The 144,179-nt window shown below is 47.3% G+C and overlaps 1 protein-coding gene across 3 annotated transcripts; it reads right to left on the bottom strand.

Moving 5' to 3' along the window:
* Positions 1–53,470: 53,470 nt before the first annotated feature.
* LOC115465832 (glycoprotein-N-acetylgalactosamine 3-beta-galactosyltransferase 1-B-like) lies at positions 53,471–121,381 on the bottom strand. Of its 3 annotated transcripts, XM_030196591.1 has the most exons (6): positions 121,201–121,380; positions 98,544–98,583; positions 90,858–90,933; positions 80,252–80,484; positions 78,230–78,894; positions 53,471–54,325 (listed from the first exon to the last, which is right to left on the bottom strand). In XM_030196591.1, the coding sequence occupies exons 4-6, from the start codon at positions 80,454–80,456 to the stop codon at positions 54,074–54,076; spliced, it is 1,122 nt and encodes a 373-aa protein (XP_030052451.1). In that variant the 5' UTR covers positions 80,457–80,484; positions 90,858–90,933; positions 98,544–98,583; positions 121,201–121,380; the 3' UTR covers positions 53,471–54,073. The 3 variants fall into 3 exon arrangements, with proteins under 3 accessions (XP_030052451.1, XP_030052452.1, XP_030052453.1); XM_030196592.1 differs by lacking the exon at positions 98,544–98,583; XM_030196593.1 differs by lacking the exons at positions 90,858–90,933; positions 98,544–98,583 and having other exon boundaries at positions 121,201–121,381.
* Between the last annotated feature and the right edge of the window lie 22,798 nt (positions 121,382–144,179).

The following is a 144,179-nucleotide window of genomic DNA, read 5'->3' as shown; positions in this document are numbered from 1 at the left end:
CCCTGAACAGCATGATGCTCCCCCCCCCCAGCGAAAGAACCCCTGATCCCCGGTGAAAGAACCCCCCCCGGGTGCACGCCACTGGGGAGGGGGGGGTGCCGCGCGCCTGCCGGCTCTTTGTTTTCATGCTCCCTCTGCCCCGGAACAGGAAGTAACCTGTTCCAGGGCAGAGGGACCATGAAAACGAAGAGCCGACAGGCGCGCGGCACCCCCCCAGCGGCGTGCACCCAGGGCGGACCGCCCCCACCGCCCCCCCCCCCCTTGGTACACCACTGCATTTATAACCAACAGATGAAGGCAGCTTCAAACTGGAAAGCCAGATTTTTTCTGGCAACATTTTAAAATTTAATCCAGTTTCATTGCAGTTACATATCTGCTACCTCGATGCTCCTCCTTTGTAAATAAGACAATTCAATTCCCCAGAAGTACTGGGCTGCAGTGGCGTTCCTGGGGGGGCTGGCACCCGGGGCGGATCACCGATGCGCCCCGCCCCCCCCGGGTGCAGCGCCCCCCCTGATGCAGCGAGGACCCCCCCCCAGTGAAAGGACCCCCCCCCCCGGGTGCACGCCACTGGGGGGGTGCCGCGCGCGCCTGTCCTCCGTTGTTCCATGCTTCTTCTCTGCCCCGGAACAGGAAGTAACCTGTTCCAGGGCAGAGAAGAAGCATGGAACAACGGAGGACAGGCGCGCGCGGCACCCCCCCAGCGGCGTGCACCAGGGGCGGACCGCACCCACCGCCCCCCCCCCCCCCAGGAACGCCACTGCTGGGCTGTCTTATTCCATCTCTATTTTTTCCCAGCATTCAAATTAACCCACACTAGCAGTGAAATCAGGGTCACCTTCATTTCTCCGAGGACAAGCAGGCTGCTTGTTCTCACGACTGGGGTGACGTCCGCGGCAGCCCCCACCAACCGGAAAAAAGCTTCGCGGGACGGTCGGGACGCAGGGCACGCCCACCGCGCATGCGCGGCCGTCTTCCCGCCCGTGCGCGACCGCTCCCGCCAGTTCCTTTTTTTCCGCGACTGGAGAGAGTTGTGCTTTTGCCACTCTCTCTGTTTTCAGCCGCCGGATTTTCTCGATCGCGTTTACGCGGATCGTCGCTTTGCTTCTGGTTACCGTACGGTTTCCCTTTTTGTTTCAAAAAAAAAAAAAAAAAAAAAAAACCTGCGCGTGTGGAGCACGCGCTCCCCCTTTTCCCTCGCTTCTAGCGGGGACGCCACGTTGCGGCCTAGTGGTCGCTCGGTCGTTCTTTTTTCCGTGGTGTGATTCCAGCCACCATTGACGACTTTGACTTCGCCGACGCGATTTTTCCGTCGATGTCCGCGAAGGTCCCGAGTGGATTTAAAAAGTGTGGTCGCTGCGGCCGGCCGATCTCGCAGACCGACACCCACGCTTGGTGCCTCCAGTGCCTCGGGCCGGAGCACAATCTCAAGTCGTGTTCTTTGTGTCTAGGTCTCCGGAAACGGACTCAGGTTGCGAGGCAAGTTCTGCGGGACCGTCTTTTTGGAACTTGCGCCGGCCCCTCGACGTTGACCTCGACGGCATCGGTATCGACGGCTGGTCCTTCGGTACCGGTATCGATGCCCGAGACATCGGCACCGATGGCAGCGACCCCAGGAGAACAGGTCCCGTCGGCCCGCCGGTCCGCCGGTGAGAGTGGGGGTGAGAGGCCGCGTGGGCAATCGGCCCCGGTCACTCCCTCAGCTCGTGGGCCACGGGACCGAACCCTGTCTGACCCGGTACCTCGAGACCGAGGGGGATCGACCTCCTCCTCCTCCATGCCTTCCGGCACCGGTGACGGGCATCGGAAGAAAGATAAGAAGCGCCGTCACCGGTCGCCCTCGGTGCATCCGGATGTCGGAGAGGAGGCGACGCCGAAGCGTCATCGTCGAGAGGAGAGGTCTCCGTCGGTTGTGGAGGTACCGACGCGTCGGGGTTCCGGCACCTCGGTGCCGTCTCCTGGCCCCCAGCAGCTTCCGGCACCGACACCCTTACCGGCCCCACCGACTTTCCCGGCAGCGGGCCTAGACGAGTGCCTCAGAGCCATCCTTCCGGGGATCCTGGAAGGGCTGATGCGCCAGGCTGTGCCGGCGCCGGGGGTGCTTGCGCCCTCGGCGCCGATGACTGTGGCGCCGGTGAGCTCTAGCCCGGCGCCGGGGCCGTCGACACCGCCGCCGCTTGCGGCGCCGGTCTCGACCGCCACGCAGGTGGAGTCCCCGTCGACGTCGATGGAGGGAGCTCCGTCCCCGCCGGCGCGGGAGTCCACCGCTCGACGACACCGAGGCCTCGATGCCTCGACGTCGAGCCGGGCCCGGTTCAGGACTCAGCTACATGAGCTAATGTCCGATACCGAGGATGAGGACTCGTGGGGGGAAGAGGAGGACCCTAGATATTTCTCCTCAGAGGAGTCTACGGGCCTTCCCTCGGACCCCACGCCTTCACCGGAGAGGAAGCTCTCACCTCCTGAGAGTCTCTCTTTTGCCTCCTTTGTGCGGGATATGTCTATCAGCATTCCCTTCCCCGTGGTCTCTGTGGAAGAGCCGAGGGCCGAGATGCTCGAGGTCCTCGACTATCCATCACCACCTAGAGAGTCCTCCACGGTGCCGCTGCACAATGTCCTAAAGGAGACGCTGCTTCGGAACTGGGTGCGACCATTAACTAACCCCACCATTCCCAAGAAAGCAGAGTCCCAGTACAGGATCCACTCTGACCCAGAGCTCATGCGGCCCCAATTGCCCCATGACTCAGCGGTCGTGGATTCTGCTCTCAAGAGGGCACGGAGTTCGAGGGATACCGCCTCGGCGCCCCCGGGGCGGGAGTCTCGCACTCTGGACTCGTTGGGAGGAAGGCCTACCAATCCTCCATGCTCGTGACCCGCATCCAGTCATACCTGCTCTATATGAGCATCCACATGCGGACCAGTGTGCAACAGCTGGCGGACCTGGTCGATAAGCTCCCGCCGGAGCAGTCCAGGCCTTATCAGGAGGTGGTCAGGCAGCTGAAGGCGTGCAGAAAGTTCCTGTCCAGGGGTATTTTTGACACCTGTGACGTGGCATCTCGTGCTGCGGCCCAAGGTATAGTGATGCGCAGGCTCTCATGGCTGCGTGCCTCTGACCTGGACAACCATACCCAGCAGAGACTGGCCGACGTCCCTTGCCGGGGGGATAACATTTTTGGTGAGAAGGTCGAGCAGATGGTGGACCAACTGCATCAGCGGGAAACCGCTCTCGACAAGCTCTCCCACCGGGCGCCTTCAGCATCCACCTCCACAGGTGGACGTTTTTCCCGGGCCCGGCAGGCTGCACCCTATTCTTTTGCGAAGCGTAGGTACAACCAGCCGGCCCGAAGGCCTCGTCAGGCACAGGGACAGCCCCAGCGCGCTCGTTCTCGTCAACAGCGTGCGCCTAAGCAGCCCCCTGCGCCTCCACAGCAAAAGCCGGGGACGGGCTTTTGACTGGATCCACGGGAACATAGCCGCCCTACAAGTGTCCGTACCGGACGATCTGCCGGTCGGAGGGAGGTTAAAATTTTTTCACCAAAGGTGGCCTCTCATAACCTCCGACCAGTGGGTTCTCCAAATAGTGCGGTGCGGATACGCCCTGCATTTGGCCTCCCTGCCTCCAAATTGTCCTCCGGGAGCTCAGTCTTTCAGCTCCCATCACAAGCAGGTACTTGCAGAGGAACTCTCCGCCCTTCTCAGCGCCAATGCGGTCGAGCCCGTACCACCCGGGCAGGAAGGGCAGGGATTCTATTCCAGGTACTTCCTTGTGGAAAAGAAAACAGGGGGGATGCGTCCCATCCTAGACCTGAGAGGCCTGAACAAATTCCTGGTCAAAGAAAAGTTCAGGATGCTTTCCTTGGGCACCCTTCTGCCAATGATTCAGAAAAACGATTGGCTATGTTCCCTGGATTTAAAGGACGCATATACTCACATACTGATACTGCCAGCTCACAGACAGTATCTCAGATTCCGCCTGGGCGCACGCCACTTTCAGTATTGTGTGCTGCCATTTGGGCTCGCCTCTGCCCCACGAGTGTTTACCAAGTGCCTCGTGGTGGTAGCGGCCTACCTACGCAAGCTGGGAGTGCACGTGTTCCCATATCTCGACGATTGGCTGGTCAAGAACACCTCGGAGGCAGGAGCCCTCCGGTCCATGCAGTGCACTATTCACCTTCTGGAGCTGCTGGGGTTTGTGATAAATTACCCAAAGTCCCATCTCCAGCCAACTCAGTCTCTGGAATTCATAGGAGCGCTGCTGAATTCCCAAACGACTCAGGCCTACCTTCCCGAAGCGAGGGCCACCAATCTCTTGGCCCTAGCTTCGCAGACCAGAGCGTCTCAGCAGATCACAGCTCGGCAGATGTTGAGACTTCTGGGTCATATGGCCTCCACAGTTCATGTGACTCCCATGGCTCGTCTTCACATGAGATCGGCTCAATGGACCCTAGCTTCCCAGTGGTTCCAAGCCACCGGGAATCTAGAAGATGTCATCCGCCTCTCCACCAGTTGCCGCACTTCACTGCTCTGGTGGACCATCCGGACCAATTTGACCCTGGGACGTCCATTCCAAACTCCGCAGCCCACGAAAGTGCTGACGACGGATGCATCTCGCCTGGGGTGGGGAGCCCATGTCGATGGGCTTCACACCCAGGGTCTGTGGTCCCTCCAAGAAAAGGATCTGCAGATCAACCTCCTGGAGCTCCGAGCGATCTGGAACGCACTGAAGGCTTTCAGAGATCGGCTGTCCTGCCAAATTATCCAAATTCGGACAGACAATCAGGTTGCAATGTATTACGTCAACAAGCAGGGGGGCACCGGATCTCGCCCCCTGTGCCAGGAGGCCGTCGGGATGTGGCGTTGGGCGTGTCGGTTCGGCATGCTCCTCCAAGCCACGTACCTGGCAGGCTGGCCGACAGACTGAGCAGAGTCATGCAACCGCACGAGTGGTCGCTCCATGCCAGAGTGGTACGCAAGATCTTCCGAGCGTGGGGCACCCCCTCGGTGGACCTTTTCGCCTCTCAGACCAACCACAAGCTGCCTCTGTTCTGTTCCAGACTTCAGGCACACGGCAGGCTAGCGTCGGATGCCTTTCTCCTCCATTGGGGGACCGGCCTCCTGTATGCTTATCCTCCCATACCTTTGGTGGGGAAGACCTTACTGAAGCTCAAGCAAGACCGCGGCACCATGATTCTGATCGCGCCCTTTTGGCCCCGTCAGATCTGGTTCCCTCTTCTTCTGGAGTTGTCCTCCGAAGAACCGTGGAGATTGGAGTGTTTTCCGACTCTCATTTCGCAGAACGACGGAGCGTTGCTGCACCCCAACCTTCAGTCTCTGACTCTCACGGCCTGGATGTTGAGGGCGTAGACTTCACTGTGTTGGGTCTGTCTGAGGGTGTCTCCCGGGTCTTACTTGCCTCTAGGAAGGATTCCACTAAAAAGAGTTACTTTTTCAAGTGGAGGAGGTTTGTCGTGTGGTGTGAGAGCAAGGCCCTAGAACCTCGTTCTTGCCCTGCACAGAACCTGCTTGAATACCTTCTGCACTTATCAGAGTCTGGCCTCAAGACCAACTCAGTAAGGAATCACCTTAGTGCGATTAGTGCTTACCATTATCGTGTGGAAGGTAAAGCCATCTCTGGAGAGCCTTTAGTCGTTCGATTCATGAGAGGCTTGCTTTTGTCAAAGCCCCCAATCAAGCCTCCTACTGTGTCATGGGATCTCAACGTCGTCCTCACCCAGCTGATGAAACCTCCTTTTGAGCCACTGAATACCTGCCATCTGAAGTACTTGACCTGGAAGGTCATTTTCTTGGTGGCAGTTACTTCAGCTCGTAGGGTCAGTGAGCTTCAAGCCCTAGTAGCTCATGCTCCATATACCAAATTTCATCACAACAGAGTAGTGCTCCGCACCCACCCAAAGTTCCTGCCGAAGGTGGTGTCGGAGTTCCATCTTAACCAGTCAATTGTCTTGCCAACATTCTTCCCCAGGCCGCATACCCGCCCTGCTGAACGTCAGTTGCACACGTTGGACTGCAAGAGAGCATTGGCCTTCTACTTGGAGCGGACACAGCCCAACAGACAGTCCGCCCAATTGTTTATTTCTTTCGACCCTAACAGGCTAGGGGTCGCTGTCGGGAAACGCACCATCTCTAATTGGCTAGCAGATTGCATTTCCTTCACTTACGCCCAGGCTGGGCTGACTCTTGAGGGTCATGTCACGGCTCATAGTGTTAGAGCCATGGCAGCGTCAGTGGCCCACTTGAAGTCAGCCACTATTGAAGAGATTTGCAAGGCTGCGACGTGGTCATCTGTCCACACATTCACATCACATTACTGCCTCCAGCAGGATACCCGACGCGACAGTCGGTTCGGGCAGTCGGTGCTGCAGAATCTGTTTGGGGTGTAAATCCAACTCCACCCTCCAGGACCCGAATTTATTCTGGTCAGGCTGCACTCTCAGTTAGTTGTTCTTCGTAGGTCAATTTCTGTTGTTCCCTCGCCGTTGCGAGGTTCAATTGACCTGGGTTCTTGTTTTGAGTGAGCCTGAGAGCTAGGGATACCCCAGTCGTGAGAACAAGCAGCCTGCTTGTCCTCGGAGAAAGGGTATGATACATACCTGTAGCAGGTGTTCTCCGAGGACAGCAGGCTGATTGTTCTTACCTACCCTCCCTCCTCCCCTTTGGAGTTGTGTGTTTCATCTTTTGCTAGTTATTCAACTGGCGGGAGCGGTCGCGCACGGGCAGGAAGACGGCCGCGCATGCGCGGTGGGCGTGCCCTGCGTCCCGACCGTCCCGCGAAGCTTTTTTCCGGTTGGTGGGGGCTGCCGCGGACGTCACCCCAGTCGTGAGAACAATCAGCCTGCTGTCCTCGGAGAACACCTGCTACAGGTATGTATCATACCCTATTCCTGTTGAAAAACAGACCTTTCTCTTGCACTACTGGACCTGCTATTGGCATGCCTTTGTCTCTTTGCTGTGTGAACCATAGGAACAAAGTTTTCTCATCTTTTTCGTATATGCATTTCTTTATAGTTCTCCCAAGGGCCCTTTTACCAAACTGCAGTAAAAATTGACCTTAGCGAGTCCTTAAATAAGTCATTCCCACATGCTAAGGCCATTTTTAGTGCCGGGTAAAATGGCTGATTTTTCTATTTTCTCTATTAATGGCCACATGCTAATTTTCCCATTAGCACATGAGCCTCTACTGCCACTCATTATGTAGATGGTAATGGCTCACACGATAACCACTCAATAATCGGTTAGCGTGCGGCAACGTAGCTGTGCTAACCAATTAGTGCAGAACACACTCTCCGCTCCCGGCACATCCAAAAATGACCGTAGATCGCCTTAGCACCTCATGGTAAGCATGCGTTAGTGCTTACCGCAGCTTAGTAAAAAGACCTTTTGACTTGCCATTGCAGAAAGAGCAGGGTCACTTGTCCAGTGGTAAGATACACAAACAACTGACTCCGTGTTACTCAGACCATTTCCTCTTTTACTCTTATTCATTATTATTATTATTATAATCTTATTCTTAGATCACTTTTCATTTGGCAAATAACAAAAAATGGTCTGTCCATGAAAAGGGATATGACCCGAGCAAATCCTCTGTCATGAAAATCAAATCTAAGCATGACGATTTTTATCAAACTACTTAAACAAGACCTAAATCTCTAATTTTTATTTTCACAAACACGTACTTCCTTAATATTTCATTCCTTTTACTGAATGTAATCATATATCTAACAACAATCACCTATGCTGATTCCGGAACTCACTCATCCAAACCTTTCACTTCCCCACTCATGCAATCACATATCCCCTTTTTGCCAACTTTTTGAAAGAGAAAACCATCACCTAAGTCTATCAAATTTTGATATACTGCCTTTATTGAATCACAAATCAAGGCAGTTTACATATATAACTATTCAGGTACTTGAACTCAATCTAAGTATATTGTACCTGGGGCAATGGAGGGCTAAGTGACTTGCCCAGGGTCACATGGAGCTGTAGAGAGAATTGAACCTGGTTCCCCAGGATCTTAACCCACTGCCAACCATTATAGGCAGCAGTGGGAATTGAACCTGCATCTCGCTGCACTAACCATTGGACCACTCCTCCACTGCACCTGCTCCTACTCATTCTGTGCCCCTGCCCATGTCCTGCCCTGCTCCACTCACCACCCCCCCCCCCCCAAATAATTTCAGTGAGGAAAACAGTGCAGCCATCAGTGCCTGCAGGCCACATTGGAGGAGAAAGGAAGTACAAGAGGTTGTAGTCTTCAGCCCCTGTTGAGCCACAGCTCCCTCCTCAGACCCTCAACATACATGTGCTTCCTACATATTTTCTGCATCCACAGAACCCTTCATCCCCTCCCCCAACAGTGTATGAACTGGGACATGTTCCTGTAAATCATACCATGCAAAAAAATTCTGCATGGGCATTTGAGGTCTTTTCCTCCTGCATAAACAATATGGACTAAATTGTATAAATGGTACCTAAAAAATCAGCACCATAAAATAGTGCTTAGCACTGGAACCGCAATTACATTTCGGCATGACCATTTCAACCAACAAAACCTTGGAGCAAATCCCCATGCCTAAAGAGCAAATACTGAAAAAACTCCAGACAGCCCAGAATACGGCAGCCAGACTAATATTCGGCACTTCAAAATACGAAAGCGCGAAACCCCTACGAGAAAAACTACACTGGCTCCCACTAAAAGAACGCATCACGTTCAAACTTTGCACCCTAGTTCATAAAATCATCCATGGTAACGCCCCAGCCTACATGTCAGACCTAATAGAACTACCACCCAGGAACGCAAAAAAAATCTTCTCGCACATTCCTTAATCTTCATCCTCCCAAGTGTAAGGGTCTGAAATACAAATTAATGCACGCATCTACCTTTTCCTATACGAGCACACAGCTCTGGAACGCGTTGCCACGTAACCTGAAAACGGTCTATAAATTGACCAATTTCCGCAAACTATTAAAAACCTATCTCTTCGACAAGATATATCACAAAGATCAACATGTGTACCTGTATAATCTTTAAAATATCCAGAACTGTCTTATAATGTCTTTTGCTTTAACACTATCATGTATTTAACCACCATGTAACACAAAACCCTCTGTAAACCAAATGTATATTCACTTCTATTTCCAGTATCCATGATGAATTGTAAGCCACATTGAGCCTGCAAAGAGGTGGGATAATGTGGGATACAAATGCAATAAATAAATAAAATAAAATAAATAAATTAGATGTGGATCCCCTTTATTCTATAACAACATTTGTAAATTAAAGGAACGCCTCTGGTCCGCCCATGACATGGCTGCCCCCTCCCTTTTTGGACCCGTGTATAAATTTTTTATTAAATCCAGTCACCATCAACAATTGCTTAAGATCTCAATTACTGGGGCTAATTGGCTCATTATTCAATAAAATTGCGAGCACAAATTGGAGTCGTGCCCAAATATGCGCACAATTCTAGTGACTTTTATAGAATTTGGGGAGTATATGTCACAATAATTGTTGTTATTGAGGAGAAGTGGATGTATATTTATTACCAAGCTATTTTTTGTACATTTATGTAGTTCATTTGGCTGGATATGACCCAGCTCTGTTTGGGACTCATTCACTCCATGTTGAAACAACCACAAGAGCAGTTGTCAGAGGCTAAACACAGATACAGTAATACCTCGTTTTTTGTTGACTTCGGTTATCGTTGGTTTCGGTTTTCGTCGATTTTTTCCGTGAAAAATTTGTCTCGGATTTTGTCGGCGTGCCCACGAGTCCTCGCTGCTAATTTTGCGAAAACAAAGGGCAACCCACGTGTTCTCCTGCTCAGATGAGGAGGAGGAGACAGGGGAGAATGTGCCTTCCTCAGAGATTAAGGACATCTTCTCCATGTGGAGTAAGGTACAAGGATTTGTGGAGAAAAATCACCCAGACAAAGCTGTTGCAGGCTGTCTGCAACTTGTTTAATGATAATGTCTTGCCCCATTTTAGGCAAATCTTAAAGAGGCGGCAGAAACAGACCTCTTTGGACAGCTTTCTTGTGCGACATGGGTCCACTGATTCTGAAGCTGGTCCTAGTGCCAAAAGACCAAGAAGGCAAGTGACCCCAGATAGTGCCTTGATACCTAAGATCCTAATGGTGGGGGATTCCCCTTCCAAACAACAATAATATCTGCACCTCTCTCTCCCCTCCTCGCCATGTTAAATGTTCATTTTTTCTTTACATTAGTCTTTTATATTCATTTTATATTAATTTCTTATTGTTTTTAGTATTAAACACTATATTTATTCTCTATAAAATGTGTTTTTGGTATGCATTTTGGAGTGTCTAGAACGAAGTAATTGGATTTACATTGTTTCATATGGAAATAATTGCCTCGGTTTTCGTCGGTTTCGGATTTCCCCGATTGTTTTCGGACAGATTATCGACGAAAACCGAGGTATCACTGTACTAGAAAGAAAATTGGCAGGTGGCATTGAAGTCATACAGAATGTTCATCAGGCCACAGCGTGAAAGTTAACATATTACACCAGACTAACTTAATTGTGTTTCCCACAGTATGTGCATCAAGAGGAGGGACAGGGTGTGAATCATCAGACACTCATTTATCAAGTGGGCTGCTAAGCAAGCAGAGGAGGGGCCATATGGCACCCATCTCAGCTTGGCTCAAAAAGGTATGGTGGCATGAGATGAGTTAAGCTTGTCTTTCTTTTGCAGGTAAGCAGATGGGGCAATCTCAGGCAATTATTCACCGTAGAGGAAATGATTTACGTGCTTTGAACTAATTACAGCTAATTTAGGTAGCTAGGCAGGATAGCTCTGCTATCATCAAATTGTTCCAAGATTTGCCTATTAATTGGTCTGACATCATCCCATTTCACTGATGTATGCACCAAAAAAAAGGCAGAATAGTTATATGGGTGCTTCAGCTGAGGTGGGAGGGGGGGGGGGGGGGGCTACAATCATGCACCCCTGGATTGATGAAACCTGCACCACATCATATTGGAAGGATAACACTCACTAGATGTGGAGGAGTGGCCTAGTGGTTAGGGTGGTGGACTTTGGTCCTGAGGAACTGAGTTCAATTCCCACTTCAGGCACAGGCAGCTCCTTGTGACTCTGGGCAAGTCACTTAACCCTCTATTGCCCCATGTAAGCCAGAGCCTGCCATGAGTGGGAAAGCGCGGGGTACAAATGTAACAAAAACAACCTAATACCAGAAACTTATTTAACAATGACTTTTTGGAAGCTCTCAAAACACATTGCTTGTAAGATTATATAACAAATGAATGGCTGCAGCTTGTTGGGTAGCAAAATGAGAGGATCTACCCCAGGCTGTTGGCAGTGGTGCTGAGTCATGGATCATACTGTATGGACATTGGGACTTTTTGTGATCATGAAAGGGCTGCTCCTATGGTCTGCACTGGCTATGATGAAGAGCAGGACAGCCCTGAATGGCCAAGTAACTGAAGTTGGGTTAGCTCTGCTTGGGTATGGCTATCCTTGCTCCACAGCAGGGGCCCTGGGCTAATGATGCTGGTCTCATGATGGGCATTGTGACCATTGTTTATCATGTTTATTTGGCTCAACTACTGATCTCAACTGCTATGTGTTGTTTGTTTAATAAAAGCTGTGACCAGATTTATACTAATATATTGAGTGTGTTGCATTATGTTTGGATCTAAGCTACCCCTCCCCTTCTCAGGGGGGGGGGGGGTATGTGGAGCAGTGGGGAAGGGTACTTGCTCATGCCAAGATAGTTTGTACAGGACATGGGGTTAGAGCTGCCTATGTTATTTGCTTCAGCTAGTTTACATAATGCACAGTGCCTCTATAATTCCCATGTGCCCTGCATTGTTGTTGCTACTATTTTTGTTGCATCAACAAACCGATGGGTCACTAATCTAGCAAAACTATAATTTGGAAAATCAATGCCACTCAATCAGGTAGGCTGAAATATTTCTTCCTTACTCTTTAATTGCTCAACAAGAATGGGAATTCCCAGAAAAAATGGTGTCTAAAAGGCAAGCTAATACCATTCCATGTTGTTTTAATCATTGATTCCCAGGAAAAGAGGAGAGAGAACGCAGTATCTGTGAGGAACAGCGAGGAGTTCTTGACGCTGGAAAAGTTTCCTGCACTGTGTTGCATTGGTCAGCCTCTGGGAGGTCTTCTTGAGGGATCAACTGACGAGAACAAAAGCGCACCCACTCTTGTGGTGTGCAGGCCTTCGAAGCTCAAGAGGAGCTCAGAGCCAGGGCATATTGTTTTACTGTTTTACTATGGCTAGCCAGGTACTTTTTTGCTTTAGTATTATTTACTTTTTATTTTTATGTTTAAATCTTTTTATTGGTAAACAACGACATAAATTTTGAGACATTTGTCAACATAGTGTATAAAACCAAAAGTCATTTGAGAAACTAAACCCAGTAGGTAAAGTACAACTGCAGAGATTCTTATCATTTTCATTTTCTCCCCTCCTCCCTCCCTATGCCACCTACTGTTAACTTGATATATTCAATAATTTATAATGCCACTTCACAACATAACTTGTATTAATCTATTCAACTCTTTCAAAATCCCTTCCCCCCTTTCGCCAACCCCCTCTCCCATCTCTCTCCTTACCTACCCCTTTAACCCCTCCCCCCCAGACATCTTCCCTCCCCATCCCCTTCACCCCTCCCTAACCCTCCCTCCCTCTCGTCCTCTATCTTAAGTCTCTATAAATTCAGTAGGTAACTCCTGGCCGGTGCTGACAAAGTGTTCCAAAAAGGGGACCATATTTGTTGCAATTCTTCCCCTGCACTCGAGTCTTACTTTTTATTTTTAATAATTGCCCATAATACCTGATGCTGTCAGGGAGCCCAGTTTCCCTCTCCGGTGTCACTTTCAGGGACGAGGGAGGGGTACAGCAATTGTTGGCAGACTTCAAGAGGGACCATGCCTTAATCCCTCCAGTGGTCAGCTGCTCAATCAGAGCACCTTTTTGGACTCTGGATGCGATTGAAAAAGGTCTGGATAAAAGCAACCTTCTTTTTTGCCTTGAAGGTTTATTCTCATTTGATTATCACTGTTGGATGTCCTAACCTAGGGCCTGCCCTCCCTAGTCCCCTCAAAACACACCCACAACATGCCCCCTTCGCTGTGTAGAACATCCAAATTCTGCAGTTCCAAAATCGCAGTTTGGATGTTTTGGGAAGATGGACTTTGTTGGGGCATTTTGAGATTTCCATCTGTTTTGAAAATGAGTGCCATAATGGTTAGAAGAAAGGGCAAAAGTAAAGGGACAACGTCTGGGCTTCAGAGACTGGTAGGGTCTCTTGATAAACACATGATGATTGTGCCAAAAGTCTCTCCTGTATTGTCCTCAAGGCCAATTTCTGGAGTTTCGCTTAGTTTGAGGGACAGACCCACCCCACCCATGCCCTCTTTGAGTCTGGTGGGATTAAGTGATACCGAAGCTGATTCTCCTTTTCCACTGAGAAAAGGATGAACCACCCCTAGCCCTTCCTTTAAGTTTGTTATCTAAGACATTCAGGGGCCCTTTTACTAAGCCGCATAAGCGTCTACATGCACCAAAATGGAGTTACCGCCCAACTGCTGCTTGACTCTTGCGGTAATTTCATTTTTGGCACGCGTCCAATACGCATGTCTGAAAAATATTTTTTATTTTCAGACGCGTGCAACGGATGCTCGCCAAGTGGCATTTGGCGCACGTAGGTCATTACTGCCCAGATACCACATGAGTCTACCTCTAGGCCAATGGTTGGCGGTAAGGTCTCAGACCTAAAATGGACGCGCGGCAATTTTCATTTTGCTGCATGTCCATTTTCGGCAGAAATTTTAAAAAGGCCTTTTCTTCAGGCGCTCTAAAAATTGGATCGGAACATGCCCAAAACCCATGCCTACACTACCGCAAGCCATTTTTTAGAGCGCCTTTGTAAAAGGACTCTTCAAATTAGTGATTTGGAATGAGAGATTGGTTACTGAGCAATGTACTCCTTCTAGTGAAATGATGTTGGTAGATATGCGGAAGGTTGTTCATGGTTTGGAGGATCTCTTGATAAGTCCAGTATCTCAACGTTGTGATTTTTCTCATCAAGTGGTAACATATACTGAAGATACTAATGCTATATTTCTGAAGTTGGAAAATTGTTTAATGTCTGTGGAGGCCTAATGTGGGACTTTGCTTGCTGTAGGAACGTCAGAAATTAGGGACAGCTTGGTTCTTCATAGGCATTTAGAGACCATGGAGAACCAAACAAGAAATAAAACTCTTTGTGTTAAATTTTCCAGTATGTTGTTATCACCCATTTAGACAATATCTCAAGGAGGTTTTAGTTATATCAGAATCTGACAAAACTATAATTTCCTCTTTTTATCTGCCTAAAAATGTTGTATGGGTGAATCAGGGGGAGGATGAACCAGATGTATTGGCTCCTACTGAATCTTAGCTTGGAAACAACTCAAGACAATATATCAGAGCGGGCTGCCCTCCTGGTGTCATGCACCTATGAAAAAATATAAAATTGCGGTAAAAAAATCATATTTTATGGGTCTCAAAATATTGTTATTTCCTGATGTCTCCAAGGAGACACGTCGACGGAGGAAACAATTTTTACTCCTTAAGCCAGAAATTCTGCACTTGGGGGGGGGGGGTACCTTCTTTTTTAAGGTACCCCTGCAAGTGCATAGTAAGGCTGGGGGGGGGGGGGAAGAAATATGTATTTACTGAACCTGAACATCTGTCAGCACTAGTAGCCTCAGTTAGAATGGAGAAGCTTTAAAGAATAATGTATAATTTCTTAGCAGAGTTGGATTTACCTAAAAACTTTATTCCTTTAGTATAACTCTTCCCTTAGATTACCTGAAATCTTGGATCTCCAATTATGGACTTGAGTGTCTTATAACTTTTGAAAGGGTATAGATTCATGTGCTCTTTTCCTTTTTGTAATAGTTCCTAGTTATACGACACTTTCCTGTGCAAGATGTTTCTTGTAAATATTGCTAAATGAATAAATAATAAATTTTAAAAAAAAATCATATTTTAAAAAGAAGGATTTCTTATTTTGTGGTGCCAACTGCAGCGATAGCCAGATGTAGCTCGTGTTACACAACAGCATGGGAAAGCTTTTCTTCAGTTGAAACCACGTGCTCTTGCAGTTGGAGCGAGCTTCTTTTTGAAGTTGCTCTGTAAGTACTTAATTAAATTTCCTGATTCTAATCATGTTTTCCTTGAAGCAGCTCACATGGGGCATTTGTTATTAGAAAACTAAGCTAAGGGCCCACTTTAAAAAGTGGTGGTAAGCCCAACGCAGGCTTACTTCTTGCTAAAAGGGAAGTACCGCTGGGCTACCGCAGCAGCCTGGCGGTAGCTCCCACCCCCAGTGCGCCGTCATGTTTATCTTTTTGGCCCATTTTTGATTAAAAAAAAAAGTCCAAATGAAAAATACACATAATCAAGCCATTGGGATGTAGGAGGAGCCAGCATTCTTAGTAGACTGGCCACAGAGGCACCCCACCAGAGCAGTGGGGCACCCTAGATAGCACTGCAGTGAACTTTGCATAAAAGCTCCCAGGTATACATCTCACCATTACCCCCTTATACTGTATGGGGAGCCCTCCAAACTCCGCCAAAAACCTACTGTACCCAATTATACACCACTATAATAGCCCTTATAGCTGCAGGTGTTACTTATATGTGGGTACAATAGGTTTTTGGTGGGTTTTTGGGGGGGGGGGGGCTGACACTTTTCACCACAAGTGTAACAGAGTGGATTATGGGCCTGGGACCCCTTCTCTGCAGTGCACTGCACCGACTACTAGGCTACTCCAGGGACCTGCTTGCTGCTCTAATAGGACTGGCTATAACATCTGAAGCTATCATAGAGGCTGCTACATACTGTTTCTTTCACATCTGTGGGGGGTGAGATCATTCCTTTATTTTTCCTGTGGTCATTGGGTCATTTAGGACAGTTTTTTGTGGCTTAGTCATCATTAAAACTGGTCTCACTCAAACCTGCAACTCACTATACGCAGGCTGCAAAGAACAAATACTGAGGAAACTTCAAATAGCCCAGAATACAGCAGCCAGACTCATCTTCGGAAAACCAAAATACGAAAGTGCAAAACCCTTACGTGAGAAACTACACTGGCTCCCACTCAAGGAACGTATTACTTTTAAAGTATGCACCTTAGTTCACAAAATCATTCACGGTGAAGCCCCTGCATACATGTCTGATTTAAAAGACCTGCCACCCAGAAACGCCAAAAGATCATCCCGAACTTTCCTCAACCTCCACTTCCCTAAGTGCAAAGGCATAAAATACAAAGTACTGCATGCATCAACCTTCTCTTATATGAGCACGCAATTCTGGAATACACTACCACGCAACCTGAAAACGATCTACGAACTAACCGACTTCCGCAAACTATTGAAGACTCATCTCTTTGAGAAAATTTATTGCAAAGATCAAAACACATGAAGTCCATACACACCAACAGAAATGCATCAATACACTCTCTTCTGAGTTCTCTTCCCCCGTATTTTCACCACACTTAAAACTCTACCCACAGATAAAATTGTTGTACCCTAATGTTCTCTTGCTTTTGTTCTACCGCCCTATCACTTCCCCATTGTTACATCCCACTGCTGTATTCCCCAAATGATATTTGACTCTGACTTTGTCTTCCCATAACTCCTCACAATGTAACCCATAATCGTACTGTAATAAATTGTATTTCCATCATTCACAATGTACTGTAAGCCACACTGAACCCGCAAATAGGTGGGAAAATGTGGGATACAAATGCAATAAATAAACATCTTAGCTTTAGTCTTGGATGTTTTTATGGCAGAAAAATGTCCAAATATAAGGAACGCCCCTAATCCTGCCCCTGACAGGCTCCCTTGCGATTTGGACGCAATGCATAGATAAACAGCTATAAAATAGGTTTCGAAAATAGCAATTTGAAAGTTTTGATAAGCAAAACATCCAAACGCTCCTTTATGCCACTTTTTAAATGTTTTTATTTTTTGAAAATGAGCCCCATAGTGTCATTAAAGTTGGCATAAACTCCTCATTCTTTTATGTTATTTTTTGTTTATACAGATAAATTCATGAAAATGTTACATCCTTTCATTGTCGTCAATGTTTTTTTTAATATCCTACAATAGCCTTATCATACTCAGAAAACATCACCTCCTTTGACAGATGCCTGACATATAGGACACGGAAGGTGAGCTGGGGGTGGGGGATGGATCAGGGGATGAAGAGTTTCCAATCGATGCCATTATCTTCTTAGGCAATGTCCCTTTAAAAGATTGCAGGTTCAACTTAGGGCCCACTAGCTTTACATTAATGCAGCTAGGAATGCAAGATGTTCTTGGTTTCAGCAAGACAAAATGAAATTTACTGCAGTAGTTAGCTGCGGTTCAGACGTACTGCAGGTTAGTAACTCACGTGATAAATTTCGCTATAATTGAATCCAGTATTTTACCACAGCTTAGTAAATGCTCCCCTAAGAAAAGCTATATGGTTCAGTCGTTAGGTCTCACAGCATAATTTACGACAAAGAAAATGAAACACATGTCTGAATCACTGAGAGTCAGCCCAGCAAGGATAAGGGTGAAGCAAGGATAGGGGTGAGGCAGCAAAGGGATGAGAAGGGATGAATGCATGCCTTGTGGAATTATTTCCAATCCCTATGTGTGTAAGTATCTATGTTGGCTGTGTGTGTATCTGTGACCCAGACAGGAAATGTGAGGACAGGGCACTTTGAAAGTTGCAGTTCCCTAACTGCTATGCTAGAGTGAATTGAATCAATGTTTGCAAGCTGCAGTTCCTGGTTAGGAGAAACCAGTACTGAAGACACACAAAGCACCACTATGGCAAAAAAGTGCTTTATTCACATTTTTTTTGCCATACTGGTGTTTTGTTTCTCCAGCCTCTGGAGTGACTAGTTTCTCCTGACCAGATCCTCCTTTTTTCATCTCTGTTAAATTTTTGTGCAGTTGTTTTACTCCTAGATAGACAAACAGACACAGGGGCAGATATTTTTTCATCCCCTTATTTGTAATTTCTTTCCAACATGCTATTGGTTTTGAAAGAACAAACAAACAAAAGCAACGAGCCAAATACACACAACCAAAGAAAAATTTAAAAACTAGTTTAATTTTTGTCAAAGAAAAGTACCTACAATTTTATATAAAAATGATACTTAGTGCATATCAAATATTGTAAACCCTATGCAAATGTGCAAAGCAACACATCTTGAAAACTGTTTCACAAAATTATCTACAGTACCCCTTGCCAGAGAATCTACTCCCAGGGACACTGCAGGAAATGGAGGGAGGGAAAGGAGGGCCTGTTTTTCCAATTTATTTCTTTCCATCTCTAGTTTTTTTTTCTTTAATGTTATTTCTACTGCATGGTCTCTATCCGTATAAAGTATGTAGTTCTCTTCAAGAAGCCATCACAACACCCTCCCTCTCCCTCTTACCACAGCAGTGAATCATTTTCCGCATGGCCTCCTTTGGTCTTACTCTCAAGATGGCCATCATGCAGGACCTCCCGTATTTCCCCTGTTGCATCCTTCACTATTATATAAACCCTCCAAGGCTGCAGATAAGGTTACTTTATTGGGCCACCAGGTCACTTCATGGCTCTGTCAGCCTGTATGGACCCTGATCACTGGGGCTAATGCCCAGCATTTCATCATTGTGCAATTTACTCTTACACAGTACCTTGGTAGTCAAACTTGGAAATGCTGTTTAAAAATACAGCAGCAGCTGAACAAAAATCCAGGTAAGGATTATTTATAGATGTAAACAATGCTGGCTAGGACCTGAGAGAATCTATAATGGAGGTAACACTACCATCCTCTCTTCTGCATAGTAATTAGCACTGTTCCCTCTAAGTCAGGGGTTCTCAACCCAGTCCTAGCAAGTCATGTTTTCAGGATACCCACAATGAATATGAATAAATTTGCATACACTACCTCTATTCAATGGAAATCTCTCTCATGCAAACTCATTGTGGGTATCCTGAAAACCTGACTGCTTAGGTGTGTCCCGAGGACCAGGTTGAAAACCCCTGCCCTAAGCTGAGTGGGAGTCCTCCACCTACAGTCTTACAAGTGGGGGCGTGCTGTTTCACCATCACATTTTCAATAGTGAGGGACAGGCAAGGACTCAAGAAAACCTACCTTTCCCTAGTGATTGAAAACACAATATTGAAGCACCACCCCCTACTGGTAGCCAGGGCCGCTGAGAGGGGAGGACAGGGGGCACAAAATTCCCCAGGCCTGGGCTTCCGGGGGGGGGGGGGGGGGGGGGGGGGCGGCGCTGCCGCCGCAGTCCGGCCCGCCCTCCGTCGCTCCCTGGCACTGACCTTAAGCGCCTCACCTTCGAAAGCGCAGCAAGCAGCGGCAGACTACTCCTTGCTTCCATGTCCCGCCCTCGCCTGATGTAACTTCCGCGAGGGCGGGACATGGAAGGAAGGAGTGGTCTGCTGCTGCTTGCTGCACTTTCGAAGGTGAGGTGCTTAAGGTCAGTGCAGAGGGCCCGGGGGTGGAGAGAGGGCCCGGTGGCGGGTGGGGGGCCCAGCGACCTCGGGTGGGGGATGGGGGCCCGGGGGCAGCCTTGTCCCGGACCTGGCCCAGTCTCTCGGCGGCCCTGCTGGTAGCAAAGCAGTGACACTCACTCAGCTTAGAGAGAACAGTGGTAATTAGAAACACATTTATAAAAACATTTGTTTCTTGACAGTTTAATGGATGCTATATTTATTCATCCTTACTTCACATATTACACAATTGGAGCCCCAGTCTCCACACTGGTTGCCTTTTCTGTTAGCCACCCGCTAACACTGCCAAGACCCCCTCAAAGTCCATTAAATGATGTTCATTACAAATATTATAAATTACCTACACACAGACAGTTTCTATTCAGTCCTGCAAGGAAGTTAAAAAAACATCCACAAGAAAGTTGGAGAACAGAGTCTGTGATTGGTTTTGAAAACCACATTCAAACACTGTCATGTCTTCCTATAGCTTGGCATGCACAGCTTTGCAATTCAAAAATTCTTTTTATTACGCATCCCCATGGCTCAGCTTGTAGTGGTGCTGCAGAGCTCAAAATTCTGCCCAAACAGGTTCTGTGTTTCACTGCCTGTACTGCAGCTTGATGGCTTCAATAGAAACCAAGTTATAATGAGGTGCTGCAATTATGCTAATTACCAGGCTGTTAGTCAAGACTCCAACTTTCCAGTTCTTATTTTGAAGTACTGTGATAGTTTCTACATATAGAAAATGAAAAAAAAAAAAAAAGAAAAACTCTCCAGAAAACTAGTCGAGGTCCTGAGATAAATGAGGACGGACTCATCCATTTCTTAAGACCTGTAGCTAGATGCTCACTCGACCCTAGCAGAGAAATGGGGTAGTGGTTCTCAAGCCAGTCAGGTTTCTAGGAAATCTGCAATGATAGATTTGCATGCAATGAAGGCAGTGTATGCAAATCTTTCTCATGCATATTTACTGTGATGCCCTAAAAAATAGGGATGTGAACAGGGCACATTTTGGTTTGCGTGCACTTCGTTTGGACTTTCCCCCCCAAGTTTTGGGCTTTTTGTTTGGTTTGTTTCACAGATTCATTTTTGTAAAAACATCTTTAGCGTGCATTGGTAAAACTTTAAAACATGCACTACAGTAATTGACAATGCAGGTTTATTTAAAATTAATGCATATTAAATCAATTTAGTATGCATTTAGGGGTTCTTTTACTAAGGCATGCTAATGGATTTAGTATGTACTGATGAATCAGTGTGCTCTTAAGTGCCATGCGCAGCCTACAGGTATACAAATAGGCTGCACAGCATCTAGTGTGCCTTAGTAAAATGACCCCTAAATGTTTTAGGGCACCTTAATGAACCAAATGTGCACCAAAGGATGTACATTCCCTGCTGAAAACCTTACTGCTTGGTACTCCTAAAGACAAGTTTGAGAACCACTGAAGTAAGCAGATCAACTTGTGCAGGTCATCTAGTGCAGCAGGCTTTGATCTCAGGATCCTGGGTTCAATTCCCACTGCAGCTCCTTGTAACCTTGGGCAAGTCACTTAACTCTCCATTGCCTCCGGACAAAAACCAAGATTGTGAGCCCTCTAGGTACAGAGATAGTACCTGCTTATAATGTATGATTGTTCTCCGCCTTGAACTTGATGGTTAAGTGGATTATGAATGCCAGAATTAAAGTCTTAAAGCCTGAGGCAGTCGTGGTATAACACCACTGTATTTCTGGGATTTGTAGTTCCTATTTATCTGAGAAAAACAGAAGTAAAGATTAATAAACAAGTTAAGGGTGAATCATTTTTCCTATGTTGACAAGCAAGATATATCACACATACAAGTGGATGACATCATCACACAATGCTAGGAAGACCATCTCTCCCAGAGCTCAGAACTAATGTAAAGCTCTGGGCATACGTGGCTCTTATAGTCTCAGTTCCCTGTTTCGTATCTTCTAAATAAGTACATAAGTATTGCCATACTGGGATAGACTGAAGGTCCATCATGCCCAGCATCCTGTTTCCAACAGTGGCCAATCCAGGTTACAAGTACCTGGCAAGATCCCAAAACAGTACAATACATTTTATGCTATTTATTCTAGAAATAAGCAGTGGATTTTCCCCAAGTCCATTTTAATAATGGCTTATGGAGTTTTCTTTTAGGAAGCTATCCAAACCTTTTTTAAACCCCACTAAGCTAAATGCTTTTACTACATTATCTGGCAAAGAATTCCAGAGTTTAATTACATGTTGAGTGAAGAAATATTTTCTCAGACTCATTTTAAATTTACTACAGTGGTGGAAATAAGTATTTGATCCCTTGCTGATTTTGTAAGTGTGCCCACTGACAAAGACATGAGCAGCCCATAATTGAAGGGTAGGTTATTGGTAACAGTGAGAGATAGCACATCACAAATTAAATCCGGAAAATCACATTGTGGAAAGTATATGAATTTATTTGCATTCTGCAGAGGGAAATACTGTAAGTATTTAATCCCTCTGGCAAACAAGACCTAATACTTGGTGGCAAAACCCTTGTTGGCAAGCACAGCGGTCAGACGTCTTCTGTAGTTGATGATGAGGTTTGCACACATGTCAGGAGGAATTTTGGTCCACTCCTCTTTGCAGATCATCTCTAAATCATTAAGAGTTCTGGGCTGTCGCTTGGCAACTCGCAGCTTCAGCTCCCTCCATAAGTTTTCAATGGGATTAAGGTCTGGTGACTGGCTAGGCCACTCCATGACCCTAATGTGCTTCTTCCTGAGCCACTCCTTTGTTGCCTTGGCTGTATGTTTTGGGTCATTGTCGTGCTGGAAGACCCAGCCACGACCCATTTTTAAGGCCCTGGCGGAGGGAAGGAGGTTGTCACTCAGAATTGTACGGTACATGGCCCCATCCATTCTCCCATTGATGCGGTGAAGTAGTCCTGTGCCCTTAGCAGAGAAACACCCCCAAAACATAACATTTCCACCTCCATGCTTGACAGTGGGGACGGTGTTCTTTGGGTCATAGGCATTATTTCTCTTCCTCCAAACACGGCGAGTTGAGTTCATGCCAAAGAGCTCAATTTTTGTCTCATCTGACCACAGCACCTTCTCCCAATCACTCTCGGCATCATCCAGGTGTTCACTGGCAAACTTCAGACGGGCCGTCACATGTGCCTTCCGGAGCAGGGGGACCTTGCGGGCACTGCAGGATTGCAATCCGTTATGTCGTAATGTGTTACCAATGGTTTTCGTGGTGACAGTGGTCCCAGCTGCCTTGAGATCATTGACAAGTTCCCCCCTTGTAGTTGTAGGCTGATTTTTTAACCTTCCTCATGATCAAGGATACCCCACGAGGTGAGATTTTGCGTGGAGCCCCAGATCTTTGTCGATTGACAGTCATTTTGTACTTCTTCCATTTTCTTACTATGGCACCAACAGTCTCGCCCAGCGTCTTACTGATGGTTTTGTAGCCCATTCCAGCCTTGTGCAGGTGTATGATCTTGTCCCTGACATCCTTAGACAGCTCCTTGCTCTTGGCCATTTTGTAGAGGTTAGAGTCTGACTGATTCACTGAGTCTGTGGACAGGTGTCTTTCATACAGGTGACCATTGCCGACAGCTGTCTGTCATGCAGGTAACGAGTTGATTTGGAGCATCTACCTGGTCTGTAGGGGCCAGATCTCTTACTGGTTGGTGGGGGATCAAATACTTATTTCCCTCTGCAGAATGCAAATAAATTCATATACTTTCCACAATGTGATTTTACGGATTTAATTTGTGATGTGCTATCTCTCACTGTTACCAATAACCTACCCTTCAATTATGGGCTGCTCATGTCTTTGTCAGTGGGCACACTTACAAAATCAGCAAGGGATCAAATACTTATTTCCACCACTGTACTTTGTAGCTTCATTGCATGCCCCCTAGTCCTAGTATATTTGGAAAGAGTAAACAAGCAAGTCACATCTACCCATTCCACTCCTCTCATTATTTTATAGACCTCTATCATATCTCCCCTCAGTCGTCTCTTTTCCAAGCTGAAGAGCCCTAGCCGCTTTAGCCTTTCTGTACCTTTTCTAATTTCACTATATCTTTTTTTAAATGCGGTGACCAGAATTGCACACAATATTCAAGGTGCGGTCACACCATGGAGCAATACAAAGGCATTATAATGTCCTCATTTTTGTTTTCCATTCCTTTTCTAATAATACCTAACATTCTATTTGCTTTCTTAGCCGCCGCCATACACTGAGCAGAGGGTTTCAACGTATCATCAACGATGACACCCAGATCCCTTTCCTGGTCAGTGACTCCTAATGTGGATCCTTCCATTATGTAGCTATAGTTCGGGTTCCTCTTTCCCACATGCATCACTTTGCACTTGCTCACATTAAATGTCATCTGCCATTTCGATGCCCAGTCTTCCAGTCTCATGAGATCCTCTTTTAATTTTTCACAATCCTCTTGCAATTTAACAACTTTGAATAACTATTGTGTCGTCAGCAAATTTAATTACCTCACTAGTTACTCCCATCTCTAGATCATTTCTAAATATGTTAAAAAAATCAGTGGTACCAGCATAGACCCCTGGGGAACCCCACTATCTACTACTACTACTACTTAACATTTCTAGAGCGCTACTATCTACATTGAGAATACTGACCATTTAACCCTGATCTCTGTTTTCTATCTTTTAAACAGTTTTTAATCCACAATAGAACACTACCTCCTATCCCATGACTCTCCAATTTCCTCTGGAGTCTTTCAGGAGGTACTTTGTCAAATGCCTCTTGAAAATCCAGATACACAATATGAACCGACTCACCTTTATCCACGTTTGTTCACCCCTTCAAAGAAATGTAATAAATTGGTGAGGCAAGATTTCCCTTCACTAAATCCATGTTGGCATGTCTCATTAATCTATGCTTTTGAATATGAACTGTAATTTGTTCTTTATAGTAGTCTCTACCATTTTCCTGGCACTGATATCAGGCTCCCCGGCCTATAATTTCCCAGATCTCCTCTGGAACCTTTTATAAAAAAAAAAAAAATTGGCATTACATTGGCCCCCCTCCAATCTTTCGGTACCTTGCTTGATTTTAAAGATAGATTGCATATTACTAACAATAGTTCTGCAAGTTCATCTTTCAATTCTATCAGTACTCTGGGATGAATACCATCCAGTCCAGATGATTTGCTACTGTTCAATTTGTCAAATTGCGCCATTACATCCTCCAGGTTTACAGAGATTTCATTCATTTTCTCCAATTCGTCAGCTTTGGTATCTCTCCCAAATCTTCCATTTTGTAAAGTGCCAGAAGAGACTTTCTTGATTATGAGTGAATAATATACGCTCTCTTGGATGTTCTTGAACTATAAAACCTTTTTTTCCCCGTGAAGCAACCTGGTAAAGGTGAAACAGGGAACCCCTGTTCATCCAAGATAAGTACGAAGTTTTTCAAGATACTCGTTACCAAATTGGGTCTCCCCTTTATTGTATCCTTGAAGGGTTGTCTTTTTTGTTTCATGAATATTGGTGTATTAGTGGAGTTTGTTTTGTAGACTGATGATTAAAAGGAGCCCTCTATTTATTTATGAGGGTGTACCTTTCAAACTGAGGTGTCTCCAAGTTGTACTGAAGTCTTTTTTTCTCCACTATATTTTTTCATTAAATGATACAAGACTTACCTTCGGAGACTAAGAAAGTATATGTAGAAATAACTTTATATTGTTGGTAATTGAAATCACCCAATGTTATTGTGTTCCCCAGTTTGTTAGCCTCCCTAATTTCTGATAACATTTCTACATCTGTCTGTTCATCCTGGTCAGATGGACAGTAGTACACTCCTACCACTATCCTTTTCCCCTTTACACATGGAATTTCAATCCATAGGGATTCCAAGATGTATTTTGTTTCCTGCAGAATTTTCAATCTATTTAATTCAAGGTCCGCCTTAACATACAATGCTACCCCTCCACTAATTTGATCCACCCTATCACTACGATATAATTTGTACTCTGGTATGACAGTGTCCCACTGGTTATCCTCCTTCCACCAGGAAACAAAGCTCTCACTTTCTGAAGAGCTTCGTCAACGTTGTTAATCTGAAATTCTTTTTTTGTCTTCAGTTTTTCCATTAAAAAAGGGTATTTATTTATTTTATTTATTTATTGCATTTGTACCCCACATTATCCCACCTTTTTGCAGGCTCAATGTAGCTTACAGGGTGTTAATATGATATAGTCATTACATAATCTTAGATACAGTCGATAATAAGCTGAAGGTAGATGAGGATTTAGATGGAAAGGTGTTAGGTAAGGTCGTGTGAGAGGTGTTTTAAAGCACTTGGGTACATTTGTTATATTATTATTTAAAATTTGTTTTCATCCTTCCTGTGGACCAGTGTGTAAACAATGTCAGGGTTTTGACCATGTCCATAATATGACTGAAAGATCCAGAAATTTTGCATAAATTCCAGGTGTCTCATCTATTTGGGCTTACACCATAGTCAAGTTGAAAGCAAGCACTGTAGAAGAATGTGAAAAATACTGTATACACAGCAAATTTTCATGAAGCACAGCCTACAAACACAAGTGTGGTGTGAGATGTGCTTGATGAAAAATTGCCCTATATATTTTTCATATTTTTTTTGTTACATTTGTACCCCGCGCTTTCCCACTCATGGCAAGCTCAATGCGGCTTACATGGGGCAATGGAGGGTTAAGTGACTTGCCCAGAGTCACAAAGAGCTGTCTGTGCCTGAAGCGGAAATTGAACTCAGTTCCTCAGGACCAAAGTCCACCACCCTGACCACTAGGCCACTCCTCCACTCATATGCTTGTGATGTGGGCTGTGCTTCATGAAAAATAGGTTTTGAATGTGGGACTATTAACCAGTACCTTGATATCATTTGAGATATTTACCCAAGACTTTCAAGTTTTTCAAGATTATTTTATAAAGACACATATGTATCGATGTGCCATTATAAAACTGTCCCAAAGTAGGCACCTACTTGAATTTCCTACCTAGGGACCCTGTTATAAAAGTAACTCTCTTGAAGTTTGTAGAAGCCCCAAAGGCTACAGTGCAAACCCTGTATATGACCTATTGAATGAATGACAAATTTGCATGTAGAAAACTCCTGTTACCATTGGATTTAAAATATAAAGTGCAATCGACTCCAGGATTCAACAAAATTCAGCTCTCTCATACTTCTGGGGTAGTTCAGGGATATTGAGAATTTTCTAATATGTCTCCTGGAAATCCCAGGCTGCTAGAGAGCACTGGGTAAAGAAATTGTTCCCCAACTGCCACTTGCTGCAATTCATATTTTTCCTCTTGGATGGATTAGTTTACAGCCATTTTTCCTGTTGTGTTTTAAGTCATTGAGGGCTTCTTCTACAAAGCCATGCTAGTGATTCCCACACAGCAAATGAGAAGAAGCCCATAGGAATTGAATGGGCTTCCTCTCATTTGTCGCAATGAAAACTGGCAGCGCAGCTTTGTAAAAGAAGCCCTGAGTGTTTCAGCCTTGCGCTTTCTATAAAATTGTCAATAAATATTAAACTGGGGGGGGTGGGGGAAGAGTTCCATGGAATCATGTTATCTGCAAAAAAATATGACTCATCATTTGTGCAGTATATGCAAAGCTCATTTTATCCATTCAGTTTATGTTGAAATCGCTTCCGATACAAATTGCAGAGGATAAAATTCTAGATTACTTGCATGGCTTCAAACCTTTAAGTTATAAGAAGACGTACATGCTACATGGTCTTTGCACTGCAGACGTGCTTTTTCGTGACAAGGCTAAAGAAATAGTGGATACTATCTGAAACCATTGTACCACGTTGAAACATCTCTCTGCTGTGGCTCTAGAATCTACATCATCTTCTAGATGAATGAAAACAACTCAGTACAGGAGAAGTCTGTACTACAGAAAAAGAACTTTTGCATCCTTTTCCAGGCGATCACAACAGGCTCAGTACCAACCTTATGCTAGCCTTCACCAAAAAAACCAACAGCAACAAAAACAAGTCACCGTTGGTCAGGCCAAACAGCCATTATGTGAATTCAGTTGTTCCTCCCCATGCAGCTTGGCAAAACAAAGCGGCCCTTGTCAGGGATTTAATAACTGTGCTATAGTTGACTTTTTGTGGAAACATTTTTCAGTTGAAGATTGAAAGAACCACTGTTGAAGCTTGGAGTTAACTCAAAGATAAGTGCTCTTTAAAGTTTTAACTGTGCACAGCTTTTTAATAATTCTGTTCATCACATTTGAATTTTTTAGTATCTGGCAAGTTGATTACTCAGTGAACACTATAAGCAAAATTTTGTTATTAGTGTGCATTATCTGAACACTACCCTTCCTTTCACCAATACTCATTCTGCCCTTCCTTTCACCAATACTCATTCTGCCCTATCAACAGCAGGTCGGATTTTCTGCAGGAACAGCAGAAGATAAGACCAGATTCCTCGATGCTCAGCATTGTAAAATCTGCCTACAAGCTCAGACTTCTCTTGTAAGCAAATGCCATAGAACCTTTCCAGTCCACAGCTTTTCTTCCAGGTATTTTATTATTCCCCAAAAGACCAGAGGACTACATTCCATCTTGGACTCACTAACCTCAATGTAAACCATTCTAAAGAAAAGTTTAAAATAAAACACTTTTTATCATCCATCCTCCGCTTGTCACAACTGTGAGGAATGATCCAGAGTACTGAGCCCTTGGGCCGCTGCCGGAGACCAGCAGCAGCAGGTGAACCACCCAAATAGGAAGCAAGTCTAAACATAGACAGGCTGGTACAAGATTCAGGGCTCTCAAACAGGCTTGGCTGGACAGAATTCTGGAATGGACTTGGCTTGGCTGGAATCGGATTCTGGAACGGATTTGGCTTGGCTGGAGCCAGATGCAGGAACGGACTTGGCTGGAAGTGGATGCTGGAATGGACTTGGCTTGGCTGGAAGCGGATGCAGGAGCGGACTTGACTTAGCTGGAAGCGGATGCAGGAGCGGACTTGACTTAGCTGGAAGCGGATGCTGGAACAGACTTGGCTTGGCTGGAACAGGATTCAGGATACTGGAACAGGATTCAGGATACTGGAACAGGCTAGGTTGGAATGAAAGCTGAAAGCAAACAGGGCAGGCACAAGCAGGAAGGGAACTGAAGCTGAAGACAAACAGGGCAAGAACTAGCAGAGCAGGAACTGCAACAAGCACACACAGACGAAAACTCATCTGAAGTCCTCTGTTGCAAAGGCAAGTCTGAAAGTTCCCAGGTGCTTAATAAAGGCAATTACAGATGAGGTCACAGGTACGAGTGAGGCTTGACAGTAGAAATACCTGAGCACGGCTTGGCTGGAAGAACACCACCGCAAGGCTTGGCAGCAGAAACACCAGGCAAGGCTTGATTGCAAGAACACCAAAGTGAGGCTTGGCTCCAGGAACCCCAAAGCAAGTCTGGAATGCTGGAAGATCAGAATAGGACTGGCATGAACTCTGGAACATGTTTGGGAAACAGGAAGAAGACAGTCCACAGCAGCCATAGGGCCTGGGCACCCGGAGGCGAGGTGAGTGTAGGCATGGAATACAGTCACAATCGTGACAGTACCTTCCCCTTAAGGCTCCCCTGGTCCCCACCGGAGGGTTGGGCTTCCAGGGATATCTTCGGTGGAACCTGCTGGTGAGTTTAGGTGTATGAACAGGAACCACAGAACTGGAAGTTGATAGCAAGTCTATAGGCTGAAGACAAGGCTGGATTTTGTCAACAGAGCTGGATCTTGCAAACAGCACTAGAGCAGTACTATAAGCCACGGACGGCTGTGGGCTCTCCTTGAGACCATAAGCGCCCCTGATAACAGGAATGTCCTGAACCCTATAACCCGGGTCCTGTTTTTCAAACATGGTATGAGATAATAAGTACATAAGCACCGCCATACTGGGAAAAGACCAAGGGTCCATCAAGCCCGGCATCCTGTGTCTGACAGTGGCCAATCCAGGCCTCAAGAACCTGGCAAAAACCCAAAAACAAAACAAAAATTTAAAATTAATAATGTTCAATGGCCATTTCCTTCAGGAATTTGTCCAAACCCCCTTTAAACTCAGCAAGGCCAACTACTGTCACTACATTCTCCGGCAACGAGTTCCAGAGTCTAACTACGCCCTGAGTAAAGAAAAACTTTCTCCTATTTGTTTTAACTCTACCACATTCTAGCTTCATCTTATGTCCCCTGGTTCTATTATTGTTAGAAAGTGTAAACAAACGCTTCACATCTGTCCGCTCCATTCCACTCATTATCTTGTAGACTTCTATCATATCACCCCTCAGCCGCCTCTTCTCCAAGCTGAAGAGCCCTAACCGTCTTAGCCTTTTCTCATAGGGAAGTCCTCCCATCCCTTTTACCATTTTCGTCGCCCTTCTCTGCACCTTCTCCAATTCCTTTATATCTTTTTTTGAGGTGCGGCAACCAGAACTGAACACAATACTCGAGGTGCGGTCTCATCATGGAGCGATACAACGGCATTATAACATCCTCGTGTTTGTTTTCCATCCCTCTTCTAATAATACTCAACATTCTGTGTGCCTTCTTAGCCGCCGCAGCACACTGAGCAGAAGTTTTCAACGTCTTACCCACGATGACTCCCAGATCCCTTTCTAGGTTTGTAACTCCTAACGCGGAACCTTGCATGCCATAGCTGTAATTCGGGTTCCTCTTTCCCACATGGATCACTTTGCACTTGTCAACATTGAACTTCATCTGCCATTTGGAAGCCCAATCTCCTCCTGTAATTTTTCACACTCCTCCTGCGACTTGACGACCCTGAATAACTTTGTGTCATCTGTGAATTTAATTACCTCACTAGTTACTCCCATCTCTAGGTCATTTATAAATATATTAAAAAGCAGCGGTCCCAGCACAGACCCCTGAGGGACACCACTAACTACCCCTCTCCATTGAGAATACTGACTCTACTCTCTGCTTCCTATCTTTCAACCAGCTCTTAATCCACAATAATACCCTACCTCCGATTCCATGACTCTCCAGTTTCCTCTGGAGTCTTTCATGAGGTACTTTGTCAAACGCCTTCTGAAAATCTGGATACACAATATCCACCGGCTCCCCATTGTCCACATGTTTGTTCACCCCCTCAAAAAAATGCAGTAGATTGGTGAGGCAAGACCTCCCTTCACTAAATCCGTGCTGACTTTGTCTCATGAGCCCATGTTTTTGTATGTGCTCTGTAATTTTATTCTTAATAATAGCCTCTACCATTTTGCTCGGCACCGACATCAGACTCACCGGTCTATAATTTCCTGGATCTCCTCTGGAACCCTTTTTAAAAATCGGCGTTACATTGGCCACCCTCCAAGTCTTCCGGTACCTCACCTGATTTTAGGGATAGATTGCATATTACTAACAGTAACTCTGCAAGTTCATTTTTCAGTTCTATTAATACTCTTGGATGAATATCATCCGGTCCTGGTGATTTACTACTCTTCAGTTTGCAGAACTGACCCATTACATCCTCCAAGTTTACAGAGAATTTGTTTAGTTTCTCCGACTCGCCCGCTTCAAATACCCTTTCCGGCACCGGTGTCCCTCCCAAATCCTCCTCTGTGAAGACCGAAGCAAAGAATTCATTTAACTTCTCCGCTACGACTTTGTCTTCCCTGATCGCTCCTTTAACACCACTGTCGTCCAGCGGCCCAACCGATTCTTTAGCCGGCTTCCTGCTTTTGATGTATCTAAAAAAAGTTTTACTATGTGTTTTCGCTTCTAACGCTAATTTTTTTCAAAGTCCTTTTTCGCCCTCCTTATCTCCGCTTTGCATTTGGCTTGGCATTCCTTATGTTTTATCTTATTTTCAGTCGGTTCTCTTCTCCATTTTCTGAAGGATTGTCTTGAGGAGTCTTCTTAGAACCTCCGTTGGAGGGAAGCTTAATCTTGGATGTAATGCAGGTTTCAACCTGAAGCTGCCTGCTCTGGAGTGAAACACAAGCGGTGGCCAGAACAACCGCAGAGGCACCAGAGTCCTGAGACTGTGAGTCACTAATATCAGTCCAAGCGTCAGAATCTAGGTACTGCTGTTCGCCGACCATACTGCAAGCAGTGGGGGCGAGACAAAGTTCTCTGCAAGAATTGCTCCAGTCCATGATCTCACCTCTTCCCCAGTCTAGGGTCGGATTGTGTATGTGTAGCCAAGGTAGACCCAGTACGATGGGTTGCACTGCTGTCTGGAGGACATATAGGGTGATGTCTTCCTTGTGGTCGCCAATACACAAGCGAACCAGAACGGTTTGTGTGCTTATATATCCTTGAATGACCCACAGACTGAAAAGAGCGGAATGGTCTTAGGTAACTCTTGTGTAGGAATGTTAAATTGATGGACCAGGGATTCGTCTATAAAGTTTCCACCAGACCCGGAATCCAGAAAGACTTTAGTATGCTCCTTTCTTTGACCTAGATCAAGCACCGCTGGAATTAAAAATTGAGTACGAAGTAAACCAAAAGATAAGCCTATTATGGTGCCTGCGGTCAGACCCTGATCCAAGGACCCAGGTTTATTTGGGCACCTGCCTGCATAGTGTCCCGTATCACCGCAATACAGACATAGGTTGAGGGTCCGACGCCTCTGCTTCTCTTGCATCGAGAGTGGAGTATGACCCAATTGCATGGGGTTCCAGGGGAGAGGCCTCCATAGGACTAGGATCCTGTGACGTAGACCGATAACTCGGTCTCTTAATGCCTATCTTGTCTGAGGAGCGCCGTTCTCGGCTACGCTCCTGAAATCAAATATCTATCATATTACAGAGCCCAATCAGGTCGTCTAGTCTGGTTGGAAGCTCACGTCCGGCTAACTCATCTTTAATTTGGGGTGCCAACCCCTGCCAGAAGGTCGCGACCAGACTCTCATTGTTCCAAGCCAGTTCAGAAGCCAGAATGCGGAACCTAATGGCATAATCGCCCAGAGTCCGCGTTCCCTGCTTTAATCTCAGGAGCGCAGAAGCTGCAGATGTAACCTTCCTAGGCTCTTCAAAGACTCATTTAAACTGTTCCAGGAAACTATGAAGATCATGAAGCACTGGGTCATCCCTTTGCCAGATAGGAGAGGCCCATGCTAAAGCTTGACTGGACAGCAGAGAAATAATATAAGCTACCCGGGTTCTATCGGAGGGAAAGTCTCAGGACTGAAGCTCAAAAATTATTTCACACTGGTTGAGTAAACTTCTACAGTCTTTGGGATTACCGTAATATCTCGGTGGTGCCTTAAGATGGATACCTGACATTACAGGAGCTATTGCCGGTACTGGGTTCGAACTCAGAGGAATGAAGCTTGAGAAACTGCTGGGTTCAGGTAGCGGTCCTGGAATGCCTCCATGAATTTCTGTAGCTGGTCTATGTATGCGGACAAACCTTTGATGAGTTTATAATGATATGAAAGCTGAAGAGAGTGCTCCTGAAGCCTCTGCAAAGCGGATGGTTCTGCCGAGCTCATGGCCTTTGCAACCTGTCACAACTGTGAGGAATGATCCAGAGTAGTGAGCCCTTGGGCCGCTGCCGTAGACCGGCAGCAGCAGGTGAACCACCCAAACAGGAAGCGAGGCTAAACACAGACAGGCTGGTACAAGATTCAGGACTCTCAAACAGGCTTGGCTGGACAGAATTCTGGAATGGACTTGGCTTGGCTGGAACCGGATGCAGGAACGGACTTGGCTTGGCTGGAAGCGGATGCAGGAACGGACTTGGCTGGAAGCGGATGCAGGAACGGACTTGGCTTGGCTGGACCCGGATGCTGGAATGGACTTGGCTTGACTGGAACAGGATTCAGTAGGCAGACACAAGCAGGATGGTAACTGAAACTGTTGACAAACAGGGCAAGAACTAGCAGGGCAGGAACTGCAACAAGCATACACAGACAAAAACTCAATTGAAGACCTCTGTTGCAAAGGCAAGCCTGAAAGTTCCCAGGTGCTTAATAAAGGCAATTACAGATGAGGTCACAGGTACGAGTGAGGCTTGACAGCAGAAACACCTGAGCACGGCTTGGCTGGAAGAACACCACAGCGAGGCTTGGTAGCAGAAACACCAGGGCGAGGCTTGATTGCAAGAGCACCAAAGTGAGGCTTGGCTGCAGGAACCCCAAAGCAAGTCTGGAATGCTGGAAGATCAGAATAGGACTGGAATGAACTCTGGAACATGTTTGGGAAACAGGAAGAAGACAGTTCACAGCAGCCAAAGGGCCTGGGCACCCAGAGGCGAGGTGAGTGTAGGCATGGAATACAGTCACAATTGTGACACCGCTGTTCGGCCAAAAGGGACTGGCTGTGTTCACTGGATCTCAAACATGCCTACACATATTCCAGTTCATCCCAGGGGCTGACCCTACCACTGAGCAACTGTGCTTCTCGCACATGGCCCTACTTTTTCTCTGCTTATCAGTCTCTATTGACTTACGCAAGTAAGTATCTGCACATGGCAATGCACCCATCCACACTTCCCAAAAACCATCCCAACTGTGGGAAACATTGTTCTATCATTCTGCAAAACAGTTATTACCAGTACAAGGTACTTCCTTTTGGACACGCCTTGGCTCCCAGGATTTTCACCAAATGTCTAGTGATTATAGTAGCTCACCTGCACAAACAATGGCATCTAGTTTTTCTATATCTTCACCACTGATATTTGATAGCTTCATCAAGATATCTAAATCTCTCCTTCATGACTAATAATTCTTCTTCAAAACCCTGGCTCTCTCATCAACTTTGAAAAGTTGACCCTGCAGCCTATAACCAAGATCTCATTCATAGGAACTAGACACAGAACAAGTAAAAGCTTTCCTTTTGTAAGAGAGACTGCAGAAGATACTGAACTCTATTCAAAAGATCCAATTCTTCTCATGCATTGCAGCCAAGACCTATTTACAGATGTTAAGCTATTTGCTTGCCTCAAAATGAGAAAGCCATAATGGGACAAAAATCCAGTGGAATCAGTGTACCAACCCTCTATGTATCAGAGTTCATCTCTCAGCTTCAATTTAGATAATGTTGTGGAACTATATAACTGAAATCAACCTGCCTCCTTTGCACTACTGGGCAATAGTTGGCTCTTATCAACAGGTGCCTTAGCATCACCTGGGGAGCCTACCTTGGCTCTTGTCTCACAGAGGGAGCCTGGTCAAAAGCTGAAAGGCCATTGCACATCAATCAGCTAGAATGGAGGGCAATCCTTCACTCCCTCCAAGTGTTTGTCTATTTTCTTCAGGATTAATCAGTGCTCATCCAGCCAGATAATCAGATTGCCATGTTTCATAGCAGCAAGACAGGACATGTAGATTCCCTTCAGCTATGCAGGGAAGCAGCAAAACTTTGAGATTTTGTGACTTCTAACTGCACACAAGCTATTTACATATTGGTCAAGACAAATCACATAGACAAGGTCAGCAATAGTTCTTCATCCCCATAAATGGACTATCAAATCATTCAGGACATTCTTTGAAATGTAGACACTTCTCAAGTAGACCTATTTGCCAGCAGCAACAATACAAAGCTACTCCTCTATTGTTCAGTACACCCATCTCCAGATCACCTATGCGCAGATGATCAACGGCAAACATGGGCGCTAGAGGCAATTAGCACCGGACTAGTGCCCGGGTTTGCCTGCACCCTATGATCAGAGCTGGTGAGCGCGTGTTAACAATTAGCTCTGTGGCTCTGAACGCAAGTAGCATGCAAATGCATGCTAAACAGGGCATTAGGTATTCCTCCCCAGTGCTCAGCAGACAGCATGCAAAATACTGGCGCTGCTCCCACAGCAAACCCTACTCCAGCTCATAGCTGGTGTTAGGGTTTGCAGAGCATTGCGGAGGAATGGAGAGTCCTGTCCAGCATTACAGGGCCCTCCACTGGACACAAGGGGCAGTCCCCCGTGGAAAAAGGTTTCCTTGGTGGTCTAGTGCCCCCCAAACCCTCTCATACCTTGAAGCAGGAGGGAGTTGAAATCTGCCTCCTACTGCGAGTTCTGCCTTCAAAATGGCGGTGCCCTGCCTGGTGCATCCTGGGATGCAGTGGGCTGGGCTTCAGTATCATATAAGGGAGTTTCTCCCATTTTGAATGGCCTGCTATTTTGAATGCAGCGCTCACAGGAGGAGGGAGTGCAACTCCCTTGTCCTGCTTCAAGGTATGAGGGAGTTTGGGGGGCACTAGGCTACTAGGGCGGGTGGGGGGTGCCCACTGGGCCACCAGGGAAACCTTTCTATGTGGGGGGGGGGGGGGGGGGATGGATTTCCACTGGACCTCCAGCTCTCTTGTGTCCGGGTGGTGGGGGGGATGGAGATCCATTGGACCTCAAGCCCCTTGTATGCAGGGGTGGGTAAGGGGGCTGGAGATCCACCAAACCTCCAGCCTCTTGCAATGGTCTGTTTGACAGGTCCAGGCTTTTTTTTTTTTTTTGACAGCTTGGACCTGTCAAACAACTTCCGAGGGAGGATTGTGCCATGGGCACATGCCCAGGCACAAGCCTCCTGCAAAAGTGCCCGGATGATCGAAGCTAATAGCGCATAAATTTGCATGCTATTAGTTTATCATTGGGACTTTATTTCCCCGTGCTGTTCCAGTGCTAATTTTAAAGCACTGTTCGGCAATAAAATGGTCTTGGCCTTTCCTTTACCATTATCCATCCATCACTAATAGCATAATCCTCACAAATTTCAAAGAAGGCCCAGCACAATGATTCTCATAGCACCATACTGGCCTCATCTGAGCTGGTTTCCTCTTCTCAACAGTTTTGGTTCTTCCTCTGTATGGGCTCAAACCACTTCAGTCTTGATAACACAGAACGGGGTCTTTCTTCTATACCCAAACCTCAAGTCATTAGCACAGCTGAGCCTGGTTGCCTTGGTGGCAGCAAGAAAGCCTTCCACCAGACTTATATATGTGTTTAAATGGAATATATATTTTAGTCTGGTGTTTCACTAATGGTCAAGCTCCTTTTGGCATTCAAATACCATACTGTAATATGCATACAATCTTTATTACCTAGGGCTGCAGATGTCCACTATCAGAGTACATCTCAGTACTTTCTCAACCTATCATCTTGCCAGAGATGGGAGCCCCAGATTCCCAACGATTTCCAGACTAATGGCTTCTTTAGGTCATATCCAGAACAGAAGCTTCCTGTTACATGGAACGTCAGTGTCATCCTTAAATCACTTATGAAATGTCATTTGAGCCAATTAACTCATCATCTATCAAGAATGTAACCTGAAAATCACTTTTTCAGGTAGCAATTATTTCAACTAGAAGAATTCATGAACTTCAGACGCCTTAATCAAATATGAATGTTACACTCAATTTCATCATTATGAAGATGTAATACATACTTACCCTAAATTACTGCCAAAAGTGATCACACCCTTTTATGTGAATGAAAAAAACAGTGCTGCCAAGTTTCACTCTAAACCAAACAAGCATTCATGCAAGAATTCCCTCCACAAGCTCTTGCTTATTATAAGAACAGAATCCATTTGAAAGTCTATACAACTATTTGTCTCCCTGACCCCCAAAAACATGGCATTCAAGAGAAAAGCAGATCTTAGCTAATTGGCTAGTTTCTTGTATTCACATCAGTTAGATGCAAACTGGTCAATTTAACCAGTCATTGTCACTACTGTAGCCTATTTGAAATCTGTTTTGCTCGCCAGCATCTGTAGAGCAGCTACTTGGTCTTTGTGTCATACTTTCACTCCACAGCAGTGGCGTTCCTGGACTGGATGGCACCCGGGGCGGAGTGCCGATGCGCCCCCCCCCCCCCCCGCTAGATGACACCTCCCCCCCTCCGGCAAAATGACACCCCCCGGGTGCACGCCGCTGGGGGGGGGGTGCCGCAGCGCACGCCTGCTCCTCCGAGTTCGCTAAACTTCGTTTGTTCGCTGCAGCTCCCTCTGTCCTGGAACAGGAAGTAACCTGTTCCAGGGCAGAGGGAGCTGCAGCGAACGAACGAAGTTTAGTGAACTCGGAGGAGCAGGCGCACGCCGCGGCACCCACCAGCAGTGTGCACCCGGGGCGGACCGCCCCCCCCCTTGGTACGCCACTACTTTACAGTACTGCTTAAACCAGGCATTCCTAGCTCAGTCCTCAGGGTACACGTGGAGGGGCATAATCGAAAGGGGCGCCCAAGTATTCCTGAGGACGTCCTCGCGAAGGGGCAGGGAAACCCGTATTATCGAAACAAGATGGGCGGCTATCTTTCGTTTCGATAATACGGTCGGGGACGCCCAAATCTAGACATTTAGGTCGTCCATAGAGATGGTCGTCCTTAGACTTGGTCGTTTCTGATTTTCGGCGATAATGGAAACTAAGGACGCCCATGTCAGAAACGACCAAATGCAAGCCCTTTGGTCATGGGAGGAGCCAGCATTCGTAGTGCACTGGTCCCTCTCACGTGCCAGGACACCAGTCAGGCACCCTATGGGGCAATGCAGTGGACTTGTGCTGAGCCCCCCCCCAAAACCCACTACCCACAACTGTACACCATTACCATAGCCCTTATGGGTGAAGGGGGCACCTAGATATGGGTACAGTGGGTTTCTGGTGGGTTTTAGAGGGCTCACATTTACCACCACAAGTGTAACAGGTGGAGGGGATGGACGTGCACCCACTAAAAACTGCTCCAGGGACCTGCATACTGCTGTGATGGAGCTGGGTATGACATTTGAGGCTGGCACGACATATTTTGAAAGATGTTTTTTGAGGGTGGGAGGGGGTTAATGACCACTGGGGGAGTAAGGGGAGGTCATCCCCGATTCTCTCCGGTGGTCATCTGGTCAGTTTGGGCACCTTTTTGTGGCTTGGTTGTAAGAAAAACTGGACCAGGTAAAGTCGTCCAAATGCTTGTCAGGGACGCCCTTTTTTTTCCATTATGTTTCGAGGACGCCCATGTGTTAGGCATGCCCAAGTCCCGCCATCGCTACACCTCCGACATGCCCCAGGGAACTTTGGTCATCCTCGCGATGGAAAGCAGTTGGGGATGCCCAAAATCGGCTTTCGATTATGCCGATTTGGGCGACCCTGTGAGAAGGACGCCTGTCTTCCGATTCGTATTGAAAGATGGGCGTCCTTCTCTTTCGAAAATAAGCATGCTAGGCTGCCAATTCAACCAAGCAGTTGTTCAGTGTAGTAAACAGCCTACTGCAACCCCCACAACAGAACCAGCCTGCCCAGTCTAAACTGAACTGTAATAATTTTGCTGCATACTTTGCCAACAAAATTAAAAGTCTCCACCAGGATTTACAGGCAATCCTGCCCAGTCTCCAATCAGATAACCAGGAGTGCACAAACTCACCCCCTCCTGACAGAGACTGATGTGACACTTTTAACTGAATGACAGAGGACAGCCTTGACAAAATCCTAAGAGACCGTCAACCACCTACCTGCTCCCTCGACCCCTGACCATCAAAGAGAGTGCAGTAGGTAAGTATGTGCCTCATAGAAGATGCCAAAAAAATTTTGAACTAGTCAGTTTCTAATGGGCAACTACCAACAGCATTAAAAAGGGCAGTGGTTCACCCTGTTAGTACTACATACTGTAAGTACATAAGTATTGCCATACTGAAACAGACTGAAGGTCCATCAAGCCCAGCATCCTGTTTCCAAGAGTGGCCAAGCCAGGTCACAAGTATCTGGCTAGATTCCAAAAACGGTACAATATATTTTATGCTGCTTATCCTAGAAATAAGCAGTGAATTTTCCCCAAGTCCATTTTAATAATGGTCTATGGACTTTTCCTTTAGGATGCCATCCAAACCTTTTTAAAACCCCAATAAGCTAACTGCTTTTACTAAATTCTCTGGCAACAAATTACATGTTTAGTTACATGTTGAATGAAGAAATATTTTCCCTGATTCATTTTAAATTTACTAAATTGTAGCTTTATTGTGCGCCCCCTAGTCCTAGTATTTTTGGAAAGAGTAAACAAGTGATTCATGTCTACCCGTTACACTCCACTCATTATTTTATAGACCTTCATCATATCACCCCTCAGCCGTCTTTTCTCCAAGCTGAAGAGTCTTAGCTGCATTAGCCTTTCCTCATAGAGGTCGTCCCATTCCCTTAATCATTTTCGTCGCCCTTCTGTGTACCTTTTCTAATTTCACTATATCGTTTTGAGATGCAGTGACCAGAATTGAACACAATATTCGATGTGTGGTCACACCATGGAGCAATGCAAAGGCATTATAACATCCTCATTTTGTTTTCCATTCCTTTCCTAATAATACCTAACATTCTAGTTGCTTTCTTAGATGCAGCCGCATACTGAGCAGAGGGTTTCAACGTATTATGAACAATGACGCCTAGATTCCTTTCCTGGTTGGTGACTACTAACGTGGAGCCTTGCATTGCGTAGCTATAATTCAGGTTCCTCTTTCCCACATGCATCACTTTGCACTTGCTCACATTAAACATCATCTGCCATTTAGACGCCCAGTCTCTCAGTCTTGTAATTTTTCACAATCCTCTTGTGATTTAATAACTTTGTGTCATCAGCAAATTTAATTACCTCACTAGTTACTCCCATCTCTAGATCATTTATAAATATGTTAAAAAGCAGTGATCCCAGCACAGACCCCTGCGGAACCCCCACTATCTACCCCTCTCCATTGAGAATACTGACCATTTTAACCATACTCTCTGTTTTCTAACTTTTAACCAGTTTTTAATCCACAATAGGACACTACCTCCTAACCCATGACTCTCCAATTTCCTCTGGAGTCTTTCATGAGGTACTTTGTCAAATGCCTTTTGAAAATCCAGATACACAATATCAACCGGCTCATCTTTATCCACGTTTGTTCACCTCTTCAAAGAAATGTAATAGATTGATGAGGCAATATTTCCCTTCACTAAATCCATGTTGGCTTGGTCTCATTAATACAGTGCAATCCACTTAAGTGCAAGGGTCTGGGACCAAACAAATGCATGCAGTTAACCGGAGCGTGCACTTAATCGTTGTGACCCAAAGAAGCTTGACATCTGATAAACATTTGTACAGTACTGTTTATTATATGTACAGTATACAGTCTCCGTTAACTGACATTAGGCTTACTTGAAGTAATCAGTTATAGTCCTCTGTACACTAATGGGTCTGAGTTCCATAGCCTACGTCTGCCAGACGGTAAAAACTGTCATAGCACTGACATCCAGTGGCCTCCAGATAGGCCCACACGGTGTTGAGACTCTCCAGTGCTCTTGCAAAAGTGACAGGTGGAGGTTGTTGAATTTCGTCAGCATGTGCCTCACTGCTCATTTCATCCTCTGTTTCATCATCAGCCGTTGTTGCCTGCAAGTAGGCGCATATCTCCACATCAGTGCTGTCGTCAGCTGTTTGTAGATCGTAATCAACAGCTATGTAGTGAGGAAACTCCTCTTCAGTAACACTGGCTGGGATGTCAATAACCTGTTCATCTGACACGTTTGCAACAGCTGCATCTGTTTCGTCCCTCCCCACATCCTTGTAGCAGTTCACAATGGTTGCCTGTGTAACATGATTCCAGGCTTCTTTCTGCATATGTAGGGAATCCAATAGTGATAGATTATGAGCCAGTTCAACAGCACGTTTATCCTTGCCAGTCTGGTCATCCATAACGCTCATCAGACGACGTAGCACAAGAGCCCGATAATGTTGTTTGAAATTGGCTATTATGCTCTGATCCATAGGTTGGATCAGAGAGGTAGTGTTTGGTGGTAGGAAGACCACCCTGACTTGACGTTAGCCTGACATTATCCCTGTGTGCAGCACAATTATCACAAAGCAACAAAATCTGATGCCTTTGTGCCCGCATTCTAGTGTCTAACTTCTTTAGCCACTGCTTCCAAATTTCCCCAGTCATCCATGAAATTGCGTTAGCCTCATAAGACACAGGAAGTCGCTTAACTTTCTTGAAGCAACGGGGCTGTTTGCTCTTTCCAATGACGAGGGGTTCCAACTTCTCACTCCCATCCATATTGCAGCAAAGGAGGATCGTCAGTCAGTCCTTCAACATTTTACCTCCAGTAGTTTCGGCATGTTTGAATGCAAGTGTTCCATCAGGAATCGCTCGCCAGTAAAGACCGTTTTCGTCAGCATTGAAAATGTCATGATGTGCAAACTCGTTCAAGATGGTAGGAGGAACTGAAACAACCCAATTTTCAGCACCAAAGTCATCAGCGTCTTGTTTCTCACCATGCTGTTTCTTGAATTTTATGTTGTTCCTCTCCCTCCATCTCTCCAACCAACAGTGGCTTCGAATTCAGTTAGTCCAAGACTTTCAGCTAGCTGGTTGGCTTTCTTCATAAGCAGTGGACCACTGACAGGAAACCGTCTGCTCTTGATTTGAGAAACGAACAGAAAAGTGGGCACAAAACCAGGAGTCCCAGAGACTGGATCACAGTAAAGCTAAAACCAAATTTTATTAATTAGTATATTTGACTCGATATTTGACTCGACACAACCGTTGTGTTTTGGCCAAAAGGCCTGCATCAGGAGTCTAAATACTAAGGTAGACAGCTAATGAGGATCCAGAATAAGAAATACTGGCGAATAGTCTATAAATGGTCTTAAAAAAGACCTTTGTATCGAATCCTGGAACGGATCACTTGCGTGAAGGGTTCAGCAGTAAATTTGAGTTCTCCACGCTTTGTGGATTCTCTCTTGATTTGAGAAAACCACCGAAGAAGAGCATCTTCTACCTTCTCAGCTTTTCCCGCCCGTTTTTGTTTCCATCGTGAATTTGTATTGTTTTGCCAGTCTTCCAGAAGCTGCTCTTTCTGCTTCAAGACACGTAAAATTTGACTGGGATTGACACCATATTCTTTAGCAATAGTTGCTTGACTTTGTTTGTTTTCTAATTTTTTAAGAACTTCTATTCGTTCAGCCAGAGTTAAAGTCTTACAGTTCTGCCGCGATGACGACCCCAGTGTACACTCTAACAACATTCTTTCACTTATTCTGCCTGTGGCAGCTAAAGGGGCGGTAAATTTGAAATCTTGTTGGTTGTCATGTGCCAATCGGCTTCCATATTCCGTGCACGCGCTTATGCAGAGTCTTCCCTGCAGAGAAGCGGTCTTAAACCATGCATGTAAGCGAATCTTGCACTTATCAGTGGTGCGCTAAACCGAAGTTTGTCCCCATAGAAACCGATGGCACCAAAAACGGGACCGAAGTACGGCATGCAGTTAAACAGAGCATGCGCTTATCCGACGTGCACTTAAATGGAGTGCACTGTACATGCTTTTGAATATGCTCTGTAATGTTGTTCTTTATAATAGTAGATTTATAATTTAGTTCTTTATAATAATAGATTTCTCAGCAGCTTTTGACACTGTGGATCAAGGTATCATGCTAGCACGACTGACAGAAACAGGTATCAATAGAACAGTACTTGCTTGGTTCAGATCCTACGTATCAGACAGGCAACAATCCATAATGTTTGGCAGCAACTCATCACCACCATGGGCACTGACCTGTGGGGTACCATAAGGATCAATACTGTCACCTATTCTGTTCAAAATCTACCTCAAGCCACTAGCTGAGCTGATTCGGTCAATGGACACTCAGTTTTACATCTACGCGGATGATGTGCAGCTACTCATACCCATTGAACCTGACTTACCTACAGCCCTGAATAAACTGACTACCTGTCTCACATCAATTCAAAAATGGGCTAAACACAACAAACTTTGCCTGAACCCAAGTAAAACAGAGCTTCTCTGTGTCCCTACCACAAGTGGATACATATCTGACATCAAAATCTCTTTTGGGAAGTATGAACTCCCCCTCAGATCACAAGTCAAGAACCTTAGAATACAGTTAGATTCAACACTTACTCTGATTCCCCAAATTCAAGCAACCTTCAAGAGCTGATTCTACTATTTGCGACAGTTACGCTGCCTCTCTCCTGAGATGGTAAACCTTATCCAGTGGTGTGCTGGTAAATTTTTAACAACAGGCTCTCTCCCCGGTCTACCTCTGCGCCCCCCCGTCCACCTCTGCGCCCCCCCCAAAATTGCAGAGCTGGCTATAGCCGGGGGGGGGGGGGGGGGGGGGCAATGCATTACTCTCTCCAGGAAAAAACTATTAAATGATCCCAGGTTCCAATCTAATTCATGTTTAATGTGGGATAAAATGCCATAAATAAGTAAATAAATATAAACTTTTAATGTTGAGCACCTGATTCTCAAAGTGAACATATTCCAAACACTGTCTATAATGAAAATAAAATGAGTTTTTTTCTACCTTTGTTGTCTGGTGACTGTTTTTGTGATCATGCTGGCCCAGTATCCGATTCTGCTGCTATCTGTCGTCTTAACTCCGTTTCCAGGGCTTCCTTTCCATTTATTTCTTTCCTCCTTTCTTCTTAATTTCTGGTCCTCAGCTTCTGCCTATTTTCTCCATCCATGTGCAGTTATTCTCCTCTCTTCCTTTTCCCTCTTCTCATCTCCTTCCTCACTCTTCCCTCCCCTCCATCCATGTCCAGCATTTCTTCCCTCTCCCTTCCCTCTCCTCCACCTATGTCCAGCAACCCTCCTCTCACCTGCCTTCCATCCACCCACCCTCCCATGTCCAGCAACCCTCCTCTCCCCTGCCCTCCATCCACCCACCCATGTCCAGCAGCCCTGCTCTCCCCTGCCCTCCATCCACCCACCAGCAACCCTCCTCTCCCCTGCCCTCCATCCATCCATCCACCCACCCATGTCCAGCAGCCCTGCTCTCCCCTGCCCTCCATCCACCCACCCATGTCCATCAACCCTTGTCTCCATCTGCCTTCTTCCAGCCCCCCCCCCCCCGCTCCCCCTGTCGTCCATTATCCGTATGCCCTCTGCAGCTCTGTGAGCCAGTTGTTGGCCCCTGCGAGCCAGCTCGCCTCTGCTCCCCCGGTCGCCAATCATCCGTCTGCAGCTCTGCGAGTCCCCGATAGCCGTTTCCTTCTTATGCCGCACCCCTACCTTTAAAAATTTTATTTTCCCTCAAGGCGCGCTGGCGTTGAAGGCTTGAAGCAAAGGCAGCAGGCTCAGCTTGGTTCCAGGCCTTCCCTTCGCATCATGGCTCTGCCCTCGCGCAAACAGGAAATACATCAGGCGAGGGCGGAGCCATGATGCGAAGGGAAGGTATGGAACCAAGCTGAGCCTGCTGCCTTCGCTTCAAGCCTTCAACGCCGGCACGCCTCAAGGGAAAATAACATTTTTAAAGGTAGGGGTGCGGCGTAAGAAGGAAACGGCTATCGGGGACTCGCAGAGCTGCAGACGGATGATGGACGACCGGGGGAGCAGAGGCGAGCCGGCTCGCAGGGGCCAACAACTGGCTCGCAAGATGCCAATACATTTAACAACCGGCTCTTGCGAGCCGGTGCGAGCCGGCTCCAGCACACCACTGACCTTATCCCAGTTGTGCATGCTAGGATAACAATAAGACTGGATTACTGTAATGCACACTACAACGGTCTGACTATAAAGGGCCTGCACCAGCTCCAATTGATTCAGAATGCTGCAGCAAGACTAATGGAAAGTTGCAAGCGACATGACCACATCACACCATTTTTACAAAAACTTCACTGGCTACCAGTAGTACAATACAGGGCTAAATTTAAAACTATGTCTGATCTTCAAGGCCCTTAAAGGAAATGGCCAAGAGTACCTGAAGAATAGGATGATCCTCTACACACCTCTAAGGACACTAAGGTCCTCTCCAGAACTATTACTAACTACACCCTCTCCAAAGACATTACAAGATGTGATACCTGCAAGCGAGCCTTCTCCAGAGTAGCCCCCACCCTCTGGAATGCACTCCCTGAAAGGCTCTGCTTAACACAAGACTATCTCTACTTCAGGAAGAGGGTGAAAGCTTGGCTCTTCAACCAGGTCTTTAATAGAAGTAACTAGCTAGTCTCACTCACACACAGGAAAATTAGGTTCTCACCTTGGTAATTTTCTTTCCTTTAGTCACAGCACATGAATCCATTACAAATGGGTTATGTCCACCTACCAGCAGGGGGAGATAGAGAACACTGAAAACCATAGGGCCTCCTAGACGGCTAGCTCCATCTGCCTCTCAGTATTTGAAGCTTCCAAAGCAGTGTTAAATCGCTAAGTAGCATAACATGAACTTTCCTTACAGCAAATGAAGGTCCCAGAACAGAAGCAATAACACAAAGGAGGGACGAACTCAACCTCCTGTAGTAGAACAGAAATCCTGAAGGCTGTTTTCCAACTTCTCTCCCAATGAGGGAACATATCTGCAGGAAAAACTGAACATAAACCAGAATCAAACAATCAATCAGGGAGGAATCATGGATTCATCTGCTGTGACTAAAGGAAAGATCATTACCAAGGTGAGAACCTAATTTTCCCTTTCTTGTCATCAGCAGCAGATGAATCCATTACGACTGGGATGTATCAAAGCAATCCATAAATAGGGTGGGAACAAGCCACACCACGCGCAAGCACTTGTGCCCCAAAATGTGCGTCCCTCCTGGCAGCCACATCCAGCCTGTAATGTCGGGCAAAAGAAAGCTTCGAAGCCCAAGTAGCTGCACTACATATCTCTTGAAGAGAGAGTGCGCAAGTTTCAACCCAAGAGGAGGAAATCGCTCTTGTAGAATGTGCCTTAAAGGCGTCAGGCAGAGGCTGGCCAGAAAAAATGGCTTCCTTAAGCCAACGGGCTATAGTGGCTTTAGACGCTGGAGACCCTCTGCGAGGACCTGACAACAATACAAAAAGGTGATCAGAGGTCCTGAAAGCATTTGTCATTTGCAGATACTGCAACAGAGTCCTGTGCACATCCAGAAAGTGCAACTGCCCAAAGGATTCTGGAGACTCCTCCCTAGAAAAGGAGGGCAGAAAAATAGGCTGGTTTAGGTGAAACGCTGAAACCACCTTAGGCCAGAAGGACAGCATTGTACATACCGTTAATCCGGACTCTGAGAATTGCAGAAATGGGTCTCGACAGGACAGCGCCTGGAGCTCAGACACTCGTCTTGCCGATGTAATGGCCACCAAAAAGACTTAGAGTCACATCCTTCTCCGAAGCCCGCCTCAGCGGCTCGAAGAGCGAACACTGTAGAGCCTTCAATACTAGCCCCAGGTTCGAAGCCGGACAAGGCGCCCGCACGGGAGGACGGAGCCGAAGCATCCCTCTAAGAAACCGTGCAATATCTGGATGCGCAGCTAGGGAGAGGCCAGCGACCTTCCCTCGAAAGCATGCCAATGCTGCTACTTGCACCCACAGGGAATTATAGGCCAAGCCTTTTTGTACACCATCCTGCAAAAAGTCAAGTATCAGCGAGACAGAAGCCTGCATGGTTATGATCACCTTTGAAACACACCATGCCTCACACTGGCGCCAGATCCGAGCATAAGCAACGGAAGTGGAACACTTGCGGGCCTGCAAGAGAGTAGAGATGACCTTGTTAGAATAGCCCTTGTCTGTCAATTGCGCCCTTTCAATAGTCATGCCGTAAGACCAAAGCGGCAGGCATCCTCCATGGACACCGGGCCCTGCGTCAACAAGTTCGGTACCAGAGGTAAAAGAAGGGGAGCCTCTACCAGCATCCACCGGAGGTCCACATACTACGGCCGCCTGGGCCAATCCAGGGCAATGAGAATCACCACTCCCTGGTGCAGCCGAATTCGCAGGAGTACTCGCCCTATCAAGGGCCAAGGAGGGAACACATACAGAAGGCCCGGAGGACAGGGTTGAGCCAAGGCACCCAACCCCGCCGAGCGAGCATCTCTCCATCTGCTGTAAAAGCACGGGACTTTGGCATTTGTACTTGACGCCATCAGATCCGCTACGGGCGTCCCCCATTTGGCACAGATTTGAAGAAACACTTCATCTGCCAATTCCCACTCCGCTGGGTTGACATGGTGTCTGCTTAGATAATCGGCTTGCACGTTGCTCTGACCTGCAATGTGAGCTGCTGACAGAAACTGTAGACGCAGCTTGGCCTAGTGGCAAATCTGCACGGCCCGCACGACCAGGGCTCTGCACTGTGTGCCGCCTTGTCGATTTATGTAGGCCACTGCCGTCATGTTGTCCGACAGTACTCTGACAGCCAATCCCTCCAGAGTTGTTTGAAAGGCCAGAAGCGCCTGGAAAATCGCTTTCAGCTCCAAGCGATTGATGGACCACTTCGATTCCTCGAATGTCCACAGACCCTGGGCATGCCTCTCCTGGCAATGAGCTCCCCAGCCCTTCAGGCTGGCGTCGGTTACTACCAGACACCAATCAGGGAGCGCAAACGGCATTCCTCGCCGCAGCATGCTGTCTGAGAGCCACCACTCCATACTGAGTCGGGCCGCAGGGAGCCTAGTGAGTCTGCACTGATAATCCTGGGACATGGGAGACCAACGTTGAAGCAGGGAACACTGCAGCGGTCTCATGTGCGCTTTCGCCCAAGGCACCACTTCTAAGGTGGCCGTCATCGACCCCAACAGCTGGACAACGTCCCAAGCTCGCAGGCGAGGCATCCTCAGGAGCAGACGGACCTGATTCTGAAGCTTGCACCGCCTTTGCTCGAGTAGAAAAACAAACCCCGAGGCTGTGTCGAACCGGACCCCCAAATATTCTAGAGATTGAGAGGGGGTCAGGTGACTTTTGGGTATATTGATGACCCAGCCCAGAGATTGCAGTACTGAGACCACTCTGGCTGTTACATGACGACTCTCTTCTGCAGAGTCCACTGTGATGAGCCAGTCGTCTAGGTACGGGAGAACCTGAATACCCTCTCACCTGAGAAAGGTAGCTACTACCAGGGCCGTGCCTAGGGTCTCCGGCGCCCCCCTGCAGTTGGCCCTGCCCCCCCCCGAAAACGATCGCTACACTACCCGCCCTCTTCTCCCCAGATCCTTTTCCTTTTTTTTTGTTTAAATTTACCTCTGTCCGGCGGCAGCGCAGCGTTAGTGAGAAGGAGGCGGCGCTCCCCTGCCCCGACGTGTCAGTCTTCCCTTAGCTCAGTGTCCCACCTTCTTCTGATGTCATTTCTGATGTCAGAAGAAGGCGGAACTGAGCGAAGGGAAGACTGACACGTCGGGGCGGGGGAGCGCTGCTTCCTCACTAATGCTACGCTGCTGCCGGACAGAGGTAAATTTAAACAAAAAAAAAAGGAAAAGGATCTGGGGAGAAGAGGGCGAGGTAAGCATGGTGCGGCGGGGCACCCCCCAGAGGATGGCGCCCTCCTGCCATGCTTACCTCGCTTACCGTGTTGGCACGGCCCTGGCTACTACCACCATAACCTTGGAAAAGGTTCAGGGAGCTGTGGCAAGGCCTGAAACTGGAAATGTTTTCCCAACACCGCAAACTGGAGAAACCGTTGGTGCGGAGGCCAAATAGGAATGTGCAAATAAGCTTCTTTCAGGTCCAGAGACATGAGAAACTCTCCTGGCTGAACCGCCACAATGACAGAGCGCAGGGTTTCCATGTGGAAATGCCGCACTTTGAGTGACTCGTTGACTTTCTTTAAGTTGAGTATGGGCAGAAAAGACCCGCCTTTTCGCAGCACCACAAAATAAATGGAGTCAGTAACGACCACAGCCGTGTTCGGCGGGAGGCACGAGGCACGGGGATCACCGCTCCCAGGTGCAACAAGCCTTGTAAGGTCTCCTTTACCGCCGCCCGTTTGACGGCAGTGCCGCATTGGGACTCCAGAAACACGTCTCTCACCGGGGCAGAGAATTCCAATCTGTAGCCTTCTCTGATCATGTCCAAAACCCACTGATCTAAGGTAATCTTGGCCCAGTCCTCAAAGAAGAGGGAAAAACGTCCTCCTATTGCAGGAATCGAGGAGTGGGCCGGCGCACCATCATTGACAAGGTCGCCCATGAACTCCAGGCCTTGAGCCAGGCGCTGTGGAGCGCTTGTCCGAGCGAAAGGAGTTCCTCTGCTGAAAACGGGGACGTTGAGTAAACCCAGCAGAGCGCTCCGGGCGGTACCTTCTAGCTTCACAGAAGCGAAGTCCGGAAGAGGAGGGAACTGCCTGACCCTTGGAAGAAGGCCGCGGCCTATCCTCGGGTAGCCGCTGGGGTTTAGCATCCCCCAGGTCCTTGATAATTTTCTCCAACTCCTCTCGAAATAGGAGAAGGCCGCGGAAGGGCAACTTCACCAACCTTTGCTTAGAGGCCATGTCAGCCGCCCAATGCCGTAGCCATAGAAGGCGGTGGGCGGACACCGCCACAGACATCTGTTTAGCCAAAGCTCTGACCAGATCATAAAGGGCGTCAGCCAGAAATGACAAGGCCGACTCCATCCGCGGTGCCACCTCAGCAAGGGGCTCCGCACCATCCCCGGGCTGCTCCACTGCCTGTTGTAACCAAGCAGTGCAGGCTCGAGCAGCATAACAACTGCACACAGATGCCCGTAAAGCTAGGCCTGAAATCTCAAAGAACCGTTTTAGTGCTGATTCCAGTCTCCGGTCCTGCATGTCCTTCAGGGCAACCCCTCCCTCTACGGGGAGGGTGGTCTTCTTTTCACAGCCGTGACTAAGGCATCCACTTTAGGCAAGGCCAAGCATGCCAAATGCTCCTCACTCAGAGGGTACAATTGCCCCATCACCCTGGCAATTTTCAAAGGCCCCTCGGGGTCAGCCCATTGAGCCGAAATAAGCTCTTGGATGGAGTCATGTAAAGGAAAGGCTCGAGCAGGCTTCTTAGTACTCGCCATCCTCGGATTACTAGAGGAAGCCTCGCCAATCACAGGATCATCAATAGAAAGGGCCTGTAAGGCGTCAGAGATAAGAGCTGGCAGCTCATTGCGGTGGAAAATCCGAACCGCGGTGGGATCATCCAGATCCAGTGGCAATCCTGCACCTTCCTCTGACTCTTCAGACCACGAAGGCCTGCCAGAACTCTCAGAATCCCCACAGCCTGACCATGGGGGGGGGGGGGGGGGGGTGCACCACTCTCTGAAGGGGAATTTATACGTCTGTGCTTATCGTGCGGCCAATCTGGGGAAAATACGCCTGACGGCAGCCCTGGGCCACCATCCATCAGAGGGGAACCAGGTAGCAACGCAGTGTCAGACACCTGCGGCAGAGCTCTCTTTAACATGAAGGCTTTATGTAAAAGCAACACAAATTCAGGGGAGAAGGGCTCACCCTGGCCTCCCGGTTCTAACCCTGGGCAAGTAGCTCCTCTGGTGGCCTCCATCCGAGGCTCCCCTCCGGAACCAGACCCCTCCGCTACTGCGGGGGTCGGACCATGCGGCGCATCCAAGATGGCGCCCGCTGCCAGCTCCATCGAGCGGGAAGAAACATCGCTCGCCATGCTCGTGCCGGCTCTAACGTCTGAAGAGCACGATTTACAGAGACCTGCTGCTGATCTGCGCTTGCCACAACGGGAACAGCGCTAACAACCTCCGCAGCCATCGCCGAAAACGGCGGGAAAAATTAAAAATGGCGGATTCGCGCCAAAAACGCCCTGATCACGGGCCCTCCCCAGAGGAGCTACATACCGCTCTTACTTCAACAGACCGAGTCCCAGAGCTCCGGTCACGCTGCACAGTCAGAAGAAAGCCTCAGAATCGCAGTGCTAACAAGCACGTCACGTTTTTTTTTTTAACGCTGTGAGGAAAGCTAGAAGCAACAGCTACAGAGGCACTCCGGAGGTCCAGAAGTGTGGGAAAGGCAGGGAAAGGATGAACCAATGTGCCTGCATCCACATAGAAGAGAGTGGGAAAGGCAGAGACAGGGCAAACCTATATGCCTGCATCCACATAGGGGGAAGGGTAAGGCAGGGAAAGGGCTAACCTATGTGCCTTTAAAGTGAAGCTGCAATAGCCACAACACCCCTGCTACAACTGGCAAAAGTACAGGAGCCACCCCAGGCAGATTCTTGAGCTGAATAAGCTGCGTCCAACCCTGCTAGGAGATAGAGAATACTGAGAGGCAGGAGGCACTATGGTTTTCAGTGTTCTCTATCTCCCCCTGCTGGTAGGTGGACACAACCCATTCGTAATGGATTCATCTGCTGCTGATGACAAGGAAACAAGGAGTGACACGGGCTGCACATACTGCACCAGAACATGTTTATACACTCCTACCATACCTGAGATAATATTTAACCATCTCTCTGATCTCATGCGCACCTTTCTTTAGTCACCTCATTCTGTAACTCCTCTTACTGTGTTACCTATCTATATGTTAACCATCTCTCTGTCCTCATGTGCAACTTTCTTTAAATTAGTCACCTTATTTTCTAATTAAAATGTTCTATTACGTATTGTGTTGACATTGTAAGTAGTGTACTATGCCATACTTTGCATTGTTATTTGAATATTTTTACTGCTGAAATTGTCTATTTCTCATGTTTGATTTATTCTTACTGTTCACTGCCTTGAGTGAATTCCTTCAAAAAGGCGGTAAATAAACCCTAATAAATAAAACAAATATAAAAAAATAGTCCAATCAGGTTTTCAGGATATCCACAATGAATATGCATGAGATAGATTTGCATGCAACTGAGGCAGTGCATGCATATATAACTCATGAATATCCATTGTGAATATCCTGAACACCCAATGGAACTAGGTGTACCCTGAGGACCGGGTTGGGAATGGCTGGCTTAGACCCATTTGAATAGTACTCACCAACCCGTCTTTGTGATTCGTGCAACTCTCACTTCAACATCTGATCAGGGCGCTCCTCAACAATGAATCAGTTTTCTATAAAATTGAACAGCCCTGAGCTTGCAAATCACCCATTTGTATCTGATTACATCTTGCTTGTCAAGAGAAATTCAAAGCTTCTAACTTTTAATGGGTGCTCTTTGTTGAGAGAAGAATTAATCGGGCACACAATCCTTACCACCTTTCTAAAAACTGCATTCCTTTTTCAGCTTTGAAACTAATTTAGGGACTGAGGAAACTCCGACATGTGGGAAGGGCCACACATGCTCTGAACTTTAAACTAATCCTGAGCTCTGAGAGAGCTGTTCCATAGTGATGCCATGCAATGACGACACCCACCCGGGTGCCTCAGTCAATCCCACTGTCTACAGCGAACACCTGTAAGGAACTTTGCTTTTATTGGAGTGACTTAACACATTTGTGATGTATTAGCTTTTGAGAGCTGTAGTTTCTTTATTATGTAAACGTAGAGCATAGCGCTTGAAAGCTATTCATAAACAGGCCAACTTTCAAACGTTTCACCTAACTTTCACAGTTAACCACGAAAACCTGATTCATAATTTTATTGATAAGAAAAGGTTTGGCTATGGAGGTGTTCCTGGGGTGAGTTTGTGCAAAGCAAATTTTCAGCATTAACTAGATAGATTTTAGTTGGACTAATCAAGCCACACAAGTAGTTGGTCTAAGTCTAGCCAGACAAACTGTCCAGATAACTTTGGATGAATTTCCAGCAAAATATTTAGGGGTCTTTTTAAAAAGGCGCGCTGAAAAATGGCTTGCGATAGTGTAGGTGCGGATTTTGGGCGCATGCTGATCCGTTTTTTAGTACACCTGTAAAAAAGGTCTCTTTTTTTTTGCCGATAATGGACATGCAGCAAAATCAAAATTGCTGCGCGTCTATTGTGGGTCTCAAACCTTACCACCAGCCATAGACCCTAGACCTAGCGGTAAAGAATCTGGGCGGTAATGACCTACACGTGTCAAATGCCACTTGGCACGCGTCCATTACATGCACCAGAAAATAAAAACATTTTAAGACGCGTTTAGCGGATGCTTGCCAAAATTGAAATTACCGCAAGGGCCACGTGGTAACTCCAATTTGGCACACGTAGGCGCCTACGCGGCTTAGTAAAAGGGGCCCTTAGCCAGTTAGGTTTGGTTAAAGATAACCTGATAAAATTACCTGGCTATTTTTGTCAGTAGCTTATTGAAAATTGACCCTAAATGTATTAAGGTAGTGCAATAAAAAAATAGTGTCACCCACAACTTGTTCACTGATTTATTGTTACATATTTACATGGACTAACATGCTTGTATTCTGAGATCAGCAGAAACCACAAGTCCATTGACACCAGGTAGTGCCCTTTTAGAGACAACCTGGAGCTTGCTTGTATCTAGTTTTTGGGCCCCGTCTCACAACATGTGAAAGCACAGAACATCACACAGTATTTGCATCTGTGAACCTGGCATTTGGCATTTTAAAGCATTTGGGAAGTGATGGGGTTCTCAGGCCAGGCCTACCTCTCAGCATTAAGACACAAGATCTCCCTGTCCCTTCCTCTATGGCCCAGAAGAAAATAAAAACAATGAAAATGGAAACATTTATTATCCATCTGTTGATGGGTCTGTCTGCCTTTGTCTTCTTACAAGTACTCTAAAAGCAAGAAGCTGATTTGGGAGCAGAATGGGTACCTGAGAGAATCAAGGACTCACTCTGAAATTTCTCACACTCACACTTCAATCCCAGAAACCACAGGAGCCCTTCAACGGTAGTATTTGCAGAAGAACTAGATACCACCCTCCCACCCTAGAACCACTGGCATGAACATATCTTCCACAGCCATATCACTTGCTTCCTTTTATAATTTTTTTCCCCCTTGTGCTCTAAAAGTCTCATTGGTTTTCTTCTGCGTCATTACAGGCTTTGTTTTTGTCTTCTTGTCACTCACTGCATGTACTGGCAGCTTCTGGGTATTCTCAAACAGTGCTGGCTGGTACCGATACTGATAGCCATAAGCCCGGATGTGGTATGTGAAGTATTCCAACATATACATTCCTTCAGTATTGATGTAGTGAAAGGTTATTGCTAAGTCTGAGCAGCATTGGGGTCCCTGGAGAAAAAAGAATTCCAAAGATTAGTTGGAGTGTCCAAAGTCAGACAGGATCTTTTGACCATTAGAAGCTTTTGATACACAGAAAACAATCGAGTTCATGGCTGCTTTAGCAATGTCACAATCTATCTCTATCAATACCGCCTTTACCAATGCCTTATGATATCACAATGCATAGGAACCAACTTTTCAAAATTATTGGGGGTGCTCAACTTGGCACACATTACTATGTCTATAAAAAGAAAAACAAAGTATGGAAGGGGTCTTGGGCACAACTGGCTAGGCAATATATAAATGCAGAACATAGCAGAGTGGACACACTGGGAGGACTCGTCCCTCCAATCTCTTTCCCCCCAACCCCAACTCAGCTCCACCAGTTTACCCCACCTCACTTTTCTTCTCCTCCCTCCCCCTCCCACAGCCAATCTATACCACACTCACACTATCCTTTCTAGTCCAGTCTGGCCAAATTGATACCACCCAACTCTCCCACTTCGTTCTTAACAGTCCCATCTTTAGCCTGTGTACACCATACACTTCTTCTCACAAACCACCCTCACTTCTTTCTCACCCCTTTCTTATCCTATTTTCTCCCCACTTTTTACTCCCTATGCATAATTTGACTTTTTGTTTGGGAGTAAGGAGCTTAGTACCTTCTGTAACTGCTCCACTCCCCGTTCCAAAACTTCTCTGATCTCTACTTCTTCTTGATCTGACCTCTTCTCTTCTGTCCTCTACTAATTCCTCTTCCAATCAAGTTCTTCCTCACCCCTCATAAGTCAGTGCTCCTCCCCTGAAAACTAGGCTCACTCATCCCTTGCCCCTCTTGAGCAGAATCATCTCAAAAGGAGAAATTAGGACTTAACTGATAATTTTCTTTTCATTAGTTCTTCCCACTATTCCAGAACCTGTGGAATAGTTGTGTCCATCAACCAGCAGGTGGAGATAGAGAACTGAAAACTAAGCTAAGACATATCTCTCTTGGCATCCAGTCCAGCTGCTCAGTACTTATGTAGGGCAAGCAGTATGGAGAAACTCAGAATAAATGCAACAACCTTAAACAACTTGCTAACTAAACACTAACCAGACAAGCAAACATGTGTGGACCTCTCTCATCTCTGGAGAGAACAAGGGCGACTACGATGAAATGAGTAAAATAATTAAAAAGAAATTAAAAGGGTCAGCTGCAAAGGTTAGGACTTTAAATCAGGCATGGACGGTTTTTTGTTTTTTTTTAATATATTTTTTCTCAAAATTCAGTGTATTACATAAGGAGTAAGTCATAACTCAACTATGTACAGCAGAAGAATAAACCATATATATGCGCACACACATATAATACACCCATGCCAAAATAAAGTGAAGGTACTTAACTGTAGCAGGTGTTCTCTGAGGACAGCAGGCTTTATATTATTACAAGTAGGTGATGCTGACCCATGTCATCCAGTCCTGAATTTACTAGAGTTAAATGAGAGCTTTGTGGAGCGCGAGACACGCTCCACCACGCATGCGAAAGTGCCTTCCTGCCTGCTGCAAGAACGCATCTCCTCAGTTTAGCGCTATAGCAAAAATAACAAATAATAACAAAGGAGACAAGTCCAAGGGTCACTGGGAGGGATTGTGAGAATAAAAAGCATGCTGTCCTCAGAGAACACCTGCTACAGGTAAGTAGTACCTTTGCTTTCTCTGAGCACAAGCAGGCTTAGATATTCTCACAAGTGAGGAATCCCTAGAATGTTGACCAAAAACAACAAATACTGGTCATTTGGGCCTCGCAATGGCGAGGACATAACACAGATTAACTTGAAACTATGCACAATTTGAGCATGCAGCCTGAAACAGAATAAAATGGGCCTAGGAGAGTAGAGTTGTATTCTAGACCCCGAACATATTCTGGAACACTATCTGCTCGAACCAACTGTCGCATCAGGTATCCTGCTTAAGGCAGTAATGTGATGTGAATGTGTGTACTGAAGACTATGTTGCAGCATTGCAAATTTCTTCAATGGAGACCGACCTCAAGTGGGCTACTGATGTGGCCGTGGCTCTGACATTATGAGCCATGGCATGACCCTCCAAGGCCAGCCCAGCCTGGGCATAAGTAAAGGAAATGCAATCTGCCAGCCAATAAGAAATGGTGCGTTTCCCGATGACGACCCCCCATCCTGTTAGGATCAAAAGAGCTGGGCAGACTATCTGTGGGACCTTCTCCACGCCATGTAGCAGGCCAATGCTCTCTTGCAATCCAAGGTGTGCAAGCTGCTTTCGCCAGGATGGGAATGAGGTCGGGGAAAGAGTGTTGGCAAGACAATCGACTGGTTCAGATGGAATTCTGACACCACTTTTGGCAGGAACTTAGGGTGCGTGTGGAGGACTACTTTGTTGTGATGAAACTTAGTATAAGATGCAGCCACCACTAAGGCCAGAAGCTCACGGACCCTACAAGCTGAAGTAACAGACACCAAGAAAATGACCTTCCAGGTCAAGTACTTTAGATGGCAAGAATTCAGTGGCTCAAAAGAAGCTTTCATCAGCTGGATGAGAACGAAGTTGAGATCCCATGACACTGGTGGAGGTCTGACCGGCCTGATGATGACGGAAAAGGAAACTTAAAACCAGGCAAAATCACTAAAAAATTAAAGGAGGGATGATCCAACAACAGGAACACAATAAAGGTACTGAAAAAACAAACAAAAAATAGCCAAAGGCACAAAAAAGCTCTCTAGGACCAAGCAATGTGAGGAGACAGTAAAAAAAACACGCCCTCTCCTCAACGCAGAAAAAGAAGAACTGAGGAGATCACGTTCTCGCAGTGGGAGGGAAGACACTCGTGCATGCGCTGTGCAGCGTGTCTTGCTTTCCACAAAGCTCTTAACTCTAGTAAATTCCGGACTGGGTGACACGGATCGACGTCACCCACTTGTAAGAATATATAAGCCCGCCTGTCCTCAGAGAAAACAAGATAGTAATAGTATCTACTATGCAAATACAGTGAGATAAAATGATGATGAAACAGGTTCAAAGAAGAGGCTTCTATATAGGACTGTAAAGGGGCCCAGATTTTCTCATAAGTATGAATTATTCTACTTCTTTCGGTTGTAAAATGTTCATATTTTGTTAATAAACAAAGGCGGTTCCACCAGGTCATATGGAGGGGCATAATCGAACAGGCCGCCCAAGTTTTCCTGAGGACGTCCTCGCGAAGGAGCGGGGAAGCCCGTATTATCGAAACAAGATGGGCGGCCATCTTTTGTTTCGATAATACGGTCGGGGACGCCCAAATCTCAACATTTAGGTCGACCCTAGAGATGGTTGTCCCCGATTTTTGGCGATAATGGAAACCGAGGACGCCCATCTCAGAAATGACCAAACTCAAGTCATTGGTCGTGGGAGGAGCCAGCATTCGTAGTGCACTGGTCCCCCTGACATGCCAGGACACCAACCGGGAACCCTAGGGGGCACTGCAGTGAACTTCAGAAAAACCTCCCAGGTGCATAGCTCCCTTACCTTGTGTGCTGAGCCCCCCCAAAACCCACTCCCCACAACTGTACACCATTACCATAGCCCTTAGGGATGAAAGGGGCACCTAGATGTGGGTACAGGATGACACACGAATGAGCCAGTCATCGAGATACGGGTGAATTCTGGTTCCCTGGTGCCAAAGGAAGGCAACCACCACCACCATAACCTTGATAAATGTTCTTGAAGCTGTGGCGAGACTGAAGGGCAAAGTCCTGAACTGGATATGACAGCCCAGTACCGCAAAACTAGAAACCTCTGATGCAGCGGCCATATGAGTACATGCAAGTACACATCCTTGAGATGAGGGCAGTAAGAAATTATCCCACTTGAACTGAGGCTACAACTGCTCTTAGTATTTCCATGCAAAAATGGGACACTCAGAGGCAGCAGTTTAGACCTTTGAGATCTAAGACTGGACAAAAGATGCCTTACTTCTTTGGGACAATGAAGTAGATGGAAGATTGGCATGCCTGAAAACAGGACTTCTGACCATACTGCTGACCACCAGGCCGGTACTGTCTGGTGTCTCAAAATCAAGAGTCTCCTGAAGATGGATGACCAGAGGCGTTCGGCTTAACCTCCAGCAACCGATGTGGCTTAGTTTCCCCTAGTTCTTTCACCAAGTTACTGAGATCTTCTCCAAACAGCCACTTGCCCTGAAAGGGCAGTTTAACTACATGTCACTTTGACACTGCATCTGCTGCCCAATGTTGCAAAGCCAACGTGCCGGGCACGACAGCCAAAGCCATACTGCAGGCTGTAACCCGTAACAGGTCATAATAGCATCTGCAAAGTAGGCCAACCCTGTTTCCAGCTGGGTGTTACGGCGTCCATCTTGTGTTGCTGACTGCTGATGCCACTTCAAGCATGCTCTTGCCATGAACAAGCTGCACACTTGTTGCTTGAAGGCCCAAAGAGGCCAAAGACTTGTTTCAGCGAGCATTCTAGCTGTAGGTCTTTTAATTTAGTTTACTTTATTTGCTTATGTTCCACGTATAACTATATGGATAACAAAAATACATACATAATAATAAAATCAGATTAATGCATTAAAACAAACAACCCCCCCCCCCCCATTAAACCACATTCTAAACCATCTTCTGCAATGCCTCTTCCACTGGCAAGGTGGTCTTTGTAGTCACTGCTGTAACCAGGGAGCCTACCCTGGGAAGAAACAATTTACCTTTCTCCTCCAGAACTAACAGGTAGAGGCAAGCCATGGCTCTTCTCACTCTCAGCCCTGTGTCCAGCGAGGCCCATTCTGCTGTAATCAGGTCCTAAATGTCTAGATGCATCAGGATGGCCTTAGAAGGACCTCTAAGCCCCCTCATGATTGACGAAGATGGAACTCCTAATGCCAAAGCAGAAGGCTCCTCAAAGGAATGAACGCCAGTGCCTCAAAAATCAGAGTACTAAGTTCCTCTTTATGAAACAACCTCAGTACTTTCAGATCATCCCCCTCCTTAAGCGGGAGCTCTTCCTCCTCTAACAGCTCCTTCAACAATGACACCTCTTAATAGATCGAGGCCACATCAGTAAGAAGGAAGACTCTTTTGGGCCCTGAAGTTGTAAAAATGGTGGCTCTGTTCTGCATGTGATCAGCCAGAGGCTGCTCCTCACTGCCAGTCAGCCCCGACAAAATGGCGCCCATTCCCACGCTCTCCTGCATCAAACTGTGCACTGGCCCTGCCGGAGAGCCCAAAAACCTTGGCATATTCGGATGTTGCGCTGAATCCGAAGATGTACTGCCACTGACCACATCCTGCAGGATTCCCGGCTTGCATTACTACTACTACTACTATTTAGCATTTCTATAGCGCTACAAGACGTACGCAGCGCTGCACAAACATAGAAGAAAGACAGTCCCTGCTCAAAGAGCTTACAATCTAATAGACAAAAAATAAAGTAAGCAAATCAAATCAATTAATGTGTACAGGAAGGAGGAGAGGAGGGTAGGTGGAGGCGAGTGGTTATAAGTGGTTACGAGTCAAAAGCAATGTTAAAGAGGTGGGCTTTCAGTCTAGATTTAAAGGTGGCCAAGGATGGGGCAAGATGTAGGGGCTCAGGAAGTTTATTCCAGGCGTAGGTGCAGCGAGACAGAAGGTGCGAAGTCTGGAGTTGGCAGTAGTGGAGAAGGGAACAGATAAGAAGGATTTATCCATGGAGCGGAGTACACGGGAAGGGGTGTAGGAAAGGACGAGTGTGGAGAGATACTGGGGAGCAGCAGAGTGAGTACATTTATAGGTTAGTAGAAGAAGTTTGAACAGGATACGAAAACGGATAGGGAGCCAGTGAAGCGACTTGAGGAGAGGGTAGTATGAGTAAAGCGACCCTGGCGGAAGACGAGACGGGCAGCAGAGTTTTGAACCGATTGGAGAGGGGAGAGGTGACTAAGTGGGAGGCCAGCAAGAAGCAGATTGCAGTAGTCTAAACGAGAGGTGACAAGGGTGTGGATGAGGGTTTTGGTAGAGTGCTCGGAAAGGAAGGGGCGGATTTTACGGATGTTGTAAAGAAAGAAACGACAGTTCTTGGCGATCTGCTGGATATGATCAGAGAAGGAGAGAGAAGAGTCAAAGATGACCCCAAGGTTTCGAGCTGAGGAGACAGGGAGAATGAGAGAGCCATCAACAGAAATAGAAAACGGGGGGAGTGGGGAGGTGGGTTTGCACTGCAACGCCCCAACACTGGCTGGCGGGTCCCACAGCAGGAACACTATTTAACTGCCTCCATGGGAGTTTGCATTCACTCTGTCACCAGAACAGCATAACCTGTACCAAACAGTGAGTCAGGATCCATCTCAATGAAAGCCTTAAGTTGCTCAGGACTAAAGAAAACGTATTTAGTTCCACCAAGTCTAACTGGACACTTGCAAGGATAAGCCAGAAGAAAAGTAGCTCCAAGATTTTTAGTCTCTTGTTGCAGTGCTAGGAAGGCCTTCCTCCTTTCCTGTGTTATTTTAGTAACATCAGGATACATCCACACCTTCTGACCAAAAAAATAAAGCTTGTGCATTGCAAAAATAGAGTCTCATTACCACATTAAAGAGGTCTTTTACTAAGCCACGGTAGCGTTTTTAGCTCATGGTAGAAATCAGCTGGCGGTAACCACCGAGACACCCAGAGGAATATAATAGGTGTCTCCATGTTTACTGGCAGCTGATTTCTACTGCGAGATAAAAATGCTACAGCGGCTTAGTAAAACACTCCCTAAGATCTTGTTCAAATACAAAGCTCAATAAAAGCGTGGCCCTTTGAGATATATTAGTCACTGATTCTTCCAATATTGCAGAAATATTATTTAAATCCACCTGCATATTCTGAGTTCCTGGCTCTACCCCCTTCCCTTTGGGAACTCTTTGAAGAAACAGATAAATAATACAACTTATTCACTGGCAGAAACGACTGTTGAGGAAACTTCAATACTTCCAAAAGATACTTTTTAAACAAATCGGAGGGTGTAATAGCGGGATACACCATAAAATTCAGCAAGCAAACATTAAATCTCCTATTAAAATTTTAAGCTGCTCAATCTTCCATTGTGTTTGTATTTTATCCTTAATCAGAGCTGTATGAAAATCCTGGAGACCTTTATCATTATCATGTATCTGCTGGATTCAACTACTGTTCCAGTCAATAAATCTAATTCAGAATTCAAAGAAGTTACTTCATGAGAAGTTTTAGAAACAGTGGTTTTCATGTCCTTGAGTAACTTCCACAGGCTTTCTAAGGTGACCACCGGAGACTCTGGCGACAATGTTGTTACTCCATTAACCTCTAACCAGGAGGCAGAACTCAACGTTCCACCTGCACACAGGGCCAAATTAGCCTCTACTTCCAGTCTCTGACCCGGTTGGAAATACTGGACATTGTGATATCTTGTCCCATTTGTTCTCCGGTTCTTGTCGCGGCACCAACGGTGAAACGATCACTCATCAGACGATGCAGGGAGGAGGTCCGAGCCAGTGTGGGAACTGCCCTGGCCATACCCTTCCTCTTGGTATGCGGCATACTCCTCACATCTCACCAGCCAGCATATAATGCCATCTTGACCACTCCCCACAAACAAATTCTATTTGTTTGGGAACTTTATATACAAACTTTGGCTCGCAGTGACATACTTAATTCCCTTTGAGAGCTCTGGGACGCGAACGTGTCTGTTTTTTTTTTTTTTTAAATGTTTTCTGCTCTCTCCATCTACTTCAATTATGGACTCTTGGGGGCCATAAGAACACAGGCCCTCTAGGAGATTTACGTTGTTCTTTTCTTGGGTTGAGTTTTGGGTTTGGAGGGTGTTGTTGGTTGTAACAATGGATGACTGCTATTTGTGTTCTTTTGTTCTGTTTATGTTATGTCGTTAGTCATCAATAAACATGATTTAACAATAAAAATATTTTCATGTAATGTCACTGAGTGTCCCCTGAGGGGGACCAACTTGGGGGAACACTGATTTAGGTTATGGAGGTGGGGCACCATTATAGCAATACCCCTTTATTCATGGTGCCCTGCACAGCCACACACTCCAAAAACTAGCCCTGAGCTGAGTCAACAGTTGATCAGCAGAGCACTACTAAGAACAAGAAAGGAAACCAGGGATCTGTGGCTGAGCCAAGAGGGAAACCAAACTACGAAATACACATATAGTTTGGAGGCAATGTAACCCCACCCCCTTCCAAATTCCACTCACCTCTACTGTCACCTTTACTTGCAGCTGCCATGCTATTTCTTTGGACTGATGCAGCTATTTCTCAAATATTGACATTTAAGAAGCAACTAACCCCTGCCTCCCTGTCGGCATTAGGGCATGGCAACCACTAGCATAGCTTAGTAAACATCATTAATCATTTGATAATATTATCAAATGGCTCCATGTCAGAAGAAATAGAATAACTCTGGCCTACTTTATACTACAGTTCAGATTTTTCCATTCATTTCCCCAAGAAAATTTATGCATTTAGGGGTCCTTTTACTAAGCCGTGCTAAAAAGTGGCCAGCGCTAGTTTTAGTGCGTGGGTTTCTTGCGTGCTCTGGGCAGACTTATACGATCTGTGCCAGAGCCGGTGGTGGGAGGCGGGGATAGTGCTGGGCAGACTTATACGGTCTGTGCCCTGAAAAGGACAGGTACAAATCAAGGTAAGGTATACACAAAAAGTAGCACATATGAGTTTATCTTGTTGGGCAGACTGGATGGACCATGCAGGTCTTTTTCTGCTGTCATCTACTATGTTACTATCCAGCTTATTTTCGAAAGTGATAGCTGGCCACCTTCCGACACAAATTGGGAGATGGCCGGCCATCTCCTAAAACCGGCCAAATCGATATAATCGAATAGCCGATTTTTGGACACACTCGCCGGCATTCCGTCGCGGAGGCAGCTAAACTTCAAGGGAGCGTGTCGGCAGGGTAGTGAAGGCGGGATGTGGGCGTGCTTAAGAGATGGCCGGCTTCAGCTGATAATGGAAAAAAGAAAACCGGCGATGACGAGCATTTGGCCGGTTTTACTTGGTCTATTTATTTTCATGACCAAGTCTCAAAAAGATGCCCAAACTGACCAGATGACCACCGGAAGGAATCGGGGATGACCTCCCCATACTCCTCCAGTGGTCACCAACCCCCTCCCACCCAAAAAAAACAACTTTAAAACATTTCCTTCCTAGGAGGGGAAGCCAGTCGGCCAGCTCGTAAAAAAAAAAAAAAAAGGATCTTGCTGATCAGTTATGTTATGACTTACTTGTTCTGGAGTGCTGTATTTTGTGATACTGTTTTGAGAAATGTTCAAGAAAGACTTCATACAAATTAAAAAAGTCCCTGCCGTTCATTTTCCCTTGATGGCCGTCCCTGACGTGCACTTCCCTTAATAGCCATCTTTCTCTCCGAAAGTGCACTTCTCTTAATGGCCGGCTTTCTCCCCAAACAGGGAAATCAAAACAGTTTTTGCTCACAGTTTTTTTAGTAGTAACAGTGGGATTTGAACCAGCCACCTCTGCATTACCCGCAGTGCTTCTTTTGTAGAAAAAAAGGTGCCGGTACTCATTATGGGCGGGGTCACCACATATGGCTCCACCCCTATGATAGCCACACCCACATTAACCACACACCCTATACCAGCCATGGCGCATATAAACAGACATCATTGAAAATATTATAGTACGATAGGAGAAAAAAATTACGTGATTTTTTTTCATGATAAATAATCTCTGTAAGCTCTTACAGCTCCAGTATACCCAGTGCAAAATAAGACAGCCAATGTAAATTCTCAAATTGGACATATTACAAACACTAAAATGAAAATAAAATGATTTTTTTCTACCTTTGTTGTCTGGTGACTGTTTTTCTTTCCATATTGGTCCCAGTCTGTGATTCTGCTTTCCTTTGTTTTCGCTTAACTCTTCTGTGCCATTTGTCATTTTTGTCTCCTTTTTCTTTGCTTTCTTCAATATTTTTCAGGCTCTCTCTCTGTCCAGATTTAATTCATTCTTACTATCCATTCTTTAATTTCCTTCATCTACCTGTGGCTTTTCATTTTTTCCTCACCCTTGTTCTCCCCATGCCCCTTCCTCTTATTCTCCAGTCTTTCTCTATTCCCCTTTTCCATCCAGCAGCTCTGCTTTCTCTCCCCATCCTTCCAGTGTCTCCCCTATTTCTTTCTGCATTCTTCCATCCAGCGTCTTCCCTCTTTCTCGCCCCATCCTTCCGTTTTCCCTCTCTCTCTCCCCATCCTTCCATCTGTTTTCCCCCCTCTCTCTCCCCATCCTTCCATCTGTTTTTCCCCCTCTCTCTCCCCATCCTTCCATCTGTTTTCCCTCTCTCCCCATCCTTCCATCTGTTTTTCCCTCTCTCCCCAATCCTTCCATCTGTGTTTTCCCTCTCTCTCCCCATCCTTCCATCTGTTTTTCCCCTCTCCCCAATCCTTCCATCTGTTTTTCCCCTCTCTCCCCAATCCTTCCATCTGTTTTTCCCTCTCTCTCCCCATCCTTCCCTCTGTTGGTTTCCCTCTTTCCCTCTCTCCCCAATCCTTCCCTCTGTTGGTTTCCCCTCTCTCCCCAATCCTTCCCTCTGTTGGTTTCCCTCTTTCTCTCTTTCCCCAATCCTTCCCTCTGTTGGTTTCCCTCTCTCCCCAATCCTTCCCTCTGTTGGTTTCCCTCTCTCCCCAATCCTTCCCTCTGTTGGTTTCCCTCTTTCTCTCTCTCCCCAATCCTTCCCTCTGTTGGTTTCCCTGTCTCCCCAATCCTTCCCTCTGTTGGTTTCCCTCTTTCCCTCTCTCCCCAATCCTTCCCTCTGTTGGTTTCTCTCTCTCCCCAACCCTTCCCTCTGTTGGTTTCCCTCTTTCTCTCTCTCCCCAATCCTTCCCTCTGTTGGTTTCCCTCTTTCCCTCTCTCCCCAATCCTTCCCTCTGTTGGTTTCCCTCTCTCCCCAATCCTTCCCTCTGTTGGTTTCCCTCTTTCCCTCTCTCCCCAATTCTTCCCTCTGTTGGTTTCCCTCTTTCCCTCTCTCCCCAATCCTTCCCTCTGTTGGTTTCCCTCTCTCCCCAATCCTTCCCTCTGTTGGTTTCCCTCTCTTCCCAATCCTTCCTTCTGTTGGTTTCCCTCTTTCTCTCTTTCCCCAATCCTTCCCTCTGTTGGTTTCCCTCTCTCCCCAATCCTTCCCTCTGTTGGTTTCCCTCTCTCCCCAATCCTTCCCTCTGTTGGTTTCCCTCTTTCTCTCTCTCCCCAATCCTTCCCTCTGTTGGTTTCCCTGTCTCCCCAATCCTTCCCTCTGTTGGTTTCCCTCTTTCCCTCTCTCCCCAATCCTTCCCTCTGTTGGTTTCTCTCTCTCCCCAACCCTTCCCTCTGTTGGTTTCCCTCTTTCTCTCTCTCCCCAATCCTTCCCTCTGTTGGTTTCCCTCTTTCCCTCTCTCCCCAATCCTTCCCTCTGTTGGTTTCCCTCTCTCCCCAATCCTTCCCTCTGTTGGTTTCCCTCTTTCCCTCTCTCCCCAATCCTTCCCTCTGTTGGTTTCCCTCTCTCCCCAATCCTTCCCTCTGTTGGTTTCCCTCTTTCTCTCTCTCCCCAATCCTTCCCTCTGTTGGTTTCCCTCTTTCCCTCTCTCCCCAATCCTTCCCTCTATTGGTTTCCCTCTTTCCCTCTCTCCCCAATCCTTCCCTCTGTTGGTTTCCCTCTTTCTCTCTCTCCCCAATCCTTCCCTCTGTTGGTTTCCCTCTTTCTCTCTCTCCCCAATCCTTCCCTCTGTTGGTTTCCCTCTTTCTCTCTCTCCCCAATCCTTCCCCCCCCCCCCCCCCACCGCAACACTCCGGGCGAGTCCTGCACTTATTTTTTTTTTTTTAAGACTCAGAACGTGCGAACGATGCAGCCGGCAGCGATTGAAAGAGGCTGTCTGGGCTGGCGTCTGCGTCGGAGCTTCCCTCACCCTCTGCGAGTCCCGCCTTTGTTGTTACAACTTCCTGTTTCGCGGGACTCACAGAGGGTGAGGGAAGCCCCGACGCAGACGCCAGCCCAGACAGCCTCTTTCAATCGCTGCCGGCTGCATCATTCGCGCGTTCTGAGTCTTAAAAAAAAAAAACTAAGTGCAGCACTCGCCCGGAGTGTCGCGGGGGGGGGGGGGGGGGGGGGGCGGGGCTAGCAAAAAAAGGTGCCGGTACGCCGTACCATTGCGTACCGGCACAAAAAAAGCACTGATTACCCGAGCCATGATGTAACCACTTGGCCACAGCTCCACTTACTTGCCTGTCCCTCCCTTTTGATTATACCCCTTCAGGTCTCTCTCATCCAATCACAGTGCGTTAAGCTGTCTGTGAGTGGCTGAGAGAGACCTGGAGGGGTATAATCAAAAGGGAGGGACACCCAAGTAAGAGGAGCTGTGGCCAAGTGGTTACATCACTGGTCTTATAATGCAGAGGTGGCTGGTTCAAATCCCACTGTTACTACAAAAAAAGCAGTGTGCAAAAACTTTTGATTTCCCTGTTCAGGGAGAAAGACGGCCATTAAGAGAAGTGCACTTTCGGAGAGAAAGACGGCTATTAAGGGAAGTGCACATCAGGGACGGCCATCAAGGGAAAATGCACGGGAGGGACTTTTTTCATTTGTATGAAGTCTTTCTTGAACATTTCTCAAAACAGTATCACAAAATACAGCACTCCTGAACAAGTAAGTCATAACATAACTGATCAGCAAGATCTAAACATCCAGAAGTACCAGTGCACTACGAATGCTGGCCCCTCCCACAGCCAAATGCCTTGGATTTGGCCGGGTTTGAGATGGCCGGTTCCAGTTTCCATTATTGCTGAAAAACAAAGTCGGCCATCTTAAACCCGGCGATCTGTGGCATTTGACCGGCCCCAACCGTATTATCGAAACAAAAGTTGGCCGGCCATCTTTTTCGATAATACGGTTCCGGCCAGCTGTTGCGGCGCCGCCAAAATAGATCGCCGGCGATCGATTTCGCCGGCGCCGTTTGATTATGCCCCTCCATGTTACTGACCATCTTTTACTGTGGCAGTAAAAATCCTTATTTTCAATGGAGGCAGTAAATGACTATGCGTTAATTAAAAAAAAGTGGCTCACAGACATTTACTGCCTGAGCCCTTACTACCTATAGCTGGTTTGCTACTCACATGGTAATCGTGGCCGCGCACTGCCCATTACTACTGGGCACACCCCCCTGTGCTAGAAAATAAAATTTATTTTCTGGGCATGGGAAATGGTGCACACTGAACACAGTAGAACTGCTGGGAAACACCCCTTTCTGTCCCGTGCTAGAAAATAATGAACACAGTATTACCGCTGTGCACACCCTCCCCCACACCAGAAAATAAAAATTTTCTGGGCATGGAAAACGGTGCGCACTGAACACAGTACTACTGCTGGGCATGCCCCCCCTCCCGTGCTAGAAAATAGTGAACACAGTACCACTGCTGGGCACGCCCCCCCTCCTGTGCTAGAAAATAGTGAACACAGTACCACTGCTGGGCACGCTCCCCCTCCCGTGCTAGAAAATAGTGAGCACAGTACCACTGCTGGGCACGCCCCCCCTCCCGTGCTAGAAAATAGTGAACACAGTACCACTGCTGGACATGCCCCCCCTCCCGTGCTAGAAAATAGTGACCACAGTACTACTGCTGGGCACGCCCCCCCTCCCGTGCTAGAAAATAGTGAACACAGTACCACTGCTGGATGCACCCCCCCCCCCCCCCCCCCCCATGCTAGAAAATAACATTTATTTTCCGGGCATGGGAAATGATGTGTGCTGAACACAGTGCTACCGATGCGTGCGCCTGACGGTAGTGCTGTTTTCACATGTGGTAGCCCTACTGCCCTTTAGTAAAATAACCCCTTAATCAGGCAAAAATCCAGGGCTGATTCAGAGCCAGTGGTAACCCTATTTATTGTATTTGTGTACAACATCCAGTGTCTTAATTTTTGGATATCAGGACTATGCAGAAGCAAACAACAAAATTCTGAATTTTTCATATAGTGACTGTGCAATCATTATAGAAGCAGAGAAAAAGGCATTGGCTGTTGGAGCTGCATAAGACTGCTACTGCCTGATTCACTCTTGCCAACATAGCCCAAGAGATTGCAATGTTCCAGGTTCAATTCAAAACTTTTGGGTGCTGTGCTGTTTTTCCTTTTCACAATGCACTTCAGTCAAGATCTTTCCTCCCTTGAATTGAGTCCCAAACATCCCCAAAAACTAAGAAGAAAAAAATAGTGCTTCCTCTACAAGGCCAGCAGAAGGCGCTATCCTTCTCATTCAAGACGGGAAAATTAGGTTCTTACCTTGGTAATTTTCTTTCCTTTAGTCACAGCAGATGAATCCATTAACTGATGGGTTGTGTCCCCCTACCAGCAGGTGGATCATCAATAGAGATAGAGAACACTAAAAACCACAGTGCCTCCTGGACGGCTAGCTCCATCTGCCTCTCAGTATTTTGAAGCTTCCAAAGCAGTGTTAAACCGCAAAGTAGAATAACATGAACTTTCCTCACAGCAAACGAACGCCCCAGAACAGGAGCAATAACACAAAGGAGGGACGAAATCAACTTCCATATCATCATGCTGATCAATCCATAGACTGGTGGGTTGTGTCCATCTACCAGCAGGTGGAGATATAGAGCAATCCTTTTGCCTCCCTATATGTGGTCATGTGCTGCCGGAAACTCCTCAGTATGTTCTCTATCTCAGCAGGTGGTGGTCACACACAGCAGCAGCTCTGGCTAGGTCTCCAAGCCTAATCTTTAGGTTTTGTTGAGTACCTGGGGTTGAGGGCTCTTCTTGAGCAAGTGCAAACCTGGTGGTGCCAGGTCCCTCCTTTTCTCCCCCCTCCCGCTGGCTCCGTTAAAAAAAAAAAAAATTTGAACGTCCTTTAAGGGCGTTTATTTCAACGTTTATATCAGCGTTTATTGCAGCTGCTCACTGGGACACCAGTTCGTTACAGCTCGGAGCGAGAAGCAGATAATTTTACCTTTTTATAGCGGGCAGGGGGTTCCCCGTTCGGTCTCCACGTGGCTTATGGCGTCGGAGGGCAAGGGCGCGAAGATTCGCTCCCCGGACCGCGTGTGTCTGTCTAGTGGGGATGCGGGGGTTTTCAAAGCCTGAATCGCCTTTGTTGGGCATCAGTTTGGAGTCCGGTCAGTGTCCCGGTTCTTCCTCCGGTGCGGCGGTTTTTCCCGCCATAAGCGCCCATCCCCCGCTGCTCGCCCACTACATGTTGGCCGGCCACTCTGCTCGGACGGCTTCTTCTTGGGCCGCCCTCGAGTTGGGAGACGTTAATGCTATGGTCGCCCTTGATTCGGGCGACGGCAAGAAAGCGGCCAAAGTTAAGCGCCATTCTTCCCGCGTGGCTCCTTCTCGGAGTTTCGCGCCGGACGCCATTTTGGATGTGCAGCATGTTCCTCCCCCGCTCTTGCGAGCGCCGGTTGAGGGCGCATCTAGGGCCGTGGCCCAGGTGGCAGAAGTGCACAGTCTAGGGGGTTTCTCCCCTGAGTTCATTTTGCTGCTGCATCAGGCTTTTCTTATGATAAATGCTGCCCCGGCTCCCCCCTCTGATCAAGGGGCTGAGGCCTCCGGAAGCAAACGCCCTCGGGTGGACTTCCGGGCCCTAGAGGACTCGGTCTCCTCTGATGTAGATGAGGGCAGCGTATCTGAGTTCTCCCAGCGGTCCTTTGGGGATTCCTTGGAGGAGACGGATTACCGCTCGGTTGGAGCGGATGACCCCTCTGCAGCATGGATCTTTCGCTCAGAGGATTTGCCCAACCTGTTAGTGCAGGCCATGAGCATTTTGAAGAGTTCTTCTCCGGAGGACGTCTCTCCCTCAGCCTCTGTTGGCTCTGCCATTATGCGGGGGATTAAGCACCCGCCTAGAACCTTCCACGTGCATGAATGCACACCTTGATTTCGGCTCAATGGGATTTCCCAGAAGCGAGCCTTAAAGTGGCTAGGGCTATGTCCCGCCTCTATCCTCTGCCTGAAGGTGAACGGGAGGCCTTTCTTGGGCCTACCGTGGATTCTTTAATCACTGCGGTGACTAAGAAAACGGCGTTGCCGGTGGAAGGTGGCACGGCCCTAAAGGACGCCCAAGACAGGAGTTTGGCGGCGGCTTTAAAGTCGTCCTTCGAGGCGGCTGCTTTAAGTTTACAGGCCTCAATTTGTGGCTCCTATGTGGCCAGGGCGTGTCTGATACTTGCGCAGCGGGCTTCCCCCTCGGATCCTTCCTTGAGGGCTGATTGGCCAGCCCTGGAATCGGGCTTGGCCTACTTGGCAGGCTGGCTGTATGATGTCTTGAGAGCCTCGGCTAAAGGTATGGCTCAGACAGTCTCTGCACGGCGGTTGCTTTGGCTGAAGCATTGGTCTGCTGACCACGCCTCTAAGTCTCGCCTGGCTAAGTTGCCTTTTAAAGGCAAGCTGCTCTTTGGGGTCGAGCTGGACAAGATTGTGACCGATCTCGGCACGTCTAAGGGCAAGAGGTTACCAGAGCTCAGGGCTCGGGCCAGTGATGCCCGCCCCGGTTCCTCCAAAGGACGGTTTCAGGAAGCCCGTCGGTATTGCCCGGGCAAGTCGAGCTCCTCTGCCCCCTCTTCCATCAAAAGGAATTTCTCCCCCAAGCAGCATTCCTTTCGCAGAGACCGCTGTCCCGGAGGTGCCTCCTCCGGTCCTCCCCCAGGGTCTCGTACCCAATGACGGGGCGCTGGTCCATGGCCCAGAGCAGATTGGAGGACGCCTATCCTCGTTTCTAGGTGAGTGGACCAGGGTAACTTCAGACGCTTGAGTGCTGGAAGTCATCAGAGACGGCTTCAAGCTAGAGTTCTGCCGACCCTTAAGAATCGGGTTTGTGCACTCTCCCTGCAAGTCTCCGGTCAAGCTGTGGCAGTGCAGCAGACTTTGGACAATCTGATCCGCCTGGATGCGGTCGATCCGGTGCCAGAAGATCACCCTGGCAAGGGACGTTACTCCATTTACTTTGTGGTACCTAAGAAAGGAGGTTTTGTCCGGCCTATCCTCAACCTCGAAGGGGTCCATCGGGCCTTGGAAGTTCGGCACTTCTGGATGGAGACTCTCCGCTCTGTTATAGCGGCAGTGCAGGCAGGGGAGTTCCTGGCATCCTTGGACATCAAGGAAGCTTACTTACATATTCCCATCTGGCTTCCTCATCAACGCTTTCCGCGTTTTGCAGTTCTGAGGACTCTCCCAGTTCAGAGCCCTCCCTTTCGGGTTGGCTACTGCTCCGCGGACCTTCTCCAAGTTATGGTGGTCATCGCGGCCTTCCTACGCAAGAAAGGAGTACAAGTCCATCCTTATCTGGACAACTGGTTGATCCGAGCCCCCTCTTATACAGAGTGCGGCAGGGCTTCAGACCGGGTGATTGCTCTTTTGAGCTCCCTGAGGTGGATCTTCAACTGGGAGAAAAGCCAGCTGCGCCTGACTCAGTCCCTGGAGTATCTGGGAGTTCGATTCGACCCCCAAGTGGGCAGAGTATTCCTGCCAGACAATCTGATTGTCAAGCTTCAGGCTCAGGTGGACAAGTTCCTAGCAGCCTCTTTTCTTCGGGCTCGGGACTATGGGCAGCTGTTGGGATCTATGACGGCCACGATGGAAGTAGTGCCCTGGGTCAGGGCCCATATGAGACCTATACAGCTCTCTCTGCTGCAGCAATGGACTCCAGCTTCGGAGGATTACGCTGTGCGCCTTCCCTTGGATAAAGCGGTGCGCAAGGCGCTGAGCTGGTGGCTGAGGTCAGACAAGCCGTCCACAGGAATGCCTCTTGTGACCCCGGAGTGGGTTTTCGTCACGGCGGACGCCTCTTTGTGGGGCTGGGGAGCCCACTACTTGGGAAGGACAGCGCATGGGCTTTGGTCCCCTGCAGAGGCAGAGTGGTCTATCAACCTCCTGGAACTCATAGCCATTCGGTTGGCGCCTTTGGAGTTTCTCCTGGGCCTGGCGCTGAAGCCAGTACTGGTCCTGTCGGACAATGCCACGGCTGTGGCCTATGTCAATCGCCGGGGAGGTACCAGGAGTGCCCCTCTAGCCAAGGAGGCCATGAAGCTATGCCTGTGGGCGGAAGCAAACCTGGAACAGCTGTCGGCGGCCCACATTACAGGAGTCATGAATATTGCTCAGGCGTTCTTGGACATCACGAAGCGCTGGGGCCAGCCAAGCCTAGATCTGATGGCGTCTTCAGCCAATTGTCAAGTGCCGCGCTTTTTCAGCAGAGGACGGGGCCCTCGATCTCTGGGAGTAGATGCTCTTCTCCACAGTGGCCGACACAGGAGCTCCTCTTTGTGTTCCCGCCTTGGCCCATGTTAGGCAGGGTGCTAGGCCGGGTGGCAAAGCATCCGGGCCGGATAATCCTGGTGAGTCCGGATTGGCCCAGACGTCCCTGGTATGCGGACTTGATCAGGCTCTCAGTGGACGGACCTCTGCAGATGCCAGTGGAGCAGGGCCTGTTGCATCAGGGTCCCGTGGTGATGGAGGAACCCTCCCCCGTTGGTCTTACGGCCTGGCTATTGAGCGGCAGAAGAACAGTCTGTAGAAACTGAAGAACTGGTTTTCAACTCCTCCTGAAGAGGGAACATATCTGCATAATAACTGAACAAAAAATAAAGTCAGACAGGGAGGGATCATGGATTCATCTGCTGTGACTAAAGGAAAGAAAATTACCAAGGTAAGAACCTAATTTTCCCTTCCTTGTCATCAGCAGCAGATGAACTAATTAACTGATGGGATGTATTGAAGCAATCCCTAGATAGGGCAGGAACAAGCCACACCACGCGCAAGCACTTGCGCTCCAAAAAGCGCGTCCCTCCTGGCAGCCACATCCAGCCTGTAATGATGGGCAAAAGAGAGCTTAGACGCCTAAGTAGCAGCACTACAAATCTCTTGAAGAGACAGTGCTCCAGTTTCAGCCCAAGAGGAAGAAATCGCTCTTGTGGAATGTGCCTTAAAGGCGTCAGGCGGAGGCTGGCCAGACAGCAGATATGCTGGAAAAATGGCTTCCTTAAGCCAACAGGCTAAAGTGACTTTAGACGCTGGAGACCCTCTGCGAGGACCTGACAACAATACAAAAAGGTGATCAGAGGTCCTGAAAGCATTTGACATCCGCAGATACTGCAACAGAGCCCTGCACACATCCAGAAGGTGCAACTGCCCAAAAGATTCCAGAAACTCCTCCCTGGAAAAGGAGGGTAAGAAAATGGGCTGGTTCAGGTGAAACGCTGATATCACCTTAGGCAGGAAGGAGGGCACCGTACGTACCGTCCCTCCGGACTCTGAGAATTGCAGAAATGGGTTTCGACAGGACAGCACCTGGAGCTCAGACACCCGTCTTGCCGAAGTAATGGCCACCAAAAAGACTGTCTTAAGAGTCACATCCTTCTCCGAAGCTCGCCTCAGCGGCTTGAAGGGCGAACACTGAAGAGCCTTTAATACTAGCCCCAAGTTCCAGGCCGGACAAGGGGCCCGTACGGGAGGACGGAGCCGAAGCACCCCGCTAAGAAACCGTGCAATGTCCGGATGCGCAGCCAGGGAGAGACCAGAGACCTTTCCCCCGAAAACATGCCAAGGCTGCCACTTGAACACTCAGGGAATTATAGGCCAAGCTTTTTTGTACACCATCCTGCAAAAAGTCAAGTATTGGCGAGACGGAAGCCCGCGTGGGTGTGAGGGCTTTAGAAGCACACCAGGACTCAAACTGGCGCCAGATCCGAGCATATGCAACGGAAGTGGAAAGCTTGCGGGCCTGCAAGAGAGTGGAGATGACCTTGTTAGAATAGCCTTTGTCTCTCAATTGCGCTCTCTCAATAGCCATGCCATAGGACCAAAGCAGCAGGGATCCTCCATGGACACCGGGCCCTGCGACAACAGGTTCGGTACCAGCAGCAAAGGAAACGGAGCCTCCAGCATTCGCCGGAGGTCCGCACACCACGGATGCCTGGGCCAATCCGGGGCTATGAGAATCACCCAACCCTTGTGTAGCCAAATTCGCAGGAGAATGCGCCCTATTAAGGGCCACGGCGGAAACACATACAGGAGGCCGGCAGGCCAGGGTTGAGCCAGAGCATCCAACCCCGCTGAGCGGGGATCTCTTCGTCTGCTGAAGAAGCAAGGGACTTTGGCGTTTGCGCTTGATGCCATGAGATCCACCTTGGGCCTGTCCCATTTGGCACAGATTTGAAGGAATACTTTGTCTACCAGTGCCCATTCCGCCGAGTCAATCTGATGCCTGCTGAGAAAGTCGGCTTACATGTTGCTCTGACCTGCGATACGAGCTGGTGACAGAAGCTGTAGATGCAACTCGGCCCAGTGACAAATCTGAGCGGCCTCCGCTGCCAGGACTGCGCACCGAGTGCTGCCCTGGCGATTTATGTAGGCCACCGCTGTTGTGTTGTCCAACAGAACTCTGACAGCCAGTCCCTCCAGGGTCTTGTGAAAGCCCAGAAAAGCCTGAAGTACCGCCCTCAGTTCCAAGCAATTGATGGACCATCCCGACTCCTTGGTTGTCCACAGACCCTGGGCATAGCTTCCCTGGCAATGTGCTCCCCAGCCCTGCAGGCTGGCATCTGTTATCACCAGGCACCAATTGGGAAGGGCTAGTGGCATTCCCCGCTGCAGCATGCTGTCTGAGAGCCAGCACTCCATACTGAGCCGGGCCGCAGGGAGCCATGTGAGTCTGCGTTGATAATCCTGGGATATCGGAGACCATCACTGAAGCAGGGCAATCTGCAGAGGTCTCATGTGCGCTCTCGTCCATGGCACCACTTCCAATGTGGCTGTCATCGACCCCAACAGCTGGACAAAGTCCCAAGCTCGTGGGCGAGGCATCCGCAGGAGCAGACGGACCTGATTTTGAAGATTGCACCGCCTTAGGTCGGGTAGATAAACAAACCCCGAGTTTGTGTCGAACCGGACCCCCAAATACTCTAGAGACTGAGAGGGGGTCAGGCGACTGTTGGGTATATTGACTACCCAGCCCAGAGACTGCAGTACTGAGACCACTCTGGCTGTGACATGACGACTCTCCTCCTCGGAGTCTGCTTGGATGAGCCAGTCGTCGAGGTACAGGTGAACCCGGATACCCTCTCGCCTGAGATAAGCAGCTACTACCACCATTACCTTGGAAAAGGTTCGTGGAGCTGTGGCGAGGCCGAAAGGTGAGGCCCGAAACTGGAAATGTTTTCCCAACACCGCAAACCGGAGAAACTGTTGGTGCAGGGGCCAAATAGGAATTTGCAAGTAAGCTTCTTTTAGGTCCAGAGACATGAGGAACTCTCCTGGCTGGACCGCCGCAATGACGGAGCACAGGGTTTCCATGTGAAAATGCCGCACTTTGAGTGACACGTTGACTTTCTTTAAGTTGAGTATGGGCTGAAAAGACCCGCCTTTTCACAGCACCACAAAGTAAATGGAGTAACGACCGCAGCCGCATTCGGCGGGAAGCACAGGGATCACTGCTCCAAGGTGCAACAAGACTTGTAAGGTCTCCTCTGCCGCCGCCCGTTTGATGGCAGTGCCGCATCGGGACTCCAAAAACACGTCTCTCACCGGGGCGCTGAATTCCAATCAGTAACCTTCTCTGATCAGGTCCAGAACCCACTGATCTGAGGTAATCTTGGTCCACTCCTCGAGAAAGAGGGAAAGGCATCCTCCTACAGCTGGCAAGGAGAAGTGGACCGGCGTCCCATCATTGTGAAGGACGGCCCTGAACTCCTGGCCTTGACCCGGCTGCTGCGGATCACTTGTCCAAGCGAAAGGAGTTCCTCTGCTGAAAACGGGGACATTGAGAAACCCCAGCAGAGCGCCCCAGGCGATACCTTCGAGCTTCACGGAAGTGAGGTCTGGAAGAGGAGGGAACTGCATGACCCTTGGAAGAAGGCCGCGGCCTATCCCCTGGTAACCTCTGAGGTTTAGAATCCCCCAGGTCCTTGACAATCTTTTCCAATTCCTCTCCAAATAACAGGTGGCCCCGAAAGGGTAACTTCAACAACCTTTGCTTAGAGGTCATATCAGCTGCCCAATGCCATAACCATTGAAGGCGGCGAGCAGACACCGCCACAGACATCTGTTTAGCCGAAGCTCTAACCAGATCATACAGGGCGTCAGCCAGAAAAGACAGGGCCGACTCCATCCACGGTGCAACCTCAACGAGGGACTCCGCACCATCCACGGCCTGTTGTAACCAAGAAAGGCAGGCCCGGGCCGCATAAGAACTGCAAACAGACGCCCTTAAGGCTAGGCCTGAAATTTCAAAGGACCATTTCAGCGCAGATTCCAGCCGCCGGTCCTGAATATCCTTGAGGGCAACCCCTCCTTCTACTTGGAGAGTGGTCTTTCTGGTCACCGCGGTGACTAAGGCATCCACTTTTGGCATACCAAACCTAGCCAAGTGCTCCTCACTCAGAGGGTACAGATGCCCCATAGCCCTGGCCACTTTTAATGGCCCCTCAGGGTCAGCCCATTGAGCAGAAATAAGCTCCTGGAGTCATGCAAAGGAAAGGCTCGAGCAGGCTTCTTGGTACTCGCCATCCTCGGATTACCTGAGGGGGTCTCACCATTAACAGGATCATCAATAGAGAGGGCCTGTAAGGCATCCGAGATCAGCGCTGGCAGCTCATTGCGGTGGAAAATCCTAACCGCAGAGGGATCATCCAGATCCAGTGGCAAAACTGCACCTTCCTCTGGCTCCTCCGACCACGAGGGCCTGCCAGAACCCTCAGAGTCCCCACAGCCCGACCACGGGGGGGGGGCACTTTCTGACGGGGAATTAACCCGTCTATGTTTAGCGTGCATCCAACGCTCAGAGGAAGCCACATCATCACGCAGCCCCGGGCCATCCTCACGCAGAGGGAAACCAGGTGGCAACGCAATGTCAGACACCTGCGGCAGAGCTCTCTTCAACATGAAGGCTTTATGTAGCAAAAGCACAAATTCCGGGCAGAAATACTCGCCCTGACCTCCCATCTCCGAATTAGGAGCAACGGGGAAATGAGCTCCTTTGGTAGGCTCAGCCCGAGGCGGTCCCCTGCCCTCAGACTCCTCCGCAACCGCGGGGGGTCGAGACATGCGGCGCCCGCTGCCAGCTCCAATGAGCGGGAAGAACCATCGCTCGCCATGCTCGCGCTGGCTCTACCGTCTGAACAGCACGATTTACAGAGCCCCACTGCCGATTTGCACTTGCCACAACGGGAACAGCGCTTAACTCCCTCAGCAGCCATCGCCGAAAAACGGCGGAAAATTCAAAATGGCGTCTTCGCACCCAAATCACCCCGCTCTAAATGTCGTCTGCGGGCCCTCCCCAGAGGAGCTGAGTTCCGCTCTTACCTCAAAGGACCGAGTCCAGGAGCTCCGGTCAAGCTGTAACTCAAGAAAAGCCTCAGAAATAGTAGCGCTGAAAAACGCGTTTGTTTTTTTTTAACGCTGTGAGGAAAGTTGGAGGCAAACAGCTACAGAGGCACTCCGGAGGAAGCGGGGGAGTGGGAAAGGCAGGGAAAGGGCGAACCTATATGCCTGCATTCACACAGGGGGAATGGGTAAGGCAGGGAAAGGGCGAACCTATGTGCCTTTAAAGTGGGCACCACCAGCCACAACACCCCAGCTCAACTGGCCAAGCACAGGAGCCACCCCCGGCAGAATCTTGAAGAAGCTGAATAAGCTGCGTCCAAATCTGCTGGGAGATAGAGAAATACTGAGAGGCAGATGGAGCTAGCCGTCCAGTAGGCACTATAGTTTTTAGTGTTCTCTATCTCCACCTGCTGGTAGGGGGACACAACCCATCAGTTAATGGATTCATCTGCTGCTGATGACAAGGAATACAAAGTTGCTAGCTCTGATAGATGGCTTGTCACATCTTCAAGTAGGCAACATGCTACTAGATACATGAAAGATCTATACATTTACATACCTCTACAATTGGGTAAAAGGAATAACTCCAATACCAGAAACTCTTGGTGAAATGTCCTGTCAGGTGGGATTCAGGTACAAATGGATGGAATGTCTCTCTTTTCTCAGTGTCCCTCGAGTCCCCTGCCTTGACCCCAACTTTCTCCATGCATTGACCAATGGCTAGGTCCTCCACAGAAGAGGTGTGAGTGCATTCATTCTTGCTAAAGCTCTCCACAAAACGTTTCAAAGCTTCCTTGCTGAGGACATAACCTGCTCCCCCACTCATGTAGCCCTGCTTGGCAAATGGCTTGAAGCGCTTGCCAAAGTAGATGGGTTGGTCAGGTGTGTAGTTGGACAACATCCACCTCAGATTGTCCACTATCACATAAGTGTCATCATCAGCTTTCATGAACCAATCAGCTTCCTCCAGGTGGTGCTCATACACATAATGAAAGGCTCTGATGGTCTTCCAGTAGAGCTGGTCTCGGCCTTCCTTGGTCCCCAGGCCAATAGTGGGGAAGTTCTCATCAGTGACAGAACTCATAAAGAGGACAATGTTACAATGTCGAGCCCAAGTGGCCTTCACATGTTTGGCCTTAGTTTCCAGGTTATTAGGCCCGGTCATGACCCAACAAAGGATTCGAACTTTATTATAGAGTTCATCTCCAGTACTGTTGTCCTCCCCTGAAAATGAGAATTTGAGGAATTATATGAACTGTAGACTGTACCTTTTAGCAGAATCAACTGTGCCAGGTCAACAGCAGATGCTAAAAAATCATTCAAAGTTGACCTAATCACCTCCAACACCCGTGGTTTCTAAACCTGGTCCTGGAGGCACTCCTGTATTGGGGACTACTAGAGGACTGTGCTCAATTGATGTTAGTGGTTACATAGTTTATTCCTATTTTCTCTTTTTTGGGGAGTGTTTGATTTTTTTTCTTTTTACTATAAACAAATCCTGTTTCTGAACAAGTAATACTTGCTTGTATATATTTTGAAATCTTTATTACAAAAAACAAAACAAAAAACCTAGCAGATGTGAACTTATCCCTAGGTAATGTCAGTTATCTTTTATGACAGAAGTCCAGAGACCCATCGTGACAGACCATAATTTCTCGTCCCAAGTCCTTCATCTTTCTAACTTCCTCACTTTCTCCTAGTCATGGACCGGAACTGACTGAGCCTTTAGTACCCAAGGGATAAATCCACCATAAGGGATCAACCAAATGATTACCAAGTGCTCCAATCCTAGTGATAGTCAATGTCAGCAGCAATATAGTAGAGCACCTTTTATGCTGAATGGTTACAGACCATTTCAAATAATGCATAACTTCTGGATAATGGGGGGTTGCCAAATACATTAAAAAGGAACACATTTTTAGCCTTTTTGCTGGGCTTGCCAGATTTCTTGGAATCAAGAGAACAGTGAAGTTGCCAAACTGTCACAGCCTGTGTCTGCCCACAAATGGCAGCTATAAGTAGAAAGGCTGAACAATGGTTTTCCTGCAATGCTGAATGACAGGCCTAAGGACTGCAATTATTCTAGATACTGGGAATTTTCAGATAAAAGGTGTTCTTACTGTATATGAAAATGTTCATATCACAATTAAAAATATGTGAAAATTGCCAGCATTCATCCCTGGCAAATTAAAAAAAAAAAGTATATATATATATGTATATATATATATACACGAAAGCTATCATTAATTTTTCTCTCAAAATTATCATGGATTTTGCACGAATTCATCACTCATATGAAAAATGTCAGCAGATTTTGAATCTTCGTGCAAAATGGATTTCTAATTCTAATTTTCCTAGGAAAAATCAAAATTACACATCCACACAGGGCTGGGTTGGTACACTCGGAACTCTACAACAGTGGCCTGTGTTTCAGAATTAAGCTTGGTAATGAGGTGCCGGGGGAGGGGGGGGGGTGACTTCTACCCTATAGCATGTACATGCTTTGTAGGACCAGTAAACATAAGGAATGTATTCTGCTGCATGTATATAGTTTTTGATAGACTTATCTAGTAGCACTAACCTGAGTGGTGGGGATGGGCCTTGTTAAACAATACCAATCTCTGTTTTATCCACTGAGTGTCCTTTGCATCCTTGTTTACGGGGCCTACAAATGGCTTGTAGATGTTCTTCTCAAAGACGTCATTCAGGATATACAAAAACAAGAATCCCACTAGGAGACCACAGTAAAAAGTGATCCAGTGTCCTTTGACGTTCAAGAATCCCATCCTATCTTCTGCAGCTTATCTTTCATATCTGAAACAGAATTTTAAAAAGTGGAATAAGTAAAAGGGCAGGGGACTAAGGGCAAAAGAAGATTGTCACATCTAGTCACTATGCCAGTATTTTAAAATAAGGGACATCTTAACAGTACAGTAATCCCTGACAAACACTGGGTTTCTATTGAATGGGATAGGTTACAAACTAATGGTTTTATAGATTTCCTTTATCTTGTAGTCATGCAAAGCAAAATGATGGGGCAGCCAAGGTTCATTTCTGCTATCCCCTGAACCTGCTGGAGCTGGCTTATCATCCTTCCCATCCCATATACCCCTTGAGGTATAATCTCAATTCTCCAAGCACTTCATTGGTGCCAAGTACAAAGTGCTTCAGACAACCATTTCAAGAAAGGGAGTTTCTTCCTCCCCTGCAACTTGCTGAAAAATATGACAAATAAGCAGTGGCCCAATGTTTTGTTTTTTGTTTAAAGAAGGTCTTTATTAAATAATCAAACAATTTAGCACAAGTGGGCACATACCCGACATCAAAATCTCTTTTGTTAGACTACCCTTTAAACTTTTGGTAAACTACCCTTTAAATCATTAGTCAAGAACCTTGGAATAAAGCTAGACCTGACAGTTACGCTGATCCCCCAAATCCAAACTAACTTCAAGAACTGCTTCTATAATCTGCATTTAGTCTGTGAATCACTTAGTTCTCTTCTCAGCTGTAGCAGTAGAGTAGATGTAAATAAAGAATCAAGAATCTGCGACAACTACATGGCCTCTCTCCGTACATTGAGAAGGCAAATCTTGTCACAGTGGTTCACGCCATGATAACATCAACACTTGATTACTATAATGCACTCTACATTGGTCTGACTACAAAGGGTTTTCACCAGTTCCAAAGATGCTGCAGCTTGACTGATAGAAGGTTGTAAGCAATGTGATCACATCACACCATTTCCGAAAAACCTTCACTGCCTACCACTACAATACAGGGCTAAATTTAAGACTCTGTGTCTTACTTTCAAGGCCTTTAAAGGAAATTGGTCAGAGTACTTGAAGAACAGGATCTCTCTCTACACACCTCCCAGGTCATTAAGATCCTCCCATAGAGTATCCCTAACCACGCCCTCTCCAAAGGGCATCACTCAATGTGACACCCACCAGCGACCATTCTCTGGATAAGCCCCCACACTCTGGAATGCACTCAATACAAGACCACCTCTACTTCAGGAAGCAGGTGAGAGCTTGGCTCTTCTCCCAAGCATTTAATGAAAGAAGCAATTAACTTGCTAGTCTCACACACACACAGAGTCTGATTCTATATTTGGCGCTGAAAAATTCTGCACGGATAGAAAACGCGCCTAAGTGTATTCTATAAACTGCGCCTAAAGGTAGGCTCGGTTTAGAGAATACGCATAGTGCGGTCCACACAACTAAAATTTAGACGCAGCCATTTACGCCAATGAAAACCCGGTGTAAATGCCCACGCCTAACTTTAGGCGCAGAACAGGGTTATTTTATAACACTGCTTGTAAACTTTAGGAACGCCCACAACCCACCCATGCTCCTCCCATGACCACGCTGAGATCCATGTGGTAGAACTTACATGGACTACTTTATAGAATACTAGTAAAAGAGGCCCGTTTCAAACAGAAAGGAAACGGGCGCTAGCAAGGTTCCAGGGCCCCCTCCCCCCCTCCTGTTCCCCCCCCCTCCTCTCCCCCCCCCTCACTACCCAGTGATTATAGCCATTGATGAATGGTCATCTATGTAGACCTTCTGTGGCAGCTGAGGTTTCAAATTCTTTATAGATCAGTCTCTTTTTTCAATAGACAGAAAAAAATACGGCATTTCTGCTTAGAAATCAAGAAAATATTTTTTTCTATTTTCTTGATTTCTAAGCAGAATACTCTGCCGTAATATGTATTGTTATTTGAATATTTTTTCTGTTAATATCATAGTTGCCAGCTCTGTGGGTGCTTGGGCATTCTCAATATTGGTATAATATACGTCATTAAATTTGGAGCTGAATCTCCATGCTGCAAGACAGCAAAGGAAGGCAGTAAGGCAGGGGTTCCCAAACTTCTTCGGTTTGTGGCAACCCCCCGGCCACAAAGGGGGCAATATTCAAAACTATTTAACCAGTCAGGAATGGCTCCTAGCCTGTTAAATAGAGTCTTAGCACCTAACCACGGCTATTCAGTGGGAGATAACCTTATCTCCTACTGAATAGCTGTGGTTAGCTGCTAGCCGCTAACCAGCTATATCGCATGATATACCTGGTTAGGCGTGGATATTCAGAGCCAAACCGGGTATGCTTAGCAGTTAAAATAGGCTGCATAAATAACAGATAATAGCTGTAAGTAAAGAGGTCAAAGAAAAACGTGAAAAATTGGCAACACAGTGAGGGTCCCCCATCGGAACCGCACTGTTTAATCCTTTTTGCTCAAGACTGCGTGACTGTGAATTGCGACATTATATTATTGTGGTGTTAATAAGATAAGTGCCATCATTTATTGTTTACCTATACAGCAATGAAAATCACTAAGGCCCCTGTTTACAAAGTTGAACTAGCGGATGGCGGTGCGGTACTGCTGACACAGCCCATTCACTTTGATTGGGCTGTGTCAGCAAAGCCGCACGGCTTTGCACACAGGGGAGCAAGATTGTTTTGTTTATTTTTGAGTTATGGACACTTTGCACACTATGGAGGTTTTGTGACCTATGATTACCGTTTTAAGTGCGAGCATGATTGTTCACTAATGTAGTGATTGATCATATCTACTAAGATGTTTGTCACAGTTTTATGAGGTCTTTTTCCTCCTTTAAAAAAAAAATCTTTAAGAGTTTGAGAGTTTCATCAGGTTATTGATTCACTGTGTTATTTAGGATTGTTTGCTTAATTTTTTGAAGTGAACTAGATCCTGGTTTTTGGTTTCACATAAATAGCAGACCTATCTTTAACTGCTAAGGGCCAGATTCTATATATGGCGCCTAAAAAATCCACTCAGTAAAGATTTCTGCCCAAGTGTATTCTATAAGCAGTGCTTAGATTTAGATGCAGTATATAGAACACACTTAGGCGGAAATCCTAGCGCCTAAAACAACGCTCATCCATTTAGGCCAATGAAAACATGGCCTAAATCCCTGCATGTAGATTTATGCGCACTGGACCATATTCTATAACTACACACATAAATTTTTAAACTCCCATGAAACACCCATTTCCCCGCCCATAACCACGCCCCTTTTGAACTACGTGCATTAGAATTTAGGCATAGTTCATTACAGAATATGCCTAGCGAGTTGTGCGTATTAATTCTAATTATTGCCAATTTGTGTTCATTATTGCTTGTTAAGTGCTGTTATCAATGCTGATTAGCTTGTTAAGCCAATTAAGTTACGCACGGATTTCTAGGCATGCTATATAGAATCGGGGGCAAGCACTTAACCGGTTAGCGTTGAGTTGCAGCGATATAACACAAACTATAAGTTGGTCCGATAGTAGTGGGTTATCATATGTTTTGGTTTTTCACAAACAAATTTCTGCCTCCAAAACTTTATAATACAAACTATAGATACAAAAGTAAAGATTTGTGTTAGCTGGCTTGGGTCAAGGGTGAGGAAAGCTGATCTTTTGCCATTCTCTAACTCCATGGTCATCAGGATATACAAGTTATTTTACTGAAGGGACAAGTGGGAGCAGAAGAAGTCTTGGCAGTATGTGATGTCATGATCTGAAAAACGTTTGTAATAGAGAGGACATGTAGTCGTCTCAAACTGAAAGAGAAATGGAGAGATGCTGTTCCTTTTTCACAAAAATAAACAATCACCCTGCCTGAGTATGGATGGTATGGATGGGCCAGGCTGGAGTGGAAAGAGTATGACTGTGGTATACATGGCGTTTATCTCCGAGAACGGGTCCGTGAAGGGGCGGGCCGAACCGTATTTCCGAAAAAATGGACGTTTTTGAGCTGGGCGTTTGTTTTTTGTAGCGATAATGGAAACTAAAAACGCCCAGCTCAAAAACGTCCTAATCCGAGCCATTTGGTCGTGGGAGGGGCCACGATTCGTAGTACACTCGCCCCCCTGATATGCCAGGACACCAACTGGGCACCCTACGTCATTGCGGTGGACTTCAGAAAAAGCTCCCACATGCATAGCTCCCTTACCAAGGGTGCTGAACACCCAACCCCCCTCCCCCAAAACCCACAAATGTACAACACTACCATAGCTCTTAGGGGTGAAGGGGGCACCTACATGTGGGTACAGTGGGTTTTGGAGGCCTCCCATTTACCAGCACAAGTGTTACAGGTGGGGGGGGGGATGGGCCTGGGGCCACCTGGCTGAAGTGCACTGCGGTACCCACTAAAAGTGCTCCAGGGACCTGCATACACGCAGGCCTCTAGGACTGGTTGCTGCTATATAACCTTGGCACACCAGTTGACACCTGAAGACTAATCTCTACGAAAATGTCCTTTATTGGAATAACCGCCTTTACTCACAGTTAACTGCAGATCAGAGGTTGTGCCCCACTGGCAACGAGTCTCCCTGGTACTGAGATGAGCAGTAGGTCAGAACTGGCAGAATGCTGTACAATGCCCTCATTCAAGGGAAGAACTAAGTTGTCTAACGTGGCTAACACAGGAAAGGGAACTCAAACTGGCTTACAAAAATGGCCACTATCATATGGACTACAACAGGAAACACAACAGGGCACACTCTGTCCTAGTAGGCAGGGGGAAAAGCACCATGGGAGAAGAGCCTACCAACTACCAACATTGTGAGACTGTAACACAAGCTAATGAAATCACGGAGCCCAATACCCTACACCCACCACAATGCAATGCTGATGTGACCCTGTACTGCACCTGAGAGCCACATCTGACCCAGGGAAAGGCTGTGACAGGATCGAACACATTCTGCTGTCATGGAGTGGGTACGGCATTTGAGGCTGGCATACAGGCTGGGAAAAAAGTTTTTAAAGTGGGGTTTTTTTTTGGTGGGAGGGGGTTAGTGACCACTGGGGGAGTCCGGGGAGGTCATCCCCGATTCCCTCCAGTGGTCATCTGGGCAGTTGGGGCACTTTTTTTGGGACTTGTTCGTGAAAAAAAGGGTCCAAAAAAAGTGACCCAAAATCACAGTAAAAACGCCTTTTTTTCCGATTATCAGCTAAAGACGCCCATCTCTCCTCGGCTGATAACCATGCCCCAGTTCCGCCTCCACCACACCTCCGACACGCCCCCGTCAACTTTATTCGTTTCCGCGATGGAGTGCAGTTGGAAACGCCCAAAATTGGCTTTCGATTATACCGATTTGGGCGCCTTTGCGAGACAAACGTCTATCTCACGATTTAGGTCGCACTATAGGCGTTTTTCTCTTTCGAAAATAAGCTGGATAGGCTGTGAGTGGGAGAGGGGAGGGAGGGAGAAGAAAACTGAGATGAAGTAAATTGGTGGGGGATGAGGTGAGGTTGGGGATGAAGAGAAACTGGTGGGACATTCAGTGCTTCCCTAGCTCTTCTTTTAGCCACCAGTCCTCCACTACCTGCTGTGCTCTATATCTAAATATGGCCTGGCCAGTTGTTACCATGACCCTGCCACACTTTGCTTTCCTTTTTACAGACATGGTAATGTGTGCCAAATTTTGAAATGTTGGCGCCTATGGTTGATCTTGTCTATTGCCTATGTTCAGACTACTCTCATTGTACACCACCTTGGCCTAATAAACTAAATAAAAGCAGTCAGTCTGGGATTCCAGGATCCTAAGGAATCTACAACACCATCAGCATACCAATCTGAAATTGAACTTTCTGCCAATAAGCTTTAATCTTAGGGCATAGTCACCATATATATCCCATGGTGCAGAAATCTCCATTTTCAAGTCTTTACAGTTGAAGGGACTCCTGTGTAATATGCCTCAAAGAACAGGCTACAGCCGAAGGTTGAAGTGTTTGAAAAACTAATAGCAATTCCATTTTGAAATACATTTTATTTATTTATTTGCAATAACTTTCTATACTGCTCTAGCTGGTGGGCAGAACAGAGCAGTGTACAGGCTTAAAAAAATAGGAAACAAGAAAAGAACTCCATTAATGTACAGGAAAGCAGGGTATTAAAGAGATATAAGCATTGCAAAAAGAGGGTAAAGCAAACACACAAAAGAAGGACAGGGTCGAAGGGTAACACTGGTAATTTCAGCAAACTGTTTCACCAAAAGCTAAGCGGAAAAGTCAGGAATTGCTATGGAGAGAAAGTGGGATATTGTTCCAGCTATGAAGAGCCAGGAAGAAGAATGCGCTGTGACGGGTTGATTCCGAGTGGGCACGTTTTGGAGAAGGTAGAACTAAACGGTGATCGTTTAATGAATGGAGGAGGGTTCTTAAGAGGCAATATGGAATAGTTAAACAAGCGAGAGAGTCAGGAATACCAAGTCTAAAGGCTTTGAAAGTGAGGGTGGCAGTTTTATAAGTGATCCTTTGCTCAACGGAGAGCCAATGATATTGTTTCAGCAGAGGTGAAGTATGATCATAGTGATGGGCATGGCAGAGTAATCTGATGGTTGTGTTCTGGAGCAACTGAAGTTTCTTTACTGTGTGATGAAGTAGACCAACATAAACAACATTACAATAAATCAAGATGAGTGGTAAAAAAAGAGAGGATCAGTGTATGGAATTGTGAAGTATCAAAGAGATGACAAATTGCATGTAGCTGGTGAAAAACTAGAAAACTAGTTTTAGTCAAATGGGAGATCTGTGGCAAAAAAAAGAAAGTGAGGAATTGAACAAAATACCTAAATAACAAAAGGTAGGTTCTGGTGAAATAGATATGCCAAATAGAGTGATGGGGATGGAGGAGGAAGCAGGAGCGTAGCCGTGGGCGGGCCTGGACGGGCCCAGGCCCAGCCACTTTTGCGTGAGGCCCGCCCTAACTAGCCCCAACCCAACATCCGTCGCTGCCTTTTCTCCCGCGGCTCTGGGTCCGGCCGTCCGGGAGCGTTGCCTACCTCAAATTCTGCTCCTCCCTGCCGCTGCCTCAGTCCCTGCAGCTTTCTTTCTTTTTGGCCCGTCGCTGGCAGCGTTGCGATTCACACAGGCAGCTCCGCTCCCCTTTTCTGCGTCCATCTGGCCCTACGTAAACAGGAAGTGCATCAGAGGGCCGGATGGACGCGGCAAAGGGGAGTGGAGCTGCCCGTGTGAATTGCAGTGCTGCTGGGCCAAAAAAGAATGCTGCAGGGACTGAGGCAGAGGTGGGGAGGAGCAGAATCTGAGGCAGGCAACGCTCCCGGATAGCTGGAGCCGCGGGAGAAAGGGCAGCGAGGGTGTTGGATTGGGGCAGGATGAATTGGAGGAAGGCAGAAGTGCTGGACTTGGGGGGGGGGGGTAGTGCTGCCAGACTTGTGGGAGGAAGGGGATTGAAGGGAAGGGAGAGAGCTACTGGATGTGGGAGAAAGAGGATGAGGGGACTGAAAGGAAGGGAGAGAGTTGCTAGAGGTGGGAGGAAAAGGAGGAGGGGATCTGGATGGAAGCTTCTGGCCAAGGGAGGGAGAGGAGGAAGGGGCTGGAGAGAAGGGAGAGAGCTGCTGGACAAGGGAGGAAGAGGAAGAAGGGACTAGAGGGAAGGGAGAGAGCTGCTGGACATGGGAGGAAGAGGAGGAGGGGACTGGATGAAAAGGAGAGATCTGGTGGACTTCAGAGGAAGAGGAGGCTGGAGGGAAGGAAGACAGCTGCTGGACTGGGAGAAATAGGAGAAGGAGACTGGATGGAAGGGAGAGAGATGCTGGACTTCAGTGGAAGAGGGGGCTGGAGGGAAGGAAGACAGCTGCTGGACGTGGGAGGAGGAGGAGATTGGAAGGAAGGGAGAGAGCTGCTGGAGGAAGAGGAGGAGGGGATCTGGATGGAAGGGAGAGAGCTGCTGGATGTGGGAGCAAGACGGGGCTGGAGGGAAGGGAGAGAGCTGCTGGATGTGGGAGGAAGAGGGGGAGGAGAACTGGAGGGAAGGGAGAGAACTGCTGGTACAGCACAAGCAGGGAGGGAAGGGAAATAGACATACTAGACCAAGGAGATGAAGGAAAAGGGAACAAATACTAAACCTACAGTGTGAGGGAGGAAGGGAGGGTGGGGTGGGTGGGTGGACAGGCAGGGAATCAAGCAGCCAAACCAGATGCTGGAAAGGGGAGGGTGTGAGAGGGAGAGAAGCTGGATGGGGTAGGGTCAGAGAGGGTAGAGATATATTGGCACTGCGGACGAAGAGAGGGGAGAAGCTGGACAGAGAAATATAGGGACACAGAGAAAGGGAGATACTAAACATGGAGGAAGATAGAGGTACAGAGATGGAAGAAGATGGATAGTGGACATGGAGAGAGAGAGCAGAACTATCAAATGGACATGAAACCTTGGTGAGTGAGTTAAGAGAAGGATGTAGAAACCAGAGCCTGGGACCAACATGACTTGAAAAATAAAATGAGCAGACAACAAAAGGTAGAAAAAATAATTTTATTTTTCTATTTTTTGACTAGAATATGTCAGATTTGAAATGTACATCCTGTTAGACATGGCTGGGGCCCAAGGCAGAAATGTGGGAGGGGACACAAAAGCTTACTAACAGGCTGCACCTTCTTCAGCTTCCAGCTGGCCTGGGGTTCTCTCTGGCTAGGGGGCCAAATGCAGTTGCCCTAGTTGTACCTCCCCTAACACTGTGTCTTGCATGTGATGTTGCACAGTATAGGAGAAAATGCATCTATTTCTCTGTGCTGTGCAAGGTCTGGCCTCTTGGGATTTTGATTTAATTTGATTATGGTTTGTGGTCACTTATTCTGTATTTGTGTTCTGTGTATGTGACCAAAGTATTCTGTGAGCATCAATTTTCTATGTAGTATTCTATAGTACTTTGGCTTCTTCAGTTTTCTTGATAGATGTATTGATATTTTAGGGCCCCACTGTAATATTTAGGGCATATTTAAGGGAAGCATATGTGTGTTGGTGGACCGTAGCTCAGTGGAGGATGAAGAGTGCACCCTCGTATATTTCCCCTGGCTCTCAATGTGGCCTGCAATCACTGAGGCCAGCACTGCTACTCCCATTGAAGTTATTGGGAGTGGGGTAGGTGTGCGGTAGGAGTAGGGGCGTGGGCAGGGCATATCAGGTGGTAGGTGTTTCTCTAGTGCCCATCCACCCAACCTGTTGGCCCACCCAAAAATTGCCTTCTGGCCACTGGGAGGAAGAGTTGAACCAGAGAACCAACAGGCAACTGTTTTGTCTGTATTTAGACTAACTGATGATCACTTAGCCAGCCAGCAACTGAGTCAAGACAGATCTGTAAAGGAGCAAGGGAAGGAGAGGAAGAGGTGATAAGAAAGAGCAGCAGAATGTCATCAGCATAAAGATAAGCAGAGATTCCGAAGGATTATAAAACAGTAGCAAAGAGACTCAAGAAGAGATTAAAAAGAAGAGGAGAGAGTATAGACCTTTGGGGTACACCCCAATGTTATTGGAGGCTACAGATGTTTTCTCTACCTCCATCAGCTGACAGGAGGAGATAACATACACATGTTCATAAAAGTGCAGCCAGGCGAGGAATGGTGCACTTGGTGTAAAAAAAAATTGCAGGTTATGCCCTCAAATATCATTCCAGTACCAGTTCACTTCCACAGTCCAACAATACTATAATCACCTTATTTTAAATCGATTTATCTTTTTTAAATCTACTTATATATCCCAGATTAATACAGTGTCCAAATAAATTTTAAAAAATGAGGTATATGAGATAAAGACCAAGCTCAGGTATTTCTATTGCCTGCAGTGTGTGATACAGTGAGACAGAAGGGATAAAAATGACTTGGAATGATCTTTATTCCTTGCAGCATGTGATATGGTGAGACAGAAGAGATAAACATTCCTGGGGATTGTTTTTATTCCCTGCTGTGTGTTATACAGTAAGAAAGAAGGGATAGAAATGCCTGGAGACGGGATAGTCTTTATTCTCTGCAATATGTGATACAGTAAGAAAGAAGGAACAGAAATACCTGGGGATGGTCTTTATTTAATGCAGTGTGTGATACAATAGAAAGAAGAGATAGAAATGCCTGCGTATGTTTCATGTGAACTGACATAAATAAGGCAGAAGAAATTCTTGGAAGGGATTTTATATTTTTTTACACACCCACACTGAAACATGTTAGTGCTTTTGTTCTCAACCATGTCCTCGTGATCCTCACAGACACTTTTGCATATACTGGGGAACCAGTATATATACAAATTATCTCAAGTGTATTCACTGTGGCTGAGTGGCCATGGGGACAGGTTTTGAAACCGCTGTTGTGATGCATTCAAATAGATAAGAATCTTTGAATCTAAATATGCACACATCAGAAATTTATACAAGGGAAACATGGAGTTCTTACCAGTTTGGGGCTTACTATTTCTGTGCTGTGCCTCTTTTCAGTCCTTCCATGGTTAGTGTCAGCATAACACTGAAAACTAAAAGAACACTGTTTAGTTTTCTAAATCCTCCTCTGTGCTGTGAACATTATTGCATGAAATAGCTGTTGTTACTCCAGAATTCAAGTGAGTGCCTGTACTGGCTTGCTCACTTACTCTTCATTTGCTTCAAACAGGTGGGACTCTATTGTACAGAATGAAAGAAATGAATGGTACCAGCCCATTCCCCCTCCCCATCTTTCAAGATAACTTTCATTTTCTGCAAGCTCTGGGAAGGAAAAGTTTTTCACAGGGGAAAAAAAAAGATTGTAGAAGCAAAAATCTTTGGCAAACTGCACTGCTGGACGTTTTGACACCATTCAAACTGAAAGTCCAGCATCAAACTTTTTTAACTAGCACAATTTAGGACCTATCAGCTAATGCTAGGGTGTACATGTTTGTTATACTTTTATCTAACACATAAAAGGAACAAATATTCCTCAGAGTAAAACCACTGTCTATTGTTATTTTAAGGTGTACATGTTTGTTCTACTTTTATCTGACACATAAAAGGAACAAATATTCCTCAGAGTAAAACCACTGTCTATTGTTATTCTTTCCAACCGAATGGAAGTTGGAAAGAATTAAGAAATATCTGTCTGGGGACAAAATAACTCTGAAAATTAAATGGAATGGGATGAACCTTGGCATGAAAAAAAAAACTGTGAAAAGACACATAGAGGTTCAAAATAGTTCAGTTTAGATAGGGGCTTTCAGAAAAGTAAGCATCCCCCCCCTCAGAAAATTGCCCAAAGCATTTCTATGGAAGAAGCAGTTCCAGCTTCTGCAGCATAGAAATTTGCATACAGTAAAACATGACAGTTATGGAACTACTCCTTTCAAACTCCTTTTCCTCTGATCCTTTCTGCCTCCACTATCCAAAACTATCCCCAAACCAAAAACTGACCCCCCCCCCATGCAGCTCCCAACCTCCAAAACTACTCCCTCCAACTGCCCCACCACCCCATAATCTATCCCAGCCACCAAAATATCCATCACAATTGCCCTGCCATCCCTAAAACTATCCTCTGCAATTTACCTGCCACCCCACAAACTACCCCAAACACCCCCTCACCGCACCATCTGCCCCAACTCCTAAAAGTACACAACTCCATCACCATACAAACTGACCCCAACCCCAAAATAACCCTTGCAATTGCCCCAACCCCCCCCAAAACTACCATAACAACCAACTGCATCACCATGCCACTAGGTGCCTCAGCCCCCAAACTACAACCCCTGTCATTGCCCCATCCTCAAACTGTCCCCACCTCCACAATTACTACAGGCAACTGTCTCCCCCAAACTGCCCCACCTGCCAAACTACCCTATACAACTGACTCCATCTCCTGAACAGTTTCTGCCCCTCAAAACCGCTCCACTTCTCCCAAACTGCCCTGCCCTAAAAATTATCCTTAACTACCCATAGTCCCCCCCAAATACCCCACCAATCAAAACTCCCCACTTGCAACAGCCCCTACCCCATACTACCTTAAAACCCTCAAACTGCCTTATTCCCACAGGGATTCCCCCCCCCCCCACACACACACATAACTGCCCACTACCCCAAAATTTCTCCAATTCTCTCAAAACTGCCACCAACCCGTAAGAACTAGCCCTAAATACACCACCCTGATACCTCTCTGCAAACCCACCATGAATATCTATGCCCCTGAAATGCTCCCTCAGACCCATTATTGACACTCTCCTCTCATCCCCCTCCCCATGCTACCATCTCAAAAGGTTTTCTTAGATGGTGTCCAACCCATGCTCTCACTGTGCAATCAACACCTCTGTCCTTGCAACCTTACACACATGCACACACAACACCCTGTGTCACATACCACCACTGATCCAACCGGCCCACATCACACTACCACTGTGCATCTAACATACACATGCTCCCACTTCCACATAGCAGCCACACACCCCTACTGTTTTCAGCACCTCCCTACGCACTCCACATCTATCCCCCTGCTCAACATACCAAAATCCCAGCCTCCCAAACACTCCACCCAGAGACCTCTCAATTTCTACCCATACAACCACATGCCCACTCCCTGACTGCAACTCTGAAGGGGTTCCCCTGCCTCCAGTACCCACTACTTTGGGAGAGCTAATGTTATAGGGGTCAATTCAATCCTACCTATCTCACTGCTATACCTACTTAATTTGAAGAACTAATATCAGTTTAGTTGATGTGGTGGTGGACAAGACCAGATTAAGGCACTGGTAAAGTTGGGAGTGGGGGTGCAGTCAAATGTGTTCAGGACTGGGTATGAGGCAGCTTGGACAGAGAAATCATATTAATTAGTTAATTCTGTTTAAGTTTGGTTCAGTCCTGCAAGTGAAAGAATGCCATCTGGGTTTAATTACTCAAATGTCTAGCTTTTGCTAGACTAGAGGTTAGAAAGGTCAGAGAGAAATGAAACTTTCTTTGTCCCTTTTTGAGTGATGGATTGTTAAGGCTAGTTCAAAGGAATAATAAACCACATCTGGATGCCATTCTAAGTAAGGCATACCTGACAGTCTCGAGGGGATCAGCAAGCAAGCAGTTTTAAAAGATTAGGCTGAATGCTGTTTAGAAGGAGATAGTTTAGATTTAAATAATTCTAGATAATTTAGATTTTGTCTTATAAGGAATTCTGATTTTTGCTTATTTTAAAATATGTTTTATTCTGTTTAATTAATAAGTTTTATTTCTCCCTGTAAAATATCTTTTCAATTCAGTGTCTGACTTTCAAGTGAGATTTGTCTGCAGTTTAAGAGGTCATCATCTGGTTTGAATTATCCACAGTCCTAGCTAGGTGAAAGAGGTCAGGAAAAGTCAACTCTTCTCCTTGATGGATTATAGCTAAGTGTAGGACTGGTCTCCTGAAAGTAATTACAAACCATGTCTGTGTGCCATTAAGCAAGACTGGCCCCTTAGCCCCTTAATGAACCCAGCTAGTTATGAAGTTAGCTGGGAATCTGAGAATTTAATAATAATAAAATGCAGGAGATAGGTGCCACATTGTCTAGTTTGAGAGGCCCCAGGTCATAGGTCAGTTTAGGAAATATCAAACCTATGTAACTGATATTTTGAGTAAATGTGTAGAGATAATTAGTTCAAGACAGGGTAATCAATCTATTCTTTACCATCTGGTGAGAAAGGGGGGCTAGAGGGGTTTAGGACCCTATATAAATGAGAACAGAAGCAGCTTATAGAACAGACAGGAGAAGGCAGGACACCGAGAGCTAAGACACAGAGAGCTGAAGAGAGAGCTAGCGCTGATGTCCTACTTTGTTTGCTGGCAAATAAAGATTTCTCTCTCATTCTGGTGTGTGGTGTTTGACTCCTGAAGTACCACAGATTCTGCTAACAATAGTGGTAATTCCTGCAACAGGTAGGTTAGAATTGACAACTATTTGCTTTTCCCAGGATTCTATAGATTTTTCAAGTAATGCTTGGAATTTATAGGATTGCTAATATGCCTGGCCATTTTTCAGAGTTTAAAACCTCTGAGGATCTCCGAACATCCCCACTGTGTGAATGAGCCTGACCTTTGACCTGCCAGTTTCTAGTGTAACTAGCAGCAGAAACTGTTGATAGAATCCAGCCAATGGGAAGGCACTGAAGGCGGGATAGTGGAAGGGAGCTTTAGTCACAGAGACCGAGTTAGGAATCAGATTCAGCCAACAGATAGATAGATTGTAGGGTGGCACACTGGAGGGCTGTTCTGGGCACAGGAGGGGAGGAGCTGCACACAGTTCTTGTGTTGTACCAATTAAGTATCTGCATGATGTGGGGGAGGGGGGAATAGAAATAAAACCTTCCTCCCTGCCTGTCCCAGGGGCTTAGGCTAGCCAGCCTTCTGATTTTGGTAGGGCCAAGGGGTAGATTGGGAAGCAACACATTCCTTCTCTTTCCTCCCCACCTCCCCACCTGGTGCATTAAAAATACCTTTGCTGGTGGTGATGCCAAGGCCCCGCCAGCCAAAGCAATTTGCTGTTGAGCTGCTCCCCTCCTCCTCTGGCTGCTGCAGGAAACAGGAAGTCAATGGCATGCCTCCAGCCACTGACTCCAGGACTCCCTGAGCATGCTCAGTTCTTGCCCAAATTGGGCATGCAGGAGGAGTCCCAATGTTGGCCGGTGGAGGCACACCGCCGACTTCCTGTTTCCTGCAGCAGCAAAAGGGAGTGGCTCGGTAGCAAATGTCTTTGGTTGGCAGGGCTTCGGCATCCCTGCCAGCCATATAATGAGTGATGCAGGTTTGGAGAGGGACTGAGTGCAAAGTGGGGGCCCCAGGCCCCCAATGGGTACATCACTGCTTCTTCCCTCCCAAAATGTCCCAATGCATTTCTATAGGAAAAGCAGTTACAACACTACAACATACAAACACTGATTCACAGTAACACTGGGATTCATTGAACCATTCAGAAAGCATTTCTCCTCTCATCTCCTCTCTCAAGCACAAATATGCAGAGAATCAACACAGATATAAATACACAGACTCATACAAGACTACACAGACACACAAACATACACACACACATACACAAAATAGAGATATGCACACAAACAAGGCAGTTAAACATAAACTTAAAGATATGTACGTACTTGCATGCACAAAGCAATTGGAAATAATTCCATGAGATATGCTTTCCTATTTATTTCCTTCAAGTTGTTTTCGCCTGAGGCAGTTTTTGCCCTTCTGAGTTTGCTGAGACACTGGGAGCTGGCGTTGGCGTTCCAGAAATACAGAAAAACTCAAGAAGAGGAACACAGAGAGGAATACCGGATGAAACTGAAAGAAGCCAAAAGAGAGATACGTTGCGCAAGCGGAAGAACAAATGGCTAGGTAATGGCTAGGTAAGGAGGGGTGACAAAAATTTCTTCAGGTATATTAGTGAAAGGAGAATGACTGAAAAGGGAATTGTGAGACTGAAAGATGCTGCAAACCACTATGTAGATAATGATGAAGAAAAGGCAAATTTGCTAAATAGATACTTTTGTTCTGTTTTCACAGAAGAAAATCTAGGAAATCTAAAGATGGACAAAGCCATGGGACCGGACGGGATCCACCCCAGGATACTGAGGGAGCTCAGAGAGGTTCTGGCGGGTGCTCTTAAAGATTTGTTTAATAAATCCTTGGCGATGGGAGAGATTCCATGGGATTGGAGAACGGCAGAGGTGGTGAAGGAGGAGTGGCCTAGTGGTTAGGGTGGTGGACTTTGGTCCTGAGGAACTGAGTTCGATTCCCGCTTCAGGCACAGGCAGCTCCTTGTGACTCTGGGCAAGTCACTTAACCCTCCATTGCCCCAGGTACAAATAAGTACCTGTTTACAATATGTAAGCCGCATTGAGCCTGCCATGAGTGGGAAAGCACGGGGTACAAGTGTAACAAAAAAAAAAAAAAAGTGGTGATAGGGAAGAAGCTGGAAACTATAGGCCGGTAAGCCTAACTTCGGTTATTGGAAAAGTAATGGAAGCGATGCTGAAGAAAAGGATAGTGAATTACCTGGAAGCCAATAAGTTGCAAGATCCGAGACAACATGGTTTTACCAAAGGAAAATCATGCCAAACGAATCTCATTGAATTCTTTGACTGGGTGACCGGAGAATTGAATCAGGGACGTGCTATAGACGTAATCTACTTAGATTTCAGCAAAGCTTTTGACACGGTTCCCCACAGGAGGCTCTTAAATAAACTGGACAGGCTGAAGATAGGACCTGACGTGGTGAACTTGATTAGGAACTGGTTGACAGACAGATGCCAGAGTGTGGTGGTTAATGGAATTCGCTCAGATGAGGGAATGGTGAGTAGTGGAGTGCCTCAGGGATCGGTGCTGGGGCCGATTCTGTTCAATATATTTGTGAGTGACATCGCCGAAGGGTTAGAAGGTAAAGTTTGCCTTTTTGCGGACAATACTAAGATTTGTAACAGAGTAGAAAACATGAAAAATGATCTGCAGAAGCTAGAAGAATGGTCTAAGGTTTGGCAATTAAAATTCAATGCGAAGAAATGCAAAGTGATGCACTTAGGGAGTAGAAATCCACGGGAGACATATGTGTAAGGCGGTGAGAGTCTGATATGTACAGACAGGGAGAGGGATATTGGGGTGATAGTATCTGAGGATCTGAAGGCGACGAAACAGTGTGACAAGGCGGTGGCCGTAGCTAGAAGGTTGCTAGGCTGTATAGAGAGAGGTGTGACCAGCAGAAGAAAGGAAGTGTTGATGTCCCTGTATAAGTCGTTGGTGAGGCCCCACCTGGACTATTGTGTTCAGTTTTGGAGGCCGTATCTTGCTAAGGATGTAAAAAGAATTGAAGCGGTGCAAAGAAAAGCTACATGAACGGTATGAGATTTGCGTTACAAGACGTATGAGGAGAGACTTGCTGACCTGAACATGTATACCCTGGAGGAAAGGAGAAACAGGGGTGATATGATATAGACGTTCAAATATTTGAAAGGTATTAATCTGCAAACGAACCTTTTCCGGAGATGGGAAGGCGGTAGAACTAGAGGACATGAAATGAGATTGAAGGGGGGCAGACTCAAGAAAAATGTCAGGAAGTATTTTTTCACGGAGAGAGTGGTGGATGCTTGGAATGCCCTCCCGCGGGAGGTGGTGGGGATGAAAACGGTAACGGAATTAAAAAATGTGTGGGATAAACATAAAGGAATCCTGTTCAGAAGGAATGGATCCTCAGAAGCTTAGCGGAGATTGGGTGGCAGAGCCGGTGGGGGGGGGGCGGGGCTGGTGGTTGGGAGGCGGGGCTAGTGCTGGGCAGACTTCTACAGTCTGTGCCGTGAAAAAGGCAGATACTAATCAAGGTCAGGTATACACAAAAAGTAGCACATATGAGTTATCTTGTTGGGCAGACTGGATGGACCGTGCATGTCTTTCTCTGTCGTCATCTACTATGTTACTATGTATGTATGAATAAACTCCCCTGAACAGACCATCCATATCTCTTTGTGGAATGCATCAGCTAGGGCTGGTCAGTCCTGAAGATGTTGTTACCTAATGATCAGAACTCCTCAGAGCCACTTCCCTAACTCATACCAAGCTTTTGATTATACCTGGGTGTCCATCCTTTGTAGAACGATATAGCTTGTGACACTCTCCCAAAGAATATACAAAATAGCTGCAGTCCTGACCTATTCAGCCACTTTGTCTTTGGAATCCGTGGTCATTTTCCCACTCTGTTCTTCTTCCATGGGACTACAGAGTTCTATGCCCAGGCGGATTTCTGCTGGAACCTTTTTTGGCTCCCCCTTCCTAAACTACATGTCTTTTCGCGGCACTCCAAGTTGCTGCATCAGGGATAGACTGAGAACGGTCATGCTCATACACATTTTCAGACAGTATTCTGCTTCAGCTCAAATTGTCCTCGGTCTGTCCCTGATGCAGTGGCTTGGAGTGCCATGAAACAATGGCCATGCTGGAATGAGGCAGTGATGTTTAACAGACAAGTTTTGATTCCATAAAAGATTATAAAATTGAACACATTGAATAGTGAAGAATCGAAAAGAAATACTTAATAAAAATATGTTTTAGTAATATAAAGATTTGAAGTGAAAGAAGGTGAGTTTTTTTTTAAGCCTGTGAATGAATATACGATACCTTGAAAATCTCCTGGTTGTCAGAGTTCCGAGGCTTTTTCCTAACACAAAAAATGGTGAAAGTTAAGAATTGTAAGACAGAAGTTACGTTTTGATAAATTCAGCCAATGTTTTGATAGTAATAACACAGTGGAGTACTGGATTATTTTTTTTTATAGCAGGAATACTCAGCAAATGCAAAGAGAGAGAGAGATTCATTCCATATTCTGAGCCCTAAGTCTAGCTGGCTAATAAGTGTTAATGGACTTGCCTTCCAACTTGGCTATAACTTCACTTGATCACATTACCTGGCCACAAACCTCAGTTTAATTGTGTATTGAATATTTATTTTTGTTGGGATTTTTTTCATGCTTGTTTCAGTAGTAGCTCAAAGCATGTTACATTCAGGTAACATAGTAGATGACGGCAGAAAAAGACCTGCATGGTCCATCCAGTCTGCCCAACAAGATAAACTCATATGTGCTACTTTTTGTGTATACCCTACCTTGATTTGTACCTGTCCTCTTCAGGGCACAGACTGTATAAGTCTGCCCAGCACTATCCCCGCCTCCCAACCACCAGTTCCGCCTCCCACCACCGGCTCTGGCACAGACCATATAAGTCTGCCCAGCACTATCCCCGCCTCCCAACTACCAGTCCCGCCTCCCACCACCAGCTCTGGCACAGACCGTATAAGTCTGCCCAGCACTATCCCAGCCTCCCAACCACCAGCCCCGCCTCCCCCCACCGGCTGCCACCCAATCTCGGCTAAGCTCCTGAGGATCCGTTCCTTCTGAACAGGATTCCTTTATGTATTTCCTTGTCCCTGAAGGGCTTACCATCTAAGGGGTTGATATTCAAAGCGATTTAACCAGCCAGAAACTGCTCCTGGCTGGTTAAATCACCTGTTCGTGGCTATTGCTGAAAATAATGGGTTAGAACTTAAAAGCAAAACCAGCTATTTTGGAAGGGGTGGAATCAGTATTTAGCCAGCTAAATGCCAATACTAAGCACTTTCCAAGGTAACCATACAAAGAGGCGGAGGGCCGAAGTGCATGGAGCCAACATTAACCTGTTGCTGTGAACACGAACCCACGCCCTGGCAGTGGTGGTTGCTGCAAAGCATCAGGGAAGTCTGGTGGTCAGAAAGAGCTTTCGCGCCAAAGCCAGGCTTCCTGATGGGAAAGGAGGGACTCGAGCCAGGGGCTTAAAAGCCTGCAACTCAGTAGATGATCCCTCTTTTGATTTCGAGGTCACAAAGGAGAGCTGCCTACCCTCCCACCCACTCATTGCTTTGCTTATAAATTTTCTATTTTGTGCATGTCGCAGCTTGGAGGGCGGGAATACCCGAGGCTGGGTGAGTGGAGTAGCGCTAATTTATAAAGCTATGACTGGTGCAGATGTGTTCGCTGCACCTGGGATGGGTGCACTTTGCTGCCTGGCGGGAGTGTCCTGGGTACAGTGTTTAGTGTACTGATCAGTCTTGCCAATGGTGGCTGACTGGGTACATTACTTGTAGCTTCTAGGAGCTTACAGTAGCTCGGGTATCCTGTTTGGCTGTTTCGCTTGAATACAGCCTTGTCATTATAATAAAGCTGTGGCCATTTAATCTACAAGTGTATGTGTTGTTATTTATTATATATGGGTTAAGTGGAATGAGGGGCTGGGTTAGAGTGTCACGGTTGCCTATGTTATTGGATTACATAAAAAATGAATCCTATCTTTATGCAGTCCACCATAGCTAGTTAAGTGCTGAATGATGTAGCCAGCTCTGGAAACGTGGAAATTCAATATCAAAGCCCAGATGTGACCTGGCATTGAATTTCCGGGCATAATGATGGCAGCAGTCAGGAAAACACTGAGCACAGCCAGCTGAATATCGACCCCTAAATTTGTACCCAAGGCAATGGAGGGTTAAGTGACTTGCCCAAGATAACAAGGAGCGGCAGTGGAATTTGAACAGGGCTTTTGTTGGCTGTCAGCCCAGGGTTCTAACCATTACACTAGTCCTCCTTTCTTAAAGCCGTTTTAAGTCTGCTACCAAGGAGTTTCATGGAGTAATCCCCTAGTCTTGGTACTATATCAGTGGTTCTTAACCTTTCTTCTGTTGTGACACACAACGTTCATTTATGTGACACACCAAACAGAAATTCACAGCTGAAGAAATCACGCTTAAATATTTCATTGTTTAACTACGTTTAGTATGAATTTGCCTACCCTATATCAAAAATCTGTATGCAACACAGAAGTCCCAGACTTCTTACTTATGCAATAAAACAAATATATATTAAATTTTGGTGCCCCCTCAGTAACAGCAACACAAAATCCCTCCACTGCCAGACACTGTGAAACACTTACAAATGTGCTGCAGGAACTATATAGCAAACAGAACCTATAGATAGCAGACCTGCTGGGGCTGGAGGCAACAATTATTACTGGGGTAGTGGGGAAGTAGAAATAGAGACTAATTACAAGGATTTCAAGAACCCGATTCCCAAGACTGCTAGTCTTCCTAGCTTGTAGGCACTGATGGTTGTAAAGTAAATACAGGCTTTCTATCTAAACCAAAAGTTTCTGACACACCTCCCACCTCTTGGGGACACACTGGTTGAGAACCACTGTACTATATTAAAAAAGTAAAGAGTGGGTTTCTATTTACTTATTCCATCCTAGTCATGATTTATAAACTTCTATCATATCCCCTCAGTTTTCTCTTCTCCAAACAAAAGCCTAAACCACTTTAGCCTTTCTTGATACTAGAGGGGGGATGATATTTTGGGACACTGATGGCCTCCGACTCTTGACTTTGGATTCCAGGTCTCTACTGCAGTGAACAGCTCAGGCAATTTCTGTTTGGGTGTGGAACCTGAAAGAAGAGAGCTGACCATGACAATAGTTTAGTAAATGAGTAAAGGAATGAGCAATCAGTGATCTAATAAGGGGCTGCCTCAGCAAAGAGCACAGTAAACTCTGTGAATTTCAACACCCAGAAAGTTCACTGTTTCTGACTTCTGCAATTCGCATTTCCTGCAGCAAGAGGAAGGTCCTTAGACAAACCAGACTGCACTCCTTACTTGCCAGCTGTGTTTTCTTTAAAAGCAACCTGGCCATTTACTCTGAGATAATTCAGTGGTCAGGCAAAACCAATAGAATCTTTAGAATTGCTCGTCTGCATTTTTAATTATGCTTTTCAAAATATAACATGAGCAAGAATACTTGAATAAAGAACATAAGGAGCAAAGGGAAGAAATAAAAGCTACACAAAATAGCTGGTGCTCCAGGTGCTCCCTGCTGACCCAGTGCCCCCCCACCCCCAGATACCAACGGGGGAGGGGAGCTGGAGGTCCAGCCCCCTAACACCCCCCCCAACAGAAGAGAGGGCTGGAGGTCACCGGACCTCCAGCCAACACCTGGTGGTCTAGCGCTCCCTGGTGGTCTAGCAGCCCCAAACCCTCCCCCCCCCATACCTTTAGATGCCGGAGGAGGAAGTAGCACTCCCTCCTCCATCCAGCACTGCCTCCAAAATGGCAGTGCCCTGCCCAGTGCATCCTGGGATGTGCTGGGAAGGGCTTCCATATCATAGAAGGAAATTTCTCCCTTATATGGTATGGAAGCCCCACCCAGCACATCCCAGGATGCGCTGGGCAGGATAGGGTGCTACCATTTTAGAGGCAGTGGTGGAAAGATGAGGGAGTGCTACCCCCTCCTTCAGCATCTAAAAGTACAGGGGAAGGGTTTAGGGCCGCTAGACTACCGCGGTAGGAGCGCACTAGATCACCAGGTGAGGGCTGAAGGTCTAGTGACCTCCAGCCCTCTCTTCTGTTCGGGGAGGGTGTTAGGGGTACTGGAAGTCCACTGGACCTCCAGCCCCCCATGTCAGTTTCTAGGGGTGTGTGGGGGCTTGAGGGGGCACCAAGCAACCAGGGCCTTGCCTTTGGAGGGGAGCCCGGGGGGTCCTTGGAATGTTTGACAGGTCTTGGCTTTTTTTTTCTGCCCAGACCTATCAAACAAGATAAAATATAGAAAACCTTATTAATCAAATTTGCAGAATTTTGTTAAATCCACCATCCCAAGCAGAGCTGCTCCAGGATACCTGATATCCTAGATCAAGTGTTCTTAACCAGGAGTGCAGAAAGAAGTCAAATAGGGTGGAGGAGTGGCCTAGTGGTTAGGGTGGTGGACTTTGGTCCTGAGGAACTGAGTTCGATTCCCACTTCAGGCACAGGCAGCTCCTTGTGACTCTGGGCAAGTCACTTAACCCTCCATTGCCCCATGTAAGCCGCATTGAGCCTGCCATGGGGTACAAATGTAACAAAAAAAAAAAAGGGTCTTGAAATCTGAGACAATTTACTGAAACTTTCTAGACGGAGTAAAGGCAGTTATTAGGACAGTTTTTAAAGCAATTTGCCCAGAACTGACTGCATGTGACAATATACGTGTTGCGCTGCTATTGAAAACTGAACCACAATCTGGAGTGTTGGTTGAGAGTAAACAGCAGCTATGCTCTCACACTCTTCCCTGCTACCCATAAGAGTGAGCTGTGAATGGCTCATGGGGCTGCCAGGAGTATAACAGCAGGCTCTAAGTGGGGGTAAAGTTACAGTCCCACCCCTAATCAATTCAAGGCAATAAAGGGTTAGGTGGCTTGCCCAAGGCCAGAAGGAGCTGGTGTGGAATTTGAATCTGGGCCCTTTGACTCCTAGCTACTGCTCTAACCATTGGGCTATTCCACTGCCCCCCCTCCACACACACACACCAATGCTCTCACCAATGGTAACAAAAGTTTGTTTACTTCATTGGCATACTTCTTCTCCAAGTTGCACAATCATGTCTTCAAAGGCGGTATACCTAATGACTAAAATTACTGAATGATTATTGCACTGCTTAGGAATGAAATGATTTCTAGAACATATCATTTGAAAACAATAATTTTATACAAGACAATTATGCATAATTTTAATGTATGTGGCATAATAGTTTTAAGTGTGACTTCACTGGCAGTATAACTATGTACTACAAAAAGTTTAGCGATATGTTAGCAGTTAGTAGTGACTAACAGTTAACGACATATGTAACTATCAGTAGTCACTAGTGGGCACGTGGTTTAGGAAGGGGGTACAAGGGTTTAAATAATTAAAGGGGTGCAGGAACCAAAAAAGTTTAAGGTGAACCTTAAGCCATGTGCCCCCACCCCCGCATTGTCCAGCACCTCCTCTTCTCTTGCTCCCCCTCTTTCTGTCTAGCAGTTCCCCTTCCCCTCTCTGCCCCCCCCCCAAGGTTGCCAACATCTCTCCTTCTCTTTGCCCCTCCTCCTGTGTCAGCTTTTGCTCCTACATGGCCCCTATCCTTTGCACTTCCTCTCTACCCAGCCACCATGAAGTTCTGTAGAATGGTGTAAGCAGTGTCAGGCCTCTGAGCACAGGCACATGCTCAGGCTCAACTGAGCTCGGTCTTCCTGCAGTATATCAGAAGGAGCGCGACGCAGCAGAACTTGACTGTGAAACCTACACTCCGAGACTCAGAGCTATGCATGCATGCTACTCTACAGGGCTCAAGGTGGCCGGGCAGTGGTACAGTGGTGTCAGTGACAACAGAGGAGTGGTGAAAGAAGGTTCTTTCCTGCTGTGCTACCGCCCTCAAAGGTCTGCTGCCCTAGGCAGGGCTGACCCCGATCCCAAGTCTTGACCTTGTTCCTCTGGCTCCACCAATCCATCTCTATCCTTCCTTTGGCTTGATCTTCCCACAACACACACAGAGTTTCTCTCTTACTCAGCCCCCTGCAGACCCAAAAGTGCTCTCTTCCCAGCTTTCCCATTCTTGCAATCCCCTTCCAGCAAGGCCATAATTCTTACTACTCTCCCCCCCCCCCCCCCCCCAGGCTTGACCCCACCCCTAATCCCATGGTTTCTTGTTCTCCAGCTCCTAGCAAGACCCCCAATTTGTCTTGCACTGGTCTAGCTACTTCTCTGGCTCTTGTTCTCCCTCTCTCTCTCCCTTCAACGATCCAGCAGTTTATTTTGGGATAAAACTGTTCTCAAGGTTCAATAAGTATACAGCTGTACCTCAGTATTAAGCAGCCAGCAGGAGACTGAATCAACTCTCCACCTTAAAGCCAGGAGGAGGCAGAGCAGCTATTGAGCTTCAGTGGAACATACTGATCCAGTTTCTAGCAACTCCTTAACAGCTAGGTTCAGCTCATATCTAGAACAGTCTTAAATATCACAAAGGTAGGGCCAGGTTGTGCCCAAATTCTTTGCCTTTGCCTCACTTCCTCTCCCCTTGGGCTGTACAGGCTTGTTTTCCAACCCATGCAGCTGACACCACCACTCCCTTCCTGCTTTTTGAATTTAGGACTCAAGTGGTCAGAAATCAACACTGCTGCTTTCCCCTTGCAGCCGTGCAAAAAATTGATCCTGTGCCAAATTCTACATTGCACAGAACAGAAGTAGCCTCTATATCAATTCTGGTGTGCAATTCTGGTCGCCACATCTCAAAACATATATAGTGGAATTGGAAAAGGTACAGAGAAGGGAGACCAAAATTAAAGGGATGGAACTTCTTTGGTATGAGGAAAGGCTAAAAAGGTTATAGCTCTTCACCTTGGAAAAGAGATGGCTGAGGGGGAGATATAAGATGTCTGTAAAATCCTGAATGGAATGGAACAGGTAAACATGAATTGTTTACTCTTTCAAAAAGTACAAAAACTAGGGTATACTCCATGAAGTTACTCAGCACCACATTTAAAACAAACAGAAAATATGTTTTCACTCAATGTGTAGTTAAGCTCTGGAACTCTTTGCCAGAGGATGTGGTAAAACAGAACAGTTGGGTTTAAAATAGGTTTAGACAAACTCCTAGAGATAAAGTCCATAAACTTATTAATGTAGACCTAGATGAAAGCATCAAGAAAATTATCTACGTTTTGGAATTCTACCAGGCACTTGTGACCTGGGCTGGCCATGTTGGGCTACATGGACCTTTGGTCTGACCCAGTATACTCATGTTCTGTTATATCCTCACTGGATGGAGAAAATTGAGATATGGAGGAGGAGGAGGAGAATGAGGATGAACAGGAACGAGCCTGGTTAGAGGGATAGTAATGGAGGGAAAGGGGATCAGCTATTGGGTGAAGAGAAAAGAGAACACTAGGGACAAGAGAGAGAAAGGACCACAGATCATGGAATGAATTTATATATGGTTCAATCATTTTTATTGACACCGCAAAAAGTAGGACATGCAAATAGCAAATTCAACATTTGGCATATAGTGTCAAAGCAAATATATAACTCAACTACCCCCCCCCCACCATCTCCTCAAACCTAACCCAACAAACACGTCATTTTCTGCCTCAACCAAACAGAATTAAAGATTCAACAATGAATGGGGGATTGCTAGACTGGTGGGAACCCCTTCCTGGAGTCACCGGGAGGAGTGAACTGGTTGGTAATAGAGTGAGAAGCCCAACCCCAAGGTGAGCGTTTGTGGGGAAAGTGTTGACAGTAGTGTTCCTGATTGTTGAATGGCAGTAGGGGAGGAGTTTAGAGTTAATAAATATTGTTACTGGGGAGAGTACGAGGTCTTTAGTTGCCGCTACTCCTGCCGGGACCCTTGTGGAGAGGGGGGTGTCCTGGATGGGTTCAAGAAACTAAGGCTGACCAAGGTGGAGGTTTCTGCCAGCAACAACATCAACCATGGAGTGGAGGAGTGCTACAGGTGGGAAGCAGAGGATCCCAGCCTGGGAACAAGAACGAGCCTGTTTGGAACCAAAGGTGGTAGCCCAGAGAGGTACTCCTTTGGAAGAGTGTGGACAGATAAGGAGGTCTAGTCCAAAAGGAAAATCTCTTGTTGCCCCAGTGCTGCAGGCACAGCCTTAGGTTGTCTCACCTAGAAAGAATGGGTAATGGACAAAAGGAGCTGTAAATATGTACATTCTGTAGAACTTACCAATTAATCTAGAGGATTTACAACACATCCCTAAGTTTGGCTCTGGACTAATTGTTACACAGACATCAAGATGGATTATAAATTAACTTGTTCTGCTCTGGAAAGATTTCAAGTGCCTGTAGTATAAGTTGAGTAAAGTTCTTGTTTGTTGCATAAAAACCTGCACTGGAGTCTTTTCTTAGCGTGAGAGTGAAACTTTTTTACTCCTAAACGACCCTAGAAAAGAGTGTGCAAAGTAAAAGCCCTGGCTTAATACCCTATGGCCTTCTGGCCCTTGCCCAGCTCAGCGAGTCAGAAGTGACTAAAAAGAAGAGAAGTGACTAAGAGGAAGAAAAAGAGACTCCCCCTCTCCGCTTTAGTTTTTGTGGCACTGGTTTCGGGTGCTGACCCGTGACGAGCTAGCCCGAACTGTGCGGTGAGACCAAGAGAAAGAATTTGTTGCCAGAGATGTGGTAAAAGCAGTTAGCTTAGCAGGGTTTAAAAAGGGTTTGGCTCATTTCTTAAAAGAAAAGTCCATAAGCCATTATTAAGATGGACTTGTGAGAATCCAATGCTTATTTCTAGGATAAACTGCATAAAATCAGTTTTACTCTTTGGGATCTTGCCAGGTAGTTGTGACCTGGCTTGGCCATTGTTGGAAACAGGATACTGGGCTTGATGGATCTTCAGTTTGTCCCAGTATGGCAATGCTTATGCTCTTATGGGTAAACGTGAATTGACGAGGGGACACTCCATGAAGTTACATAGTAATAACATACAAACATAAGAATAGTCATACTGAGTCAGAACAATGGTCAATCTAGCCCAGTATCCTGCTTCCAGCAATGGCCAATCCAGGTCACAAGTACCTGGCAGAAAATTAGTAGCAGCATTCTACGTTACCAATCCCAGGGAAACAGTAGTTTCCCCCACGTTCATCTCAATAACAGACTATGGACTTTTCCTCCAGGAACTTGAACAAACCTTTTTTAAACCCAGACACATTAATCACTGTTACCACATCCTCCAGCAACAAGTTCCTGAGCTTAACTATTGTTCGAGTGAAAAAATATTTCCTCCTATTTGTTTTAAAAGCATTTCCATGCAATTTCATTGAGTGTCCCCTGGTCTTTTTTTTTTTTCACTCATTCAAAAAGTACATCGATTCACCTCCACCCATTCCACACCACTCAGAATTTTGTAGACCTCAATCATATCTTCCCCTCAACCATCTCTTTTCCAAGCTGAAGAGCCCTAACCTCTTTAGCCTTTCCTCATATGGGAGCAGGTCCATCCCCTTTATCATTTTGGTCATTCTTCTTTGAACCTTTTCTAATTCTGCTATATCTTTTTTGAAATACAGAGACCAGAATTGAGGTCACACCATGGAGTGATACATAGGCATTATAATTATATTTGGTCTTATTTTGCATCCCTCTAATTATTCCTAGCATCCTGTTTGCTTTTTGGCTGCCACCGCACACTGCGCAGAAGATTTCAGCGTATTGTCTACAATGACAACTTGATCTTTTTCTTCATTGCTGACTCCTGTGGTGGACCCTAGCATCTGGTAACTATGATTTTATTCTTCCCAATGTGCATCACTTTGCATTTTTCTACATCTGTGGTTCCCATCATGGTACCCCTAGGCTACATATTTCCTCTCAGGTCTCCCCCTCTTCCAATCAGCAATAAGTCTTACCATTGCTGGCAGAGATGCCCAAGCCCTGCCAACCGAAGAGGTACACTGCCCAAGGCGCTCGCTGCTTGCGCAGTGAGCAAATCAGTAGCATGCTTCAGCCAGTGAAGCCTGCATTCCCAAGCATGCCTTCCTTCTGTTCTGTTTCCATCCAGCCTCTGCCGTCCATACCCCTTCCACCCAGCCTAAGACTCTCTCTGTTCTTCCCCCCAATGCAGCGTCTACCTCCTCTGTTCCCCTCTCTCCCACACAGCCCCACCCTTGTCGCTGCTGCTTCTCTAGACCAGCAGCAGCAGCATAGCAAGCTACAGCCACTGTGGGGAAAAATGCTTCATTCACACAGCTACTGGCTATGCCCTAGAACAGGAAGTGATGTCAAGGGGGCAGGACCATCAGCCACATCCCGTATATGGAGCAGAGGCGTAGCCAGGTTTTCATCGCAGGGGGAGCAGACTTTTATAAAATAGGCGCCAGTTGGTGTCAGCTAGACAGTAGTGTCTGTGTTGTTGCTCAGGGGCTGTAGCAGGCACTGATTAATACAGGATGTCTCTGTTGTGTCCTGCCTACAAGGAAACAGTAAGTTACATCAGTAGGCAGGACGCAGAAGAGGTCCCTGGACTGGCCAGAGCAGGCAACCTGTCTTCTTAACTTCAAATACAAATATTCAAATCGTGACCATTACCTCAGGAATAGCACACCCAGTCCTTCCACTGCTAAACACCTTGTTTAAATCAAGATGGGCTTTTGTTTGTGTGGTGACTCTACAGGATGTGAAGAACACTAGTCTTGAACATTTTTATTTTGGTGGCCCTTGCCCCAGAGCCTCAAATAGGGCTAGACACTTTGGGCCCTGTTTACTAAACAGCATTATCATTTTTAACGCGCGTTAACCATGTATGTGCCTACAATATCCCTATAGGCGCCTATATGGCTAGCGAGCGCACTAAGTGTAGGTGCTCTAAAAACACTAACGCACCTTAGTAAACAGGCCCCTTTGTGAAATAACACAAACCTCTGCAAAAAGACACCCAAAACCTATACTGAAAACTTACCACATCATAACAGCCCTAACCCACTTATGAAAAGACGGCGATATAAATATTACAGTAGGACCTAGAGAAGTGTTTCCCTAGGTGGTCCTGGAGTACCCCCTTGCCGTTCAGGTTTTCAGGTTATCCGCAATGAATCTGCATGAAAAAGATTTGCATTTAATGAAGGCAGTATATACAAATCAATGGCATGCATATTTATTGTGGATATCCTGAAAACCTGACTGGCAAGGGGGTACTCCAGAACTGCCCTAGAACACCAAACTTACCACACCATAACAGACTGAACCCACCTATGAAAAGACAGTGCTATATATATTACACTAGGCTCTGGAGCACCAATATGCCTACTGTTGAGAAACTGGAACAAGCTGCACTGTTACACATTCCTACACAGACACTACATGCTAGCAGAATCCTTCACCTCAGTCACAGATGCAGAACATGGACAGACCCTCATCTATATAATGTAAGAGTAGCTGTACCGGGTCAGACCAACAGTCCATCTAGCCCAGTATTCATTTTCCAACAGTGGCCAACCCAGGTCACAAGCACCTGGCAGAAACACAAATTGTGACAACATTCCTTGCTACCAATTTAATACAGAATACGGAGCCACCAAAACAAAACAACAAAAATTGAAATAGAGACCCTCCCCCCCAATCTGCCCAAGGAAGCCAGACTACTGGTAAAAAAGAGAAAAATGCAAAATAAAACATTTTTTTAAATGTACATTTTTGCAAAATAAAAATAGGAAAAAATGTACATTTTACAAAGCAGTATCTCAGTCCCTACAAAGTATTAAATACAAATATTTTTTTTCTACCTTTGTTGTCTGGGAATTTGGCTGGTCCTAGTCTTTTTTTTCCCTTGTTCCATAAGTCAGCCTTACAAATTCTTTCCCAGGTTGGGCTTTCCATTTCTTCTCCTCTTGTAAGTGGGTAGTAGCGTCTCCTCCTTTAGTTCGTTGCCTTCAACCCCCCTCCCTGAATCCAGCACTGTTTTCTGATTCCCCTCTCTCCCCCTCCCTGAGTCCAGCACCGCTGTTTCCCCTCTCTCCTTCCATTCCCCACCCTCTCCGAGTCCAGCACCGCTGTTTCCCCTCTCTCCTTCCAACCCCCACCCTCCCCGAGTCTAGCACCGCTGTTTCCCCTCTCTCCTTCCATCCCCCCCCCCCGAGTCCAGCGCCACTTTCTGTGTCGTCGCCCCTCCTCCCCCCCCCCCCCGGGATCGTCAAACCTGCTTCGTTCTGTTCCTTCCCTCTACCGCGTCTCGACTCGCTCCTCCAGCTCAGACACTTCCTGTTTGCGCGAGGGCGGGACTCGTGACGAAGGCAGAAGGATCCGTCGCCGGGCCCAATCAAGCACTTTGTTGTTGCTGCTGCAGCGAGAGTGGTGTTGGCCGGCTTGGAGACTCAGAGAGGGAAGCGTGTTGTGGAACGGTAGGGTGGGAAGGGAAGGGAGAGGAGAAACTGCAAATTAAAAAAAAGTACCGGCCCCGCCGATTCAAAATTGCATAGGCGCCATTTTGTTTAAAAATCCATTTAGGGGAGCGACCGCTCCCCCTGCGCCCCACCTGGCTACGCCACTGATATGGAGAGTCCAGCCCCATGGTGGCTGCAGCTTGTTTTGCCGCTTCTGCTCATCTAGAGAAGCAGCAATAGTGGCTTAGGTGGCAGTGGGAGGGAGGTGGAGAAAATATACCGCAGCACCCTGGGGTGCCATGGCACGCAGTTTGGGAAGCACTGGTCTACTACTACTATTTAGCATTTCTATAGCGCTACAAGGCATACGCAGCACTGCACAAACATAGAAGAAAGACAGTCCCTGCTCAAAGAGCTTACAATCTAATAGACAAAAAATAAATAAAGTAAGCAAATCAAATCAATTAATGTGAACGGGAAGGAAGAGAGGAGGGTAGGTGGAGGCGAGTTGTTACAAGTGGTTACGAGTCAAAAGCAATGTTAAAGAGGTGGGCTTTCAGTCTAGATTTAAAGGTGGCCAAGGATGGGGCAAGACGTAGGGGCTCAAGAAGTTTATTCCAGGCGTAGGGTGCAGCAAGACAGAAGGCGCGAAGTCTGGAGTTGGCAGTAGTGGAGAAGGGAACAGATAAGAAGGATTTATCCATGGAGTGGAGTGCACGGGAAGGGGTGTAGGGAAGGACGAGTGTGGAGAGATACTGGGGAGCAGCAGAGTGAGTACATTTATAGGTTAGTAGAAGAAGTTTGAACAGGATGCGAAAACGGATAGGGAGCCAGTGAAGGGTCTTGAGGAGAGGGTAGTATGAGTAAAGCGACCCTGGCGGAAGACGAGACGGGCAGCAGAGTTTTGAACCGACTGGAGAGGGGAGAGGTGACTAAGTGGGAGGCCAGCAAAAAGCAGATTGCAGTAGTCTAAACGAGAGGTGACAAGGGTGTGGATGAGGGTTTTGGTAGAGTGCTCGGAAAGAAAGGGGCGGATTTTACGGATGTTGTAAAGAAAGAAACGACAGGTCTTGGCAATCTGCTGGATATGAGCAGAGAAGGAGAGAGAAGAGTCAAAGATGACCCCAAGGTTTCGAGCTGAGGAGACAGGGAGAATGAGAGAGCCATCAACAGAAATAGAAAATGGGGGGAGCGGGGAGGTGGGTTTGGGGGGGAAAATGAGCTCGGTTTTGGTCATATTTAATTTCAGGTGGCGTTGAGACATCCAGACAGCAATGTCAGACAAGCACGCTGAAACTTTGGTTTGGATGCAAGGTGAGATATCAGGGGTAGAAAGGTAGATTTGGGAGTCATCAGCATAGAGATGGTAGGAAAAGCCATGGGATGAGATTAATGAACCAAGGGAAGAAGTGTAGATAGAAAAGAGGAGGGGACCAAGAACAGAACCCTGAGGTACGCCGACAGGCAGAGGGATAGAAGTAGAAGAGGATCCACCAGAGTGAACACTAAAGGTGCGGAGGGAGAGGTAGGGAGAGAAACAGGAAAGGACAGTGCCCTGGAATCCAAGTGAGGACAGGGTATCGAGAAGTATGCTGTGATCGACAGTGTCAAAAGCAGCGGAAAGATCAAGAAGAATGAGGATGGAATATTGACCTCTGGATTTAGCCAGTAATAGGTCATTGGAGACTTTAGTAAGTGCAGTTTCGGTTGAGTGGAGAGGGCGAAAACCAGATTGTAGTGGGTCAAGAATAGCATGTGAGGAGAGAAAATCAAGGCAGCGGCGGTGAACAGCACGCTCAAGTAATTTGGAGAGAAAAGGAAGGAGGGAGATGGGTCGGTAATTAGAGGGACAAGTAGGGTCGAGTGAAGGCTTCTTAAGGAGAGGTGTGACCACAGCATGTTTAAAGGCAGCCGGGACAGTCGCAGTGGAAAGTGAGAGGTTGAGAATGTGACAGATAAAAGGAATAAGAGCAGGAGAGATGGCATTAAGAAGGTGGGTGGGAATGGGATCAGAGGAACAGGTGGTACATTTTGAGGAAGAAAGGAGAAGTGTAGTTTCCTCAATAGTAACTTCAGGAAAGGAGGAAAGGGAATGAGGGGAAGGAGAGAGAGGGGAACGGACTAGTGGAGGGAGAGGTGGTGAGTTAGAGAAAGCAAGGTTTATCTTTTGAACCTTGTTGTGAAAGAATTCAGCAAGGGTCTGAGGAGATAATGAAGGGGGAGTTGGGGGAGGGGGCACCTTGAGGAGAGAGTTCAATGTGGTGAAGAGAAGTCGAGGATTAGAGTCAAGAGAGTTGGTCAGTTGGATATAATAGTCCTGTTTGGCACGTAAAAGAGCAGATTGGAAGGAGGTCAGCATGAACTTAAAGTGTAAGAAATCAGCAAGGGCCCGAGATTTCCGCCAGAGGCGTTCGGCGGAGCGGGTACAGGAACGTAGGTAGCGGATATTAGAAGTCAGCCAAGGTTGGGGTTTTGTACGCCTTACAGGGCGGGTCATCAAAGGTGCAAGAGTGTCTAAGGCAGAGGATATAGTATTGTTGTAAGAAGAAACAGCCTCGTTGACAGACGTGGATGGTGTCACAGTAGAGAGGAGGTTTGAAACATGGGAGGATAGAGATGAAGGGTCAATATCGTGAAGATTCCTAGATAGCGAATGCTACATACCTGTAGAAGGTATTCTCCGAGGACAGCAGGCTGATTGTTCTCACTGATGGGTGACGTCCACGGCAGCCCCTCCAATCGGAAACTTCACTAGCAAAGTCCTTTGCTAGTCCTCGCGCGCCCGCGCGCACCGCGCATGCGCGGCCGTCTTCCCGCCCGAAACCGGCTCGAGCCGGCCAGTCCAGTATGTAGCAAGACAATACACTTCAAGGGAAGACACAACTCCAAAGGGGAGGCGGGCGGGTTTGTGAGAACAATCAGCCTGCTGTCCTCGGAGAATACCTTCTACAGGTATGTAGCATTCGCTTTCTCCGAGGACAAGCAGGCTGCTTGTTCTCACTGATGGGGTATCCCTAGCCCCCAGGCTCACTCAAAACAACAACCATGGTCAATTGGGCCTCGCAACGGCGAGGACATAACTGAGATTGACCTAAAAAATTTACCAACTAACTGAGAGTGTAGCCTGGAACAGAACAAACAGGGCCCTCGGGGGTGGAGTTGGATCCTAAAGCCCAAACAGGTTCTGAAGAACTGACTGCCCGAACCGACTGTCGCGTCGGGTATCCTGCTGCAGGCAGTAATGAGATGTGAATGTGTGGACAGATGACCACGTCGCAGCTTTGCAAATTTCTTCAATGGAGGCTGACTTCAAGTGGGCTACCGACGCAGCCATGGCTCGAACAGTATGAGCCGTGACATGACCCTCAAGAGCCAGCCCCGCCTGGGCGTAAGTGAAGGAAATGCAATCTGCTAGCCAATTGGATATGGTGCGTTTTCCTACAGCCACTCCCCTCCTATTGGGATCAAAAAGAAACAAACAATTGGGCGGACTGTCTGTGGGGCTGTGTCCGCTCCAGATAGAAGGCCAATGCTCTCTTGCAGTCCAATGTGTGCAGCTGACGCTCAGCAGGGCAGGAATGAGGACGGGGAAAGAATGTTGGCAAGACAATTGACTGGTTCAGATGGAACTCCGACACGACCTTTGGCAGAAACTTAGGGTGAGTGCGGAGGACTACTCTGTTGTGATGAAATTTGGTGTAAGGGGCCTGGGCTACCAGGGCCTGAAGCTCACTGACTCTACGAGCCGAAGTAACTGCCACCAAGAAAATGACCTTCCAGGTCAAGTACTTCGGATGGCAGGAATTCAGTGGCTCAAAAGGAGGTTTCATCAGCTGGGTGAGAACGACATTGAGATCCCATGACACCGTAGGAGGCTTGACAGGGGGCTTTGACAAAAGCAAACCTCTCATGAAGCGAACAACTAAAGGCTGTCCTGAGATCGGCTTACCTTCCACACGGTAATGGTATGCACTAATCGCACTAAGGTGAACCCTTACGGAGTTGGTCTTGAGGCCAGACTCAGACAAGTGCAGAAGGTAATCAAGCAGGGTCTGTGTAGGACAAGAGCGAGGATCTAAGGCCTTGCTGTCACACCAGACGGCAAACCTCCTCCAATGGAAGAAGTAACTCCTCTTAGTGGAATCTTTCCTGGAAGCAAGCAAGATGCGGGAGACACCCTCTGACAGACCCAAAGAGGCAAAGTCTACGCCCTCAACATCCAGGCCGTAAGAGCCAGCGACTGGAGGTTGGGATGCAGAAGAGCCCCTTCGTCCTGTGTGATGAGGGTCGGAAAACACTCCAATCTCCACGGTTCTTCGGAGGACAACTCCAGAAGAAGAGGGAACCAGATCTGACGCGGCCAAAAGGGAGCAATCAGAATCATGGTGCCTCGGTCTTGCTTGAGTTTCAACAAAGTCTTCCCCACCAGAGGGATGGGAGGATAAGCATACAGCAGGCCCTCCCCCCAATCCAGGAGGAAGGCATCCAATGCCAGTCTGCCGTGGGCCTGAAGCCTGGAACAGAACTGAGGGACTTTGTGGTTCACTCGAGATGCGAAGAGATCTACCAAGGGGGTGCCCCACGCTTGGAAGACCTGGCGCACCACTCGGGAGTTGAGCGACCACTCGTGAGGTTGCATAATCCTGCTCAACCTGTCGGCCAGACTGTTGTTTACGCCTGCCAGATATGTGGCTTGGAGCACCATGCCGTGACGGCGAGCCCAGAGCCACATGCTGACGGCTTCCTGACACAGGGGGCGAGATCCGGTGCCCCCCTGCTTGTTGACATAGTACATGGCAACCTGGTTGTCTGTCTGAATTTGGATAATTTGGTGGGTCAACCGATCTCTGAAAGCCTTCAGAGCGTTCCAGATCGCTCGTAACTCCAGAAGATTGATCTGCAGATCGCGTTCCTGGAGGGACCAGCTTCCTTGGGTGTGGAGCCCATCGACATGAGCTCCCCATCCCAGGAGGGACGCATCCGTGGTCAGCACTTTTTGTGGCTGAGGAATTTGGAAGGGACGTCCCAGAGTCAAATTGGAGCAAATCGTCCACCAATACAGGGAGTCGAGAAAACTCGTGGACAGGTGGATCACGTCCTCTAGACCTCCGGCGGCCTGATACCACTGAGAGGCCAGGGTCCATTGAGCAGATCTCATGTGAAGGCGGGCCATGGGAGTCACATGAACTGTGGAGGCCATGTGGCCCAGCAATCTCAACATCTGCCGAGCTGTGATCTGCTGGGACGCTCGCACCCGCGAGACGAGGGACAACAAGTTGTTGGCTCTCGTCTCTGGGAGATAGGCGCGAGCCGTCCGAGAATCCAGCAGAGCTCCTATGAATTCGAGTCTCTGCGCTGGGAGAAGGTGGGACTTTGGATAATTTATCACAAACCCCAGTAGCTCCAGTAGGCGAATAGTCATCTGCATGGACTGCAGGGCTCCTGCCTCTGATGTGTTCTTTACCAGCCAATCGTCGAGATATGGGAACACGTGCACCCCCAGCCTGCGGAGTGCCGCTGCTACCACAGCTAGGCACTTTGTGAACACCCTGGGCGCAGAGGCGAGCCCAAAGGGTAGCACACAGTACTGGAAGTGACGTGTGCCCACCTGAAATCGCAGATACTGTCTGTGAGCTGGCAGTATCGGGATGTGTGTGTAGGCATCCTTCAAGTCCAGAGAGCATAGCCAATCGTTTTGCTGAATCATGGGGAGAAGGGTGCCCAGGGAAAGCATCCTGAACTTTTCTTTTTCGAGATATTTGTTCAGGGCCCTTAGGTCTAGGATGGGACGCATCCCCCCTGTTTTCTTTTCCACAAGGAAGTACCTGGAATAGAATCCCAGCCCTTCTTGCCCGGATGGCACGGGCTCGACCGCATTGGCGCTGAGAAGGGCGGAGAGTTCCTCTGCAAGTACCTTCTTGTGTTGGAAGCTGTAAGACTGAGCTCCCGGTGGACAATTTGGAGGTTTTGATGTCAAATTGAGGGTGTATCCCTGCCGGACTATTTGCAGAACCCACTGATCGGAGGTTATGAGAGGCCACCTTTGGTGAAAAGCTTTCAACCTCCCTCCGACTGGCAGGTCGCCCGGCACGGACACTTGGATGTCGGCTATGCTCTGCTGGAGCCAGTCAAAAGCTCGCCCCTTGCTTTTGCTGGGGAGCCGCGGGGCCTTGCTGAGTCGCACGCTGCTGACGAGAGCGAGCGCGCTGGGGCTTAGCCTGGGCCGCAGGCTGTCGGGAAGGAGGATTGTACCTACGCTTGCCAGAAGAGTAGGGAACAGTCTTCCTTCCCCCGAAAAATCGTCTACCTGTAGAGGTAGAGGCTGAAGGCTGCCGGCGGGCGAATTTGTCGAATGCGGTGTCCCGCTGGTGGAGAGACTCTACCACCTGTTCAACTTTTTCGCCAAAAATATTGTCCGCACGGCAAGGCGAGTCCGCAATCCGCTGCTGGAGTCTATTCTCCAGGTCGGCGGCACGCAGCCATGAGAGCCTGCGCATCACCACACCCTGAGCAGCGGCCCTGGACGCAACATCAAAAGTGTCATAAACTCCTCTGGCCAGGAATTTTCTGCACGCCTTCAGCTGCCTGACCACCTCCTGAAAAGGCTTGGCTTGCTCGGGGGGAAGAGTATCAACCAAGCCCGCCAACTGCCGCACATTGTTCCGCATGTGTATGCTCGTGTAGAGCTGGTAAGACTGGATCTTGGACACGAGCATAGAGGAATGGTAGGCCTTCCTCCCAAAGGAGTCTAAGGTTCTAGCGTCCTTGCCCGGGGGCGCCGAAGCATGTTCCCTAGAACTCTTAGCCTTCTTTAGGGCCAAATCCACAACTCCAGAGTCATGAGGCAACTGAGTGCGCATCAGCTCTGGGTCCCCATGGATCCGGTACTGGGACTCGATCTTCTTGGGAATGTGGGGATTAGTTAAGGGTTTTGTCCAGTTCGCAAGCAATGTCTTTTTTAGGACATGGTGCAAGGGAACAGTGGACGCTTCCTTAGGTGGAGAAGGATAGTCCAGGAGCTCAAACATTTCAGCCCTGGGCTCGTCCTCCACAACCACCGGGAAGGGGATGGCCGTAGACATCTCCCGGACAAAGGAAGCGAAAGACAGGCTCTCAGGAGGAGAAAGCTGCCTTTCAGGAGAGGGAGTGGGATCAGACGGAAGACCTTCAGACTCCTCGTCAGAGAAATATCTGGGGTCTTCCTCTTCCTCCCACGAGGCCTCACCCTCGGTGTCAGACACAAGTTCCCGAACCTGTGTCTGCAACCTCGCCCTGCTCGACTCAGTGGAACCACGTCCACGACGGGGGCGTCGAGAGGTAGACTCCCTGGCCCGCATCGGCGAAGCTCCCTCCGCCGACGTAGTCGGGGAGCCCTCCTGGGAGGTGGCCGCAGTCGGCACCGCACGCGGTACCGACGTCGGGGACCTCAACCTGGGCGATGGGCCAGCCGGCGCCACGCTCGACGGTACCGGAGGCGCAAGCACCGCCGGTACCCGGAGGGGTAGGGCGCAACAGCTCTCCCAGAATCTCTGGGAGAACGGCCCGGAGGCTCTCGTTCAGAGTGGCTGCAGAAAAAGGCTGAGAGGTCGATGCAGGCGTCGACGTCAGAACCTGTTCCGGGCGAGGAGGCTGTTCCGGGCTGTCCAGAGTGGAGCGCATCGACACCTCTTGAACAGAGGGTGAGCGGTCCTCTCGGTGCCGATGCCTGCTGGGTGCCGAATCCCTCGGCGACCCAGAGCTCTCGGTGCCGACACGGGGAGGAGACCGGTGTCGATGCTTCTTCGATTTCTTCCGAAGCATGTCACCGGAGCTCCCCGGCACCGACGAGGAGGACGTAGAATCCATCCGTCGCTTCCTCGGGGCCGAGACCGAAGAGGGTCGATCTCGGGGGGGGCTGTACCGCAGGAGCCCTCAGGGTAGGAGGAGACCCACCCGAGGGCTCACCGCCACCAGCAGGGGAATGGACAGCCCTCACCTGCACTCCACTCGATGCACCACCGTCCGACGACATCAGGAGACGAGGTCCCGGTACCACCGACGTCGATGCAGCTATCCGATGTCTCGGCGCCGATGCAGAGGCCCGATGCCTCGATGCACTCGATGCAAGGGCGGCCGAGGAAGATGGTCTGGACGCTGACGACGTCGATGCACTCGAAGATCCCGGTGCCGATGCCGACGAAGAGCCCGAGAACAACACGTTCCACTGGGCTAGTCTCGCTACCTGAGTCCGCCTTTGAAGCAGGGAACACAGACTGCAGTTCTGAGGGCGGTGCTCAGCCCCCAGACACTGAAGACACGACGAGTGTCGATCAGTGAGCGAGATAACCCGGGCGCACTGGGTGCACTTCTTGAAGCCGCTGGAAGGCTTCGATGTCATGGGCGGAAAAATCACGCCGGCGAAATCAAAAGCCGAAATGGCGAAAATTGAAGCACCAAAATTTAGAGGGAGAAAAATCTCGACCGAGGCCGAAAGAGGCCTACCCCGACGGCGAAAGAAAACTTATCGGGGCAAAAAGCTGGAAGTATGGGGAAGATTGACACGAAACCCGGGGAGGGTTTCCGGAGCACTTCCCGCACTAGAACAAAGCTTTTCCGAAGAAAAAACACGCTCAAAAAAACTTTGGACGCGCGAGGTCGACTTTCCGGGGCTCGACACGGCGAAAAAAACGACCGTACCGAGTGCGGACAAAAGAAGACTGGCCGGCTCGAGCCGGTTTCGGGCGGGAAGACGGCCGCGCATGCGCGGTGCGCGCGGGCGCGCGAGGACTAGCAAAGGACTTTGCTAGTGAAGTTTCCGATTGGAGGGGCTGCCGTGGACGTCACCCATCAGTGAGAACAAGCAGCCTGCTTGTCCTCGGAGAAAAATTAGATAAGATAGGACGGGACTGGGAGGGGGGAGATTTAAGTGTGAAAGTTATAAGATGGTGATCAGAGGAGGGAAGATCAGAGGCAAGGAAAGTAGAAGGTGAACAGTTGGAGGAGAAGATGAGATCAAGACAGTGACCATTTTGATGAGTGGGGGAGGTGGAGCATAGTTGGAGATTAAAGGAGGACGTTAAAGCGAGTAACTTGGAAATATAAGAGTTGGAAGGATCATTAGCAGGAATATTAAAGTCACCAAGGATGAGAGAGGGGGAGGAAGGATCATGGAAGAAGGCAAGCCAGGCACCAAAGTCACTGAAAAAGGATGAAAGGGACTTATCAGGGGGACGATAAATGACCGCTATTCGAAGAGGCAGAGGAGAGAAAAGGCGGATAGAGTGGACTTCAAAGGAGGAAAAATAGTGAGATTGAGGTGGAAGAAGGGGTTGAAATCTGGAGGAGGGAGAGAGAAGTAGTCCAACACCGCCCCCACGGCCAGCAGGGCGAGGAGTATGTGAAAATAGATAACTGCCATGGCACAGGGCTGCGACTGAAGCAGAGTCATCAGGGCAGAGCCAGGTTTCTGTTATGGCGAGCAGATGGAGGTGACACGAGATAAAGAGGTCCTGGATATAGGGGAGTTTGTTACAGATAGAGCGGGCATTCCATTTCATCTGCCATTTGAATGCCCCACTCTTCCAGTTTCCTAAGGTGTTCCTGCAATTTTTCACTATCCGCATGCGTTTTAACAATTTTGAATAGTGTTGTGTCATCTGCAAATTTAATCACCTCACTCGTCGTTCCAATTTCCAGATCATTTATAAATATGTTGAATAGCATAAACTTTTAAAACAAATAGGAAAAAATATTGTTCCCTCAACGAAATAAAGCTCTGTTGTGCCTTTAGATTGTAAGCTCTCTTGAGCAGGGACTGTCCTTCCCCATGTTTTAACTTGTACAGCGCTGCGTAACCCTAGTAGCGCTATAGAAATGCTAAGTAGTAGTTGCCAGAGGATATGGTAAAAGCACTTAGCATATCTGGGATTAAAAAAGGTATACACAAATTATGGAGGAAAAGTCTATAAACTACTATTAAGATAGACATGAGGAAATCCACTACTTATCCCTGGAGTTTGTAGCATGGACTCTTGTCAGGTACCTGTGACCAGGATTGGTTATTGTTGGAAGCAAGATGCTGGGCTAGACAGTATGGCAATTCTTACTACCTTAAATTCTTAAGATAAAAAGGAAAGGAGATCCAAGAAAAACCAATATACGCTGAAAAACAGATAATACTGAAGAATTTCTAAATTATGCAGAGGGAGAGAACTCAGCTTAGTACCAGCCTATGGCATCTAAATCTCAGGTATTACAGAGAACCCTGCCTCATCCTTCCATCGGGGGAAGCGCATTAGCAGTTATCAATCTACTCTAAATCAAAAGCTGGGAAGCGATTTGAATTGTGATGCTCTGAAGGAATCACCACTTCTAAATATCAGGAAAGAGTATGATGCCTACTAGACCAAAACCAAATTACTTGCTTCCCCCTTCATTCTCTCTCCTAAAAGTTCCGGGACTCTCTGGTCACATGTCGCTGAGACGCTCTGAGCCATTCCCCCCCAGCTCATTTTTCGCAGATTTTGTGGCGGTTCCGTCAGCTCCACGACCAGAAGAAAACTTAGACATGAGATCGAAGGGGTTACAGAGAGACGTCAAGGCTTACCTGCTGCATGGAATGCAGAACCATAGAGAGATCTGTATCTCAGTCCAACAGCCCCGAACTTTAGAGTATCAGTGACAGTAAGACTCACTCTGCCAGCATCCCGCTGTGGGAGCCGTAAAGCAGCCGCTGCTGCTTCTGTTCGCTGATTGGTTAAACGGGAGTCCGGCCCCGGGCCCAGCAAATGAGCTTGGCCTGGTGGTGGTGATGATGATGACGAGGATGGAGGCGAGAGGGTGCGGGAGAGCAAAGTGCAGCAGGTTCTGCAGGCAGAGCCGGAATGCCAAGGTATGTTTCCAGTCCTGGCAGGGTTCAAGCATGCTTGCCGAATGCCGTCGCACACCGAGCAGCAATACTCTCTTTGTATTTAAGTTTTAAAAGTGGAGACGCTACCGAGTCCAAAAATTATAAATTAGGCATTGGTAGATATATAGGAGCCGATTCTGGGGGTGCTTGAGATATTAAGAAAATTCCTCGTATATGTCCAAGAAAGGGTTATTTTCACGGGGCTTAGCACCCCCTCCCCCCCAATAATTTTGAAAAGTTGGCTTCTATGGGTAGATACAGTGATTTACGGAAAAAACGCACAGAGGGTCAGTGGCAAAGCCGGGAGGGGATTAGATGGCATAATTGCGGAAAAGTGAGTTTTCACCACCATAGTCACACAGGCCACCAGTAGCAGAGCTGGGATCGGAAACGAGACATAGGGAAATGATTTAAAGGCACACAGAATCAATAGCAGAGCCTAGATTACAATGGAAGAATAGATAGGCTGCAAGCCAATTCCTGTGCGCAGAATAGTGCCTTTTAGCCCTTTGACCTCAAAGAGGTTCTTTTACTAAAGTGAGTTAAGTAGTTAACATGAGAATCAGTGTGCACACTCATAGGGGCATATCCTGCCCTCCAACTTGGGGAGGGAAGCATTCCTTCCTCCAGCTCCTGCTCCTCATCTCCCTCCCCCGCACATGCTCACGTGCACTAAACATATTTTTTTGGTGTTGCCAGATGGCAAAAATTTTTCCAACCCAAAAGTAGCTCAAAATTAATATGAATACGAATAAGGTCAATATAAATATTAATAAGGTAATCATAAGTAAGCAGCAGTATCCTATATAATAATTCTCACCTCCAACATTTTATGTGTCTGCCTGCTTGTGTCTGTAACTTTCTTCACAGATGTGCTCAGAAGCCCTAGCTGATGTCACAAGACCCATTATGACGCATCCTATATAATAATTTTCACCTCCAATGTTCTATGCGTCTGCCTGCCTGTGTCTGTAACTTTCTTCACAGATGGGCTACGAAGCCCGGAGGGTTGGCAGTGGTAAGGGGGGCTCGAGAGGGTCGCGGCAGGGGTCAGGAACGCCGAGGGGGGTCAGGAAATTGGAGGAAGGGGGTCGGGAGGTGGGGTCTGGAACTCGGAGAGAGGGAGGGGAGTCTGCAAATCAGAGGCAGGGGGGTGGGGTCTGGAACTCGGAGAGCGGGAGGGGTCTGGAACTCGGAGGGGGGGTCTGGAATTCGGAGGGGGAGGGAGGGGGTCTGGAATTCGGAGGGAGGGGGGTCTGGAACTGGGAGGGAGGGAGGGGGTTTGGAACTTGGGGGGAGGGAGGGGGGTCTGGAACTTGGTGGAGGGGGGAATGCACCACCTGTACAAAAACTAAAAAACAAAAACGGGCGGACAACCCTGGAACTCAGAGGGAGGGAGGGGGGACGACGACCCTGGAACACGGAGGAAGGGGGGACACTGGAACTGGGTGGGAGGGAGGGGCCCCAGGCACACACTCTCTCTCTCACAGACACATTCGCACCCAGTCTCACTCTCTCTGTCACACACACACACTCGCAGATTCACTCTCTCTCTCTCACACAGTCACTCTCACACACACTCTCAAACATACACACTCCGAGGAAAACCTTGTTAGCGCCCGTTTCATTTGTGTCAGAAACGGGCCTTTTTTTTACTAGTAATCATATAATTAGCACAATGAGCACCATAATCAACAGCAGCATCATAATTAGCACAAATTCATAATCCATCCACACATCCACCCACCCACAAAACAAACAAAAGGAGCAAATTCCCACAACAAACCATCTCTCTCTTTTGATCTAGGCACAGGGAAAAAAGATGTTACATGCTCCCAGGTTTCAACCTAAATCATGTTAATGTGAGATATAAATGTTACAAGTAAGTAAATAAATAGATTGAAACTCTGAATATTGAGCACCCGATACTCATAACATGACATCTGTTTTAGTGGCCCTTTACCAGGAGAAAAAAAATCTCTTCACAAATACAACGCATGCAAGGGTGTCCCTATAAACCAGTCCCTCCAAATGACACACTGATTACAAAACAAATTACCCTACCTATGAAAAGTTATTCCGTTATTATACTTTCTCTGTGTACATCCATATGTTGCACAAGCTGGCATGTTTGAAAGTATAAGTGAGATTAAATAAAATAAAAATGCTACCAACAATAAAGCACGACAGCGTGGATGCAGCAGCTCATAGCTGGGCTCCCTCCCCCTCCTCCTGGACTCACTCACTGCGCTGTCTTCTGCCTCCTCCTCTCTAGTAGCGGCTGTGAGTCCCCCTCTCCTGATAATCTGCTCTCTGACTCAGAGCAGATCAAGAAGGGACCCACCACCAGAGCCAACACCGTCCTGTCTCCTGCCTCGGGCCTCGCCCTTGCCTCAGGCTGAGAAACACAGCTGCCGTGGGACGTGGGCTATGTCAGTCACTCTCAGAGAGAGAGACTGAGAGAGAAAAAAAGGCACGCGGGCATCATTTTAAACAGGGCCAGATTTCTATCTATCTATCTATCTATCTACTTATCACTTCTATAGCGCTACAAGGCATACGCAGCGCTGTACACCATACACGAAAAGACAGTCCCTGCTCAAAGAGCTACAATCTAAATAAGACAGATAGACAGAACAACTAAGAGGCAAGGGAATAAAGAGGTGGGGATAAAAGGACAGGGCAAGTGAGTAGTGGTTAGGAGTTAAAAGCAGGGTCAAAGAGGTGGGCTTTTACTTTGGACTTGAAAACGGCCAAAGACTGGGCCAGACGTACAGGCTCGGGAAGTCTATTCCAGGCGTGAGGTGCAGCGAGATAAAAGGAACGGAGTCTGGAATTAGCGGTAGAGGAGAAGGGGACAGATAAGAGAGATTTATCTACAGAAGGTGAGCAGTAAAGGAGCAGCCAACCCACAGCCGCAGAGATGAAAAATCGTCCTACTCAGACTAAAATAGCCCAAAAAGCTGCGACCCACGGGAGTTCATAAAAACCCGCGGGGTGGAAGGGCAAATAGTCCAGTTCCGCAGTTTTACGGCGGAATTGGCAACTTTACTTTTGTTGGTGGGGATTCCGAGGCTCAGCCAAATAAATACAGTGCCCGAGCCGCTGCCCTCCTCCCCTCATGCTACTTCCTTCCTGCAGAAGTCGGCAGTGTGCCTTTAGTTGCCAATTCCAGGTCTTCTTACGCATGCACGTGCGAGAAGTCCTGGTTACTGTGGCAGGGATGCTGAGGCTCCGCCAGCCAAATAAATACAGTGCCCGAGCCGCTGCTCTCCTCCCGTCACACTGCTTTTTTCCTGCAGAAGATGGCAGTGTGCTTTCAGCTGCCAATTCCGGGTCTTCTCGTGCATGCTTGTGCGAGAAGTCCTGGTGTTGGCGGCTGAAGGCATGCTGCCAACTTCTGTAGGAAGGAAGCAGCGGCACTGTATTTATTTGGCTGGCAGGGTTTTGGCATCCCCACTAGCAAAGGTAAAGGTGTGCTGCAGTTCTGGAGGGGGACCTGAGCCCAAAGTGCAGGAGGGCCCAGGCCACCCCCACTGGTGCTGTTACCACATTGATATAACAGCATACTAATCTGCAGATTAACTGCATTATGTTAGGAGAATGGGTATGGACCGCACACTTTAGCTAGTGCACTTTACAGACCGTTTTGATAAAAATGTCTAGCTCACAGCCATAATCAAATTAGAAAAATTTCCATATTTCTGGTTTGATTATGGATTTGAGCTAGACATTTTCAGGCTGAATATGTCCATCTGTAAGTACCATGTAAAAAAAAAAAAAAAAAAAAAAGAAAACAAATAGCCCAGGAAAAAAAATCCATTAAAAAACAAGCCATAATGACATCTGTCTGGCAGCATTCCTAGTAAAGCTGCACCAAATAGCATATTTTACTATTCTGTCGAATACGAAATACGAATAATAAAAAATATTATTCATCCGAATATGAATAACAAATAATATAAATAATGCACATTGAGCTTTTTTTTTAATCATCTTTATTATTTTCACCAAGCAAACAGGGTACAGTTTCAATCATTAGTAAGATACAAAAGCTTGTGTAACATAAGGAACAAAAACAGTGTATGAATAACCCTCCCCCTCCCTAGTCATTCTGCATGTCAACCAACAAAAAAACAATCAGGCATTAAGGGCCCCTTTTACAAAGCGGCGGTAAGCCCAACGTGGGTTTACTCTCGCTAAAAGGGAAGTACCGCCGGGCTACCGCAGCAGCCTGGTGGTAGCTCCCACCCCCAGTGCAAGTTATATCCAACACAACAAAAATATTTTTATAGCTCCGGTGTGTACCCAGCAGTAATCAGGCAGTGCCGCAAGCTGCCCGGTTACCACTGGTTTAGTGCAGGAGTCCTTACCGCCATCTCGGTGGATGGCGGTAAAGTGCTCCCCCCAAAATGGCCACATGGCTAGTGCGTCACTTGCCTCATGGCCATTTTCTGAAAAAAAGAAAGACCTGCCTTTTACCCGCTGCAGTAAAAGAGGGCCTCTGTGCATGTTTTTTATGTGCGCCGATGCCAGCACAGGCCCCCTTGTGCCGCAGCTTTATAAAAGGGGCCCTAAGCAAGGGACTGCGGGCTAAAGCAGTAAGAGATGACCAAAAGGGTTCCCATAATATATAAAATCTCTTCCCCGCCACAGAGTCCAGATCATAGAATTCTCGCCACTCCAAAGATGCTTGCAGGATCATCAGAAATCTCCACTGTTGAAGAGTCGGTGGGATCAGCGGATAGCCAATGTTGCAACATACATTGCTTGCCCAGTAATATTGTTTTCTTAGCAAACCCTACATAATCCTTAGGGGCAGGACGGGAGCAAGATAATCGATCAAAAAGCATGAGAGGGGCGGGCCGCCAAATCCATTGGCACAAGTGTTAAACATACATTGCCACTTCTTGCCAAAAACTGTGTATAGCAGGGCAGGCCCAAAACCTGTGACCCAGGGTCGCTAGGCACTGAGCACATTTAAGACGCACATCCTGCTCCCAGAGAGTGGCTAGGAAAGTGTGGTGTGGTGATACATATAAGCGAATGAAAAATTTGTATTGGAGTTCACTCTGTAAAACATTTCTAGTCAGTTGACCACAGTGCAACAAACAATGTTTGAAACGTTCACAAAAAAGTTGTGTCCCCAAGTCTGCATTCTAACATTGAATATAGGGCAAGTAATTTAATTTGGGGAGTTTGTCTTATGGACATTGAGCTTTAACGTAAAAAATAAAAGAAGCAACGTGAAATGAGCTTTAACATAAATAATAAAAGAAGCAATGTGGAATCAGAGATCAAGTGCTTATTTCAGTAGGATTTAGCGCAGTAGAGCCCTGGGTTATTCGTATTTGAATGTATTGGGGGCTGAATCAAATCGAGTAGAAATGTTAGGTACAACCCTGATTCCTAGTGAACTGGCCACACAGAGAATCCCAGTAGTGCAGAGGGGCAATCTAGTGGTCAGTGCAGTGGACTTCACATAAAGGAACCTAGGTACAAATCTCACCTAAACCCTCCATATTGTATGATGAGCCCTCCAGAAACAGAGAAAACCTATTGTATAGCGAAGATACTTACCTGTAGCAGGTATTCTCCGAGGACAGCAGGCTGATTGTTCTCCCATGTGGGTTGACGTCCACATCGGCCCAGGAATCGGCATTTTGCAAGCAAAGTATAAACAAAGTTTTGCCAGAGTCTTGTGGCGCACATGCGCGGACTAATTTCCCGCCCGCCACGTGAGCGTGCCGCCTCAGTTTAATCAAAAAGCAAATAACAACTCCAAAGGGGAGGTGGGCGGGTTTGTGAGAACAATCAGCCTGCTGTCCTTGGAGAATACCTGCTACAGGTGAGTATCTTCGCTTTCTCCGAGGACAAACAGGCTGCTTGTTCTCACATGTGGGGTATCCCTAGCAACCAGGCTCACTCAAAACAATTAACATTGGTCAATTGGGCCTCACAATGGCGAGGACATAGCATAGATTGACCTGAAACCATAAACAACTAACTGAGAGTGCAGCCTGGAACAGAACAAAAATGGGTCTAGGGGGGTGGAGTTGGATTCTAAACCCCAAACAGATTCTGCAGCACTGACTGCCCAAACCGACTGTCGCGTCGGGTATCCTGCTGAAGGCAGTAGTGAGATGTGAATGTGTGGACTGATGACCACGTTGGAGCCTTGCAAATCTCTTCAATGGAAGCTGACTTTAAGTGAGCCACTGACGCAGCCATGGCTCTAACATTATGAGCCGTGACATGGCCCTCCAGAGTCAGCCCAGCTTGGGCATAAGTGAAGGAAATGCAATCTGCTAGCCAATTTGAGATAGTGCGTTTTCCGATGGCGACACCCCTCCTGTTGGGATCGAAAGAAACAAACAACTGGGTGGACTGTCTAAAGGCCTTTGTCCGCTCCACGTAAAAGGCCAATGCTGTCTTGCAGTCCAAGGTACGCAAACTGCTTTCGCCAGGGCGGGTATGAGGACAGGGAAAGAATGTTGGCAAGACAATTGACTGGTTGGAACTCCGACACCACCTTTGGCAGGAACTTAGGGTGTGTGCGGAGGACTACTCTGTTGTGATGAAATTTGATATAAGGTACATGTACTACCAAGGCCTGAAGCTCACTGACCCTACGAGCTGAAGTAACAGCCACCAAGAACATGACCTTCCAGGTCAAGTACTTCAGATGGCAGGTATTCAGTGGCTCAAAAGGAGCTTTCATCAGCTGAGTGAGATCCCATGACACTGATGGAGGTTTGAAAGGGGGCTTTGACAAAAGCAAACCTCTCATAAAGTGAACAACTAAAGGCCGTCCAGAGATAGGCTTACCCTCTATACGACGATGAAAAGCACTAATAGCACTAAGGTGAACTCTCACGGAGTTGGTCTTTAGACCAGACTCTGACAAGTGTAGAAGATATTCAAGCAGGGTCTATGTAGGTCAAGAAAGAGGATCTAGGGCCTTGCTGTCACACCAGACGGCAAACCTCCTCCATTTGAAAGAGTAACACCTCTTTTGTGGAATCTTTTCTGGAAACAAGCAAGATACAAGAGACACCCTCTGAAGACCCAAGGAGGTGAATTCTAAGCTCTCAACATCCAGGCCGTGAGAGCCAGAGACTGGCGGTTGGGATGTAGAAGTGACCCCTCGTTCTGGGTGATGAAGGTTGGAAAACATTCCAATCTCCACGGTTCCTCGGAGGACAACTCCAGAAGAAGAGGGAACCAAATCTGACGTGGCCAGAAGGGTGCAATCAGGATCATGGTTCTGCAGTGTTGCTTGAGTTTCAGCAAAGTCTTCCCCACCAGAGGTATGGGAGGATATGCATACAGAAGGCCTGTCCCCCAATTCGACGCTAGTCTGTTGTGGGCATGAAGCCTGGAACAGAACTGAGGGACCTTGTGATTGATCCGAGTGGCAAAAAGATCCACTGAGAGGGTGCCCCACGCTTGGAAGATTTTGCGGACTACGCACATGTTCAGTGACCACTCGTGAGGTTGCATAATCCTGTTCAACCTGTCGGCCAGACTGTTGTTTACGCCTACCAGATACGTAGCCTGGAGAAACATGCCGTGATGGTGCGCCCAAAGCCACATCCGGATGGCTTCCAGACACAGAGGGCGAGATCCGGTGCCCCCCTGCTTGTTGATGTAATACATAGCAACCTGATTGTCTGTCTGAATTAGAATGATTTGGTTGGACAGCCGATCTCCGAAAGCCTTGAGAGCGTTCCAGATCGCTCATAATTCTAGGAGGTTGATCTGAAGATCTTTTTCCTAAAAGGACCAAGCTCCTTGAGTGTGAAGTCCATCTACATGAGCTCCCCACCCCAGGAGGGATACATCCGTCGTCAGCACTTTTTGCGGCTGAGGAATTTGGAATGGACATCCCAAGGTCAAATTGGATCGAATGGTCCACCACTGAAGGGAACTGCAAAAGTTGGTGGAGATCACATCCTCTAGATCCCCTGTGGCCTGGCACCACTGGGAAGCTAGGGTCCATTGAGCTGATCTCATATGTAGGCATGCCATGGGAGTTATATGAACTGTGGAGGCCATGTGCCCTAAGAATCTCAACATCTGCCGAGCTGTGATCTGTTGAGACACTCGAGCCAAGGACACTAGAGCCAGGAGTTTGTCTGCCCTTGCCTGGGGAAGATAAGCTTGAGACGTCCGTGTGTCCAACAGAGCTCCAATGAAATCCAATTTCTGAACCGGGACAAGGTGGGACTTGGGATAATTGATTATGAACCACAGTAGTTCTAGCACTTGAATAGTCATCCACATGGACTGTAGAGCGCCTGCCTCTGAGGTGCTCTTCACCAGACAATCGTTGAGATAAGGGAACACATGCACTCCCAGTGTGTGTAGCGATGCTGCGGCAACTGCCAGGCACTTTGTGAAAACCCTGGGCGCAGACGCGAGACCAAAGGGTAGTACACAATACTGAAAGTGCTGAGTTCCCAACCGAAATCGAAGATACTTCCTGTGATCTGGGAGTATTAAGATGTGTGTATAGGCATCCTTCAAGTCCTGAGAGCATAGCCAATTGTTTTCTTGAATCATGGGAAGAAGGGTGCCCAGGGAAACCATCCTGAACTTTTCTCGGACTATGAATTTGTTCAGGGCCCTTAGGTCTAGGATGGGACTCATCCCCCCTGTTTTCTTTTGCACAAGGAAGTACCTGGAATAGAATCCCAGCCCTTCTTCCCCTGGTACATAAGTACATAAGTACATAAGTAGTGCCATACTGGGAAAGACCAAAGGTCCATCTAGCCCAGCATCCTGTCACCGACAGTGGCCAATCCAGGTCAAGGGCACCTGGCACGCTCCCCAAACGTAAAAACATTCCAGACAAGTTATACCTAAAAATGCGGAATTTTTCCAAGTCCATTTAATAGCGGTCTATGGACTTGTCCTTAGGAATCTATCTAACCCCTTTTTTAAACTCCGTCAAGCTAACCGCCCGTACCACGTTCTCCGGCAACGAATTCCAGAGTCTAATTACACGTTGGGTGAAGAAAAATTTTCTCCGATTCGTTTTAAAATTTACCACACTGTAGCTTCAACTCATGCCCTCTAGTCCTAGTATTTTGGGATAGCGTGAACAGTCGCTTCACATCCACCCGATCCATTCCACTCATTATTTTATACACTTCTATCATATCTCCCCTCAGCCGTTCTCTTCTCCAAGCTGAAAAGCCCTAGCCTTCTCAGCCTCTCTTCATAGGAAAGTCGTCCCATCCCCACTATCATTTCGTCGCCCTTCGCTGTACCTTTTCCAATTCTACTATATCTTTTTGAGATACGGAGACCAGTACTGAACACAATACTCCAGGTGCGGTCGCACCATGGAGCGATACAACGGCATTATAACATCCGCACACCTGGACTCCATACCCTTCCTAATAACACCCAACATTCTATTCGCTTTCCTAGCCGCAGCAGCACACTGAGCAGAAGGTTTCAGCGTATCATCGACGACGACACCCAGATCCCTTTCTTGATCCGTAACTCCTAACGCGGAACCTTGCAAGACGTAGCTATAATTCGGGTTCCTCTTACCCACATGCATCACTTTGCACTTGTCAACATTGAACTTCATCTGCCACTTGCACGCCCATTCTCCCAGTCTCGCAAGGTCCTCCTGTAATCGTACGGGTTCGACCGCATTGGCCTTTAGAAGGGCGGAGAGTTCCTCTGCAAGTACTTGCTTGTGCTGGGAGCTGAAGGACTGAGCTCCCGGTGCGCAATTTGGAGGCCTGGATTCCAGACTGAGAGTGTATCCTAACCAGACTATTTGAAGAACCCACCTGTCGGAGGTTATAAGAGGCCATCTTTGGTGAAAGAATATCAGCTTCCCTCGACCGGCAAGCCGTCCGGCACGGACACTTTTTCTGAGGCTATGTTGCACTGGAGCCAGTCAAAAGCCCATCCCTTGCTTTTGCTGGGGAGCCCTAGGGGCCTTAGGCGCACGCCGTTGATGAGAACGAGCGTGCTGGGACTGAGCCTGGACAGGCTGCCAAGAAGCAGGAGTGTACCTATGCCTGTTGTAGTAATAGGGAGCACTCTTCTTCCCTCTAAAAAAACCTCCTAGATGAGGAGGTGGTAGCAGAAGACGCCCGGAGGGAGAGAGAATCCATAGCATCATGGTGCTTTTTGATCTGATCAACCATGTCATCTACTTTTTCTCCAAAAAGATTATCCCCCCGGCAAGGAACATCCGCCATTCACTGCTGGGTCTTATGATCCAGGTCAGAGAAACGCAGCCATGAGAGTCTGCGCATCACTATACCTTGAGCAGCTACTCGGGATGTCACATCAAAAGTGTCATAAGTACCCCTGGCCAGGAATTTGCGACACGCCTTCTGCTGCCTGACCACCTGGTGAAAAGGTTTGGCGAGCTCCGGAGGAAGTGCTTCAACCAAACTAGACAGTTGCCTCACCGAGTTCCGCAAGTGGATGCTTGTGTAGAGCTGGGTATGTTTGGATCTTGGCTGCAAGCATAGCGGCTTGATACGTTTTTCTCCCAAAAGAATCCAAGGTCCTAGACTCTCTGCCTGGGGACGCCGAGGCATAGTCTCTAGTACTCTTGGCTCTTCAGAGAGCAGAGTCCACCACCATGGAATTGTGAGGAAGTTGGGCCTTCACCATTACTTGTTCTCCATGGACTGTGTACTGGGACTCTGATTTTTTTGGGGACCACTGGATTAGAAAGAGGCAACAACCAATTTCGCATAAGAACTTCCCTGAGCGTATTATGCAAGGGGGCTGTTGCAACCTCAGAAGGCGGAGAAGGATAATACAAGACCTCGAGCATCTCGGCCCTGGGCTCATCCACAACCTCCATAGGGAAGGGAATATCCTTAGACATTTCCCGAACAAAGGATGAGAAAGAAAGACTCTCAGGTGGAGACATTGTTCATTCAGTTGACGGAGTAGGCTCAGGGAACCCCATATGACTCTTCCTCTGAAAAGTATCGCGGGTCTTCCACCTCTTCCCATGAGCGCTCATCATCAGTATCGGACAAAAGCTCTCTAAGAGCAGCCCGAACCCGAGCCTGTCTCGATGTCGAGGAACGACGACCTCGTGGGGGATGTCGAGAAGTCGACCCCTGCCTGGACTCCGGCGAAGCTTCCTCCACCAACGTCGAGGGGGAATTGACACGGGTGGCGGCCAACGCCGATACCGCAAGCGGCACCAAGGACGGGGACCTCACCACAGGCGATGGCACAGATGCCGCTTCCACAGTCGGTACAGATGTGCAAGCACCCCCGACACCGAAGCAGATTGGCGCAGCAATCCCTCCAGAAGCTCTGGAAGAAGGGCTCTGATGTGCTCATCGAGAGCTTCCATCGGAAAAGGCTGGGGGGCTGGTGCAGGAGTCGGTGGCAGAATCTGAGGGGGATCGAGAGCCGGTACCAGGCTGCCAGATGACCGACACATCGGCACTTCCTGTATGGAGGGTGAGCGGTCCTCCTGGCGCAGACGCTTCTCGGGTGCCGACTCCCTCGGCTCCCCGGAGCTCTCGGTACCGTGCATAGAAGAACAATGACTGTGCTTCTTAGCCTTCACTCAACGCCCGTCATCGCGACTCCTCGGTACCGAAGAGGAGGATGTGGAATCCTCATACCTCCTCGGGGCCAGGTCCGACGAAGGTCGGTCCTGGGGGGCCTGCATAGCAGTAGGCCTCGAGATAGGTGGAGACCCACTCGATGCCTCGCTGCTCCCAGCGCGATGTGATAATTCGGCAGCCATTACCTGTGCTCTCGATGTTGATGCTTCCCTCGACGTCGATGCCGTCGTCGAAGGACCGGACCGATCTGCAAAGAGCTTCTCACGTTGAGCCTTCCAAGACACTTGGGTCCGTTTCTTTATTAAAGAGCACATCTTACACGCAGCTGGCAAATGCTCGGACCCAAGGCACTGGAGACACCATGCATGGGGGTCGGTACCTGAGATGGTCCGGTTGCAGCGAATACAACGCTTGAAGCCGCTGGGAGTCCTCGATGACATGGACGGAAAAACAGCGGCTGCAAAATTAAAAGACTCGATCGTGCCAAATAAAAAGGCACAAAAAAGGAAAAAATGACCTGGCCGAGCAGCCTAAAGGGCGGCCGCGACGAAAAAGAAAGGAAACTTAAACAAGTGAAGAAAAACTAATAAAAGGGGAAAAAACTCTTTTTTTTTTAATATTTGAAAAAACTACTATCAAGAAGACAAAAAAAGAGAAAAAAAGGGGGGCAGTAAAACGCTAACCAAATCTCCTGAGCCGAAAACTGAGTACTGTCTAGAAACGTGTCACTCAAGACGCAGACAGAAAAGAAATTAGGGACTCACGCTCGTGTCGCGGGAGGGAAGCCGTTCGCACATGCGCGGTGCATTCTGCTCGCGCAGCGGAGCGTTCGAGAGACTTCTTTGCTTGCTTTCAAGATTTTGCTGGTCTCCTGGGCTGTCGCGGACGACGACCCAATTGTGACAGTAATCAGCCTGCTTGTCCTTGGAGAATACTTACATTACATCTCTGGGGAAGGAGGCTCTCGTATAGTAGCCATAGGATCTCCTGTGCCCTGGTACCATAAAATAATAGCTCTCCTTTGGGGGAGACAGCCTAGGTAACAGCTCAGTGACCATAGGGGAAAAATCATTCTGATCGGACCTGCCACAAACTGGTTCAAATCTTGATGCTGATGTAGTCAAGTGCTATAAACAGCGTCAAAGTCAATTCCATGTGTAACGCAGTGTATTCCTATGGTGCACTGTGTTTTTAGTGATTTCTGACAACGTTGGCGTGTGCTGTGAGCAAACTCCATATCTATTGCAAAGATTGTCTATCTCTGATGCTTCTGCTTCCTTCCTTCTCACCCATACCTGTTGCACATCTGTCCATTCCACCCTCCCTTCCCATTACCAATGTCCCCTATTCCCCCCCCCCCCCCCACACACACACACACTGTATACCATCCCTGTATTCAGGTTGGTGTGTCTGTACATGGGTGGTTGTCTCAGCCTTGGTGTGTGTATATACGTATGGATATTAAGGTGAGTCTGGGGAGGGGGGAGAGACCATAGCTGCAGCCAATTGTTTTTGTTAGATGTTTTTTTGGACACTGGCAGACCTCAAAGCAATTTCCAAGGCATTATGAGAGAATACAGTTGCCCTACTTCCTACTGTAGCTTCCTCCTCCCAGAAGACCCTGCAAGCTCTACTATTACCCGTGGCCGAATACCTCGAGCCTGCAGTTCACCTCTGAGCTCGCAGACAATTAAACTAACATCGCCTCCAAAGTCCTAGACCATGGAAGGGAAAGAAAACTAAAAGGATTTAAGACCCAGTAACCAGACAGATGGTAAGTACAAGTTACTAGTTGTTTATTTAAACCCAATTTGGGGTATAGAAAAAATGATGTTCTTAACACATTAGGTTCTTTTGTAATATAAAAATACATTTATACATAAACTAATAGCATAATTGTTTTCTTACAGGTGCAGCCATAGAACAACAGTGAAACCAACAGATAAGTATTAACCAAAGTATCTTATTTGTTCTCTCTCAATCTATAAATTTCCTTTATATTGTTCGTCTCAAGAATCAATTATTTTGAATTACTTTGTCTTTTAGGTGTGAACACCCAGATTCAGTCTCCACAACAGGTAAGTCAGATTAAACTGTGACCTTTCAGTGTCCTTTTGCATAGGAGTGAAGATTTATCTTTGGCCCTGCTTGGAGCTTCTTTGTTCTTCTCCCTTGTATGTTGGAGCTCAGGATCTTCTCTTTCAGTACAGGAACCTACTGCCTCACCCTTTAAATGAAATCAACAAAAAAACCTTCCTTCCTGACTAACAGCAGGAACAGCACTAGCTGGGATTCAGGGATAACTGTGGCTAGCTAACTAACAAAATAAATAATAATTGTATAACCTTAAATAGTTTCTCTATTCTTGTACTGAGTTCCTTAACTAAGGAAGGGCACTCTTCATTGGATCTTGCAGTCACACAGCTCTTAGTATCTTTGTCTCTCCAAATTCATGCAATCTTCCACTCTAGTGCACCAGCATGTGAACACACATACTGCAAACCCAACCTTAAGCTTGGAGACCAGTTTTCCTAGTGGCTTAACTGGGATTAATCCACTTGCATAAACCTGTCTTACACAACCTTGCACAGGGTCTCTCCACCACAGTCTTAACTGTAAAACTTTTAAACAGCACACAAACAAAAAAAAAAAAACAGTTTAGTTCTTTCTTTCTCTTGTTCAAATCACCTTCAGCACACTTCACCTGCATCCAGCCAGTGTTTCAGCACTAAACACTGGCAGAGAAATTCCCTTCAGATACTTAAACAGTACACAAAAAAAAACCCCATCAGTTTTAGCACTTTCTTTCTCTGCTCAAATTCAACACTTTTCACCTTCAACTCTCTTCACCTATATTCAGGAATTTAAAGCTCACAGAAAAACTTACTTTCACATCACTTTTCTGCCTAGAAATCCTGTCATGCACTCAGAGCTCTCCCAAACACATCTTTTCTCTTCAGTGTCTTCTGCCCCTCCTCCACTTCCTGGCAAGCTGTTGCCAAGGGACACTGGGTCTCTGAGTCACCAGCTGACCTCTGCTGGTCAATAAGGTGTCAGAACACAGGGTGTTTGCCTCATGGACACTAATTAACATTTTTTCACAATCTCAATTTTAGAAAATAACTTTCCATAGGAAATAATAGAAAAGCTATACTTTTAGACAAAAACCCATAACATTTCTATACAATCAGATCAAAAATATCTTACAATCATTGGTGCCATCAAACTATACATACAGTGCACCTTTCACATGTTTAAACACACATCTAAATACATTTACAGACTTTTAGCCAACACTCAGAGCATTGGGGCAAGCCGCAGACAGTGCAGCTCCATGCAGGAAGTCCAGAACTGCTTCTGGAGTCACAGCACTGACCACCAACAATCTCTGGGAACCCAGGTAAAAATAAATATAACCCACCGGGTTACACTACCAAAGCCCACATTGTTGAGAGTGGGGGAGGGGGACAAATGGCCTGAGGTTGGCAGCTGTAGCATATCCCATAGCAGGCAGGGATTGGTGGATTGGAATTCCAAATTGGATTCCCTGAGGCACACAAGACAACATTTCTCATCCTGTAATGGGGTAATCCCAGGACTGGCTTGGCCGTGGCAACCATTTTCTGGAGTTAGTGGCCCACACCCATTTGTTCAGGCCTGCCAAAGTCTGTGTGTGGAATGGAACAAGCAGTGTAGACTGATAAGGCATATGGCAGAAGCTGAGGAACTGGCCAGGGAGGCCAACTGCGTAACCCTAGTAGCGCTTTAGAAATGTTAAGTAGTAGTGGTAGTGGTAGTGAGTTGGAAGGGCCTGAGTTACACCTGGAGGATCTGTGCCCAGGAGGTCAACAATAACCTCAGGCACACATATATTTGCTGAAAAAGATGACGGTTTATTATTAAAGAAAAAACAATATACACACAGGTGACCCCCCCCCCCCCCCCCCCCCACAGTGCTGTACATAATGTGAAATTCAAAAGACCCCCTCCCCCCACAATGCTGTACATTTCACTATTTTGACACTGTAACCCTCCTCTCCTCCCTACCCCCCAAACTTCAATGTCCTGTATGAGCCTGCAGCGTTCAAGGTCAAATCCAATATCCAACCTGACCTCTGGCATTACATCAGCCAGTGCCTCAACTGCCCACATCCAACTGTCGTGTGAAGGATCACCATCAAGACAAAGTGAGGGGTAAACAGTGTAAAACCAAGACATTAGGACCTAAAAGTAAAAGTCCTTGCAGCATGTTCCACAAAGTCCTGGGAAGAGAGGTTGGGCTAAAGTGAACACATCACCATGGGGCAGGGGGGAGGGGGGTTGGTGCCCTGTGGCTTGGGACATGTGATGGGGTTGGAGGAGCTGGGGGTGGGATACTAGGCCCAGTGAGTGGTGGCCCAGGTGAGGGAGGGGCCTGCATGGGACACAGGGCCTGGTGATCTTGGGAAGCTAGCTACTGACTGGTGGCTTGGTAGCAGCTGGGGGGGGTGGAGGCCAGGAACTGCAACAGCTATTGCTCAAATAACCTCCTGTCCCCCCCCCCCCCCCCCCCCCCCAGTCCTCCCTTGCAGCTGCTAGTTCTTGCTGCACACCAGCCAGCACCTGTGGAGTGCTTGCCAGCTTCTGGTGCATGGCAGCTAACTCCTGCTGCTCACCAGCGACATCTTCCCTGAGCAGGGCCTATTGATCTATGACTTGCCTCCCCACCTCCTGTAATGGATCATCGACTGGTTCATGCTGTTGGGGCATCTCTGCAGGCTCCCCCTCTTCCTCCTCCTCTTCCCCCACTGCCTGGACACCTGTGTCCTTGATATCCTCTTCTCCCTCCAGAAGCAGCATGTCATCATATTCTGCTGCTGCAGCCTGGTGTTCTGAGCCCTACTATTCAGCAGGCCCAGCAACAGCAGCATCGCCTCCCTCTGCGGCGGCTTCCTCACGATCGCCTGGTGCAGCTGCAGCCTCTGCCTGTGCAAGGAAAGAGCAAAAGACATATTAGCATGACCAGACTTGGGACAAGCAAACAGAGACAAGGCATGAGCACTGTGGCCTCCAAAAAGAAAAAGGAAGCAGGTGGCCAAAGACACCTTTGAAAAACACCTGGACACACAAATTGGGAAGTACAGTACTTGAGTTTGGTTGGCAGATACACAGCACGAAACAGAACCAGTTCCAGGATGTAAGTTCAGGAGGGATAATCACTTGACATCCTAGGAGCCACTTTTGCAAGAAGATGGGGGGGGGGGGTGGGGGGGGGGTGGGGGGGGGGCAGACCCTACTACTACTTCTACTTATCATTTCTATAGCGCTACTAGCCATACACAGTGCTATACACTTGAACATGAAGAGACAGTCCCTGCTCAACAGAGCTTACAATCTAATTAGGACAGACAAACAGGACAAATAAGGGATAAGGAAACTACTAAGGTGGGAATGATAAAACCTGGGTTCTGAACAAGTGAGTAAGGGTTAGGAGTTAAAAGCAGCATCAAAAAGGAGGGCTTTTAGCCTAGATTTGAAGACTACCAGAGATGGAGCTTGACGTACCAGCTTAGGAAGTCTATTCCAGGCATATGGTGCAGCAAGAGGAGCAGTGGAGGAGAAGGATTAAGATAAGAGTGATTTACCCAGTGAAAGGAGTTCCCCGAGAGGAGTGTAGGGAGAGATAAGAGTGGAGATGTATTGAGGAGCTACAGAGTAAATGCACTTGTAAGTCAATAAGAGGAGTTTGAACTGTATGTGGAAACAGATAGGGAGCCAATGAAGTGACTTGAGGAGAGGGCTAATATGAGCATAGAGTTGTGCAGCAGAATTTTGAACAGATTGAAGGGGAGAGAGATGGCTTAGTGGGAGACCAGTGAGAAGCAAGTTGCAATAGTCTAAGCGAGAGGTGATAAGAGTTCTGGTAGTGTGCTCAGAAAGGAAAGGATGAATTTTGGTGATGTTATAGAGAAAGAAACAACAGGTTTTAGCAGTCTGTTGAATATGTGCAGAAAAGGAGAGAGAGGAGTCAAAGATGATCCCAAGGTTACAAGCTGAGACAGGAAGGATGAGAGTGTTATCCATAGAAATAGAGAATGGGGGAAGAGGAGAGGTTGGTGTACGGGGAAAGATAAGAAGTATCACCCCATATTCCCTCTCCTTGGTCACAGTCCATGACTTCTTGCAAAACTGGAGATGGCTAAGCACTCACAGAGGTGTCTTGTAGGTTCCCCATACTCAGATGTGGCACAACCCCGCATTTCCTTAGACATGTCACTTGCTTTGTTTTACTAATAATGCTTGACAAGAGAGTGGGTACATGTGAGGGTTGAGAAGTGGCATACTTGAAGAGCAATACAAAACAGCTGTCACCAAATAGAGAGGAACATGGTTCCAAATCACAACGAAGGATGGTGGTACAGTACAAGAGTGGCATTAGGGTGTAGGATACAGTTTATTTACAGAACTCAGACTCAAGTGGAGGCAAAAGTGGGACATTTCTTTCAGCCAATACCATCTGACCTAGCTTAGCTGTACTTGGAAAGTGGCTGCCCTTGTTTCTGAAAAGTCCTAGTTCAAGCTTTGCTAGCCCGCAAAGACAAAAGCACATTGCTATCAAATAGTTTATTATTGTATCTTTGCTCACAGGCCCATATAGGATTAGCCAAAGAGATATTTTAGAGACTGGAGGCAAGGTGGTGGTGGGGGGAGCCTTACTGGTGGTTGGTGGCTGAAGATTATCCCTGGTGTTGACAGACCTCTGTACAAGCTCTGCAAGCTGGGATATAAGGGGGTACACAGTGTTACCTTTGCACCTATGGGTGATGTCTCAGCCACAAATCCCTGACACAGTTGCAGGCCCAACTGTGGCTAGAACCTCTCTTTCTAGGGCTGTGAGGGTTACATGACTGCTAGGTCCCTCTTGCCTTCAAACTTCAGATCCTTGGTCTGTGCCCTACACCGCAGATCCCTCCACTTTTTCTCGAGGTCCTCCACATCCCAATTGTGATAAATGGAGTTGAGACACTTGGCGATGAGTTGCCAGTGTGGCATTGACACTCGAAGTAGTGGCTGCAGCCCCATACAGGACATTGAAATGTGATAACCTTCCTAACAAGGAGGTGCAGATCAGCAGGCCCAAAGTTGGCCTTCCTCAGCCCGAGCCGTTCAGCCATGCTGACTGCACCTCATCTATGTGTAGAGTAAAATGCTTTTTATAGGAAAGCACCACATTAACCACTCTTCCTTGCCAATCAGCACTGACTACCAATCAGTGCTGATCAAGGCAACCAATCAATGTGTATCTCAATGAATGTGGTTCAGAAACTGAACACTGATAGCAATTTCATAGATGTTGTACATGGTGGCAGGTGCAGTCCGTGGAATTCCTGTGTTTTGTTAAATAGCGTCTTCAGCAGTGGGGTGCCATATCAGAGCAGCAGATAGAAGGTTCTTGATTGGGGGCAGCTTCCTCAGAGGTATAGGGTAGAGCCTCACAAACCTCTACAAGGGGGGCTCTCAATAGAGCCTTTTTCCCGTCTTATTGTTTTCTTTCAGTGGTTTTCTGCTGACTGTGTCACAGCTATAGCAGGGGGAACTAAGCACTGGACTTGCTTTATTATTATTTATTGCATTTGTACCCCACATTTTCCCACCTATTTGCAGGCTCAATGTGGCTTACAGAGTGTTGTTATGACAAAGTCATGACAGGATCTTGGATACAATCCAAAAGCAGAAGATGGATGAGGAATTATAGAAGATGGTGTTAGATAGGATAGTTTAGGAAGTGTGTTTTGATGATTGGTTGGGTTGATGTGGTTTATGCTTAAATCATTTTTATTGATGACAGTCAGAGCATATACATTTCTGTTTCCTTGTAATGATTTCCATCATCAGTTCCATTATTATTCCCCTCCCCCCACCCTCCCCCCTTCCCCTCCCCTTTATTCCAAACTATCTTATACATACAAGGTTAACTATTAGCTAATAATTTGGCTACATATTCAACAGTTGACTTCGTGCAGCCGGGGATAGAGTCTTCAGAAATGGGGTCCATCTTGTCAAGAATTGATCAAGTTCTTGGCTTGGTCAGTCTTTACAGTTTAATCTCTCCATTTTTAGAAGGAAGATCATCTGGGCGCACCACGTTTGGATCCGAGGCCCCCTCGCTTCTAACCAATCCACAAGAATGGCCTTTTTTGCCACCATCACTGCCCGTTTCACAAAGTCCGTATATCCTCTGGGTTTTGATGTGCCCAGCTCTAGCTTTCCAAACAACATCAAGGGGGTGCTTATCCATGTTGCATCCCATGTTCTCCAAGTATGTTCCACAATAGTCAACCAGAACTTTTGAACTTTCGGGCAACTCCAAAACATGTGTCCCAGTGTTGCTCCTTCCCCTCCACATTTTGGGCACACTCCATCCAGGGACAAGCCCATGTGGAACGCTCTGCGAGAGGGAATGTGGAGTCGTGCCGCAAACTTATATTGGAGTTCCCAATATGCTGTCCAAGGGGTCGTGCTTCGGATCGTCAACATATGAGACTTAAACACACTTGCTGGTATTGGAATTGACAAGTCTCCACTCCAAACCTTGGCTTGTTTAGCATAGTCCATTTCCAGCTTAGTGTCCTTGATGTGTCTGTGGTGGAATGATTGAGGTACCTTCTGTTGTGAGTTCAAAGACAGAGCTGAAGCCAGTTCCTCCTGGGCATCTTCTGGCAATGCCTCCCATGATAAGCTCCTCACATAATGCTTTAACTGCCAATAGTGAAAGTGGTCTCTGGGTCCAAAGAGCTGCGCTTCTTTTAAGTCAGTAAAAGTTTTCAATCTCCCTTCTTCAGTGATGATATTCAACAAATATATTACTCCTTTAGTCTTCCATTTTCCAAAGATTTCGTGTAGATCGCCCGGAGGGAACGCCGGGTTTCCACGCAGCGGTAAGAAGGGAGTGACTCTAGGAGAGCAGTGGTGCAATTTGCAGATCCATGCCCACGCTTTCTGTAGGGTGGGTAAAATGTGTGACGTCATCAGCGTTGGTATTGGCGTGCATTTCAACCCGTGTAAGTAGCTACTGAAGTGGTCGTTTTTAAAGAGGTTCAACTCAATTTGTGTTGCGGAGAAATCCGCCGTGCCTCGGAACCAGTCATTTAGATGTCTCATGGCACATGCTATTGATAGTGTTCTTATGTTCATTAAACCAAAGCCGCCATATTCCGTTGGCGTGCACACCATGTCCAACGCTAGTCTCGACCTCTTTCCTTTCCATATGAATTTTTGAAGTGCAGCGTTCAGCTTTTGTTCATCTGCTCTACTAAGGTATAGGGGTAACATCTGAAATCTATAGAGCCAACAAGGTGCTATCATCATGTTACACATTGCTATACGCCCCAACAGCGAAAGTGGTAGCCCCTGCCATTGTTTCAATTTTGTTGTGCTCTCCCTTAACAAGGGGTTAATGTTACGCTCATAGAGTTTCGTTAAGTCTTGTGGGATTTGCACTCCTAAGTACTTAACCTCCTCCACTCCCTGTAAGTTAAATTCCCTTTCCCCCCCTTCTACCTGCCCCGAGGGGTATAGTTGCATAATGCTGGATTTTTGAATGTTTATCTTAAATCCCGATAACACTCCAAATTGAGAAATTTCCTGAATTAGTGTTTTAACTGATGTATTGGGTTGCTCTGTCACTATCAGCAGATCGTCTGCAAATGCCATTGCTTTGAGCTTTTCTCCTCCTATCTCCACTCCCACTATTGATTCTGTCTTAGCTAATGTCCTTAAGAGGGGTTCTATGGCCAGAAGGAACAATGCTGGGGAAAGGGGGCACCCTTGTCTGGTCCCTGTTTTTATGGGAAATTGCCTAGTTCGTTCTCCATTCACTAGCACCGCAGCTCTGGGATTAGAGTAGAGCGCCATGATCGCCTGGAGAGCCCATCCCTCCAAGCCCATGTAACGTACCACTTCAAATAAGTATCCCTAGTCAATGCTATCAAACGCTTTCTCTGCGTCTAGGCTGATCAGCGCTGATTTTATCTTCTCTTGTTGGCAATGTCCCATTGCTACTAATACTCGCCGCACATTCACTACCGATTGGCGGTTCCTAACAAACCCAACCTGTTCCGGGCCTATCAAACTTGGGAGATGTTGGTGCAACCTATTTGAGATCAGTTTGGCCAGAATTTTTACTTCAACATTGATCAATGATATCGGCCAATACGATTCTGCTTGCATTTCTACTTTTCCAGGTTTTAAGATCAATGAAATCAGAGCTTCGTTTGTGTATGGGGGGAAGCTTCGTTTTTCCACTACTTCCTCAAAGTAGTCTAGGAGGGCCGCTATTGCCATGGGCCCCAAGATTTTATAAAATTCGCTCGAAAAGCCATCTGGGCCTGGTGCAGAGTGGTTAGGCAATGAGTTAATAATTTCTTGTAACTCTTTTCCTGATATGGGGCTGTTTATGGACTCTACGACCTCACTAGGGAATTGGGTCATGCCAGCCTGTCTCAGATATTCTTGTATTCCTACCTGGCTCGGCGTCTGTCTTGCCTCATATAGGGAGCCAAAGAATTCCTCCAAAACCCGGGCTACTTTCTCTTTTTCATGTTGGATCTTCCCTTTCTGGTCTTTTATTGCTGTTATCACCCTACTACCCCCCTCGTGTTTGACTAATCTGGCCATTAGCGTTCCTGATTTATTGCCAAATTGTTGGAGCTTATATTTCCTAACTATTAATGCTCTAGTCACTCTCTCATGTAGTAATGTGTTTAATGCTATTTGTGCTGTTTGCATTTGCTCTTTGAGGTACTTATTGGGGGAGTGTAAGAATTTTCTTTTTGCTTTTTGAAATTTCTGCTCTAAGTTGATAATGGCCCAGGACAGCCTTCTTTCTCTCTTGGCCGTGAAGGCAATTATATCTCCCCTTATCACCGCTTTCGCGGCTGGCCAAAACACAAATGGGCGATCTTTGAAGGCTGCATTGTTTTCTGAATAGTCTGCCCATCTACTTTGGATATATCTCTTGAATTCTATGTTGGCTGATAAATAAGATGGGAATCGCCATCCCCTGGTTCCCTGTTCGGCCCCTGGAACCCGCATATCTACCCAGACCATCGCATGGTCCGA

The sequence above is a fragment of the Microcaecilia unicolor genome, chromosome 3, assembly GCF_901765095.1.
Source record: "Microcaecilia unicolor chromosome 3, aMicUni1.1, whole genome shotgun sequence".
NCBI lineage: Eukaryota > Metazoa > Chordata > Amphibia > Gymnophiona > Siphonopidae > Microcaecilia > Microcaecilia unicolor.
Note: the sequence above shows the minus strand (reverse complement) of the source record. Positions and strands in the feature narration are given on the sequence as shown.

Excerpts from the sequence above, each read along its gene's own strand:
- LOC115465832 (XM_030196593.1), bottom strand. The coding sequence starts at position 80,456 with ATGGGATTCTTGAACGTCAAAGGACACTGGATCACTTTTTACTGTGGT. Across the intron at positions 78,895-80,251 it reads GGCCCATCCCCACCACTCAG|GGGAGGACAACAGTACTGGA; the intron begins GTTAGTGCTACT and ends TCTCATTTTCAG. Across the intron at positions 54,326-78,229 it reads CCTTTTACCCAATTGTAGAG|GGACCCCAATGCTGCTCAGA; the intron begins GTATGTAAATGT and ends TTTTTTCTCCAG.